The sequence below is a fragment of the Neofelis nebulosa genome, chromosome 17 (assembly GCF_028018385.1).
Source record: "Neofelis nebulosa isolate mNeoNeb1 chromosome 17, mNeoNeb1.pri, whole genome shotgun sequence".
Lineage (NCBI taxonomy): Eukaryota > Metazoa > Chordata > Mammalia > Carnivora > Felidae > Neofelis > Neofelis nebulosa.
The window spans coordinates 33,298,360-33,421,610 of record NC_080798.1 but is presented as its reverse complement, the minus strand read 5'-3'; the positions used below and the strand labels follow the sequence as shown (position 1 = coordinate 33,421,610).

Sequence of the window (123,251 nt, the reverse complement as noted above, 5' to 3'; positions counted from 1 at the left end):
TAGGACATCAAAGAGCAGGACGTGGGATGAAAAGCGAGAGATGGCTAATATCCAGGAAAAGACAAGAGCCCTGAATAAGGGTCCTTGCCCCATATTTATTAAGATTAGAAGGCTTACAAATGTGATGGGCGTGCACAAAGAGACAAAGAAACTGGGAACATTAACTTGGGGACATGAGGGAAAAGGGGGGTTTTGAAGATATACGGTGTTTGGGGTTTGGGTCCATATAAAACAAAATCTTGGTGCCAGGCAGATGAGCAGATGTTTGTTAATGGCAGACAGGAGTCGCCGTGTCTGTTTATCTTAGCTAGCCTAGGGGATAAGACAGATAGGGCAAATTACCTCAGGGTTAACAAGGCACCTTTTCTTATGTGAACCATCTCCACTCTAGGCTGCTTCCCCTGCAGTACAGCGGTCCATAGTCCAATTCACCTGTTTACTTAACTTTGCCCTTTCCTCCTGTGAAAGCAGCTTTTCTGTTATAGTACTAAATTGGGAGGCATTTTTGCCCTGCATGCCTAATTTTGTTTACCTCATATACCTTTGTATTGGGAGCCTTTGCGCCCATTCCTATTTTGGGGCCTTTGCCCCTCCCTCTCTATTCTGGGAGCTTTGCACCCCTCTCTATTCTGGGGTGCCTTTGCACCTCCCTATTTTGGGGGTGCCAATCTTGTTTATCCAAACTTGGGTGTGAGCATTCTATGGCTTTGTATTTCTTTATGCCTTGTTAACCCATTGGTGTAAGCCCAGGAGATTCCTAAACTTATTCCCCACAACTCCAAAAAGCTTTCCAGAGTGGGTGTGCCCTCATACCAGCAGAGTAAAAAATTTCTAGCTGCTCCATATTGTCAATACTTGGTATTTTCTCAAGGATTCTTTCACTTTTATTCTTATTCATTACTGTATTTCCTTGCTTAGCTTTGCTGTAATGCAACAATTGATTTACAAAATTGCATTCCTGAAAATAAGTTACTCAATGGGAAAAGTGGACCACTGATGGTCAGTTAGTAATATAAAGGCAAGGACAACTTTGTCCACCACCATGGCCACTAGTTAGATGACCAGGCATTGACTTCATCAAGGGTCGTTTTTACTGCAGCCATTACCTTGAAACCTCAGGGAATGTCTTTTGACACTCAGATCTCTGGATGGAAACCACACTATGTTGATGTTGCCAAGGCTCTTTTGATGCTGTCTTGTAAGCAAGTGATTGGATTCCCCAGATTCGACCCATTCTGGAACTGGCAGAGGCAGAGCACAGTAGGAACTTTGGTCTGGAGGTGGATCTCAGAGGGGACAGCCGCACCTCCATGTGCGTGGGGGTGGGGGGTGTATCTGCATTCCCGCTCTCACAGATACACAGTAGCTCTAAATCCAGAGGGTTTATCTACTGCTACATTTTAAATGTGTTTGTCCAGCTGGGGGGAGGGTTCCTCCTCATGCATCGGGTTTCCCTTTCTCTTCTCTAAAAGCAGTCGTCACTCCTCTGTCTACCTTCCTACTTCTAAAATGCTGACGGATGTCATTGTCTCTCCTCTTCCATTCTGTTTGTACACATGCTTGTGGACGTTATTTTTTGACCTTTTAGAAGAATGTGGGGAGGGAGTGGAAATAAATGCAGCCACTGATCCTTCTTTAGTAGGAAGGGGCAAAATGCTTTTTTAAAAAATTTTTAAATGTTTTTATTTATTTTTGAGAGACAGAGAGACAGACAGAACATGAGTGGGAAAGGGGCAGAGAGAGAGGAGACACAGAATCTGAAGCAGGCTCCAGGCTCTGAGCCGTCAGCACAGATCCTGACATGGGACTTGAACCTAGAACCATGAGATCGTGACCTGAGCTGAAGTCGGATGCTTAACAGACTGAGCCACCCAGGTACCCTGGCAAGATGCTTTTTTATTAAACAATTAAAAATAGATATGTTTCTACATTTTTGACAGCCACACGGCATCCCATAATAGGAATACTTGATAAATTATTTAAACACTCACTATAATTGGTCATTCAAGTTATTTCACAGGTTTTACTACTGTTAGTATTACAGAGGTGAACCATTTGATGCATTCTCCTTTGGGCTCATTCATAATTATTCCTTGTTAGAGAATAACAAGAACGTGGAGATGCCCCTTTGAAGTGTTTGGATGGATTTTTCCAAATTGCCCTGAATAAAGCTTGTACTAGTTTATCACTCATAACAATGGTTCCTGTTTTTCCACACTTCTGTCAATATTTGGCACAAGCACTAACATAGTAGTGGTAGAAATCCTTGCCAGTTTGATAGTGGCAATTTGAGTGTCTGCTTTTAATTTGCATGTCTTTTTTTAAGTTTATTTATTTATTTGGAGCAAGACAGAGACAGTGCAAGTGGGGGAGGAGCAGAGAGAGAAGGATAGAGAGAATCCCAAGCAGGCTCCATGCTGCCAGTGCAGAGCCCGACAGGGGTCTTGAACTCATGAAACCGCGAGATCATGACCTGAGCTGAAACCGATAGTTGGACACTCAACCGACTGAGCCACCCAGGTGCCAATTTCCATGTCTTGATGTTCGTGTTTATTGGTATGTTGAAATGACATTTTATAGGTGTATAGCTTCAAGGGCCCTTGGAATGTAGGTGATAGGATGAAGGGGGTTGACTCACTCATCCTTCCCTCCACCACAACCTTATGTTCACACCTGATGTGCTCCTGACCTGCTTCCATACAAAAACAAGTAGGCACAGAGCAGACAATGATTTGGGGATGGGGTTACATCTCCCCACCCCTAGCTGCCAACCAGCCCATTGGGCATCCTAAAGATTTCATGGCCCCCTGGACCTTCTAAAGTGAGTGCTGAAGGCCAGCCTTGGTAGATCCTGAGATTCGGGCAAACCATTGTGCAGTCCAGCATTTTGAAGAAGCTTATGTCACTATTCTTGCTGAGGCCTGTGGGAGCCCAAAGGCCAAGCTTTCTCACGCATGCAGAGAACTTAGCCTGCTCTGGAGAGCAGAACTCTCCTCCCACCCTTCTCTCATGCATGCAGAGAACTTAGCCTGCTCTGGAGAGCAGAACTCTCCTCCCACCCTTCTCTCATGCATGCAGAGAACTTAGCCTGCTCTGGAGAGCAGAACTCGCCTCCAGCCCCTCCATTGAATATTTAGGAGGAACCCTCTTGACCTCTCCAGTGGTTTGCCTGCTTCTGCCAGATTCTACTTTCAGAAACACCTTTTTTTTCTTGTCACTCCCAGAATTAAAGACTTTTGGTGGCTTCCTGTTGTTCAAGGTGAAATCCAGTTCTCCTTAGCTTGCCATCCAAGCCTTGTGACCTCCATTCACCCTTCTGGCCCAAATGTTCTCCTCAAGAGGCCCCCAAGTCTACCTTGCACCAGTGACCACGTGCTCTCTTCTCTGATACAACAAATCCTGTTCACCTCTTAATGCCCTCTACAATCAGAAAATCGTGGATGGTTTGGGCATTAATATATATAAACTCTAACAGAGCTCAGAGTAAGAAAACACACAAAACCCTTCTCTCATTCAAGGTCACTGTATCACCCAGATGTCTATTAATACAATCTATAATAATTTGAGTTTGCTGGACCCTTTCCAGAAGAATTTAATTCAATCTTAACTTTCTGGGGCCTCAATTTTTATGTCTTTCTGATTCACCCTTTTTCCTTTTTTACTCTTAGAAGGCTGAAGGAAACCTTTATAGCATAGCCCTAGCAAGCAAGGACTAGGTTTACAATCTTTTATTTAGAATTTAAATAAAAGAAATACACAAGCTCCTTGTTTACCAAAGTATAGTACACTTATTCCTAGAGTTATGCAAGATTACTTCAGATGGTGCACAAACTTCAAGCATTATAAAAATTCTTTTAATGTTTATTCATTTTTGAGAGACAGAGAGAGAGAGTGCAAGTGGGGGTTGGGCAGAGAGAGAGAGGGAGACACAGAATCTGAAGCAGGTTCCAGGCTGTGAGCTGTCAGCACAGAGACCAACGTGGGGCTTGAACTCACAAACCGTGAGATCATGACCTGAACTGAAGTTGGACGCTTAACTGACTGAGCCACCCAGGCATCCCCAAAGCATTATATAATGGTTATGTATTTACTTTGCTATATATTAGAAAAAAGCTCTAATATCAAATCTGTGATTTAACGGATATTAGTATCTGGCAGGAACTACCATTAAAATCTGTCTGACCTTCTTTAGCACACAACCAGACCATATTTCCTAGACTTCCTTGCAATTAGTTTGGCTAAATTGTATGGCTAAATTATTTCCAGTGGAAATTCCAGTGGGAATATTTCCAGTGGAAATTCCAGTGTCACTGTGAGTGACATTGAGGTATGCCACATTCAGGCCTGGCCCACCCACCCTATTCACTCCTCTGTGCTTGCCCTCATTCCAGCTGCCTAGAATTGGCACCCGTAACAACATTAGAAACTATGAATTAAAGGTAGTAAAGCTGCCATGTTCTAGGTCAGGAGTTAGCAAGCTGCCCATGGGCCAAATCTAGCTGGCCACCTGTTTTTTCAATAAAGTTTTATTAAAACCCAACCATGCCCATTTGCCTAGGTATTATCTATGGCTGCTTTGGCTGCAATGGCAGATTGGACAGTTGCCACAGAGACCATATGACCCTCAACGACAACAGTATTTACTATCTGGCCCTTTACAGAGAAACTTTGCCAACCCCCCTGGTTAGATCACTGGAGGGCAGCCACCTTGTTGACCTAAACAGCACCACATTTCTTCACATATACATGAAATAAGCCACTGAAATTCTAGGACGATCTGCTACCATAGTTTACCCTGCTCTCAGTATATTCTTACTCACAATTGTCAAGCTAGGCAGTCCCATGAGATTGCCTAATGGAGACAGCATGAATGTCAGTTGCTTGTGCCTTGTGGGATGACCATTTATGTCCATGGTGAGTGAAGCACTCCCCTCCAGAGCACACCCCCAGGCCAAAACTTCCCACAGGTGCTCTGCCTCAGTCTATCCTAGGACATATTTCTGGCTCATATTTCTTCTGGTGTTTGTCCTAGTAGGTGCTCTCCATATGTCTGTTGAGTGATTTGATGGAGAGACTGAGGGAGGGATAATTTGGAGGCCTCAGAGTTGTCTTCCCTCCTAAGACCTGCCTAAATGCTTGAGAGTTAAGGCCAGTTTCTAGGACTTTACTCTTTAGACCATCTTGCTCCACAAGAGAAACCTTAGGGAGTTTCCCACAGGAAAAGCAATAATCCCAGTCAAATGCCAATGAAACAAGAAGAACTGTATTATTTACAGAGCTAATGTGGTGCAAGGAGAGCGTAAACATTAAGCAAAATTGAGTTCTGGCATGAGCCTTTGTGAACTCCAGCCTCACTTGTGTAGAATCATCATGAGCCAGAAATGGGCTTCCAGACTGCAGCCAGACATGGCAAGGTCTGGGAATGGCTTCCTCTGTTTGTAGAATTGGCCAGTGTCACAAGCAGGCATGTGATTAAGTGGGACTGGGAGAATAATTCATCCCCACCTTTTGTATTTTGCTAAGACAGCATCCTAGAATTTTTTTATGCTAAAAACCAGGGCTGTGTTCCAGGCTGCAAAGACCAGCTGGCCAGGTCAAAAGGCATAATGACTATGCCTTAACTGGTGTGTGTGTGTGTGTGTGTGTGTGTGTGTGTGTGTGTGTTCTGCTGATTAGAAAGAGGCTTATTGTCTGCTTAGGAAGACAACCCAGATTGTCCCATGTGGATAGAGATGGGGTCCTCTTTCTTAGGGTGGTCTTTAGGACTCAGGTTTCTTTCCTGGATGAAAGGGAGGAACCCCAGCCCAGGTCAGTCTTCAGAGAAGCAATCACCTCTGGGGACTGACTCTATTGCTGTCACAATGTTCTCACCCCTATCCCCACACTGTCCTGCCACGGTGACTAGAATGAGTGAAAATTAATATCCTTTTTTGAATTTGAGTCTCCCGAAACTTCATTTCAGCTATAACCTGTGGCCTTGGCCAAGAACCCATGAGCTTCCCTGAGTGTCATGTGCTTTATGGCTGCTGGTTGCCCAATTTTCTCAGATGTCAATACTGGTCTGGCCTGGACAAGGGCAGCCTTGCCAGATGACACCAGGAAAATAGTGTCAGCCTGGAGAAGGCACGGCTGCCTGTTCAAGGCACTAGCCGGAAGACAGCTGTCCTCCACATCTGTTTCCTGTCCATTGACATCTCATGTCTCCAGTTCAATGCAGGGGGATCGGGGCATGCGATTTCTGGCTGGACAGCGACTTCTCAACAGCAAGTCAGAGCCAGCAGCAAACGCCTCCGCTGCCGGGCTACCTGTCCCAAGAGCCTGTTTCCACCTGTTTCAACCTGCCATCCCTCCAGGCAGCCTAAGGGCCCAGGAGGTGTCAGCAGGGAGTCATGGGTGCTTTGAAGGGTGGAGGTAGAGACGGTTCCAGGAGAGAGAAGCTACCGGAGCTTACCCACAGGCGAGTCAAGCATGTGCTTAGGGCACCAACACAGTCAGTCTGTCAACAAGGTTTTGACACCACAGCAGAATGGTTAAGAATAGGGGCTGTAACAGGGGCGCCTGTGTGGCTCAGTCAGCTGGGCATCCGACATCAGCTCAGGTCATGATCTCATGGTTCGTGGGGTCGAGCCCCGCGTAGGGTTCTGTGCTGACAGCTCAGAGCCTGGAGCCTGCTTCAGATTCTGTGTCTCCCTCTCTCTCTACCCTCCCCCACTCGTGCTCTGTCTCTCTCTGTCTCAAGAATAAATAAATGTTTTAAAAATTTTTTTTAAAAATGAATATGGGCTGTAACATTATGCAGCTTTTGTTCAACCCTCAGCTCTTCCTGTACTTGATGTTCCTTGCCCTGCTGAGCCCCGGGATATCATAGAATCAATTCACGGGGTTAATTTTGAGAACTGAGTGAGGTACAGAATACAAAACGCTCAGCACCTCGTTTGCCACACGGAGAGCTCTCAATAAATCTCTGTCGAATGAAGTCCTGAAAGAATAGAAGTGGAAAGTATGAAGTAAAAACACGATACTGCAGCCAGGAAAATGGCTGTGGTAATACAAATTAGATGTATAACCTTCCAGAACTTTTCCCACGCAAAGATCTGTTTTTACTAAAATGGGATATTAGTATGGAAATAGAATTCATAGACCATACAATTCACCTTTTCCAAAGTGTGCAGCTCAGTGTTCTTTTAGTATATTCACACACCCCCCCCCATCTAAACCCAGAACATTTCGTCACTCCACAAAAAAGCCTCCTACCCATTCTGAGTCATTCCTTATGCCCTCCCTCCTCTGCCCCTAGCACCCTCTACTCTACTTTTTGTCTCGATGGATTTACCTATTCTGGATTTTTCCTATAAATAGACTTCTATAATATGTGGCCTACTGCTGTCCAGTTCTTGTTGCAACAAGAATCCGTGGTTCCTTTCTTTTCATGGCTGAATAATATTCCATTGTATGGAGAGATCAGACTTGGTTTATCCATTCATCAGTTGAATGGTCACTCGGGTTGTTCCCGCTTTGGGGTATTACAAATAATGCTTTTCTTTGTGTCTCATTTTGTATGGATATGTTTTCAATGATCTTGGGTATACCTAGGAGTGGAATCGCTGGGGGTATGGTAACTCTACGTTCGATTTCTGAGGAACTACTCAGTTATATCCTAAAGCAGCCGCAGCTGTTTCATAACCTGATTTTGCCCCTTTTGTAATAGATCATGACTGTCTGTCCTTGTGTGCCTCACTAGTTTGAGTGAATGCATGCATAATATTTCCTTAGCCAGCTGTACCAGACTGTATTTAACGAATTCCCTTTTGTTGAACATTTAATAATCCTGTGAAAGAGGCATTGAGCGTCTAACTTGTGTCCCCAGAAGATACATGACACCTTCCCAGGTATATTCAGGGCACTTTGTATCCCCCTGTTGTAGTGCTTCCACAATGTGCAGTAATCCACTCTCCCTGACACCACGGTGTCGTATCTACTCCATGGTGAGGTCCTTGAGAAGGAACATCCCTTGAATTCATCTCTGTATCCATATCACCTGGCATAGCACCAGGCTTTTGGTAAATGGAGAATAAATGAATAGATGGAATAATGACTGAATGGAAGGAAGGATGAATGCATGATTAGAGCCAGGGAGTAGGGAGAGAAAGAGTTCACTTGTGGTAAGAGCTGTCTGCCCAAAGATCCCCACCTGGAGATGTAGTGAGTTCCCTGACCCTGGAGGTATGTGATAGGAAGCTGAGTCACTTGGAGAGAATATTGTAAAGTCAATTTAGACATCAGAAGGGAAACCGGATGAATTTAAGGTGCTTCCAAACTTGACAGCATAGAACTCCATAGAAAAGAAGCCCAGGCAGCTAAGAGATTTGTCGTGAGTTCCTTAGCTGAGCGGCTGTGAGGCTGGCAGTTGCTCTAGAAGTTTTCAAGTTTGTTCTGAGGACTTTGGACTAAAGCCTCTCTCTCCTTCTCTACAGGCATCCAACTGTTCATGCCTGCTTGTGAAACCCAGAGTACACTGAGGTTAGAGTCCTGCGAGGCAGAAACCCTTATATAACAGGCTGCTGGACGAGTCCGTGGCTATCTGTAATCGGAGAGGCAGTCCTGGCAGTTTGGACGAAGAGGGTAAACTGAGCGGGTGTGGCTTAGAGGCCCTGCCACTTGTGGAGCCACGGAGCGGTGGGGGCGGGAGTGGGACCAGGGGGTGGTACCCGCACAGCCTCTATAAGCGTCGTGGACACCTTGAGGCTCTGCAGCTGCAGTCCTTCCATGATGTGGCTCTTAGCTCTGGTCTTGACCTCCCTCACCACTTCCATGACTTGGGGTGAGTCCTTCTGAAACAAAATAGCGAGGGGCGTTTGGAAATTCTTGTCCAGGCACGAGGTGGGGGAGATGCATGAGGGCAAGGGTGTGTGTGGCAGGACTGGTTCCGCAGCAGCGCATGCCCTCCAGACTTGGCGCGCTTGGGACCTAGCGGGTCCCCGCCAACCCGAGACGCAGGGGAGCATGAGCACCCTGAGACTGCAGCTGTGTGCACAGGAGGGCACCCAGCTAACCTCATGCCTCATGGATGAGGGTTTCAGAGACTCCATTTATTTTCCACTTGATTATTTGTCTGAGTATGGCTGAATCATAGAGGGTGGCTTGGAAGAGTAGTAAGAGTACCCGTGGCTTTCTGCAAGTTGCATTAAGCCACTTTGCTTTTAGGAAAGACCTATATTGGTACCTGTTATCGTAACCCAGAGAAATCCGAAGAGGCTCTTCACTGTTCTGTTACTGTGCTCACGTAGGTCTTTTCTAAAAAGAAAGAGGCCTGATGCAACTTGCAGAAAAAGAGGTGGGCGGGGGGCGGGGCGGGGGGTTGCTCTTCACTTCATCCCATTTCGACTTCGGAAAGATTTCATAGGAATGCTCTACCTTTGGCTGGCACACAGAGAGCCTGGATGGACTGTATATCCAGAGTGCATGGGTTTGAATTACTAGCTGGGTGTCCTTAGACGCCCTGCTTTAGTTTTCTGTGCCTCGGTTTCCCCCTCTCTAAAATGGGAATGACAGTACCTACCTCATTAGGCTGTTGTGAAAGGTAAAACAGGTTGTTTCTAAAAAGTGCCTGCTATGGAGAGTGCAAATAAAGGATTCCTAAATAAAGAAGTTGTTTTCAAATGTAGTGCGGTTGTAGAAAACTTGACGTATGTTAAGGCCAACAGATCAGGAGCCAGCCGCAATAGCTCGCTACTCACAGTTCCCAGGAGGGGGAGGCATGCCACCACCATGTCGCAGGGCAAGGTGATGCTGGGGGGGGGGGGGGGTGGGAGGAAGAGGGAGGAGGAAGGAATTTCGGGAATTACCGTAGTTGCCAGGGGAAGGAAGAGGTAAGACAGGATAAGCAAGTTTAGGATTGGGAAAGGAACCAATTTCAGGGAGTTCTCAGGCACAAGAGCGGCTGGCTGTTGTTGGGTACCTGGCCCTGGAGTGATTAGGGCAGGATGGTAATGGCCTGGCCTGGGAGAGCCCCATAAGAAGGTGGTAGGGGTACGGGTTCTGCCTGCCCAAAGGGAAGTTGACTCCTGTCTCTAGAATTGGCTCCCTCTGAGAGGGGCAGTGCCTCCGGGGTCAGCAAGGCCCCAGATGTCAAGCATCAGCATACACAAAATAAAACACGAGATAACACAAGAGTGTAGCACGGGACCCCGAATGCATCTGTGCCCGTTTCCAGGCAGAGAAACAGACTCAAGGGAGGGAAATGTATTTGCTCAGGGTCAACTGGAAAATCACGCTCTGGAATCTGTCTGTGGTTCATGAATTGAGAGCCAGGGCTGTGACCATCAGAACTGTGAGGGTCCAGACCTCATCTGCATTTTATCTTCATTCTGATGGGGACACGGTGAGAAACCTGGAACTGCATATAAGGGCAGAGTAAGAACCCAGTTAGGAATGGATCTATCCCTTCCTGCTGGTTACCCCCTGGCAAGGCCATCCCATTTCCATCCTCAGAAAGTCCATACTGGCTGCCTCCATTTCCTCAGCTTCCTCATCTGTAAAATGGGCATATTGTAAAGATAAATGGGAAATGGACCGGAATGCACACGTGGCACATAGTGAGCGCTCAGCATACAAACATTACATCTATACTTACGTCGTACATCGAGTGCGCACTGCTCCTGTTACCATAACCCTTACGCCTCTCCCTCCATCCACCCACTTTTTTACCCTCGCCGATTGTGCTTCTGTCCACTTCATCTGTCTTGAGGATTATCACTGGATATTCTCCTATAAGACCAAACCTGGATTCTCCTTTTCTGTTCTGCCCTCACATTTTGAGGGAGAAGTTGGCCTTTTGTCTATGCCTAAAAGGGAGCAATTGGAAGGATGCCAGGCTAGAAATGGTTTCAGATGAGAAATTTACACACACAGGCTGCTTGGGGGATGGGCCGTGATCAAGAGTCTGAGCAGCCACTTGCACATGCAAATCCAGAAAGAAACCAGGACTGGGGTGGAAGCTTCAGGGAGATGGGTGCAGCTGGGTGGGGAAGAACTGCCTGCCCAACAAGGGTGGAACAGGTAGGAATCGGACCCCCAGTCTCCCCTCTGGACGACCCTGCGCAGAGCCACCAGAAGAACCCCCTTCAAGCTGATTGGGTCACTCTGGCATATTCCTAGACTGTTCACTGCCTCTCATTTACCCACTAAATAAAGGCCTAACTGTTAGGCTGGCGCTGAGGCCCTCCCAGGACTGAACCTGACTCATTACAGGCTGCCACCGGCTCCCCAGTGATTCCCTTCGCTCTTCCTCAGGCTGGCCTTGCATTTTGCTCTCAGAGCCTCGCCTAGGCGCGTTCTCTTCTCTGCTTTATACCTTTATCCCCACTCTCCCCTCTGCTGCTTGTTGGGTCCCCCTCTCCCACTGCCAGTCTCAGCTCCAAGTTCACTGTCCCCATGATGCCACCAATCAGAAGGTCCCCCTGCCTCTTCTGACTCCTGTAGGGCCTCACTGGGACCTCTCTCAGGACACCAACCCCCTTGCTTCCCTCTGAGTGGAGTCAGGTGTGTTTATGACTCATTCTCCCTACAAGGTTCAGAGACACTGAGAGGAGGGAGTGCCTCTTGTTCATCCTCTCGGCCAGCATGCAGCTCAGCGCCTGGGTCCTAATGGATACCTGTTTCTAGAGTCTTCTAAGGGTGAAATCAAAAGGCTTGATCCTCTCAGCAGCTCTTTTTCTTGCATTTCCTTTTTACTCGATGATATTATACCTCCAATACCAATACCAATCCAGATAGCCCCGAGTAAGGGGCTGTTTACAAAGAAGAAACTGAGGCCCAGAGGGTTTCAGTGACTCATTCAAGGTCACATGCTGAAAGCGGAAAACCCACCTGCAGTCCAGGTCAAACTTTTCCTCTCTTTCCTCTGGATGTCCAGCAGGGCACCCGTCCTCACCTCCTGTGGTGGACACCTCTCAAGGCAAAGTCCTGGGCAAGCACGTCAGCGTAGAAGGATTTGCACAGCCTGTGGCCGTCTTCCTGGGAATCCCTTTTGCCAGGCCTCCTCTTGGATCCCTGAGGTTTGCTCCACCACAGCCTGCAGAGCCATGGAACTTCGTGAAGAATACCACCTCCTACCCTCCTATGTAAGCTGGCATCTTTTCAATGGGAATGTTTGCCTCAAAGTGATACAGGAAGGAGCCAAGGCAACACCCTGAGTGGCTTTGTTCTGAAATCTCTGAGCTGTTGTAGATCCTTAAAAACCTTGCAGAACTCACAGCATTCTAGAGCCCTTTATTCAACAAACGTTTATTGAGCATGTTCTGGGTTCCTAGGATCCATGCATGAAAATTATCCCTATGTTCGTGGCGCTTGCATTCGAGCAGGGAGAGTTAGATAACAAACAAAAAATATGCAAATTAATAAATTATGTACTATGTTAGAATATGATAAATGTCTTGGGAAAGAATTAGAAGTTGAGTCAGTGAGGGAGATCAGCTGTAATGATTCTGTTTATTCTCTTGTCTCGAACTTTGCTAAAATGGGGGAGCAGGGTGGGTGAAGGAGGTTTGTGGGTGGGGAGTCCTGAGGGGAGTTGACTGGGAAAGTTCTCAACTCTCAGGTGTGTCTAAGTACCTAGTCATGAGCAGAGCAGTGGTTGGTGTGTCCCAATCACCCTGACCAAAGGTGGCTCAGTCGGTTAAGCATCTGACTTTGACTCAGGTCATGATCTCGAGGTTCATGAATTCAAGTCCCGCGTCGGGCTCTGTGCTAACAGCTCAGAGCCTGGAGCCTGCTTTGGATTCTGTATCTCCATGTCTCTCTGCCCCTTCCCTGCTCACGCTCTCTCTCTCTCTCTCTCTCTCTCTCAAAGATAAATAAGCATTAAAGTATTTTTAAAATGTATGCATGTTTATTTCCTGATTGCAAAGGTAATAACATACTCAGTACAGAAAAGGGAGGAAGCACAGGTAAGTAAAGGTAAGACAATGAAAATCATACACAATTCCCCCATAGAGAGAACTGCTGTTCACATTCTAGATTCTGCTTTTCTGGTCTTTTATCTATTGCATATTTTCTCCATTAAAAATAGAATCCATAAGATTCTGCACTGAATTCCAACGCGTGGGTTTCTTTTCCCCCACAACAAGAAACAATTCTCTGACACCAGCTGTGTGTCCTACAATTCAAATCATTCTTACACTGTTCTGCCCGGAGATAGTGTCAGATCCCACAGGTTAAAGACTCAGCCCCACAAGACTGCTGTCTGCTTCTGATGACAATCACAAGTAGTCCAAGCTGTCAACTGTGCTTGTGACCTTGGCTCTAAATCACAGGTTCCCATGACCCCCTTCTTGGGTTCTATTAATTTGCTAGAGTGGTCACAGATCTCGGGAAACTGGTTTATTCACTAGATTACCAGTTTATTACAAGGTTTTTAAAGAGTATGTATCAACAGTTAAACGAAGAGATCCGTGGGGTGAGGTCCCAAACAAAGGAGATTCTGTGTCCTTCTAGAGTTTGGGTTCTGGCACGGTGGCCTTAAAACGTTCTGATTCAACAACTTGGGAACTCTCTGAACCCTGTCCTGTGGGTATTTTGGGGAAGGCTTTGTTACGTAGGCATGATTGATGAAACCAGTGGCCACTGGCCAGGATTCCACCTCCAGCCCCTCCTGCCTCCCCAGAGGCCAGGGGGCAGGACTGAAAGTTCCAGGCCTTTAATAAGTGTTTCATTTACCTGACAACCAGCTCCCATCTGAAGTGTGATCAAAAGTCACCTTATTAACACAACAAAAATATCTTTGCTGTTTTCTTCGCAGAGGAGATGCCAGAGGTTTTAGGGAGTCTATTCCAGAAATAGGATGGAGGCCAGATAGATATTTCTTATGATAAAAAACAATATCACCTCACATGATAAAGGTAGTTTAGATGCCTGCTTTGCTCATTTATAAATATATCATGAACATTGTTCTATGTCATTAAATATCATAGCCTAACATAGAAATAGCTACATTACATTGAGTATTGAATCATACTTTATTTACCCAATCTCTTATTTGGGGTCATTAAGTTGTTTTTGATAGTATAAATAACACTCTGATGAATATCCCGCAGCTAAATCTTTATGCACACCAATGAATATTTTTGGATAAGTTCGAAGAAATGACATTTCTGAGTAAAAGAGTATGCACCTCCTGTTAAATTCCTTTCCAGAAATGTTCCAACTACACTCCTCCTATTAATATATGAACACCTCCATTCACCAGAACTTTTGCAATGCGTGGGGTTATTAAAAAATACCTTTGGGCTGTTGGATAGGCAAAATAATAATAATTATTATTATCATTATAGTTATATATAATTTTGCTATTTATTCCCCATTAATTTGAACACTAGTGACGTTGAACTCTTTTCTCTCTTTTGACGTTTGATTTTCTTCTTTTATGACTATTAAGCTCCTTGTTCTGGTGATCAGGAGAAAGTTCCCTTACGGTGGAAATTAAGAAGTCACCGTTGGGGGCCCTGATTCTGCCACTTGATAGCTATGTCATCCGAGTGCCTCACGTACCTAATTTACATACGGGGGGCAGTGATACCTGCCTTCTGGTACCTTGAGATCCAGAAGCGTTGCTTATTATGTCCTTAGAAATATAATGCACTACATAGTATAGATCTTTCCGGCTGCGTGACCTTGGGTAGTTCTCTAACCTCTCTGTGCTTCAGTTTTCTCAACTGTAAAATGGGGATAGTAATAGAATCTATGTTATGGGCTTGTCATGGGAGGATTAAAGGGGTTAGTACATAAGGAGTACTTACAACAGCACCTGGCATGCTGGGAGGGCCATGAATATTACCAGTTTTAATCTATGTTGGAGCTTTAAGATCTGTTATTAGGGAAACCAATAGTGCTTGTCTGGGTTGGATAGATTCTTAGCATGTCAGGGCTGCAAGACCTTTTTTTTTTCTTTTTTTTTAATGTTTATTTTATGTATTTTGAGAGAGAGACAGCACAAGCAGGGGAGGGGCAGAGAGAGAGGGAGAGAGGGAATCCCAAGCAGCCTCCGTGCTGTCAGTGCAGAGCCTTAATGCGGGGCTCCAACTCACGAAGAGCGAGATCATGACCTGATCTGAAATCAAGAGTCAGACAAGCTTAACCGACTGAACCCCCCCAGGCGCCCCTGCAAGGCCCTTATAGAAATCCCTTCCCTCACAGAGACCTGGCAGAGTCAAGCCAAAGCAGGCAAGGGATTCACCCTGGGTCTCCCAGAAAATTAGTGAGGGAGGCAGGACCGGAATACAGTTCTCCTGATATGGCCCCACACACATTTCACCCCTGACCTGTTGTGGTCCTTAAATGCCTGCCATGTGAGTGACTTTGCAGGGATTATGGAAGTCTACCATGAACTAGAACATGCTCACCTGGTGGAGGACACGTTTACCTGGAACACGGAGAGCTGGGATGCTTCTGGGACTGTTTCCTCTGGCATTGAAACAGTCCTCTCCCAGGCAGTCAGCATACTGGCAGCCTCCTCTCCTTGACCCAGGGCACCTCAAAGCCTCCAGGAAGGGGAGAGGTGCTTCTCACCGTACATGGTCCTGGGAGACCTTAGTGAGCCTCAGGCCCCCTACCCAGACTCTCCCTCACCGCCTCTCCTGAGAGAGTCTCTGAACCATTCCAATGTCTCCAGCCTAGTAAGAACAGCTTTACTTACCAGCCTAAACCCACCAGCCCAAGGCCTGGCCTGACCGCAGAAGGCATTTGCTCAGCTCCGGGTGAACCTCACAAGCTCCTCTTTCTTGTCCTCTCCCTAGGTGTTCCCAGGATGCAGTGGGAGGGCAGGTGCTCTCCGACCTCTTTACCAACAGGAAGGAAAACATTCCTCTCAAGTTTTCCGAAGACTGCCTGTACCTAAATATTTACACTCCTGCTGACTTGAGGAAGAACAGGCTGCCGGTAAGCAGAAGCTTCCAGCACTGCGGGTCTTCTGGTGTAGACCAGAAGAGTGAGAAGGCAGCTTGGGTGGGGGCTGTTTCAGGGACCCCCTGCTTCCCTTACCTCCCACGGTCAGACCTCATGACCCCAAGAAACAAGCTCGCCACACCTCAGTCTCCCCTAGTGACAGACACGGGGCCTTTGGGGGAGTTTGCTGTGCCTCTGTCATGCACATTGTGATTTTTGCCAAATTGTTTCTTGCTGATAGAAGGACAAGAATGATTACTCTTAGAGTTAAGCCACCAGCCCAATCCTTCCTTTACAAGTAGAGAAACTGAGGTCCAGAATGGGCGAGGGGAGATCACGCTGTGGGATTCGCAGGATGAGAGCATAGGCCTTCTGAGTCTCAAACCAGTGCTCCCTGGCGCAGACTGAGAAAGTGAGCCTGGGTGGCCTTTCCTCAGCACTTAACATGCTCCTCTGTCAACTTCCAGGGTCCCCTGAGAGATGTTAGGGGAAGAGCCTGGGGCAACCCATGAAGCTCTTTCTTTTGCCTCTGGCCAAATTTCTGGGATTTTATTGTAGCTAATCTCCTTCCTTGATTGTCTTTGGCACTGACCTATGACCCCATGAGTCAGCATTTCCACAATAAAAGAGGCCTAGAGGTGGGGCAGCTTCCAAACTCAAGCTGAAGCTTGGAGGAAGGTCTCCTGGAAAACGAGGTATTCCCTGGGGTGGAGAGGCGTGGGGATGTTAGCACCCAGCCATCTCCCAGAAGCACACCTGGCATGATGCCCTGGAGTGGGGAGACGGCATCTGTGGACTTGTGAGCGAAACTAGCACTGTATATGCTCAGCTCAGTGAGATGGGACAATGTTTCACTCACTCATTCATTCATCCATTCTGTTAGGTACTCCGTGCCCTCCCATGCATAGCTACACCTGGGGGTTAGGACAAAGGAGGGACAAAAAAGCCATCACCAGCGATGCTCAAACTTATTGACCAGCTTCTTCAGTGAATCACTACTGACCAGCCCTTGCCTCAGCCTTCACGCGGATGACTGCAAACTCAGTCCCTCTCCGCAGAGGCGGGCAGGGATCAGAGGTGTGGGAGGAACAGAGGGAGGACCCCTACTTATGGACACAGGACTACAGGGTCTGGTCTTAAGCCTCGGTTCTGCCTTTTACTAGCAGAGAGACCTGGCTCTGTTTCCTTAGAATAGCGTTAGTCACATATTCGATGACGCATGTCAAGCTTTGTCTCAGTGGCTGGTGAGTGTGCAAGGCAAGTCCTCCTGAAGCATTAGTTAGAGTTGAAGGGAAGATCTTACTCCTGTCCTAACGGCCAGCCCACTGCACCAGGCTGGGGGCCACACTGCGCTGGGTGGCTCAACAGATGGACTCCAGAGCCAGACTGGGTGGGTCAAGTCCTGCTTCTGCTGCTTATTAGTTGTGTGACTTCAGGCGGGTTAAGTGCCTCAGTTTTCTTGCCTGTTAACGGGACAGCATTAGTCCCTACTTCATGGAATGGTACTTGGCACTTAGTGTTACAAATTCTTTTTTTTTTTAAGTTTATTATTTTGGGGGACACCTGGGTGGCTTGGTCGGTTAAGTGTCCGACTTTGGCTCAGGCCACGATCTCCCAGTCCGTGGGTTCAAGCCCCACGTCGGGCTCCGTGCTGACAGCTCAGAGCCTGGAGCCCGCTTCGGATTCCGTGTCTCCCTCTCTCTCTGACCCTCCCCCACTCATGCTCTGTCTCTCTCTCTCAAAAATAAATAATCATTAAAAAATTTTAAGCTTATTATTTATTTTAAGAAAGAGAGAGACAGAGAGAGAGAGAGAGAGAGAGAGAGAGAGAGAGAGACAGTGGGGGGGGGGGGGCAGAGAGAGAGAGAGGGAGAGAGAATCCCAAGCAGGCTCCGTGCTGCCAGTGCAGAGCCCCATGCGAGCCTTCATCTCACCAACTGTGAGATCGTGACCTGAGCCAAGGTTGGATGCTTGACTGATTGAGCCACCCAGGTGCCCACCCCCAATTTTTTTTATTAACAAAACTATTACAATATTATTTTTCAAGCACCCTTACTCCCTGGCTGTGTGAGAGCCTACATGCCAGAGCCGAGCATTATGAAGGGCCGTGTCTACCCTCATCCTCAAGGCTTATCGTGGTCCCTGGCACATAGTAGGTTCTCACATCATATCGGCCAAACGAATGACGACCTACTGGAGGAGGTGGCTTTTAGGCTGGGCTTTGGAAGATGGGTGGGATATGGGGTTGCAGAGGAGGCAGAAGGAAGGTGTATTTGAAAGAAATGCCACTGGGGGCACATGTGCTTCTTGAGACAGTCATTCATGTGCCAGAGCCGTTTAATTCACCGCACACGAGGTAAGTAAAATGAGGCTGAAATACAGGGCTGCGGCAGGCAGGGCGTGCAGGGCTGTGGGAACAGTCCGAGCATGAGGACAATGGGAGTGTTGGGTGTTGGGGAGAACGCGGTACTCTCAACCTCGGCTGCTCCCATGATGAAGTTCTCAGCGTGAAGAGCCTGGTGACACTGGAGCTGGGGACCCAGGAAGGGACAGCCAGGGTGTACCGAGTAGGGTGGTGGCCCAGGCCCCGGTTGGGAGCACAGAGGAAAGGAGCACCTGCCTGCTCCCACTTTGCTGGGGACTAGTGGACTTCAGGGATCGGCCCCCTTGGGTCACGGTCAAGAGGTAGGTGACCAAACCAGATAACCTGTTGAGGCCCTTCCCAGCTTTGCTTCCTCTAACCAGGACGGTTGCTTCCCTCCTGTCCAGGTGATGGTGTGGATCCACGGAGGGGGTCTGATGGTGGGCGGAGCATCAACCTATAATGGACTGGTCCTCTCTGCCCATGAAAATGTGGTGGTGGTGACCATTCAGTACCGCCTGGGCATCTGGGGATACTTCAGGTAAGATACATTGGCCCCCAAAGCAAGGATGCAAGGATTCAGCTCTGATCATGTCAGCCCTCAAGGGGATCTTGGCCAGGTTCCCTAGTGAAGCATCCAAGTCCCTTCATAGTTGGGCTCTACCTATCTTCTCCTTCCCCAGCCACACGGGTCCACTTGTTTCTGAGCTTTTTGTAGGTGTATCCTCTCTACCTAGAATGCCCGTTCTACCTGATGGACTTCTTCCTTTTTTTTTTTTTTAATGTTTGTTTATTTTTGGGGGGGAGGGGCAGAAAGAGGGGGACAGAGGATCTAAAGCAGGCTCTGTGCTGACAGCAGAGCCTGACGTGGGGCTCGAACTCACGAACCGTGAGATCATGACCTGACCCGAGGTTGGACACCTCAACCGACTGAGCCACCCAGGCGCCGGTACCTGATGAACTTCTATTCATCCTGCAAGGCCCAACCCAAATGTTACACCCTCTGAAATACTCTTCTCTTTCTCACTTGTGCCGTCCCAGCACGTTGCACACATCTATCGAGACAGCATGTGGCGGGGCACTTAGAGGCTACCACATGAGAAAGGGAAGAAGGAACGTGGTCCGGGCAGGAACTCAGTGCATCCTTGTGGGTGAAGGAAAAGGAACGGGTGTCTGGAGTGAAGGTTGTCGGTGCATCTGACTGCGGTGGACAGCCCCCCTGGGAGGAATGTCGGGCCCACTCCTCCCGTTTCCTTTTTTGGAATTTGGCCCAAATGAGTGAAGGCAAGTGTCTTCCCGATTGAGTCTCCATGGGGCAGGGACCAGTTTCCCTGCAGGACACAGTTACCTCTGTGTTACACAGTCCCTCTGACCCTGAGATGGCTGAAGGGTAGGCCGGGGGTGGGCTGCTCCCAAGAAAGACCCCCAGGGCTGGAGGAGGACTACCCCAGGTGAGTGCTGCCTCGGGATGAATTGCCATCATTGAGACCCCTCTCCTCTCTCAGCCATGGCCCGTCTCTCTGCTCCCCGTTACAGTCAAACTGCTATATTAGCTATTTCTGCTGCTGCGGCCCCTCCCAGTCCGCCCTCTGCCCACCCCACCCCGGTCAGGGTTCCTCTCCAAACACACCACTGCGTTCTGGCCGAGGTCACCAGTGACCCAACAGCTCTTGGGCCAACCTCGGCAGCATCCACACACGACTCTTCACACGAGACCCTCTGACCTCCATGTGTATCTCTCTCTCCGTCTGCACTGGCCCCCTGGGTGACCTCAAAGCTCCCCGTTTCAGCCCCTGCCTCTCCTTGGAAATCCAGACGTGTAAGGCATTAACTAGTACCTGCACCTGCTGTCATCTCCACTGGACGTCTGAAGGGCCCCACACTCCACGGGGACACACGTAACCCTTGACCCCCACCGCTCCTTGCTCCGCACTTTCCTACTCTCCTGACAGTGCCTCCTGTTGGCTACTGGAAGCCCCTCCTTCCACCTGCTCCAGATAGAAGACTAATGGGCACCCTTGACTTGTCTTCTTCTTACTCCCCACATCCAGTCGGGTCGGCAAATCCTCTCGGTTCCACCTTCGGAATATATTCAAGATCCAACCACTTCTCGCCTCCGCCCTTATGGCCCCTAACCAGCCCTCTGTGTCTCTCTCTTACTTAGAGGATTGTAATAACCACCCACTTTTTTATAACCCTGCTGCTTGGATGCTTACGTCTAATCCAGACAGTAGCCAGAGCGATCATTGAAGACATAAATGGAACCTTGTTGTTGCCCTGAAATGGATTCCCACATTGCTAACAATGACATCAAAGGTCTTACCAAGGCCCACAGAGCCCTCTAGCTGCATGTCCGACACTCCTACTTTTGTCCACTGGACCCCAGGGCCTTTGCACTGGCTGTTTTTTCAGCCTGGCATTCCCCTTCTTTGGATATGTGCAAGGCTTATGCGCTCATCCATTCAAGTATCTACTCAAACGCTACCACCTCAAAGAAGCCTTTCTTGATCATGTGATCGGAGATAGGACCCAGCTGCTCCACTCCTGCCTTTTCCCTCACCCTGTTTTATTTTTCCTGAGAATACTTTTACTATCTGACATCATATTCTGTATTTATCTGTTTGTGTGTGATCTGTAGTGTGAGCTCTGTATAATCAGAGATTTTGCCTGCTTCGTTGTCAGATGTGCTCCTAGCTCTTAGAACAGTGTTTTGCATAAAGTAGACACTCAGTAAATAGATCCCAGCTGAATGACTGTAGAGCCCTACAACAGAACAAGGCTACAGAAATGAAGACAGGAGACGACCCTTGTGTCAGGGTTGTGGAAGCCCAGTCTTTTACTAGAAGACTCACCTAGGGCCCCCAGCCCCATTTACGGTCCTGAGAGCCCTGCCATGAAGTCTGTGCTCCCGCCTCCACCCTGTTCTTAACAGCACAGGGGACGAACACAGCCGGGGAAACTGGGGTCAGTTGGACCAGGTGGCCGCACTTCGCTGGGTCCAGGAGAACATTGCCAACTTTGGAGGGAACCCGGGTTCTGTCACTATCTTTGGAGAGTCAGCAGGAGGTATCAGCGTCTCTATTCTCGTAAGTGTTCCTGGCCTCGGTACGGCTACTGATGAGACTCCTTGGAGCCTTTTGCCCTGTTGGCACCTTTCCCTACGAGATCTGGATCTAGGGCTGCCCCTACTCTGCACAGCGTTAGATGGTGGGGAGGGCTAATGGTCAAACTCTCCTTGGCCCCCGGGAGGCTCAGAGCCTAGGCTAGTGTCCTGGGTCCTCGAGAGTCTCCAGCCCCAGCCACAGCGGCGACATTCCTCCTCTTCTAACGTGGCTGAGCTCCAGCTCTCTCTCTCCTTCCTACTCATCTTAGCATTAGGATTCACTGCACTTCTCCTGGAAGGTAGGGGTGAGCATGGATTATGAATAAGAGTTGGACAGCGTCACTGTTCGGCCTGAAGCCAGGTCTGCCTGTCGGGGGATGTGAGCACTCAGAGCAGGGCAGAGGTGGAGCCAGGATGGGGGGAGTGTGTGAGCAGGGGAGGGGTGGTGGACGTGGGGACGGGAAGGGATGGGGGAGCCGTGTGGGCTCCTGGGGCCCCTGGGGGCCAGGTGTGGGGAATGAGGCTGGGGAATCGCTGAGAGAAGCAGGGATGGAAACCAGCTGACAAAGTGCTGGGAGCCATAAAACACCCTCCAGCCCCTTCACTGTTGAGGGTCAGCACCATTACTGTATTTTGAACATATGTATTGGTTTCCTTGTGGAACACTCAGAAGGAAATGTTTTTATATCTTATTAAGTGGAGAAATAGGAAAAGTACAGACAAACCCAAAGAAAAAAAAGTCATCCATAGCCCCATTACCCAGGGAAGCTCACCATGGACATTTTGACACTTACTTTTCTAGTGTTTTCCTCCATGATTCGCTTACCCTGTTTCTCTCTCTCTCTCTCTCCCTCTCTCTCTCTCTCTCTCTCTCTCTCTCTCTCTCTCTCTCTCTCATCTATCTATCTATCTATCTATCTATCATCTATCTCTGATTGATCTATCTATCATTTATCTACCTAAGACTTTTTAAACAAAACCCTTCCTTAGCATATCTTATAATGGAAACATTTCCCTGAACATTAAACACTCTTCCACTAATATCATTTTGTTGTAGACTCCATGGTATTCCATGGTATAGATTTGCACAGTATTCCACGGTAAGAACGGAAAATGGTTTATTCACTCAACTGCATGATACTGGAAGCTTAGGTTATTCCCAATTATATTATAAACATTATGATCACTTTTCTTAGGATAAATCCTGAGTAATGGAAATGGGGAATCAGAACTGTGTCTTTAAATAGTTCTGATTGTTTAGTTTAGATTGTTTAGATAGTTCTGATTGTTATGATCAGTGCGATCATAACACTTCCCCTTCTCCCCTCATTCTGTGCTGCTGGCTCTCTCCAGCTAAGGTTCTCTTGGAGAAACCAGTCCCAGGATCGGCCTGGGACCAGGCCTGGCCAGGCAAGGACCTGCTGTGTCTACTGAGTGCCAGGGTCTTCAAGGGAATGGGCCAGAGTAGAGCTGTGGATGGGATAGCTCTTGAAAAGCCCTCCACACAAGCAGAAACTCTCTTTCCGTCCACTCTCCTGCCAGGTGTTATCTCCACTGGCCAAGAACCTCTTCCACCGGGCCATCTCCGAGAGTGGCGTGGCCCTCACTACTGCCCTGGTCAAGAAAGACATGAAGGATGCAGCTCAGGTGGGTCACCCTGGGTCACCTGACACCCTTTGCTCTGCTCCCCTGGAGTCTTCGGGGGACTTTCCTGCCAGGGCATCCAGAGTCATGAAACTGGAAGGGCGAGGAGACGTTGCAGCCAGCCTCCCAGTTTTACCACTGAGCAAACTGGGGCGGACAGTGGAAGCAGCTTGCCAGGGACCACGAGGGATCGGGGCAGAGCTGGGATTCGAGCACGTGGCTCTGGACTGCCAGCATGGTGCTCTGTCCACTGAGCACTCTTCCCAAAGTGTGCCAAGGCGGGCTGCCAGGCCACACAGTGGGCAGCGGACTGTCCCCACGTCTCGTCTCTCAGGGTCTCAGTTCTGGTGAACCCATTAGCAGGATGTGGGCCTGGAGTGGCTCCTCCTTAAGTGCCTCATGGCTGGGGTGGGTTCCTGGAGAATTTATTCATTCACTCATTCATTCATTCATCACATAATTTGGGGATAGCCAGACATCTAACAGCCACATGAATTTTGCATTGTAATGGAGGAGACAGATTAATGATTCCATAATCGCACAGATTATAAAGTCTCAGCTGATAAGAGCAATAAAACAGAGGTGTCTGATGTCATAACGTAATCCAAAAGAAGCACCTAAGCTAGTGTGTAGGGTGTGAGGCTTCCTGAAAAGACATCTGAAACCAGGCAGTGTGGTTCTGGATTCCATGCTCTTACAGCCCCCACCCCCCGCCCCGATCCCCTGCCCTGCACTCCCTCCCTCTAGACGCTCAGCTTGGAGATCGTTACGCCCATTTTAACAGAGACAGGGGAATAAGGACAAAGCTTGTCTAATTGGCACGACGGGACCCAGGACCCCCACCTGCTGGTCTAGAGTCTTCTCTGCTCCCCCACCGCTGTCTTTAAAAATGAAGGTCGGGGTAGAACAGCTCTTTATTGATGGAGGGAAGGGACATGGCTCTTGAATTTTGCTGTTCCTTGTGATCTCTGCAGCAAATTGCTTTCTTTGCTGGGTGTAAAACCACCACCTCGGCTGTCACTGTTCGCTGCCTGCGCCAGAAGACAGAAGAGGAGCTCTTGGAGATATCGCGGAAGATGGTAGGTGTATCCATTCTCGTGGCCACGCGAGCACCCCACCCAGGCTTCATTATTGCAGCAGTCCCCTTGACCTAGAAACCTGCCTGGGACAGTGTCTCTCCCCTGGGGAACAGTGTCAGCCTCTGGATATGAATGGGAATTTCTTTCTTTCTTCGTTTTCTTTATTTAATTTGAGAGAGAGAGAGAGAGAGAGAGCGCATGCAAGCTGGGGAGAGGGGCAGAGGGAGAGAGAGAGAATCTTAAGCAGGCCCCATGCTCATGCCGAGCCCAACTTGGGCTTGATCCCATGACCCTGGGATCATAACCTGAGCCAAAATCTAGAGTCAGATGCTCACCCGGCTGAGCCACCCAGGCGCCCCTCTTTTTTTTCTTTTTTATTATGAAATATCTCAAACATTTGCAAAGTTGAAAAACAGCACAATGAACAAATTGTATCATAATCTCTCACCTCTGTCAAAACTTACTATTTTCCCATTCTTGTTTCCAAATGTATTTTTAAGAAATTAAGCATTACATATTCCCAGAGATAACTACTGTTCTGAATTTTGAGGATGGGATATTAAGAACAAAGATTTTAAGGAAGGTTGTCACAATTTATCTTGCTTGATTTAGAAATTACCTAGGGGTGCCTGGGTGGCTCAGTCGGTTGAGCGTCCGACTTCAGCTCAGGTCACGATCTCGCGGTCCGCGAGTTCAAGCCCCGCGTTGGGCTCTGGGCTGACGGCTCAGAGCCTGGAGCCTGCTTCCGATTCTGTGTCTCCCTCTCTCTCTGCCCCTCCCCCGTTCATGCTCTGTCTCTCTCTGTCTCAAAAATAAATAAACGTTTAAAAAAAAAATTAAAAAAAAAAAAAGAAATTACCTCAATTATATCCCGGTGGTGGCCAAATTTTCTGGCTTTTCTGAGACTCTGCTTCCATTGTGATTCTAGAACAACCATCCATCCATCCATTCATCCATCATCTCATTTGTCTACTCATCCACCAGTCTGTCCAATTCATCAATGTTCTTTTATCAGTTTAATATCAGTCCATCCCTAACTTTCATTCATTTCAGTTATCTCTACATTATCCAACCACCATGTGTCTTCACTTACCATTCACTTATCATCCAAAATCAATGATCCATCCCTCACCTAGTTGTTGTTGATCTATCCACCAATCCGTCCGATTCACCCTTACGCCATTGTATTGACCAACTCCATCCATCATCTACATCCATCCATCTATCTATCTGTCCATCCATCCGTCCCTCCCTCCACCCATCCTAGGTGTATGGAGAAGGGTAATTGGGTGGGTGTTGCAGACATTAATCAGATACAGTCCTTGCTTATGAGGATCTGTCCAAGGAGAAACACACTCATACATGGGTTAAGGGTGATGGGAGTATACAGAGAGGAAACATTCATAATAGTCAGTAGGGATGCTTCACAGAGGAGGGACATTTGAGGACTGATGGATGGCTATGACAGTGTCATCACAAGGACGCCCAGAAAATACAGCATGTAAGCCCAATGGGAACTATTCCGTCTGTGGGAGAAGGGTATGAATGTGAGCTAAGGTGTATCCTAAGCCCCTGGACTCTCATCTGAACCCTCAGCCTCTAAGGATATTCCCGGACCCCCCAGGGCTAGGCCTCTGGCCCTGGACTCTGTTTTATTTCCTGGCTTAACTCCAACGTCCAAAGCCTTGGGGCTTGGATCTTGGTTTCTCAGTCTCAAATAAGGTGATCAGTGCATTCAAAGAATAAAAACACAATTATTTCTGATTCCTGGAAAGAGGTAGGTTTATTTCAGCAATTCTCCATTGACTTAAGAAGACTCAGTTTATAAGGAGAGACTTGGTGATTTTGAGAAAACCCAGAGAAATTAACAGTCCATGTTATGTTTCTGAGTTGATATAGACTGTCTCCCCAAAACACACCCACACACTCCCCCCCCCCACACACACACATACAGGCACACAGACATACAACTCACTGACTGGTAGGGCTATAGCCCTAATAAAGAATACCTTACTGGTCACTTGCTACATTCTAGTGAGACCTGTTAGCTACAGTGTAGCAAATATACAGCAAAAAGGAGCATGGGTTGGGGTGAATTTCAGTGAGTTTGCTTAAGTCAAGACTTTCTTATACAAGAGGAGACTCCTCTCAAAATGCCTTAAGTGGAAAAAGAAATGTGTCGTAACAAAATCTTCATGAAACTAACTGAAAACTAAACCACAGTTGAGGAATACAAGACTTCAGGCATGGCTGGATCCAGATGCACATATGATATTATTAAGAATATACCTGCCCTATCATTCAGCTTTTTTTTTTTTTTTCTCTCAGGCAAGTTTGTTCCCTGGGGAGGTTAAAGATAGCAACAGCATCTAGACTTACATTCCTATCCATTTAGAAACTTTCACAATAATTCCAGCAAAAACTTGGGGGGTAAAGTCTATTGGAGTAACATGGGCCTGTGCCCATACCTGAACTAATCTCTATGGTCAGGGAGATGGGGCACCCCAGGTCACATACAGATGCCTGGATTTATGGAGTGAGAGTGGGGAAGAGGGAGGTCCCCCAAAGGAATACTGGGGTCATGTTGCCTAGGGAAACAAGTAGGGGAAATGGATGGAGGGCAGGCACAAACAACAGACGTTTTCTCCAGCGCCTTCCTCCCCCATCCCACGCCTACACCTGTGCCCCTGCCCAGGGGAGCCAGTGTCCTGCCCACTTCCTCTCAGTCCAGCCAAGGTGGCACCAGGAGGGAGAACCTGACACCTTTGGCTCACCTCTCATGGCTTTTGTGCTGGAAGCCTTCTCACCCACACCCTCTGCCTTTGTCTTCACAGAAATTTTTCACTATTGATTTATATGGAGACCCCAGAGAGGTAAGGACTTTTGGTTTCTTGATTACAGGTTTCTTGACACCTTTAAGCTCTAGTCAAATAGGAATGAATGAACCCTCCCTTGTGGGCTCTTGGTAACTCCTCGTGTTTATGTTGCCGAGGCTCAGAGAGGGGCAGCGACCTGCCTGGATAACGCAGCCAGGGGGGCTAGTCATGGGACTGGAACAGGTTTCCCTGATTCCCAATCCAGAGCTCCCAGTTACCAACTCTGTGTCCCTTGGCCCCAGCCTACTGCCCACTTCTTGTTTACATTTCCTGCTCCCAGAAATTCCCCTCAGGAGAGGGCTGGGACTAGAAACTTCCACCATGGGGTCGTGGAGCTAGCTGGGTGAAGCGTTTCTTAAGGAGCCTTCACTGAGGAGCTCACGCCTTTCCCAGGAGGCTGCTGGGTTGATTAGCCGTCCAAGCTACACTGTTGGAGGGGCCGTCCGGAAGGGGCTGAGAATCTCAGTCCTGAGGATATACCACTCTCCTCCCAGCCACACCAGAACTCCATAGTAGCCTCCCCATCTCCTTCCTCCTCCCCTCCTACTTTCCAGCACGTTGACAGGTTCTGAGACATTATCTCTGCAACATTTACAGTCCTGTGCTCTCTGCTCTCTCTTGGGGATGGGCACCAGCACCTGCCTTCAAAGGTGTTGTGAGCATTCAGGGAGATTCGTTCATTCATTCAGCAAAGATTTAAGTAGCACTTACTGTGTGAAAGGACCTGATTTAGGAGCTGGGGAAACAGCAATAAAACAGGCAAAGCAGATACAATGCCCTTGGAGTGAGGGAAGAGTACAGTAACAGAAAAAGGGTCCTTGTTATGGGGGGAAAGAAAGTGAGAAATGGGTATAGAGTTTGCTGTGGTTTGAATCTGCATAGCAGAGTTAGGGAAGTCTCAAGAAGAAGAAGGTGACATCTGGGTCAACTTCTGGAGGCAGAGAGGAAGGCAGCTGTCAGGTAAACTGGAGGAAGAGTATCCTAGGCAGAGAGAACAGCAGCTGCAAAGGTCCTGAGGCAGGAGGCCTGTGTGGCTGGTGTGGAGGGGGTCGGAGGAGAGAACAGGCTTGAAGCTAGAAAGGAAAGGGAGGTGGGGGCGGTCCCTTTAAAGGAATTGGATTTTGATTTCAAGTGAGATGAGGAAGTGTTGGGAGCGGTTTGAACAGAGGAGTGAGTTGACCTTGGGTTTTACAAAAGGGCTCTTTGATTGCTGCATTGAAATTGAAAGTAGGGAAGGGTAGGCAGCCCCGGGAGACCCTATGGGAGGCCACTGAGCTGCAGTAGTCAAGGCCAGAGGTCGTGGCAGCCTGGGCTGGGCCCGTAGCAGTGGGGGTGGTGAGACAGTGGGGTGGCATCTGGGTGTTTTTGAAGTCGTGGCTGGTGGGATTTGCTAATGGACAGGATATGGGGCAGAAGAGAAAGAGGGGGGTGAAGCACGCCCCTGGGATTTTGACCCGAGCCTGGGAATGCCCGAGGCCCACACAGGGCAGCCACTGGGAAGCGATCGTGTTGTTCTTGGTGTCACTTGTCAGCCTCCGTGGGACGCCACCTCGGTCAGATCATGGCCCCTCTGTCCCTCTCCTGGACTTTGATTATCTTCCACGTTTATTTCCCCCCACCCTCGTCCCCCAGTGCCGCAGACTGACCCTTGTAAACACAGGTCAGGGCATGTCACTTCCTTCTTAAAAGGCTGACCTTTCTTACAAGACAAACGCCCTCGCCCCCATGGAGTTATCCCTTCAGAACACGTCCATGTGACTGCTGTGTGCCAGGCATTGTGCAAAAAGTATGCCGCAACATCCAACCCTCCCAGGCCGTGCCCGTTCTGGATTAGGCTTTGGGCGCCGGTCCCGCTGAGCCCCTTCTGTGGCTGCCAGAAATGGCCCGTCATCTCTTCATCGGCCCTTGCAGGGCAGCTGCAGTTTCCTGGAGCCACAGGGGACTGTCCAACGCCGCCTGCCCTCCGGTGGGGGGAATCAGGCACATGGCGTGTGGAGCTGGAAATACGGCTCATGGAGCTGGCGAGGGCTCCGGAGCACTGCCAGCGAGTTTTAGGAGTGATCTAACGTGTATCGAGCTGCCTCCGGGACCAGGTACTGTGCCGAGCATTCTGCACCGGTTCGGTCACTTAATCCCTATTCCAACCCGTCTCACAGATGACAAAACTAAAGCGCAAACAGATGAAATAACTTTCCCAAGTTACCAGCCAGTAGGTGGCAGAGCCAGGATTCAAGTCCCGATAATCTGGCTCCAAAACCCACATTCTTAATAACGACTGTGGCCAAATATGCATTATAACCATGCCCAGAGCCGGCTCCCCGGATGGTGACATGGGGGTCAGGTGCTGCTGCTGAATCTGTGCCCATGTAACTGATCTTCATCAAAGGTAAAACCTCAAATGGAGACATTTTTTTCAATACAATGCGAGCCCATCCCTGATGATTTTATTCATGCTTTTTCTCTCTAAGAAGGAATCGGGTCTCTGTTTAGGCACCTTGAGTGATGGAGGGCTCACTACCTCCTCGAAGCGAACTGTTTATCAATAGCAGCTTGTGTTTAATTAAATATAGACCGATAATTACAATTGATTCTTATTAATTGTGAATTCTGTGTTTGTGAATTCATCTACTCTCTAAAATTAATGTGTGACCCCAAAACTGATACTCCTGACACTGCTTTTTTTAACGTTTATTTATTTTTGAGAGAGAGACAGAGCATGAACGAGGGAGGGGCAGAGAGAGAGGGAGACACAGAATCCGAAGCAGGCTCCAGGCTCTGAGCTGTCAGCACAGAGCCCGACGCGGGGCTCGAACCCACGAACTGTGAGATCATGACCCGAGCCAAAGTTGGACGCTTAACCAATGGAGCCACCCAGGCGCCCTGATACTCCTGACACTTTTTACCGTCATTCATGCACATGGAGTGGTGAGAAGGCTGAGAGACCACGTGTAGGCTCCCGTTCGAGATGCAGCAAAGCCTCTGGCTCCTTGTCTCATGTCTCATACTCTTTTTTTTTTTTTTTTTTCAACTTTTTTTTTAATTTACTTTTGGGACAGAGAGAGACAGAGCATGAACGGGGGAGGGGCAGAGAGAGAGGGAGACACAGAATCGGAAACAGGCTCCAGGCTCCGAGCCATCAGCCCAGAGCCTGACGCGGGGCTCGAACTCACAGACCGCGAGATCGTGACCTGGCTGAAGTCGGACGCTTAACCGACTGCGCCACCCAGGCGCCCCTCATGTCTCATACTCTTAACACGTGTCCTTTCCACTGTCTACTCAGTGCCACGTTTTCCGCATTTTTGTGCTTTCTGTTGATGGTTTCACTGTGGCAAGTGGCCCCTCAGGCACTGTCCCGTGCTCCCGAGGGAGGGCTTGTTCCAGGCTGTGATGCGCCTTCGTGTGTTAGTTAGATCAGCTTCTTCCAGGGCGGCTGACTGTGCTGTGGGCTGTGAGTTCAGCGGCAAGGGATCAATACGGCAGCCCATCCAGGAACAGGAAGGGGCAACTTGCCGATCTGTCTGTGAGGCGGCTTGGGAAAGCGCTAAAATAACATCTAGTATGTGATGAAAGCTGTGGGAAATCGGGCACATCCGTGATTTTGTGAGATGACCACGGATACGAAAGCATAACAACCCTGCCGTGAGGCTGAAGGCGAGGAAGTTCCAGGCATGTTCCCGAGGGCCCAGGAAGATGGTGAGGCCTCAGCTGGTGTTTTATTATAAATAAATACTACATATAATTAGTTATTTGTAAGCAACGCATATTCCCTCAAGGTGTCTTTAAGCACACGGAAAACGGAGTTGATGAAAATGTGACCAGATAGTTGCAGGAACCTGACGTCGTATTTCCCCATGAGCAGTGGCCCCGCATTTGCTAGTTCAGAGCCCACGGTGCCTTTAGAGAACCGAACAGCCACGGATAACAGAATTGACTCTAGAGATCCACATAGGCAAATGTAAACTGCAAATTGAGAGATATAAATTTTTACATATACGTGCGGTGTATATATATGTGTGTGTATATATATGTATATATTTTATGTATTTATATAAAGTTATATAAAATGTATATGTTTATAGATTTTAATACTAAAATATATTTGCATATTTATATATTTATATATTTAATAAATTTAATGTATGCTTATATGTACATAAATGTATGGACATATGTAGAGATATGTATACATGTATTTCAGTTTGAGTGAGTTTTGCCCCCCTCAGACTTCCCACTGCTAGTTCTGCCTCTGGGGTCGCATGCACTTGGCCCTGTTTGGAGGAGCCTGAGTTCTGTGGCCACCGCCTGTGGCCGTGCAAGTGTGGGGTGCTGGCCCCCTGCTCTGACAGGTGGAGAGGGGGATATGCATGTGGCCTTGAGAGCAGAAGCCCAGACACCATGATGCCCTCCTTCCCAGAGCCATCCCTTCCTGCCCATCGTGGTGGACGGAGTACTGTTACCAAAGATGCCTGAAGAGATTCTGGCAGAAAAGAAATTCAACTTTGTTCCCTATATCATCGGAATCAACAAGCATGAGTTTGGTTGGCTTCTTCCAAAGGTGAGAATGTGGGGTCCCCTTAGGCTCCCCTCCCCCACCCATCACATCACCCCTCCCATCTCTGCTCACAGAGGCTCCTCCTTCTCGAGGCCCCCCTCTGAATCCAGGGCAGCTGTCCCCTTCACATTTCCATGGGGGGGGCATTGACATTTCCGTGGGGAAACTTCTCCAGGATGGCCCCACTGCCACCTGGGGACCCCTCTCCCCAAGCAGTATGACTGTCTTCCAATCTAAGAATCCCACAACGTGGGTGCCGGGGGAGTCTGTAGGGATAATCACTGAGCAGATGGGCAGACCGAGACTGGGAGAGGGACGGACTCCCAGTTAACGAGTGAGGCCTGAGCCCCTGCGGCCCGTCCACCTGGGCTGGTGCTCTCCCTGTCCCTCCATAAATCCCGCACCTGCTCTTTCTTGGTCATCTAACTGGGGGAGTCAGTGGAGCTTTCTCCCTCTGGGGTGAAAGTTCGAAAAATCAGAAGTGCTCTCCCTCTGTCAGAAAAAAACACAGCCAATGCCAGGTAAAGCGGTGAGGACCGTCTTATTTAGTTCTACCCCCGCAGCAGGGAGGAGAGACCAGCGTGAGCTGAACTCAGGTCCCTGCAACAAAAGGCTGGAGCCTGGTTAAAGGCCTGAATGTGCCAAGGAAAGACACTGTGGGGGTGTGACAGGGGCACGGAGGGTGGGGGAGTCTGTCCACGGGACTAGGCCACCTCAATTTGTTAAGTGGTGTTTTTCCAGAAACAGATTTCTGTCTCTTTGCCCAGAGGCAGTGGTGTTCAGGCTGCAGCAGGGTGCCCACCAGAGTCACAGGGACTGAGAGGGAGAAAGGAGACTTAGGGGCTGAATGTCTGCATTTCAAAAGGTGGCCCTAAGGTCCTGGAGGAAACAGTTTTGGGTGGTAGATTTACATCTCAAAGGGCAGAGAAAGAATTGTAATTGCAAGCTTTCTAAAGTAGCTGCTCTAAAAGGGGGTTCAGGGACCTATCAACCTATCACCAGGTTTGGGCCAGAATAAATAATAAATTCCCCTGGTGTCCAGGGGCTCGTTAAGGGGAACTGGGATAATCCTAGGGACAAAATCTTAAGCTCTGGCAGTCAAGCCAGAGTTTGGTCAAGTTCTACAGTGCAGAGGTTTGGATGGAGCACAGAAATTTCAGAGGTCACTGACGGACCAAAGCCATAATGGCGGGATTTGATGCTTCCTTGGTCATCTGAGACAGTGGGGGTATTTGTGAGGTCGGTGTTCTTTGTCTCAGAGCCCTCTACTTCAACACCAGCCAGGCATAAATCTCTCCTGTGTGTCTCCATGTCCAGGGTGGGGATTCTTGCCTATGATTGATACACACACACACACACACACACACACACACAGTGCAAGGCCCTGGGACAGCTTCTCTTCACATTTACTTTATCCTTTTGCACCTGCTTGGATATAATAAGCTTGTTTGTCTCATTGATTTTACCCAACTCATCAAGGAGCCATGTCTGTCAAGTCATGACAAAGTGACCTTTGGTTGGTTGGTGAGTGTGGTTCTTTGTGCTAATTCTTGATGATCCACACTTGTGTCACTTGTTTTAACAGCTGATGGGTTACCCACTCTCTGAAGGCAAGCTGGACCAGAAGACAGCCATGTCACTCCTGTGGAAGTCTTACCCGCTTATTGTAAGAGTCTGGGGAACCATGGGAACTGGCTGAGACCCAAGGAGGGGCAGAGGCTTGCCCCAAATAGCTGAACAATTCAATGGCAGAATGCAGACTGGGGCTGGAGGGTTCTGTCCCCATTTTTCTGCCTTTCCCACCTCACCACGCAGGGTAGTGCTGGAGAGATTTACCACTAATGCAAGGCATTCTCTGTGTCATTCACTGGGGTGGGGGCCGGGGCCACTTTTACTTGTGCTCCATTTCAGGGCATCCCTGAGGAATTGATTCCACTGGCCGCTGAGAAGTATTTAGAAGGGACAGATGACCCTGTCAAAAAGAAAGACCTGTTCTTGGATGCAATTGGAGATGTGATGTTTGGTGTCCCATCTGTGACTGTGGCCCGTTACCACAGAGGTGAGTCCCACAGGTTGGGCAGGAGAGGGACACTGAACCCACCAGCTTCACTGTTGGTCCTACTCACTTCTCAGCATAGACAGATATGTGGAAACCACCAATGGTCAAGCCTCCAAGGCCAATTCCATATGCCCGGGGGTGGAACACTGTCTAACTTTGGGTCTGCCAGAAACCAACTCTGAGAAAAGAATCTGAATGCAAGTAGCTTATTTGGGAGGTGACCCCAGAAAACACCAGCAGAAGAATGGAGATGTGGCCCCGAAAGGAGAAGGAAACCAATCAGACTTCCCTGGACTCCTGGAGCTATCGTGTCTCCAGTCACGTCTCAGGGCTATTCCGTGTGAGTGGCAAGGGGCAGAGGTATTTATTCTTTCACTCTCATGAGCCATGAGTTGAAGGCTGTTCCCAAGGGGCTGGTAATTCCCTGGAGCTCTCACCTGCCTTACATATGGGCAGTGTGGTCTCTTGGTGGCCAAAGGGACGCCGGAGGTGGGAGTCAGGCTGGCACGTCCAGAAGTTGGATATGTGGTGAGGCACCAGCAGCACCTGCCACAGGGACCCCTCCCCTGAAGTTACAGTGGTCTGTGGGGCCAGAGGGCAGGTCTTAGAAGATATGCCTTGGCAGGTTTCCAAGGTCAGAGCTAGCTGCAAACTGGTTTGTTAACTGGTAGGGCTGGGGGTAGACTGAAGCCAAGCATATAATCAGGAGGCTTGTCTAGGACCAAAAGACAAACAAAGCAATACAAACAAACAAACAAACAAACCCAAAACAACAACAACAACAACAACAACAAAACAAAAGAAAACCAAACCAAAATAAAACAAAAGAAATGAGCAGTGGGAGGTGTGGGGGCAGGTGTTCCAGAGACTGTCCATGTACACAGCTGGCTTCTGTCCATCCCGATGTGTGCTGACTCTACCACAGGACCTTCCTGCACTGATCCAAGGCTGTGAGGTGGATCCAGGGTTGGATAAGCTCATCTAGAAAGGATGCATCCCTTCTGGGCATCTTTACGAGGTCCTCATAGGACCCTTCCTTCACCTAGTCTGCAAGCCAGGAAATGGTTCTCTATCTAACCATGCCGGAGGGGTTTTAAAATTCAGGACTTTCTGTGCATGATAAAAAAGCAGCTAGAGCTGACCTACCCTGTCCCCAAGCCCTCGGTATAGTGATGTGCAGAAGCCAGTTACTGTTTCTTCCTTCCGGGGGTCCTGATGAAACGCTTCAGCCAGGGGCCGCCTGGGGTCAAATTTGCTCTTTCATAACCTTGGTCTTGCCTCTGGATACATGGCATCTTCTTCTGCTTCGTCTGCTGGTCCCAGCTATACTGGACTTGTGTTTTTTATCTGGTATCCTATGACTTTGAATTCGGGGTCTTCTTGCCAGGACCACACAGATTTTTGTCAACGTTATTCTCTCATTTTGTATTTGTCTCGATCTCTTTTTGATAAACAGAAAGTTTTCCGAATATAAAATTAATATCCTACATGTGTGGAAAAATTTTAAGATATGGAAACACATGAAGAAGGAAATTAGATATTACTCTAAATTCCTCCACCTAGAAACATCTGCTATACGTTCTCTTTTAAATTTTTTTTTAACATTTATTTTTATTTTGAGACAGAGAGAGACAGAGCAGAGCAGGGAGGGGCAGAGAGAGGGAGACACAGAATCTGAAGCAGGCTCCAGGCTCTGAGCTACCAGCACAGAGCCCGACACAGGGCTCGAACTCACAGACCTTGAGATCGTGACCTGAGCCAACGTTGGACACCCAACTGACTGAGCCACCTAGGCTCCCCTGCTATACATTTTTGATATATCTTCTTTGAATAATCTTTCCATGTCTTACATATAATTTAGAAATTAATTTGATATCGTATGCCATATTTTTGTTCATAGAACACTATTTTGTGTTCAAAAACAACCACTATTTCATGGAATGATGCATCAAAATTTACTTTAGTATCCCTGTCTCATTGGATATTTAGCCTGGCTGCTTATATTTCGATGCAAGAAAAATATATTATGCTCAGCCTTTAAAGTCAGACTTTAACCAAGTCTCTAATAATTTTCTTAGGATTGGTTATTAGAAGTGAAGTTCCCAAGTGGGGCTGTTAGAGCATTTTAAAGTTCTTGATACATGGTGTGAAATTGCCTTCCAGTGCATGCCTGGGATTTCTTAATTCTCTCGCTTGCAAAACTCAGATTAAAAAATAAAGACAATGCTGCCAATTTCACAAGCTCTTCCTTAAAAAAAAAAAAAAAGGGCCATCCCCATGCTTTAATGGCAAACTTAGATTACAAAAATCTGTCCTTTCTGCTTCTCCTATTCTTCTTCTGCTATTGTCTTATCCTAATCTGTGCCCTACTTTCCTTTGAAAACATGTGTTGTGCTTGTAGGAATTTTATACCTCCTCTTGGTTTTAGGCAGAAAGTTAAAAGAGAGAGAGAGAATTCTCTTTTGTGCCGCATGCTGGCTGCCCCAAAGGCGTTCTCTCATTCACAGAAGGTCTTCCCTCTGTGGCAAAGAGCTCCTTTCTAAAACTCCCGAGTGGTGGAGGGACGTTACAGCCCCTTCCCTCAGTGAGTTCTGCTTGACCTTGAAGCAGCTGTTTAATATGTGGATTTAAAAACCACAGAAGGGTTGCTTCTTCCAGACAACACCTCTGGCTAAATCAAGGGTGCACTGTTGGGGGGTCGGGGAGGCATTCCAATAAATTATTCTACCTCCTCATGTGGGGATGGCATATAACGTTAAATCATTTGGGGACAAATATTTAATGATATGGAGAAATTATTTTAGTATATTACAAAATGACATATACACATCGTCCCATTTGTATATGCATAGAAAGATATATGCTAAAATATTAACAGAGGTGTCTTCAAGTGGTGCTAGGATTATAAGTGATCCTTTTGGTCATTTTCCTTTTTTCTGCACTTTCCAAGTTTGTTATGGCACCCAAAGGGGTAAAAAGCGGTATCATTTCTCCTCCAGCCAGACTAGGGACCCAACCCTTCCCCATCAGTCATTCTGCTGTGGGCATTGGGGTCCATGCAAAGTGCTAGTTCCAGACACCACCCTAGACTGGTGGCCCCCAACTTAGCCCTGAAGGGGCAGGCAGAGTGGACAGCTCTGGATAAAGCTATCTGAGGGAAAATCAACACCTCCTGGGGGCTTGGAGAGGGGGTGCTGAGAGTGGGGGCTGGGAAAGCAGGAGAAAGGCACCGTTGTCCTCCCTCAGAGCCCTCTTTCTCTCTTCTGTCACCACCCCAGGCGCAGCAGGAAGCAAGATATGAAGTGACAAGGTGATGGATCAATAGAAAATGCTGAGTTTTCGGCTTCCCCAGATACAAGAGACAGATTATGCCCTTCCCCCATGTTTGTATAAATATCTGAGCTGTCAAGCCAGCAACTAGGATTTGCTTCCCTCTTCCCTAGGAATTAGCTGACAAGCACACTGGAAACTCTCCAAACTGGGTAGAATAAAAGGCACATGTTGGGCTGCAGATAGTCTCCAAAGGGATCAAAACCAGCCCGTTTTTCAATGAAATACAGTAGCGTAAACAGTGTGTATAGAGATGTTCTTGCGTGTGAACCCATCAGTAGGCAACAGGATCTGTGTGTAATTGGCCCAAGGCCCCTATAATGATACTATTTTGAATGGATTTACTCAGAATTTCAACATTTCATTCATTCAGTCTTCATTCATTGACTCATTCAACAAATATCTGACGTAAAGCCAGTTTATCACCAGTTTATCACCAGTTGATCACCGCCAATATCACCTCCTCCAACTGTGCATCTTTAAGCAAATTGCAGAGCTTTCCCAAAGCTTTGTTTCTGTGTTGTGCTGGTAACCAAGGGTTTTCTGTAGGGCCACACAATGTCCAGTACACAGTTGGCTCTCACGATGGGCAGCTATTAACGTTGCTGCTGTTGTGTACCTAGGACCCAGGTGTGCCACCAATTCCCGGAGCGCTCAGGGCCCCCTTGGTGCCATCCAGGTGCGCATCTGGGGAAATGAACTGTGCACGAATCCATGTCCTTACAGATGCCGGAGCCCCCACGTACATGTATGAGTTCCAGTATCATCCAAGCTTCTCATCAGACATGAAACCCAAGACGTTGATAGGGGACCACGGCGATGAGCTGTTCTCAGTCTTCGGGGCACCATTTTTAAAAGGTGATGGCCCTTCGGTGATGACAAATTTGGAGTTAGAAGATCTGGGTTTAAGTCTCAGTTTGGTGGCCATGGGTCAAGTTCCCCCTTCTCTCTTGACCTTACTTACCCAAATACATCGGAGCAGGGCTGAACTATGAAAATTTCCAACCTTTCTCCTACCCTGACACATCTGATGGAGAAGGTATATCCAAGTGCCCCCATTCATACTCTAAGAATTCAGGCCTGGCTATCAATAAGCCACATGGCAGGTCACCTGCTCAAGCGCTAGAGGGCCCTGCTCTAGCCCTCATCATGCAGGGCCCTGCTCAAGTGCTAGAATGTCACCACTCACTTCCTACTGTGAGTGAAGGTAAGGTTAGAATTGGTGTTGACCTTGAATCGGGGCTGATGTGCACGTGTGTGTCTGTCTGTCCAACCATCTACCCACCTAAAATTCCTAACTTTCTCAACTTAATATATTTAATAATATATATAATACTTTATTATTTTTTAATGTTTATTTTTCAGAGAGAGAGAGAGAGAGACAGCGCGCAAGTGAGTGAGGGAGGGGCAGACAGAGAGGGAGACACAGAATTCGAAGCAGGCTCCAGGCTCTGAGCTGTCAGCACAGACAAGCTGAGAGATCACGACCCGAGCCACAGTTGGACGCTTAACCGACTGAGCTCCCCAGGCACCTAGATAATATAATACTTTAAAGAAGACCTTTCACAAATATCTCCAATGCCTTCACTATCACCAGTTACAGATGACTTGCGTGTGACCCACCTCAGGCTGTTTGTGGCCGACACAGCAGTGCCTCTGGGCATTTCCTGCGTGGCTGAGTCATTAGGGCCACTGCACATCAATGATATTTCAGGTTTTATGAGAACGTGGGTGGGTGAAGGAGAGCGAGCAAAGGCCCAGATGGGAGCAATCCCAAGGTGGGGTCTCTGTAGTGAACATTCTGGGTGTAGCCCTGGAGACCTTGATAGGTGCGGAGAGGCGTGGCTGTCTAGGCACTGAGGAGACTGCAGCCACCCCCGAGTCCCCCATCAGCAACGCCCAAGCTTAGAGTGCACACAAATTACCCAGATCTTCTTGACATGCCGATTTTGACACAGTCGGTCTGGAGCAAGGGCTCAAATTCTGAGTTTCTAACAAGCTGTCCCGTGCTGCTGGCCATAAACCACACTTTGAGTAGCAAAGGCTTTTTTTCTTCTTCCCCACAGGAGGTGCTTCAGAAGAGGAGATCAGACTCAGCAAGATGATGATGAAATTTTGGGCCAATTTTGCTCGGAGTGGGTGAGGCTGATGACAGAGATGGAGCACGGTTGGGACAGGCGGGGGTGTTTACTGGGAAAGGTAGTTCCCAGCCCTGTAACCCTGACAAGGAGCAGCGAGAGTTCTCTAAAAGTGGACAGGCTGCCTAGGATTCGGTGAGCTCCCTGCCTCTGGAGGTGAAGGAGCCTCCTGGGGGAAATGAAACCAAGAAGTCCTGCAAATCTCAAAGTGTTCTTGGGTCCCCACAGTCACTTTGGGCAATTCTCATTTGATTCTGTTCCTAGGAACCCCAATGGGGAAGGACTGCCCTCTTGGCCGGCATATGACCAAAAGGAAGGGTATCTGCAGATTGGAGCCACCACTCAGCCAGCCCAGAAGCTGAAAGACAAGGAAGTGGCTTTCTGGACCGAGCTCCTGGCCAAGGGGGCAGCAAAAAAGCCACCCCACAAAGAGCACGTTGAGCTGTGAATGGGTGGCCTGGCTGGCCATGGGCCCTGGGGGAGCCCAGACTGGGGTAGTCTATAGAAGGTGTTTATCAGCCAAAGACGGATCTTATTGGAGGAGGCTGGGAATATGTCTGGTGGGGGAGGGCAAAGGCCGGGGAAGAGGAATTGTGGCCAATTTAGGGAATAAATGTTCTCTCGGAGACCACGTCAGTGTCTGTGTCTTGGGCTCAGGGAAAGAAGATGAATAGGATGGGCATGATTGTCTGGAAGGTGCCTCCGGTGGGGATGGCTTGGCCCCAGGAGCTGCCAAGGATAATTGTGCATCTGCCCCATGTCTCTGGGCCCTCAACAACTTCCAGCAACAGGATGTGGGGTGGCCAGAATGTAATGTCTCTCTTGTCCATGTGGAGCCACCAGTCTACATATGTACCTGCAGTGGTGGAGAAAGGAGGTGTCGTGGTGACCCTGTGGCAACGTCATGTGGCCCTTACTGACCCTTCCAGAGATCCGCAGTTTTTCTTCAATGTACACAGCATCCTCCCGGGCCCTTCCCTGAGGTCATCTCATCCAGCAACTTGTCTGAACCCCTCCTATAGCCTGGATCACTTCAGGATTTATCGTTAGCACATCTGTGCTGGCTGCCCATTAGAATCACCTGAACAACTTTTTAAAAAATGCCGTTGCCCAGGCCCCATCCTGATTCTAATTCCTTTGTCCGGGGGAGGGTCCTGGACAGCAGGATTTTTTTTTTTTTTTAACTCCCTATGTTTAGCTGGTGTGCGGCTAGAGTTGAGAACCACTGACCTGGTCCGTGAGTTCTTCAAGGCAGGACTCTTTGTATGAGTCTCTATGTCTCCTGGGCCCTGTACAGTGTGTGTGCTGAATATGTGCATGGAAGGATGGCATAAGCCAGCGAATAAAGGAGAGTTCCCAGGTTCCTGAAGATTGCTAAATAAATAAATAAATAAATAATTATAGGCCTTCCCAGGCAATGAGACCAGATGGACAGGTTGATAGATGGTGGTCAGATGGAACTTTACAAAGTGAAGGTGGGCATCAGCCTTCAGGTATCTGATGATTATACCTTTGAATCCTATAATAGTAACAGTAACTAGAAGTTATTGGATATTTATTATGTGCCTTCATAATAAAGTACTTTTTATATTAATTCAGATAATCTTCACAGACACCCTTTGAGGTGCATGCTTGCTATCAACCCCATGGAAGTTAACACAAGGCCCAAGAAAACTCAACTAGTGAGCGACAGACAAGACCACGTACATAATTTGCTGTGCAATTTTATTAACAATAAAAATGACTATTTATTTAAAAATTGTTAAGAATTCAAGATGGCGACTGCAGAGTTTTAAAGCCACCGTGAGCCTAGAGTCCTGAGTGAAGGCACGGGTCTCGCACCTATGAAGCCCATCCTGGTGACGCAGCTGGAATGTGGCCCTTAGCAGTCTGGCTCTAGAGGTGGAGCCCGTAAGTGCGAAGCAATCCTTCCTCTGTAAGCAGGACACTTCAAAACTATTCTGGGCTTGTCCTGACCTCTCCAGTTCATCGGATGCGGCCAAAGGCACCCATTTGACTGGCGGTTCTTTGCTGCCCTCTGGTGGGCGGTGTCCAGATAGCCGCACTTGCTTCCGGGAGGGATCCAGGACTGTAAGGGGGCTGAGACTCCCAACTGTGTCCCCACCGCGGTGACTACGCCTGAGCTGACACGTTCAGGGGCAGCATTCGGATTGGTCTCTTGGCGCCTCCAGAGTCCTAACCACGCAGGGGCAGCTAGGGTAGGAGCTCCTCAAGTCTTATTCCTACTTCAAACTGAGATGAAATGTTTCCTGGCCCTGTGGTCTCCCCAGCCTCCAACAGAACGAATCCAGTTCCGGGCACCTCAGAAGTGCTCAGAAAACTCCACTCGCACAGCACTTCTCTGCAAAGCGTCTGTCCTTTGCCTCTCATCCGGGCTGATGAAAGTCCTAACTAGCCTCCCTGCCTTTTTTTCTCTGTGCTATAGAGCCAGGGTGATCCATCTGAACGGCCACCCTGGTTTTCCCTTGCTATGCACATCCTTTGCCATCTGATTTTGCAGCTCCACTCATAAAGAGTCTGGGTTGGCCTCTTCACTGGCTTTGAACAATAAAATATGGCAGAAGTGATGCTGTGCCTCAAGAGGTCTTGCACGTGTTCACACACTGTCTTTTTTTTTTTTTTTTTTAATTTTTTTTTCCAACATTTTTTATTTATTTTTGGGACAGAGAGAGACAGAGCATGAACGGGGGAGGGGCAGAGAGAGAGGGAGACACAGAATCGGAAACAGGCTCCAGGCTCCGAGCCGTCAGCCCAGAGCCCGACGCGGGGCTCGAACCCACGGACCGCGAGATCGTGACCTGGCTGAAGTCGGACGCTTAACCGACTGCGCCACCCAGGCGCCCCTCACACACTGTCTTGAACCCGCATGACTGCCGTGTGAACGAGCCCAGGCCAGCCTGCCCAGGAATGAGGCAGCACACAGAGGGGAGTCATCCCAGGAGAGGCTATCCAAGACCAGTCGGCCTCCAGCCAACCCACAGCTTCAGACGCTTGGGTGAGCCCAGTCAGGGTCAGCTGAGGTCGGCCAGATCCGCGGACCTTCCTGGGTGGTCCACAGACCCCTCGGCCGAATACACGGCTGTTGTTTTAAGCTTTGGGCCGGTTTGTTCCACAGCAGTCACTTCCTGATACATTATGTGACACCCAAGTATGGACATCCGCTCCACTCCTATCTAAAACTTATTAATGACTCCTCATTGCCCTCTGGAAAAAAGTTCCATCTCCCTATTGCAAGTTGGGAAGGCCCTCATCTTCTAGATTTTACTTGCCTCTGCAGCCCTTCTATTTGGAAATTTCCACTGCAAATTTCTTCAGATCCTTGTGTCCCCTGTAGTCCTGCGTGCATCTGTGCTGTCACTTTTGCTATTCTCATGACCTGGAATTTTCCTCCTGACTCAGCTCAAGTATCACCTGTTGCAGGGCACTCTATGATCTCCCCAGGTGGGGTTCTGTGCATGATTTCTCTGCCAGGTTTTGAGATGGCCTTGTCCCCCTCATCTCTGTAAACCCCACCACCTACTGAGGGCCGACCATGTGCCAGATACTCGTCTCGACACTGAAGAGATAGATATCGGTGGTTGCTGTCTTCTGTCCCCAAAGTTGCTGGCCCCCTGAAAATTCATTTCAACAAATTGTGGTAAGTTTGGTGAGAAGGGTGGGTTAGGAAAGGCTTTTTAGGGGCGATACCATGAGGGACAGGTAAGAGTTGGCCAGTTTCAGAGAGATGGGGAAAGGCCCAGGGATGAGGCCCAGGGGGACAGGGTGTCCTTGGGTACACATCTGCAGCTAGTATAGGGTGACCAGAAGAGAGGGGGAATGAAATGAGGATAGTCTGGGTTTACTTTGAAGGCACTGGGGAGACCCCAGCGGGCTAAAAATAAGCACGCAGTAGGTGCTTAATATATGTTTCCTGATCAGCACACCATCTGCCTCCTCTATCAGACTGAGAGTTTCTCAGTGACAGGGTTATTCCTTCGTTGTATAGTCCAGTTCCTCCCTGGTATGCACTAGGACCAGGTAGGGTTTTCATCAGTAAATAAATGAATGAAAGAGTAAATAAATCCACCCGAGAGATAACAATACAAAACCAAATGGATCTTTTCATCCAGACAAAAACTACTCTCTGCTCCCCTGGTTCAGGGAAGTGTGGAAGGTTCGGATGGGCTCTGAGGGGGGTCTAGAGAACAAAGACCCCCATCCTCCTGGCTTCTCTCAGCCTCTGCTCTGCAGGAGGAATGTGCATTGGTGCCATCTGGCGGCCACAGCGCCCATATTCTATTTTAATCCGCTTCCTCTGTTGCTAAGGTGTGGTCAGGCCAGAGAAGGTAAGTGGGAACCTGGGATGGGCAGAAACCTTCTGTCAGCAGACACGCATCCCCACCTGCTCAGCCAGCCCCGGGTCTGCCTGTCCTCACCCTGCAAGACCTCAGCCCTGAGTCCAAGAGAGTAATTGATTTCAGCCCATGGGACAGAGAAGCCCTTATGTACGGCCACTCAGACCCTGGTGCTTTCCACAAGGGCCCCCACAGTTCTCAGCAGATGATGGATTCCAGGGGTGAAGAAGCCACGGGAAAGGAGGCAATGACCAGTGTTTTCCCAATATCCTTCGTGTCTTCTTCCTAAGAGAACCCTGATTTCGTCCAGAGCAGCAATGTACCCAGTTACAAATTCCAGACACCCTGATAGCTAGAAATTGCCATGATGCGTGGATCTGGCCCATGAGATACAGGCAGACATCCAGGTAGGGTTCTAGGAGACCCACCCTTCTGAGTAAAGAATCACAGACACAGCTGGCCTCTGCCTTTTGCCCCTTCTCTTTATTTCCCCTCCTCCTGCCTGAAAGGTGGGCAAGATGTCTGCAGGTGAATTTGCCTGCCCCCCTCCCCTGCCACCCATGAGCATGAGAACCACATGCTATGGATGTGGATGGTGAAACGGAAAGCTACAAATAGTCCACATCCTTGACAACTTTTCTTAAGTGTCTCCACAGTCATCCCAGGCTACTGGGCATGTCTGGGCAGAGACCCTCACTAAAGTTCTTCTCTGAGAGCAGACACTTCTCTTCTTTCTGTGAAGAACATGTCTCTCCCTGACCCATTGCCTATCTGTCACAAGAGCATGAGAAAAATCTCATTTGTTAAGGGACCATACGTAGATTCCTGTTATGTTGTCATCCTAACATATAGAGGATAAGGATAGGGAACCCAAGTGGAACCTGTATCTGACATAAAGAACCAGACGGCATGGGATTAAAGTGTGTTCAGAGAAAGCATAGGTATTTTCTCCGGGAGCCAGGAACTCCAGAGAGTTCAAGATGAACTCTCTTACTGTAGTGACCTTGGGCAAGTCTTTTGCTTCCTAGCACATTGGAGGCACTTAAATGCATACATATTTAAATATGTTTGTGTGTATATATACATATATAATGTGTGTATATAAATTACATATGTGTGTACAGATTACAGATTGTTTGTAACGAAGAGGGTGTTGGAACTAGTTGAGGACCATGCCCTTACCGGCTGAATCATGTTATGCCTGTATGGCCAGGGCCCAGAGACAATGGCATACCAGAGTGGCTAAGAACACAAGACTCCCAGGGTGCCTGGGTGGCTCAGTCAGGTAAGCGTCTGACTTCAGCTCAGGTCATGATCTCACGGTTCGTGGGTTCGAGCCCCACATCGGGCTCTGTGCTGACAGCTCAGAGCCTGGAGCCTCCTTAGGATTCTGTGTCTCCCTCTCTCTCTGTCCCCGCCCCTCCTTGTGCTCTGTCCCTCAAAATAAATAAACATTAAAAAAATTAAAAAAAAAAGACAAACACAAGACTCCCTGGGTTCAAACCCCAGTTTCACCAACTGGTAAGTTATTTCATCTCTTTGTGTCTCAGTTTCCCCCATTTGTAAATGGAGATAATCATACTACCTCCTGGCCTCATCAGGAGAATTCAATGAGATGAAATTTGCAAGCACCTGGAACAGTAACTGGCACTGGATAAGCCAATGTTTGGCTGATTAAATGTCAACTCAGTGCATTGGCCTTGTCCAAGGTGCTGATGTTCCTAAGGTCACAGCACCTCGGGGGATCCATGGCTGTGAGACCAGGAGGGCTCCATTCTCTCTTTAACAAACCCAGGGACTCCTTGTGCCCTGTTTCCCTTCTAATTCCATAACTTCAGTGGGGCCGCTCTGAACGTAACTAATTAACAATTCTAATCTTTGCTGTGATGCTCCCTGATCTGACTCTGCGGCTCATTTGAAATGTCGGACTTGCCTTGCCCTTCCTTACCTGTGAGCATGCCTCAGATACCACCCACCACCCACTCTTCTCTCCTGATAGGGTGTCATTACTGTCATGTGACTGCAGATGGCGGATCAGGGCTTAATGGCAACTACCGGGGAGCCTGGGGGGCTGTGACGCAAGAAAAGAAGTTTAGCACGGACCTGGGAATATGCTCGGGTGGACAGCAGGTAGGTGCCCCGATGTTGGGCTGACCATGGCCTTCAAGTCTGCACCAGGCTTCCTGTGGCCAGGGGCTGGGCGTGTTTCAGGCCTCTCCTCTTCTGATTCTGAGTCTGCCCATTCTCAGCTGGTACTCTGGACTGGGGCCTGAAGCTGCAGGGTGTGTGGGGTCATTCTTGGCTACAGAAACGATCCATTTGTGGCCCCTGGGTATGTCCAGGCAATGGACTTTGCTTGGGCCTTCTCAGGGGACAGAGATGGTCTTCCTTGATTTCCTGCAGCCCACCCCCTTACCTCCATGCCCTGCTGGTCTGGCCCAGCTCAGCCCCTCCCAGGCCTGAGGCCGACAGAGCCAGGAGCTGAGAAGCAGGACGCCAGAAGTCACTTAGTTGCCAGCTCTTCCAGGAGTCTCTGGTCACCACACCTCTGTCTGCTCCTCCTCTGGGCTGGAGTTGAGGTCAAGGCTGCCCGAGCTGATGCCCGGCTGGGGGAGCCTCTCCCGTGCTATCAGTCTAATGGAGGCTGACAGCAGAGGGCTTGTGGGGCAGGCGGGTCCTGCAGAAGGCTGGCTGTTGAACGCTGGCATTTCCCGAAGCTTGAACTTCCTGCCCAGGAGGGTCACATGCACTGGGGCCCAGGGAGAGAGACTTGGGTTTGGCTACCCAGACCCAGTTCAAACCTCAGAGGCAGCATCTGAAGGAGGGGGACAAAGGAACAGAGACCCTGTTTTGGCTGCAGGAAAACCCAACAGTAACTGGGCTGCCTTTGAAATGGGCAGAGGTGGGGGAGGGGGAGGAGATAGACGCTCATCATGGAGCTGATCTGCCCTGAACACAAGCTATGGAGCAGACACTATCCTGAACATAATACTAACGTCTAGTCCTCCCCACGGCCCCACCAAGTGGCCACTCAGGCAGAAATCACAAACCGAAGCAGAGGAGGCTAAGGAGACTCACTCTAGTTTTTTGCCCTATTGAGTGATGGGACCAGGGTTTGGATCCAGCCACTGCGGCTCCCGGGATGTCACTCTTAAGTGCACATTGTCTTGTCTGATCCTCCGGGCATAGCTCTCTTATGCACACTTATTCCTGCCCTTCAGGTACAAGAAAGCCTCACATATCTTATTTAACTTTCTCCAGGATTCCACGGCAGGAAGTAGTAGAGATGGGATTCAAACCCAGGTCCAGTTTGCTAAAGAAACCTTTTGTTCTTTCCACCAGACCCAAGCAGACTATAAACTGCAGGCCAAATTCAGCCCCCCAAATGTTTCATAAATAAAGCTACTTTTATGCTATAGTAGCAGTTCAATAGTTGTGACAGAGACTTTTACAGAAAATGTTTGCTGACCCCTGCACTAAATCTGTAGGGTGAATGAAAGGCAGCAGCAAACACCTCTGTTTATTAGTGTCTGCCTAGAAAGGTAGTCATTCACATCTTAGTGTGAATTAGTCCATAGGCCCTGTGACAGCTTCTGGAGATATCTCGTAGAGTCAAAAACAGAAAGGACTTCAAAGTATCACCTAACCCAACCCTTTCTCTCTATTGATGGGGAAACCAGTGCTTAATGTTGACTTTTCTAATGTGACTCGGTCCTAACATCAGAGTAGCTAGTCCCAAGTGGGCTCTGAAACTTTCCATAGCCTTGACTCCTAACAATACTGACCCATCCAGACACACCTTGACTACCCTACTAGAGACTGTGTGACAAAAAATCCTCTTCAGTCCCCTGCAATGTATCCTCAACCTGAATTTCAAGTCCTCATAGCCCCACTGTCTTTTCCCACAGCTCAAGGCACCTGTTGGAACTGATCCCTCCCCCACCTCAATTTCAGAGGACATCCCATAATGCAGAGAGCAAACACTCACCCTTCAGTGGCTGTGTGTCCCTGGGTGGGTCACTTCTCAACCCGAGCCCTCAGTTTCCTCATCTGTCCAGTGGGTACATTGTTCTTTTTGCCCCTTACCTCACCTCACAGGGTCATTGTCAGGAAAACAAATGACATGTTGGATGGTGGGATGGATTATGTCATGTTCGCTTGGTTGGGGGTGGTGACCAGAGACCAACGCCGTGTATCATTAGAAGAGGGAGGCCCCCAAAGCTTATATGCACATATACCCATGAGTCTCAAACATCCGAGACTCTGAAGGACACATGCATTCTGTCTCCCAGAGGAGTAGACACAAACTCATCGAAGACAAAATTTGCGTTTCATTTCAAAAGGTTCTGACATTTTTCAAGTCCATCCATAAACAGTTTTAATAACTCCTGACCCATTATACAGATGGACAAATTGAGTCCCTGAGAGAGAGATGACACATATCAGTGCTTTTGGAAAGAGATAAAAATGAAGCTACGTCCCTCCCAAAGGCTGTGATTAAACTGGGGGAAAATTTAAAAGACTAGCAGTTGCCCAAAGTGAGGCTCACCGGTGAGTCTTCTCCTACCACATTTGTCAGGCTAGGGCACAGGGTGGCAGCCAGGGTCGCCAGGTGCCCCACCGTCCCCAGAAGAGCTGTCCTTTCAGCTTCTGACCCAACCTCCCTCCGCTCCACCCGCAGGGCTGCAGACACTCGTTAAATGTCAGCATGCACAAAAGGAAGGCTGGAAGCATGACTGCCTTTTATTTGATTCACTATAATAAACCCCAACTCTGATTTCGGAGTCAAAACCAAATGGTCAGAATCATAAAACCCTCCCTGGGATGTCCGCCCAGCTGCAATTCAACAGGGCAAACCAGTCCTCACCTCAAGACCCTTGGTATGTGTGTTTACCTGTCCTACCGCTGCTGCGTGAGGTTGGGCTCGTGATTCTCCTAAAAGAAGCTCCACGGAGGGGCCTTTAGAGTTTGTGCACCCTCTCTCCCCCGCCCCTATGTGACACCAAGTCCCCTCCATAACCTACCCAAGAGACATTGCCTGCTTGCATGTCTCCAGTGATGGGGAGCTCACCACTTCCAGCAACAGCCCATTCTCCGTTCTGGTCTAATCTTCTTGTGAGTTGTTTATCACCCATCCCTGACTGCCTTTTACATATTTAAAGACATAGACTGGATTTTTTTTTGTCAATACCTCATTTATATTGATGTCACTGTGTCTGCTTGTTGACTTGGATTGAAAATCATAATGTGAGCTCACACCTTCCCCAATAATGACAGTACTTAGCAATAAGGACCTATGCGTTAATGTATCCTTCTCCCCAGGAAAGTGTAGCAATAGATTGTGCATTGAATTCAATCGAATTCAGCCCTAGAAATGGAATGCAAAACTAGATAACTCTGTGTCACTTGGACAGAGTTATTCATTAAAAATATGTCTTAAGAAATAAAACCAATGGAGGCTCCTGGGTGGCTCATTTAGTTAAGTGTTCAACTTTGGCTCAGGCCATGATCTCATGGTTCATGAGTTCGAGCCCCTCATTGGGCTTCCTGCTGTCAGCCTGTCAGCAGAGAGCCCGCTTTGGATCTCCTGTCCCCCACTCTCTCTGCACCCCCCCCAACTCTCATGTGCTCTCTCTCTCCAAAATAAATAAACAAAAAAAAATAAAAACAATGTAACTACGTTAGTGGCTTGAATTTCAATCAATCAAAAAAAAAAAAACATACGTGTCAATCTCAGAGCTGGGATTACATATTTAACCCCCTCCAGTCTCCTGTTCCATGGGTTATAAAAAGAGTTATTTGGGTGAAAAGTGGACCACTCTGACCAGAAGCTCTTCCTTACTAGCTGGAGGCTGATCACAGACACTCCCATCTGCCTTACATAATTCATAGCATTTTACCTTCGTGACCGAGAGAACCCACTACTAGATACACGGCACAGGAAATCTCCTTTATTATTCTGTACACTGATTTTTCCATGAAGAGAACAGCTTTTAAAATAAATCCACACCAGACACAGACACCTGCATGACATGGGAACAGTCCGTGACACAGAGAGGGCACCACTGGGACAATCCTTATTTACACAGAAGTGGAGAAACAGAGGGCTGAGGGCAGGTACCCCAAAAGCAACTTCACGTTCACCAGTGTTTCGGTGGTTTCTGACATGGCGGCAATAAATATGCTGATACCCACACAGCTGTGGATCCTGGGACTCACCGGGGCCTCACATGTTACCCTCAAGATCTTGAGCACGAATGGGTTGGATTTATTTATTTATTTTTAAATACCAAGTGTTTCTGGCACCAGTGGAAGAAATACTGGAGAAGGAGGAACTACTGAATGTCCAGAAAAATCAAAGTTCTGGAGGCCAGAAACCTGACATTTCTCTACTCAGTAGGTTATTGGCCACCAGATCATTCTGGAAAGACTCACAGTCAGCGAGGTGCTTCCCTCGTTGTAAATTTAGCACAAGTACGTTGTCGTGGAGACCGGAACATTTTTTAACGGGATGGGACCTTTGATGATCTGATCTGACCCTTGCTTTTACAGACAAAGAAGCTGAAGCCCAGAGAGATGAAGAGACCCCTCCCTAGGAACCCCGCTGGGCAGCGGTAGACCCAGATCCCTGCAGACTCTGAAAGCTGTGCTGTTTCTACGCGCTCCCTCTCTGTTCCCCATCCCCTGGCTTTCAAAGGACATAAACATACGAAATGAGCTCCGTGGGCTTCTTTGCTAGGAAATGACGTCTTTGGTAAGAGTGCTTCCGTCTCACATCACCAGGGCCGCCGTATGGATCATACGGCCAGAGACAGCCTCCCCCCCACCGGGCAGGGGCGCCCTCTGAGAATTAAGGCAGCTTCGGGGACCTTTACTCAGCAGGATATTGGCAAGAGTTGGTGGCTCCCTTCTTCTTTGTCTCATCTGCATCTAGAATGACGATCCACTGACGGGTGGTCGCGAAATGACTAGACATCCAGTAGATGTGAAGGCGATGGTCTTAAACGGAGAGTTTACATTTCATGGAAAATAATAATTCTTTAAAAACCCGGTAAAATAGCAAAAGTGTCATATACAGTACACAGGAACACCCTTATCTCGGGTAACCTCTGCTATCAAAAAAAGGCCACAAAAAAGAAGTCAAACGTTACTCAGGATAAAGCACATACTCCTCCTCCGTTAAGTGTGGGTGGAAGGTGAGCCCAGAAGGCCTGCCAGCACCTCCATGAGAACTTCCAAGGGCTTCCTGGGGCCCCCATTCCCCCCCCCCCGGGGGGCCCGGGCTCGGGGCCAGACCCCCCTCACCCCAAGCTCAGGAGCCGACTCCCGACACAAGGCAGCACCATGGCGTTGGTTTGGTGTTGGGTCAGCTAGCACCACGTCTCTGATTCACCCTCGGGACAGATGTCTGGAGGCAAAAGGGCCACATGCAGATGGAAAGAGAAAACTGCAGGTTCCCTCTGAAGCGTGCCCCTGCCCTGACACACACACAGGCTCTTTCTGCTTGCCCTCGTTTCAGCCAAGTAGACTCGCCTTTCGTGCCCTGCTGTTCCCCAGAGTGACTGAGTCCATCAAAAAGGGGACAGCTGTGAACAAATGACGCCCTCTCCCCTCTTCCCTTCTTCCAATACATTGCTCTTTTGCTAGGAAACACTCCCTGGCCACTTGACTGGGTTTTGTTTATTTTTTAACGACAGCCCTGGGTGGGGTAAACCATAGTGTGCTGGGGATTTCAAAGTGCTCTGGGCTAAGAGGCACGGGATCCGACTTGAGGGTCTGACTGGATCCCTTAGGAGCTGAGAAAACTTGAACAAGAGCGGCCGAAATACTGAGCCTTGGTGTTCCCACCTAGGAAATGGGACAGAGACCAGCCGTGCAATCCTTGCTGGGAAGATGGGAGGTGACAGGGATGAAGGGACTGTGTGTAAAACGACTAGAACACCTAGGGAGGAGTTACTCTTCACGGGAGGATTTGAAGTCGCTTATGGGACCAGATCCCACCTGTGATGGGTCGCCCTTCCCTCATCTCCTTCGCCCCCACCTTATTGTTCAGCTCCGTTGGATGCCCTCAGGCCCCGCCTTCCACAGCAGTCCAAGACACCTGCCACTTGGGCTTAGCCTTTGAACTGGCCTTTTTACATAAAAGTATCAAAAGTCTTCTGATTCTCCCACTTTTCTCCAAAAAATGACCCAAGGACACTGACTTAGCAGGGAAATCTCAGGACCTTCAGAGAGAAGACCACCTCCCTGCCCCACCACTCCCCCCGCCCCCAACATAACCCTCTTCCACAAACTGCATGATTGATTGATCGGGCTCAGGGACACCCCAGTCTTATGCAAAGTACCTTCTGGATGTGAGTCTTCCTACACTCCCAGTATGAGCGGCCTATTTATTTATTTATTTATGGCCCAAGATTCCTCAATAGGGGCTTCCTCAGTCACAACAAGAACCTCTGAATCTAGATTTCCAAGGAAGGCATAAGAGACTCAAACCATAAACAGAAACCCCAAATAGATGCCACCAACTTCCCAAACTACAAATCTGTTCTCTGAATGAGCTGAAACTCACCACCACCACCACCACCAGAGGGCGCCACTTGCAAATGTGTATCAGAAGTCAACCTGCAAATTCTCTAAAACCATCATCCTGCTCCATCAGCTCAGAATATTTTCCCCTCGACTTGACTGACCAGGTTGCTACCTGCTTGGCTCCACCATGCCCTCAGATGCCAAGTTAAGACCATCAGGAGAAACAAAGGGAGTTTTCAGGGCCAACTCCCCACCACTTGAGAGCCCTGGTCCGTGCTGGGTGGGATTCCCAGGGAAGACCTTTGCAGGTGTCTGCGGACAACAGATAAACAAACAGCCTATCAGGATGCCCTTGGGCATCCACCTGTCCCTGTGAGGACGGCAGAGAATTCCATAGTACAGACACACTTCTGGCCTCGCTGGGTTCCTGTCCCAAGTCCCCCAGAAAGATCTCAGAAGCCACAGATGGGTTTCTGGGCCCCATGTGCCCGACAGACCAAGACCTGCACGTGGCCTCTATGAGCTCATGTGGTACTTCTGCAAAACCTCCTCACTGCGGCTCATCTACATTTTGCCTCGTGACATCCATGGCTCTGGACCCTCTGACCACCAGAAGCTGGAAGAATGTTCCAGAACACGCACAAATCAGATTCAGCTTAGCCAGAGTGAAAACTAACCATGAAGGATTCTTCTCACAAGCCTCCAAAGCATCTATCCAGACTGGTGACCGGAACAAACCAAGCCACGCTCCCTGATCAAGGTTCAGACACCAGAATGCTGACTGGGTGGCAAGAGAGAGAGAGGATCCCCTGCCCCAGACGCAGCCGGCCTTTTTGTTTGTGTTCGGTTTTATGGTATCTGGCCAAAAGCGACATCCTCTCTCTGATTTGGTGGGCGGGATTTCTCCTGTGGCCCCGAAGTGCAAGCAAGGTAGTGGTGAATTCTGCCCGAGCCGTGGATGGAGCTCAGCTTGGGCCAGATCCCAGGGTGGGTGAGGCTTTCCCAAAACAAAAGGGGCTCGATGGAAGTCACTTTTCCTGTTCCCTCCCCTCCTCCTCCCCCTCCAGACTTTCCAATCCAAGCTCAAAGCCTCCGGGCCGGATGAACAGAAGGTGAAGAAAAACGAGGTCACGAAATCATTTGTAACTGGGGAAAGAGGGGTAGGGATGGAGAGAACATCTTTCGGGAGAGGAGTCCCAAGACTGTGTCCGGGGTGGCAGCGAAGCCTTGGACCTGGACGTCGGCATGGCAGGGTCCCTCCTTGGGGCTCAGATGGCCAGCCAGTGCTGCAGCTGCAGAGGAAGATGACAGGTCGTGATGCCAAGGCCAGAGGCGGGTGGGGACGAGAGGACCCGGGGCCCAGAAGGACAGCAGAAGCACGGGAGGCAGAGAACACAGCCCCTCCCTCCAAAGACCCCGGAGAACGTGCAGGCTGACTCCCTAACCGTCACTTGGGCCCAGAAAGGGCGACGAAGCCTCGCAAAGTGGCACAGCAGGTCTGAAGCAGGGGGCTCACAAGGACCCTCCCCCAGCCCCCAACCCCCAGGGTTTTAAAGTTAAAGGACTTAGGTCATCCTGTGGCTCATCCTGCGAGATAAGAGATCCCCAGCCTAGGGTGACAACTTACAGAGAGGAAATAAAGCTTCGGAAAGACTGGACGTGTGGTTTCCCAGGACCAAGGAGCAGAGGGGCAGCTGGAAGCTAGTAGAAGCAGGGGACAGGCCCCTCTCCGCCATTCCTGACACCACACCCCTGGGACGATAGCCCCACAGCTGCTCAGGGTTTTGTAGCATGTGGTATGTGCAGCCAGCATACAGTGGGGGGCAGCTAGGGTCCCCCGCCCAGAACGGTCCGGCCTCCCGCCCAGAGCGGTCCGGCCTGCACCTACTTGGAACTGCCTGACATCCCTCTGGGCCACCAGGTGATGCTCGTTCTCCGGGGTGATGCCATAGGCCAGCCTCTGTGAGAAGACGGGGAGGGGGAGGAGGCCTCAGCCGGGCCCAGGAGCACCTCCCGGCAGCCCAGACACAGGCCACCTGCATTCTGGCCCTGAAGTCCCACAAGGACAGCGTGTGAGGTCCACACAAGACACACTGTCCTTGTTTGTGGCCCGGGTCGGTTCACGCGGACTCATTGGCCTAGTCCGTGTTTATGGGGTCGACTACTGTGGTCAGACACGAGGTGAGGCCCTGGGGCTGCAGAGCTCAAGGAGACGCACACGGTCTGTGCTTTGGGGAACACACAAGCACACGGGCAATTTCGAAACCACAGCTGAAGTGTTGCAGAGGCCAGGCTCGGAGCACAACGAGGGCCCAGAAGATGGAGTAGCGTTGCTGGGGATCAGGGCAGGCCCTCCCTGGGGTGCAGACACAGGGCGGGGACTCGGGAAGGCATCTGGATCAATGACTGATCCCTGCAAGGTGGGACGCCCTCCCTGCTCCCACAGTGTGACAAATAAAAAGCACAAAGCAGATCGTGGTTCTCAGGCCCAGGATGCGCTGACAGAGCACAGACCCTCCCGGTGACCGGAGGCTCCTGGATGTGGGATTTCAAGGACAGAAAACATGTCACAAGGAGCCGGGGGAGGGGACAGAGAAGCCCGGCCTGGGACCCTCTTCCCCCAGCCCTTGTGTGGCCCGCTTCCTGATGCCCTCATTTGTCTGTCTGTCCCCTCATTAGAATGTGAGCTCTGGGGAGTTGCATCTGGTGCCCAGCGGACCGCTGGGGCCGTGTAGACTCACACCAAATAGCTGGAAAGTCAGGGCATGAAGGGATGAAGGAATGAAACTTCATCTTCCGAAGTAAGGACATTAGGAAAAGACCGTCACCATTATTTATGAAAGAAAAGGCCTATCGACGAAATAGGACAGACATAATTTCAGAGTGAAGGCACCGTTCCCTCAACCTTTCTCCGCGCACATGCACACACAACGCGTACAAGTAAGAGAGGAAGGTGTCGGGTTCAGGAAGGAGGCGGGTAAAAGCTTCGATGATCAGGTCACAGCGAGCTCAGACTGGGAGAGTGGGGGCATCTGGGACACGACAGACCTGAGTGTCACCTCCTCACATAAACATCGGTAGGGACTGAGTGCAGTCAGAGCGTGTGTGCACCCGACACAGACATAACAGTGGGCAGCAAGCCTTGAACGTGTCCTCTGTGCCCGGCACTGTGCTGAGCGCTTCCTGTGCCTTCTCAAGATCCATAGCGCTATCCCCAGGGTACCAGTGCGGAAACTGGGGGCGGGGGGCGGGAAACGACTTGGCCGTGGTGGCGGCTCTGGGGTCCGTGTCCTCGTGTCTGTCCTCTCCCGTCGCATCGGGGATGACCGGGGACATCCCTCCCGTACTGTCCCCCGCACCGCCTGGCGGCCCCAAGCTTACCTCCCGAAGGGAGCCCCGCGTGCTGAAGAACTTGTAGACGCTGTAGGCAGGCACCAGGACCATGGAGGACAGCGCGATGCCCCATCCAACCCAGTTGGCCCAGAGCGGGAAGATGTAGTCATCGTAGGTGAGTGGCTTGAAGTTGACGACGCTCATCACCACCACAAACTGCGGGACAACGGGCAGTGGGAAGGGACAGGAGGAGGGACGTGAAGACAGAGCAGGACAGGGAGCCACGGGGAGAGGACAGAGGAAGCGGGCGGGAGAGAGGCAGTGGAAGATCCGTGGGAAGTGAGGGGCCAGGGGACGGAGACAAGAAAGCAAGAGAAAAAGAGAAAGGAGGTAGAGAAGGAGGAAGAATTCATTCAGCAAGCAAATGATGACCAAAGGGGACAAAGGGAGCCAGAAACAGAGAAAAGGAGTGGCAAGGTGACCCTGGAGCTGGGCCGAGTGGTGGTGCACACAGCCCCCCTGGAGCCCCCGCCACGGCGGGGCTGAGTGTCCTGAGTGTCCCCTCTGCATAACCCGGGCTCTGCTCCTCAGAACCTCCACCCGCAAAGCTAAGATCCCCGTGCCCCGTCCCCCCAGCCCAGACACAGCCCCCTCTCCCCAGGAAGGCCGGGCCACACGGTACGCACCAGGAGGAAGGCGGGGCTCACGAACTTCCAGCACAGTCTCCAGTACAGGCCTGGCTTGAACCCCATCATCTGCTGGATGTCGTTGCTGAACCTGTCCACACCTGTGCACACACAGGGCAGGCTGTTACACCGGTCCCTGAGGAGCGCTGGGCCGCGCCCTGCTGCCCTCCCCTGAGAGTCAGGCTGCCCAGGGGGCAGTGGGGCAACGCTCGGACACACTGGCACTTAGGAGCCCCGGGCGCCGGTGGTGGCTGGCGAAGAACAGGGAAGAAGAGACACCCAGCAAGTGCCATTTGTGACAACACGGACGGACCTAGAGGTCACCATGTCCGCCACAGAGACACAAAGGCCATATGACTTCGCTTCTATGTGGAATCTAAAACACAAACCAAAGGAACAAAGTAAAAAAGAAACAAAGAAAAAAACACACACACTCTTGAATACTCTGGTGGTTGCTGGAGGGGAGCCAGGTGGGAAAGGGATACAACACACAGACAGAAGGGATTAAGAGGTACAAACTTCCAGTTAGAAAATAAGTAAGTCATGAGCGCAGGGAAGATAATGAACAGTACTGTAGTGACATTGTTTGGTGACAGATGGTGACTGTACTTCTCCTGGGGAGCACTGAGTAATGGACAGGGGTGTCCAATCACGATGCCTTGCACCTGAAACTAATGTAACACTGTGTGTCGACTGTATTGCAGTTAAAAAGTTAAGAAAAACAGTATCACCTTTTATGTGCCATTCTGATTTGTTTTTCAGGGGGAACACAGTGCTCCGGGAGCAGAGGGGACTTACTCCAGGTAACACAGCCAGGGCGGCCTGGCTCCCAAGCCTGCCACTTTGCCCTGTTCCCTGTCTTTTAGAACAGTGATGATGGGGGCACCTGGGTGGCTCAGTGGGTTAAGCTTCCGACTTCGGCTCACGGTTCGTGAGTTCGAGCCCCGCGTCGGGCTCCATGCTGACAGCTGGGAGCCTGGAACCTGCTTCGGATTCTGTGTCTTCCTCTCTCTCTTACCCTCCCCCATCCACTCTCTCTCTCTCTCTCTCTCTCTCTGTCTCTCTCAAAAGTAAACATTAAAAAAAAAACAAACGAACAGTGATGAAAGAGTCCAGACTCACGTGGATTAACTCTTTGATGCGACACGTGGGGAAAAAAGAAAACAACACATTTGACAGTTTGTAATGCTTTCTCCCCATTCAGCTCCAGAATAAGGTCATCAGAGAAACAGTAAGACACTCGGTTATATCTGAATTTCAGAAAGATAACGAAAGAGATTTTGGTTTAACTCCATCCCATGCAATATTTGGGACATACTTAACAGTAAATCAATTACCAATTACTCATTGTTTATCTGAAATTCAAGTTTAACTGGGCGTCTTGTATTCTGTTTGCTAAATGCGGCGATCTCACTCTAGAACGAATTGCACGGCTTGGAGATCAGCAGCTCCCTGAGTCCCTTGCTAAAAGCTGGCACTGGGTGCCCCTGGGGGGCTTTGCAGCCTCCCGTTAAAAGGAATTCATGCAAAGATGAGCTGGGGGCTGGAAGACCTATTCCCTGACAAGCTACTTGCTCGACTCTGGAATCAGGCTGTGGCCACGCTGGAAAAGGAGAGCCCCTTTGCCTCTGCGGGTGGGGGTGAGGCTTTTCCAGGGCCCTGCTCGTACCATAAAACCAGGAGACTCCGATGGCTTCCATGAGCACGGCAAACAGAATGGAGGTCCCCGCCGCAAAGGTGTCCAGCAGGGTCAGCACGTATATCCCACCCTGGGCACAGAGAGACAAAGCCTGAGGTCATCCCGGCCAGAAATGGCCACTGACCACATCCACCCCAATTCACCTGCCCCCTGTCCCGCTGGCTCAGAACCCTGTTTGAGAAGGCAGGTGACAGGGTTGTGGTTCCACTGTCTCCATGTTGCATATTTGCTTTCTACTGAAGGTCTTCTGTAGTCCCTGGGCCTGAGGGTGGGTATTTCAGCCAGCAAATGGGACAGGGCTTTCACAGGGACTTTGGCTGCCCCTCAAACAAATAAGCAGTTGAAAAAGTAGCCTGGAATTCTTCAGGCTCAGAGGCGGGAGACTGAGGACACTGGGGGGTTAGCCCCAGGGGATTGGGCTGCAGGGCTGAGGTCCCGCCTCCCTTCCCCGCTGAGCTCACCCTGGCCCTCCCCACCCCAGCTCCAAGGCTGGGGATGCCCGACTGGATTGAAATGCAGCCTCCAGAGCTCCAGGTGACCCAGGGCCCAGCCCCTCCTCACCTTGGTTATGCAGAACAGGGCCAGAAGGAAGGTTCCAAAGGTGACACCAAATGTGAAGAGTTTCCGGTGTCTCTTCAGGACCTGGAAGTCGTCTGCCAGGCCTGTGATGACGGCCTCCATGCCTCCCATCTGCACGGAGCCAGGCAGGGCGAGGAGCACGGATGAGAGACTGCCTGCACCTGGGTCCCAGGCCCCAGCTCCCTGGGACCTCCCAAAGCCCAGGAGACACGGGCACCCTGGTGGCGGCCTTGCCTTCCTCCTCATCCTCACCCCACTCTGCCCTGTCCTCAACCAAACTCAGAACTCCCAAACTATGTGGGGGAGGCTGGAAAGTTAACTCCTGTGTCCCTCTGATCACAGGTACCTGTCTCCGGTCCCATGCAGTTGGCCTGAGCCAGTACTGATTAGCCCAGGAAGAGGGCAGGGGGTAAAATGCCAAACTGCTCATGCATGGAATCTACCTGCATATAAGCAGAGGGCTTTCTGGAAACAACCACCAAAAGAGCATTTCCGGTGGCTGGAACTTGAGGCAGCGTTTTCTGACAAGGATTTTTCACGCAGACTCTCAGAGTCGGAAAGGGTCTCATATGAGTAATAATCATGTGGTCACTCCAGTGATCCCCCAAGCCTGGGATGGCAGATAAGAGGTGCACACACTATCACTCTCTACCTATACGTGTCCCCTGTCCCCTCGGCAGACGGTGTTAATCAAAATCAGTATTCCTTCCTATGAGCCTGGAAGCAGCCTCAGAATCCTTCTCAACGCACTTCCCTACACAGAGACTTCTTGCAAATTTCCAGGCATGACGTACCGAAGGTGGACACAGACATAAAGAGGTCCGTAAATCTAATCTTGCATATGGGTTAACAAAAAAGGTACTAAGAAGCTAATGAGACTCAAAGTGTTGTGTCGGCCATTGGTGATGAAATATAATGGGAAGGGTGCTTGGTTAGAGAAGAAAAGTTCCATCCAGGCCCCCTCCGAATTCAGCTCCCCTAGGTGTGAGAGGAGGGCGCCCGGCTGGCTCCGAGGAGGTCTCTTCCCATGTGAATTCTGTGATGCCATCACGTTTCTACTGGTTCTTAACCTTGGCCTAAGTCTTGCCCTTTTTTTGAGTGAGGCCTTGTCTGCATTTAATTAGGGCTTTCTGGAAACAACCGGTAACCAAGCGGGGACGTCAGGCTGAGTACTTGGGGGATGGGGAGGGTCAGGCCCAGCGTGTGTGTGGTGGGGTACCCCGAGCAGGGTCACTCACCGAGCTGTCAATTCCCAGAGCCAGAAGCATGATGAAGAACACGACAGCCCAGAATGTGGATCCCGAGAGGGTGGAAATGGCTTCTGGGTACAGGATGAAAACCAGGCCGGCTCCTGTGAGAAACACCGAGGACCTTGTCAGCGGCTGGGCCCGCTGGTCAGAGCTGCCGATGGGACAAGGGTAGCTGAAGCCGTCAGCCCAGCCAGCCCCGCGGAACTTGGCCAGTCACCTGAGGCAGAGCAACCAAGGGTCCGCGGGTGACAGGAGAAGCTGGATCCAGCTCGTAGGTTGTCACGGTCCCGGGGAGGTTGACCTCAAACAGCCAGGCCAGAGAGCAGCGCCTCGCCCGGGCAGCTCCAGGCTCCAGGCCGCGAGGCCCATGCCCGCACACCCTCAGGGAGCCTCCTACTCTGAAAAGTTTGTGGTCCTCGGGGTCCATTAGAGTTCCCTCCCGGGCCTCGACCTCTTTGTGGCCATAAGACTACGAGAAACAGTAGGGAAGGCCGGTCTCCAGAGTCAGACAGCTCAGGGCTTGAACACTAGCGCCACTGCTCACTAGCTGGGTGACCTTGGGCAGCTCACACAGCCTGAGTCTCAGTTTTCTCACCTGTACAGTGGGCCGATTAACACTTTGCCACCCACGGCGGTGTGAGAACTAATGAAGGGATGTCAAGCACTCAGCTCCAAAATCGATCCTGCCTAGCCCGACTCGGGGAAGGTTCCGTTACATAAGCAGGGGCCAGGACTGCCGGGAACTCCCCACTGGCAGCCTCAGCGGCAGCTGGAAGATTTGGAAGCCTCCACGCCCAGCCCTCTCGTTCCCACAGCCCCCGCCCTTCGTGGGCTGCGTCCGCCCACCCACCTTCGGTGGCAACGTCCTCAATGTTGACCTTGTGTTCATGGGCCATGTAGCCAAGGATGGAGAAGATGGCGAACCCAGAGATGATGCTGGTGACACAGTTGATGGTGCTGGTGAGCAGGGCGTCCCTGGGGGAGAGAAGCGCCGTTCGCTCACGTCACCCGATGCCCCACCTGCTCCCTGAGCCCCGCGCTGGCTACGCAATGGCTGCTTCAAATGCCACCCCCCCCTCCCCCCGCCAGTTTCCCTGCCGCCACAGGGACCCCGGTGCCCCAGCGGGTCAGGACGTGCAGGCGCAGGAGACGGACTGACAGCTTTTGGGTGAAACACGTTGGGACCAGGGGCTGGTAGCAAGCTCTTGTTGGGGAATCACATGCCCCGCCCTCCACTTCCACCAACTGTCTGTAGCTCCCCCGTGCTTCTCGACTTCAAGGCCTTCAAGAGCTTCATTAAGATGCCCCAACCTTGGGGCACCCTAGGTGGCTCAGTCGGTCAAGCGTCCGACTCTTGACTTCGGCTCAAGTCATGGTCTCGTGGTTTGTGGGTTCGAGGCCCGTGTCGGGCTCTGCGTTGACGGTATGGAGCCGGCTTAGGATTCTCTCTGTCCCCGCCCCCGCCCCTCCCCCTGCGTGTGCGCTCTCTCTCTCTCTCTCTCTCTCTCTCTCTCTCAAAATAAATAAATAAGCTTCAAAAAAAAGTGACCCAACCTTCCTGCCTGCCTTCCTTTCCATGATGCAGTCTTAGGACAAAACATACCAGTCGACTTGCTGGCCCACGGACACAGCACCTCCCCGGCTTCGCTCAGGCGTCTCCCCACCACCCGTGCCCTCCACTCTGTGTCCCTCCGTCACAATCCCCAGCCATCTTGCAAGGCTCACCTCACGCTCCCCTCCACGCTCTTGCCGACCGCCCCACTCCCCTGGCCTGCCTACAGCCTGCCCGCTGGCATGCACCCATCCCACTTTGTCATGCACCAGAGGATGCTGTGCTTCTGTCTTTTAGAAAAATGTTTACTTATTTGTTTTTGAGAGACAAAGAGCTCGAGCAGGGGAGGAGCAGAGAGAGAGGGGGAGAGAGGGAACCCCAAGCAGCCCGCACTGTCAGTGCAGAGCCCGACACGGGACTCAAACTCACGCACCGTGAGATTACGACCTGAGCCGAGATTGAGAGCCGGACACTTAACTGACTGAGCCACACAGGCGTCTCTTTTATTTTTTTAATGTTTATTCATTTGAGGGGGAGAATGAGTGTGCAGGGGAGGGGCAGAGAGAGAGGGAGAGAGAGAATCCCAAGCAGGCTCCACACTGTCAGTGATGTTTAACCGACCGAGCCACCCAGGTGCCCCAGTGTGATTCTGTCTTAAGCCTTCGCCGGGTGGGGGACCCAGCCCAATTTGTGCCCAAGTCCGAGACTGTCACGGCACTGGGCCCAGGGGAGGCAGGGTTAACTGTTGACCTAGAACCGAGCTAGAACGTGGAACGTGGTCTTTTGACTCTGGGGTCACATACGGACTTCTCTGTCCACCCTGCAGTCTTACCTCTGACCCTGCCAGACCCGCACCTCCCATGTGACCAGTCCTTGCCTGTCTGGGCGTCCGGACGGTGTTGTCTGCTCTTGAAAGGCACACGGTGCTCCTCTGCCCCAACTACCCGTCCCCATGACCTCCCAGGTCTTGTGGCCTCACTTTTCCCAGCACCCACCTTGCCTGTTGAAGAGGTGTCCCGAATTAAAATGCATTCGCTAGGACCCCCTTAGGCCGTGTCAGAGGTCACCCACTCTGCAGTTCATGGAAAGTCCACCCTGCCTCATTTGACAGCGGAAGAAGAGTGGACTCGCCCCAGACCGGAACCCTCTTTCCCACCCCTGCAGGAGTCGGTCCCCAGATCTAGAGTTTTCCAGAGCCCCAACAAGGATCTTACCTGTAGCAGTTGTTGTCAAATTTGTTGTAACTGGCAAATGCAATCAGGACTCCAAATCCAGCCCCCAAGGAAAAAAATATCTGAGTCGCCGCATCGATCCACACCTGAAACAGCAGACAAAAGCCATCACCCTCTGCTGCCTACAGAACAGCACCACCTCACTGCTCCGGGATGGCTGGCGGGCCCCAGGGATGCTCTTGAGACCTGAGGAAACGAGGTCGGAACCAGCGACGGGCAGCCACGTCACTCCCCCGAAACTTGCACAAAGCGACCTTGGAGAGAGGCCTGCGGTCCCTCTAGCAGCTCTGGCCTTCGGTGGCCACGAATGAGCTCACCCTGGAGGAATTCCCTGGTTCAGTTTGATGTCCTGACTTCCAAAGAAAGTTTATAAACTCACGGTTCTAGGCTAGAATGTGGATGGAGTGAGGGCAAAGGGTATGAACATCTCAGGAGTTACCGAGACGGCATCTTCAGAAAAGAGACAGGGACTCCTACTGTCTCAAAACCAGCCCGCAGACCGCGGTGACTTCCTCGGGGGGCCAGGGGTGTTACTTATCCCATCTTTTGGGTGATGAAAGCACACGGCTGGAACCCCGGAGATCTGAGCCCCCCTCCAATTTCTATCCCTGGTCACTTTCACCTCTTTATATACCAGTTTCCTCACCCGCACGGGGTCGGGGGGGAATCACATCCAGCTCACTCGGGCAGAGATCTGCACGCGGGTTGGACCTCCCTCACGTCTCCTAGGCTTCCCCTACTCTGCAAGGCGAAGGTGTAACAAGAGAGGCAATCTGACGGAGGAGATCGGGTCGGCTCCCTGAGACAGCATATGGGCTCAGCGTCTACGCGTCACAAAGACAAGATATTTAAACGGGTGCAGAACAAACCGAACTCCGGCTTGCTTCACAATTTACAAGACTGGTTCGGGTCTTAAGCTCTGTTATCTTTCTGACAGTTACTAAGGAAATAGGTTTCCCTCTGGGTTATCGGACTGTAACACTGTGGTGTGTTGGAGCGTTATCACTATGGGAGGTGAGTACTAAGCTACGTCCCTCCTAAGCCTATGTGGCTCCCACCTGCCAGGATCGCTGTGGGTTCAGACAGAGTGTGAAGAAGCCTTTGGGAAGAGTGAGGGGCAATGCCGATCTGCTGTCCCTGAGGCCGGCCTCAGGGAGGAGGGGGAAATGATCTCAGCCGCGGCTGGAAGCTGCTCAAGGCACCGGACACCTCCAACACTCTGATCCCAGCCTCGCTCCACTGCTGCGGACTCCACTCCGCGTTCACCCCATCTTCACTTAGTCTGTGTCTCTGGGTAGGACAGTGAGCTGGAGGAGGCTGTGGCAGGGTGGGGGGAGAGTCAGCGGGGTCCAGAGCGCCCTGTGGCTGTAGCTGCTGCTTCTGCTGACATCACGGGATGGCAGCAGAGGCAGGGCTGGGGGCTGGAGGCAGGAGTTAAGGCTGGGGTGGCTGGGGTGGGCTAGGAGGCCAGAGCAGGTGTCAGGACCCGGGATAGAGCATTGCGTCCCTTTGGAAAGTTCTGCACAGAACACCACATGGAGCCACAGAATCCCGGGCCATCACAGCTGGGAGACCAGCAGGGGCGAATCAAATGGGCGTCGGTCAGATGGGAGAAGCAGCAGCGGGGAGAGGGAAGGGTCTACCCTCCACCCCAGGCTATGCCACAAGTTTATGGCAGACCTAGGACCAGGTTGCCTACGGCTGCCCGCGCCGAGACCCCTCCCCAACCCTGACCCACGGGTGCGTGGTCCCTCGTCACTGACCGTGGCCTCTCTCAGGCGGTAGAAGTCGATGTGCAGGTAGGCGTTGATGCCGTTGGAGGCACCAGGCAGCGTGATGCCATGGACCAGGAGCACAAACAGCATGAGGTAGGGCAGCGTGGCCGTGATCCACACCACCTGGAGGCGGACAAGCTTGCTGTGAGAGCCGGGCTCCACCGCCACGCTGGGGGTGGGGTGGGGGTCAGGCTCTCGCCCAGGGGGCCGGCCACGCCCTCCCCACTCTTTCCTTCACGCATGCCACAAGCCCCCTCTCGGGATGAGGCCACTCCCGCGGCTCAGGACCAAGTGGGAGAGTCCGCGCACTGAGGTAGCACGGCCGCGGAGCGGGGGCAGCCGGGACGAAGACTGAGTTCTCACCCGGTGCCTCCTCTTTGATGAGCGGCCTCTACTGACCCCTTCAAGTTGCCCCAGGCAGATCTGAGCATATCCACGTCTAATGCTCTCCACCCTTCCTCCCTCCCGCCTCTCTCCGGCTCCTCTTTCTTCATTCAAACATCTCCTCCCAACTCACTGCCCGAGAAGGGAGATGTGGCTGGGCAGAAAGAAGGCTCTCTGGCCGTTCTTTATCTCGGGACAGATTTAGGACGACGACAAACCTCACTGTCCCTTCTCACCCCTGACTACGCATCAGAGTACTCTGGGGGAAGTTACCGTTAAAAATGTCAAAGTTCAGATCCTATCCTTGGGGTTTCTGATTTAACTGGCTTGGAGTGTGGCCTGTACTTTAGTATGTTTTATGAGTTCCCCCTCTCCCCCCGCGTGACGTCAATGTGCAGTCAAGGTTTAAAAATCACTGCCATAGGCAGGTGCAGCCATGGAGAGCCTTAGAGAAAGAAGACTGTGAAATGTGCTCAGGGCTGGGTTAGGCAGGACCCAAGAAGACCCAGCTGAAACAAAAGAGGACACATGACACCAGAGAGTCCCTCCTCCCCAGGCCCTGGCACTATGCAGTCCCCAGAATCTTCACACACTCCTGGGGAGAATATGGAAGCCCTGAAACATGACCACAGGTTAAGTTCTTTGCTGGCCTAGAAAGACAATGGGCTCAACGCAAAAACTGAGATATGAAAAACAAAATTCTGTTTTCCATACCGACATTGAAGGACTGGGATTTATCCTCTCTGTCTTTCCTGTTAGGCCAGGAGCTCCTTGGAAGCAAAATCCCTATATTTTTCAAGTTTGTACCCCCAGCACATGGCATACATGAATGCTTAAAAAAACATTTGTTGGATAGATGGATGGATGACTGGACAGTGGTACAGATGAATGATTGGATGGGTGGATGGATGGATGGATGGATGATTGGGCAGTGGTACAGATGAATGATTGGATGGGTGGATGGTTGGATATATAGTTGGGTAGACAGTTGAGTGGTAGATGTGTGGTTAGGTAAGTGAATTATTCAGCAAATGGGTGAGTAGATGGATGAGTGAGTCAGTGATAATTCTGAGGGTCAGCGGATGACCGAGTTAGTCAAAGAACAAATGAAAGAAGGAGCAAGTGAATGAACGAGCAACTGAGCAGGGAATAACTAAACGCATCAGTGGTTGGTCATGTCTTCTGAGGGAACCAGAAGAGGAATCAGCATCTTGTTTCATGTTATCCAGCCGTTCCTCCATTGTTCCCTGATTCTATGGGGGGGGGGGGGTGGTCTTTGTGGATATAGGATTTAGGTCTCCGTTCTCTTTCAAAAGTGCAGGAACAGGAGGACAAATTGCCAGAAACAAATAAGGAGGGAGACATGCCTTGGAAAGTGAAACCATTGCATCTGGGTGGCTCCGCATTAATCCTGGATTTATCCCCCTAAACTGGAACAAATGGGTCTAACTCCTTGGTGACAGGCACAGGAGGAGCCCTCACACATCCTTGCGTTGGTCCTAACTGCTGTGTTCCCCTACACTTCACGTCCACAGCTGCAGGCCAGGTGAGACCATACTCCATGCATCAAAAAACATCCTTGGGTCTGACTCCAAGGCACCTCCCAGGGGATGTGCAGGCAGCACTCATTCGTCATGTCTGAGGCTCCAACATGGATTTAATTTGGAACCTATCAGGACACAAGGACCATGGGGACATGACTGAGCTGTAACCCTGACTGCAGTCAAGCATCAAGAAAGGGGAACTTCTCTTGTCCATGCATATGTATTCAAAGCGAAACCATCTGAGTCTTATTGAAAGTGCTCAGAATGGAAGGTGGTAGTGAGTTCAGCTGCCTAAAATCTTGCGTGAAAAGATCCTTGGCCGACTGCGAGCTCATACTAACATGTGCCCAGCCTGTACCCTGAGCTCTGTCATCTCTGCTCTCCAAATTTTAACTGGCAGTGCATCTCTGGCCACAAGAAGCCAGACTTGGTCCATCTGGGACCAGGAGATGAAAAGACAGACAAGCAGCCCATTGTTTGGGCCAAGTGTCCTCAGTCCCCAAGGGAGGCCACTGCTTTCCACTGCCTCAAATCCAGCTTCTCACCCACCTTGTGGTTCTACGCATAGGGGCTAGAATTTGTCTGGCTCCAGGCTGCCAAACTCAAACCAATGGTTGATAATCACAACGAAGATCTTCGCTCTATAAAAGGAAGAACTTTCTAATGACTGGATCTCTCTAAAGAGAGAATGAGCTTCCCAGGGAGACGCCACGGTCCCTGTTATTGAAGGTGTGCAAATCTTGCCAGAGATCCAGGCATGGGGCAAAGGATTGCCTACATCAAGGGGAGGCCCATGAACCACAGACATCAGCATTGCCTGGGAACTTGTCATAAATGCAAACTCCCATCCCACCCTCACGCAGTCAGACTCTCAAGGAGACACCCAGAAATCTGGGTTTTGACAAGCCCTCCCTGTGATTCTTATGGGCACTAAAGGTTGAGAAGCACTGCTCGGGGTCACCACTGAAGTCTACTCTAACACAGAGATGAGAAATGTCCGTGCTTTGTCACCACAACACTGCACTGGTTTAGCCTCTACTGATTCCGAATGTGTGACCCTCCGAACTGGGCTTTCGGGACAGTTGCACTAATAATGAAGACCTACAAGGTTCATGCGGTGAGGAGTATGTACTGATGTTACATGAGAAAACACCAGGGTATAAAAATTGTAGCACATTCATTGCTCCTATGCAAATGATATTCTCCATTATACTGGGTCCAGTCGAGTCACTAAAGCAAGCGAGGAACAGCTTGTATTGAACCATTAGCGGGAAGACTTGGGTAGAATAAAGACCAGAGGGGCAGGTGCCTGGGTAGCTCAGTTGGCTAAGCGTCAAGCTCTTGGTTTTGGCTCAGGTCGTGATCCCACGGTTTGGGGGTTTGAGCCCCGCATTGGTCTCCTCACTGGCAGCACGGAGCCTGCTTGGGATTCTCTCTCTCCCTCTCTCTGCCCCTCTCTAGCTCTTGCTTTCTCCCTCTCTCCCTCTCTCTCAAAATAAATAAGTAAACTTAAAAAAATTATGACTTGAAACTTCCAAGTAACAAAATGACCTTTCTACTTAAAAATTCTAAAACTCAGGGTGCCTGGGTGGCTCGGTTGGTTAAGCATCCAACTTCAGCTCAGGTTATGATCTCGTGATTCGTGAGTTCGAGCCTGGAGTCAGGCTCTGTGCTGACAGCTCAGAGCTTACCGCCTGCTTTGAATTCTGTGTCTCCCTCTCTCCCTACCCCTCTCCACTCCCCCCGCCCCTCTCTTTCTCTCAAAAAGAAATATTAAAAATTTAAAAATTCTTAAAAATAAAAATTCTAAAACTCGGGTGGCTTTTTATTAATCGGTCCAGTTTTCTCCCCAACCCCACCACACTTTGCCAGAATTTGAGAGGTGTTCTGTCTCTTCCCGTCCACCCAAACAGCCCATAGCCTGGCAGTCCAGTGGGCAGTGCATGGTAGCCACGCCCAGCCAGTTCTGTTGTCTTGATTTATCTCCAGGCCTAGGGGAGCCCAAGATGTCTGAACACTTAGTACAATATGTAAACAGAGCAGGTGGGAGCCCGAGCCCACGCCTCCCTCCAATACACACAGAGTCTACGGAGCCTTTAGTCCTCTGAGGTGGGGAAAGAGCACTGGAAGGGGTGCTGGGGAAGGAGACAAAGGCAGGATGAAGATCATTTATTGATCAATTTCCATCTGCCAGCGTGGTACCGAGGACCTCTCCTCCATCCTCCCAGTGGCCCTGGAGGTTGGCACAAGTATATCAGTAGAGAGCAGCATTAATTCCAGGGTCACCCAGCAGGAAACGATGGCGCCCGGACTCCAACCTAGGTGGTCTGGCCACAAAGCTATGTTGTCGATCACTCACTCCAGTGTATACATGGGACCCAGGATCAGGTCTTAGCCACGCGAGAGACTGCGGTGAAATCCTGTCCCCCTCCAGGCCTCAGCTTCCCCGTGTGTCCAAGCAGGTTGGAGTAGATGGCCTGAAGGTGCCTTCTGGTCTGACATTTAGGGGGCTCGGTGACTGGGATTATGGTTTAAGAGTCAGTTCAACTAAGGACTCATAAGATGGGGGGCGGGGGGGGGGGGGCAGGCAGGACTCCAGGATTGCCAACAACAGTGCCCGTGCTTCCAGAGTGACTCCCTGGGGGCCAACTCCCCACTCAAACCTCTGCCCTCTACCCCGAGGTGGTCAATGGGCCAAGGTCAGTGTGTGTGTGATCTGGGGCAGCCCCTCTCCCTGATTCAGACCGTGCCCTGCCCCCCACCATCATAGCTGTCCCATGGAGTCACAACTCCTCCCAGACACAGAGCCTTCACTTGCCAAGACAGGAAGTGTGAACATTTGCAACTCATTTTGGGCCATCTCTGTGGCTGTGGAAGCCTGCTAAGAACAGCTCCGTCCCGTTCCAGATGTAGTCTGGGCAGATACACGCAATGCTCTTGATTTTCTCATGAGCTAGTTTATAAAAGCAATTCAAGACGGGGCACAGGAACGTCCTGAGTGAAGCTTCCCATTCTGGAAAGCTCCCTCCCCACGGACTGCCAGGGGCCTTTTCCCTTTCAGCCACCAGAGGCCGGAACGCTGGGGGGATTTACGCAAAATGTGGGGTGGAGGGTTTCCCTAGGGCAATATCCCCCCCTCCATGCCCCAACTCATTACACTCTGAAGGGGAGGGCTTACCTCCTCAAAGGAGGTGCGGAGGAACTGAGCGGGCTCAGCTGTGCTCTTTCTTATCATCCGGCTCCCTGCAGACAACTCAAACTCTGCTCCCAGCAAGTGCTACCCTAGGTGGGGCCAGCTGTACCAACTTCGGCGATGGCTGTCGGGCACTTAACCTTGGGATGCAATGTTAGAGGCTGTGGTGGCCTCAGGCTCAGGCCAGAAGCAGTGGGAAAGATCATGCATCTTGCAATTCTGCCACCCGCAGAGGCCGGGAGAGCCCTTCTCCTGATACCCAGGAAAGGTGCAGAGAGGCTGGATGAGGCTGGCCCGGGCTTCCGCGCCTCTGTGGCTTTACTCAGGCAGTTCCTTCCACTGAAAACCCCTTCCCTCTGTCCCATCCCTACCTGCTCCTGTCCTTAGAGACCTGGGCCAAATGTCACTTTCTCGTGGTCTTTACGGCCCCTGTCAGGTTCCAAGAGCTCATTCTGATGCAGCATCTCTCACTTTTTTGACCACTCACGGTAAGAAAAAATCTTGAACACCGAGATGAAATCCACACCAATGTGTGGATCGCTAGGGCTGAAATCCAAATTCTGCAAGCCAGCCAGCTCTTCCTTTACTACGTGCAATGCACTCTGTTACGATCTAGGCCATTTTCTTGTTAAAAAACCGTGGTGACCTGCTAAATCGATATAAGGACAGCTGAAAAATCCAGTTTGTATTTCAACTAAAATGCATCTTGACTCCCGGATGTGAAGGTATCTCCACGGTACAGTAAAAAAGACAAAAAGCAAAAGCAAACAAACAAACAAAAAACCAGGACATAGAATAGTGTCCACAGTTTGCGACCATCACTGTTTATTTAGAGGGGACACACATATGTCTCTGGATGAAGACTCAAGAAACTAGTGGGACTGGTTGACCTATGTCTGTCCGTAACACACATAAGACCATAAGCACCTGGAGAAGGAATCTGTCTGGTCTATTCTTGCATCACTAGCATCAAGCCTGGCACATAGTAGGTGTTCATAAATGCTTACTAAGTTGTACTGAATTCGAAAGAACACTTCATGAGCCTCCCCAACTTATTTATCCACCCACCTTTCTTTCTTTCTTTCTGCCTACTTAACCTCCTTTGCTCACGAATCCTTCAATTAGTATTTATTGAAGACCTACTATGTGCCGGATGTCGGGATGGTAGTGGTCCTAGCCTGGTTTTGCCCTACCTCGGAATTGCTCCCAGCTCCGGTCCGCATTTTATTTGGGCTCCTCCTTGGGGCAGACACTGGGTCTCCAACATGCTGATAGAAAGCTCCACGTCAAGCCTTTCTTGACAGATTTCATCCCCACTGGCTGCTGGACCCCTGCCATTATCTCTGCTCTCAATGGCATTACCAAGGACTCTATGAATACCAGGGATACCAAGGACTCTAGGATACCAAGGACTCAGGAATACCCTGATGCACGCCACTTTCCATATCACTCGCCTAACGAAGCTTCTCACCAATCCCCACCTGCCTGATTATGGTAGATTGCTGCCTCGTGACCCCCAGTGAACCCACACCGGTGTCAGTCCCCTCCGTTACCGATGCTGGGCTTTCCCACAACACTTATCTTGGCTACCGGGCCAACGGCAAGCATGATGCAAGCGGAGGCTGGAAGAGCTACTTGCACACTGGGGCTTGTCTGCTTGGAACTTGCTCTTGGAACTCGGTGCCATGCTGTCAGGAGCCCAGACCGCTTGGAGAGGCTACGTGGAAACAGCCCAAGATGCTCTGGTTGACGGCTCCAGCTGGGCTCCCAGCCAGTACCAACTGCCGTCCATGAGCACGCACCATCTTGGACGCTCCAGCTCAGCCGAACTCCCAGATATGCAGCCAGGCAATATCACGTGGGGCAGCAGACCCACCGAACTGATCTCAGTCAACCCATGGGGTCATGAGACATAACAAAATGGTTATGGTACATCACGGCATCTTGGGGTGTGTTGTTACACAGCAATTGCCAATCAAAACGTGGGAAAGGGCGTTTTTCAACTACAGCCTCTTTGGTACAGTGAAGTTCCACGTGGACCCCACGGGGCCCAAACGGAGTTGTTGTTCTCATGATGCTCCCCAGGCTCAGAATCAACATGGATCATGAAGCGGATACACTCCACCCCGAGGAACTGAATACAGGGGACAGGAGGAAGGGTCACCCAGGACAAAACGCCAACTCCCGTGGCCCTCCTACGTCATTTTACCCTGTGCCCCTCTCCCCAGGAAACCTAGACCCCTGTGGGCACTCAGCACTGTGCCAGACTACACACACCGATTTTTACAGTGAAGGAAATGGTTATGTTCCAGAGAAGGATGCAAGTTTGCGTCAAGTTTGGGGCCAGAATTCATGATTTATCAATCACATGTCAATAGGTTGCTTTAGGCCTTTTCTGAGCCCCTTGTGGTGTCCCATTCCCTGGTCTCTGCTATCGGGGAGCTTTGGCTTGAATGTGGGAGCCCTGACGCACCCCCCCACCCTACTGCTGGGGAGCCTTGGGCTTGGGGAAGGGGAGGGACTTGTCTGGGGTCTCCCGGTTAACCAGCGGCAGAGCTGGGGTGGGGGCAGACCCAGGCTCTGTCCTTCTACGTCCGCCTTTTTTTTTCACCAACCAGCTAATCATAGCTAGAAAATAACTGTTGTTTTCCGGCCAACCTCCGAACGGAAAGAGAAAGAAAGGTATTACCTTTCCTGATGTCTTCACTCCTTTCCAGAGGCTAAAAAACAGGATGACGACGACGACCATCAGACACAGCAAGAGCTGCCACTGGGGCAGGCCGATGTCGTGGATCCCGCCGCTCTCATGAAGGTGCAGGACGCCACGCCTGCCCGGAGGAGGAGAGGGGACCAGGGAAGACAGTGTCGTCACACAGGGTGACCGAGGCCTTGACCACAGGCCGGCCCCCGAAAGCGCACATTGACGGAAGCCGGCCTTGGGCCGCCCCACCCCCGGCCCCTGCCCTGCATCGTTTGGGCCTGCTCGACGCCATCCTGCCCTGGGCCAGGAAACCATCTGGGAGGTCTTCCCACTCCAGGCTGTCTTTTGTAAGCAATAACAAAAATTTTCAGTGTGACAAAAATCTCTTGAGTGCCACCTGCATGCCTGGTCCTGGAGAGAAGATGGAAATAACAGGAAAAGTCCGGAGGCTGTGTTACTGGCATCTGGAGGATAGTGGCCAGGGACATCCTACAACGCACGGGACAGCCTTCACGTCCTTTCATGGGCAGGACGGCCTCCGACAACAAAGAATTGTCCAGTCCAAAATTTTCATGTTGCTGAGTTTACGAATCCCTTGGTCCAGAAACTGAGATGACAATAAACGTTTCTCATCTAAAAGCTAAAGGCGTGCATATCCCGCGCCCTAGCAAGTCCACTCCTGGGTATTTACTCAGTAGACATGTGTACGTATGTTCACCGAATCACATGTTCTGGAATGTTCCCAGCAGCATTAATCACAATAATCTCAGATTGGAGAATACTCATATATCCATCAATAGTAGCATGGATCGATCATGATATGTTCATAAAATGGAATATTACAAAACCACCGGCTCTCTGTGGATGGGCCCCTCACGTACAATCCTATGAGAAAGAAGTGAACACCGAACCTGAGGAAGTCAGGACTTTCTGTCTGATTCCGCTCACACAAACTATAACGGGCCAAAGTAACCTAAGGTGTTAGAAGTCAGGAAGGGTGCAGCCAGGGTGGGGATGCGGGTACTGAACGGGAGGGGACACAGCAGGAGTTTCTGGGACGCCGGTCAGTTATGTTTCTGGGTGCTTGGGAACATGGCTGTGTTCAGCCTGTGACATTCTGGAACCGTCCCTTCCTGACATGCACTCCCCTACAATATGGCATATCCTATTTTAGAGTAAGGAAAACAAATAAAATACAAATGAGGTTTGAGAATAGCGGGGTTAGAGTAAGGCAAACAAATAAAACACAGATGAGGTTTGAGAAGGGCGGGGTCTCTCACACAATCTACGGTGAAGAAACGGTCAACAGAATCGCACGCAAAATGACCGGCTGCTCACGGCTAATCAACGTCATTAGGGTCTAACCAAACGTCAAGGAAGACCAACGGATGAAACCGCGGACCGGGGAAGACAAAGAAAGCAGAATTGTTTCTGTGGAAGAGGGAACAGCTTGGTAAGGCAGAGCCATCTACACCCCGATCACTCATTCCTTAGTGAGCGCCTGCTGTAAACAGCCTCATCCCGGGCCTCAGCAGCACAGTGCGGACTCCTGGCACCTGGTGCCTGGTGTGGGGGGCTTACAGTGTAGCAACCGAGGCAACATTGAATGCACAGTCCCAATAAAGTGTGACAAGCATCGGGAGCGGAGGGAGCTTCGGGGGCACCCAGAACTGGTCCCTGCCTGCCCTCCACAGCACTCCACACTCAGAGGCTGCAAACTGTCAACACCCTTCAAGGCCCAGCTCCAATGTCACCTCTTCTGGGAGGCCTCCGCGATCACCCCCGGCACGGGCCTTTCAACCCTCCCAGTTCCTGCGGCTCCTGGCTCATTCCCCAGGCCATGCCTGCCCCTGAGGCGTTAGGGCTGACCGCATGCCAGGTTCTCCCAGGGTGAGAGGGTGGACGAGCCATCCTGGGTCCCGGGTCTGCAGTGCTAAGCCTGGGTCTGGCACTCAGGCCTGGTTAGCTCAGAGCAGACTGTTGGATCAGGGACACGTGCTCACCACCTCACTTGCTAAATTCAATAATCCACCTTCTAAAGCAAGAGGACCCGGGAAGGACAGAGGGTCAGCCTCCCCCGCGGCCTCACTCCACCTCTCAGCAGCTCCTCCTCCGACCTGGGGGAGTCCTCACCCTTTGACACCGTCCAGGGCAACCAGCCACTTTCCACGCGGGAACCTAACTTCCCTTTGTCTCGTCCTGCAGGGCCTTTTGCTCTCGGCCAGCGGTCCTTTCAGAAAGTGGCTGATTGATACGTGCACACCAGCGATACAGGCCAGAGGCAGCTTCGCCATCCGTCCTTCCCCACAGTAGTGCCTTCACGCAAAAGAAGGTCACACTACAGGCAAAAGTTCACACGCCCACAGTGGATAAACCGGCTGTAGTCGACCATCTCTCTGCCTGTCTGTATCTCTGTCTCTTTCTCTCTCTCTCTCTCCCACCCCTCCTCACCCCTCTTCCGTTCCCTCCTTTTTCTCCTCCCTCCCTCCCTCCAGAAGAGAAATACGAGGTACAGAGAATGTAACCTGCAGGCCCATCAACAAAACAGGGTTCTCAACCTGCTCATGAGAATCACGCAGAGGGGCCCCTGGGGGCTCAGTCGGTTAAGCGTCCAGACCCTTGATTTCGGCTCAGGTCGTGTTCTCACAGTTTGTGAGTTCCAGTCCCACTTGGAATTCTGTCTCTCCTCTCTCTGCCCCTCACCCACTCGTGAACTCCCTCTCTTTCTCTTGCTCTCTCTCTCTCTCTCTCTCTCTGAAAATAAATAAATAAACCTTTAAAAAATATCACACAGAGAAGCGTTGTGACAATTACTGATGTCTGGGCCCCCCTCTCAACCAGCTGAATTAGAACCCATGGGGAATGGGCCTGGGCACCAGCATCTTTTAAATTCTCCAGGTGATTCTACTGGGCAGCCAAAGCTGAGACCCCTTGAACAACAGGCCCCCTCAACAAACCTGAGTTACAGGTTTTCCTTAGAGGAAACGTGAGTCTTCCAGAAACTGTCTTTACTTTCCTGGCAAAATAAAACTGGCTTTCTGTGCCTAAGGGGAAGAAAAGGCTCCAGAGCAGCTTAAAAAAATGCGGGCTTGGAATAGTTTGGACGCCTGGGTCTCAGAGGAGCCCACAGAATCAGAGGCAGATAGATGGCCGCTCTCGCTGGGAGCAGAGGCACGGGAAGATGCTACCCTGGTGGGGAAACCCGTACCCTGAGTCTGGAAACTTGGTTAGCTTATCCTTAGGCAGGAGTTTAAATCTGTGGAGGCCACCACCATTTAAATTTGTGGAGGCGCGTTTCATTCACTCATTTGATCATTTACTCATCCATTCAAGACCGATGTCTATTATTTGCAAGAACGTGAAAGCAAATAGAAGGACCTGGAACAGAACTGGGATCAGACAGACCTGGGATCCCACCCTGGCCCTGCCACCAGGGATGGGGTGGCCCGAACCCTCTCACTGATTCCGCAAACTCATTCTGCACATCTTCTGTGAGCCGGAGAGGGTTGGGGGCCCGTGACACGGCTGCAGACAAGCCACATGGAGCTCCTACAGGGTAGCGGGTGACAAAACCCGGTGTCGACTTTCCCCCTGTTGAACCTTGTTCCTTTTCAGCAAAATGCTCTCGTGTGGATTAAATTCCAGAATGTAGACAATGCCTAGAACTCAGGAAATGCTCAACAAATGGTAACTCTAATGATCATGATCCCGTCCCAGCCTTCCAGGAGCAGGAGTGCCCCCAAAGGAGCTAAGGAGTGCCCCCAAAATGACCGGGGAGTTAGGTTAGTCCGAGGGAGTCAGCTGGCGGGTTCACTGAGGGGTGGCCGGTGCCTTCTCTGCAGAGTGCGGGAGGACAGGTGAGCTGAGAGAAGGTGCACAGGTGTGGCAGAAGGAGAGATGGGCAGAGGGGGTGTGGGCGGGCACATGCATCTATCTGCAAGTGAGCAAGTGTGAACGAATGGGCAGAGCTGTGTGGTCCACAAAGGCCCATATGTCCCCTCTCCAGATGGCCCCTATCCCTGCGGCCCCCAGGCCAGACGTCATGGCTTTAAAGGACTCACCTAGCATCAGCACCCTCCCCCCCGCCATGCGATCGGTTTTAGTGTCTGGCCCGTCCTAATCCCGCCTCCTGGCTTGCTACCACCCCCCACCCTTGCTGCCCTGTCCCAGGCCAGACCCACATTCTCTCCCTTGCTGCTATAGAAGTCTCCCCATCTCCCCATGCCACGGCCCCTTAAATCCATCTGTCTGATCTGCCCTTCTAATCTGTCAGTCTCCTGCCCCTAAGTCTTCCAGGGCTCCTTATCACCTGGAACAGTGGCTCCCACTGCCTCCCCAGGGCTGTTTGGCAATGTCTGGGCTCTCGTATCTGGAGTGGAGGAGATGCTGCCCGTATCTCATGGGCAGAGGCCAGAGATGTCACCGAACATCCCAAATGCACAGGACAGCCCTGCCCCAATGTAGAATTGCCCAGCCCATAATGCTAAAAGTGCGGAGGTTAGGAAATCCTGGTCTAAAGGATAAAAACATAAACGTTTCAGAACCTGAGGCTTTTCATAACTGTCCCCTGCCCAGCGTCTCCCCTGTCTCACCATACCCTGCCTTGGGCTTCTGGCCCCAGCGAGCCACTGTCACTTCTCAAGCATATGAGGCTCTGGCTGCTCTGGGCCTTAGAACTTCCTGTTCCTTTCCACCTAGAACACACTTCCCCGCCCAATTTGTCTGCCTGGCAAACTTCTCCCCTTGCTGGTCTCAACTCAAAATCATGTCCTGACTTAGTTTCCTCTCTTACGTCCTGAGAGAGAGACAGGGAGGAGGAGAGAGGGGGAGGGGAGGGAGAGGGAGGGGAGAAGGAGGGGGGGTAGGTGTGGGGAGAGGAGAAACAGCTCAAGGAAAGGGAAGGGAAAGGACAGAAAGCAGGTGGGTGCATCCAAAAATTGACAGAGAACTAGAATCAGGTCCTGAACCCACCTGACTCTTAATTCTCCTTCCTCATTGTTTCATGGGCCAAATATTGAATGGTGTCAATAACCATTTGGCCAATTTGACTATTAAAAGCATGAGAAAAAGGCACCGGACCAGCTGTACTTGTCCTGAAAGTTGCTAAAATGACATGAGTGCGTGTCCAACAGGATGGCTGAAATGCCCCCACGCGCGTGTGAAATCCACGGTCAGGCTCGCAGGCTTTGTCTAGAGAGTTCGCCAGTGTAAAGGCCAGACTCCTGAGCTGATTCCCAGGAAAAGAAATGTGACCCCAGCCTCTCCCCAGCAGGCCCCGAGCCTCAGGGGTTTAGTACAAGTAACTTGGGTTTGTTGGACCCTTCCAGCAGTTTAATGAAAATGAATCATCGGGAAGTATCTGGTCCAGGCTTTCCAAAGTCCGCGGGCCAAACGGGCTCAGTTTCTTACTTGACATTTGAGCACAGAGGGTTGGTGCCGTGGAGGAGGGAGCGTCTCTGTCCCACCAGGAACAGGCAGGGGGTAGAAGTTTTCTGTCTCCGGAGCATGTTCACCAAGGGTGCCCTTTGGAAAGTTCCAGAGAGCGTCAGGGTTTCTTTTAGCTGCGGGTTGTCTGGCTTCAGGCCCAGAGCCTGGGGAGAATAGTGGTTTTGTTCCCTTGGATGGTTTTTCCAATCCATCAGCCTAAATGAGTACAAGATGGCAATGACCCTGGCCAGCGGGCTCTGAGGGAAGAGAAGAAACGACCTAGCCTTCCTCAGGGCTGGCACCGGGGGTCCCACTTGCTGGCTCCCCAGACTGAGACGGGGGTGACTCTCTTTTTTTTTTTTTTTTTTAAATAGTTCTATTGAACATTCTTTTTTTTTTTTTTTCAACGTTTTTTATTTATTTTTGGGACAGAGAGAGACAGAGCATGAACGGGGGAGGGGCAGAGAGAGAGGGAGACACAGAATCGGAAACAGGCTCCAGGCTCCGAGCCATCAGCCCAGAGCCTGACGCGGGGCTCGAACTCACAGACCGCGAGATCGTGACCTGGCTGAAGTCGGACGCTTAACCGACTGCGCCACCCAGGCGCCCCATGGGGGGTGGCTCTCTTAAAGCAGAAACATCTAGATACCAGGGCCATGCGCCATTAAGAAAAATCCACTTGCAGTTCATGACTTACGGACTGCAAAGCACACGACAGCAAGCTCAGGGTGAGAAAGAGGTGCGTGAAATGGGCTGCCGTCTACCTGCAGAGACGCCTGCACTCGGGTCCCCGGCCCACGGCCCCAAGACTCTCGTCGGGCGGGAGGAGGAAGACCGGAGCAGCCTGGGTGTGGGGTGAGAGCCCTGATCCAGACGACCTGGCTTCGGATCCCAGCCCTGCCACTTGCCGAAAACCCGACCAGCCACCTTCTTATCTGCGAGAGAGGAGTCATTTCCAACCCCGCCACCTCCGAAAACGAAACGGGTCTTGGGTGGAAAGAGATCCGGGGTGCCCAGCTCATGGGCTGTGAGGCTTGTGGGGGGCGGGGGAGGCGGCGAGCCCTGCGGAGCACGGGGCTGCTGAAATACGCCCCGGATGCCGCTCCCCGCCACGTGCCCCAAGTCCCCAGGTCCCGCACGGAAGACCGGTGTCTTTGTCCACCCCATTCTGCTCACATCTGAGCCGGGAGGGAGTTCAGGGCTGTAACTGAAGTGACCCGCGTCTCAAAACCCAACTGGCCTCTCTCTCTCCTGCCGGGGCAGACCTGCCGGTCGTGAGGACGTCAGAAGAGGAACCAAATAATGACTAGACTAGAGACGACCAACGCTATCGTTTTCCGTTTTAATTTACAAGGACAAGGGTTGCCCAGAGCAGAAAGAAAAGTCATGTTTTTTTCCTCTAGCACGAGATGATGAAGGGGAGAGCACAGAACCAGTTAAACGTATCAGCAGCACCCTCTGTCCCGGCTCCTTTGCCGCCTCCTGGTCCAAAACCACACTCATAAAGTCAGGAGGCCTAAAACTTCCATCCGCAAGCTCCCCAAAGGTTCTGGGGTTTTCTGAGGCCCCGCTCCTCAGAAGCAGAGTGAAGGAGGGGCGCCTGGGTGGCTCAGGCGGTTGGGCGTCTGATTTTGGCCCAGGTCATGATCTCGTGGTTCACGAGTTCGAGCCCCGCGTCGGGCTCTGTGCAGACGGCTCGGAGCCTGGAGCCTGCTTTGGATTCTGTGTCTCCCTCTCTCTCTCTCTCTGCCCCTCCCCTGCTCATGCTCTGTCTCTCTCACAAAAATAAATAAAACATAAAAAAATTAAAAAAATAAAGAAAGAAAAGTGAAGACGGCCCCACAACAGGACACTGCTGGGATGTCAGCCTGAAGCAGGAAAAATCTTGCTCTGAGACCGAAGAGCACAGTGGTCAAGACAGTGGTTGTCACCCTCGGCTGAACAACCAGAGGAGCTGGTGCACCAGAGGAGCCAAACCCCCCATGTTCTGGCTGCACCCAGACCGATGAAATCGGCGTCTCTGGGTGCAGGGTCCAGGCATCCGTATCTTTCTGGGTGGTTCTGAATCGCTGGGCTGGGAGCCTGGCTTTTCCACCCAGACTTCCTGGGTTCAAACCCATTCCAAATGTCACTTCTAAACTACATGACCCTGGACAAGTCGTTTCCTGCTTGCGCCTGTTTCCTCCTTCGTGACACGATGATAGTTCTAGACTGGCCACGGTGGTCAGGGTGAAAAGGCACTGTGCATAGTGACTGGGACATAATCTAGGCCGGACAAAGGTTAGCTGTGACTGTGGCAATGTTTCTGAGTAGTCATGGCCATTTATAAAGGCTCGAATCCAATACGACCCAGAGGTTAGGACTGCAGGCTCTGGATGTCACTGCCTGGCAAGGCAGGGGCTGGGGTGGGGAGAGGGAGGGTCCCAGGGGCAAAGCAGGGACAGGTGTTCACTCACGGCCTATAGCACAAGCTGCCTGGGCCCATTGCCCTATAAGCACAAGCTGCCTGGGCCCAAATCTTGGCTCTGTGCAGTACTGGCCGTGGGGCCCTGGGGCCCTGGGGCAGTGCTTATATTCACAGCCTCCTCGTGTGTGCACTTGGGGAGGCAGGGGGTAGTTACAGAAACCTCATGGGGTTGGGGTGAGGCTTAAATTGAAATAACACATGCAAAGAAGTCAGCAGAAAGCTGGACACACGTGCGTGATGGGGAGGGAGACAAGGATAACACTGTTAATGTAAACGGATGTTTGCTTTAAGCAACGGCAACGCCTCAGTCCTCGAGGGGTTTCAGATGTGCTTCAATCTGCATTTGATGACAACCTTGGACCCTCTCTCCTCCAAGTCCCACACCAATGTCATTTCGCACATGTCTGCTGGAAGCCCACAGGAAACACAGATGGTGGAGGGGACATGCAGGTCAGGGACCGGCAAGTTCTCGGCACTGGCTCGTTAAGGGCAGCTCCTAGGCCCTGAGCGCCTAATTTCCCAAGCCCCAGGAGGAACAAGGCTCTCCAGAGGCCACTTTTAACCGAACTGTATCTCTTTGGCCCTCCTGCCCTGAGATGGAAGGGATGGAAACTGGCCTAGGATAAGCCCAGTCTCCAGACAATCAGGACGCATCCCCAGGGCCTTGGTGTAGAGAATCCATAGCACTGAAGGAAGCTGGTCCTCGCGTTTTGTGTTTTATGAATCTGTCTTTTCTCATCCTCTGGACCAGAACTATCCAATGTGGTAGCCACGGGCCACATGTGGCTATTTAAAGGTGAATTGATGAAGATTAAATAAAATTTAAAAATGTAACTCTTCAGTCACACTGGCCATGTTTCAATGGCTCCATTGGCCACATGTGGCCCCCTCTTGAGCTGCACAGATAGAGAACATTCCTATCACCGCAGGGCAACACTGCTCTAGACCAGGAGTCGTCGGGCCGTGGCCCCCAAGCCAAGTCCAGGCCATAGCCTGTGAGCTAAGAATGGTCTTTGTCTTTGGAAAGGATAAAATGAAACAAAGCAGAATATGCGAGAGACATACATGCTCCTCAAGGCCTCAAACATTTGCTCTCTGGTTTTTACAGAGCAGCTTGTCACAGCCTACTCCAGACCCCGTACGCCTCACGAGTGAGGTCCCGGTGAGATTTCCCTGTCCCACCCCACAGCTGTAACAGGACTTCCTGCTTATCTGTTGTGAACACTTGTGTCTCGATTGCTAAAACGGGGCTTGTCTCCGCCCGAGGGAAAAACACAACACAAGCTGCATTCTGAAGAGCCCGACATGCAAACATTTTCACATTAGGTGACCAAAACCAAGTTGACCTCAAGACATAAAAGGATGGAGTTAAGGGGGCGCCTGGGTGGCTCAGTCGGTTGGGCGGCCGACTTCGGCTCAGGTCATGATCTCGCGGTCCGGGAGTTCGAGCCCCGCGTCGGGCTCTGTGCTGACAGCTCAGAGCCTGGAGCCCGTTTCAGATTCTGTGTCTCCCTCTCGCTGACCCTCCCCCGTTCATGCTTGGTCTCTCTCTGTCTCAAAAATAAATAAAACGTTAAGAAAAAAATTAAAAAAAAAAAAAGGATGGAGTTGAGGATGACAGGGGAACCACAAATAAATATTGACGGTTCTGGATGAAAACCACAGAGTAAAACAACTCTCCGCGAGCCCGTACAGATGTCAATGAATGACGGAGGAGATGCAAATCAAAGCCACCATGAGATATCAGAACCTCACACCTGTTAGAATGACCACCATCAAAAAAACAAGAGGTAACAAGAGCTGGTGAGGATGTGGAGAAAAGGAACCCTCGTGCACCGTTGGCGGGAACACAAACGGGTGCAGCCGCTGTGGGAAAGAGTATGGAGGCTCCTCAGAGAGTTACGAATACAACTGCTAGCTTATCCAGCAATTTCACGGCTGGGTATTTATCTGAAGGAAGTGGAAACACTAACTCGAAAAGATGACTGCACCCCTGTGTTCACAGCATTATTTATAATAGCCAAGACATGGAAACAAGATACCCATGGATGCATGAATGTATAAAAACGATGGAGTGTGTGTGTGTGTGTGTGTGTGTACGGAGAGACAAAGTGTGATATACACATATGTATACACACACATGTACACACACACACACACAAACTACGGTGTGTTGTATATATGTATTGTGTATATATGTATTAGATATATATATATACACACAATACAAAATATATATGTAATATACAATATTTTTATACTTATATAAAATTTATGTAAGTGTATATAAAAGATATAATTTATCTATATACATAAAATATTCACGTGAAAAAAATGGATATGCTTCCATTTGTGATGACATGGACAGCCCTGGAGGGCGTTATGCAAAGTGAAATAAGTCAGACAGAGAAAGACAAATACCATAGGATCCCACTTATACGTGGAAGCTAAAAAATTTTTTACAAAGATAAAGAAAACGAACTGGTAGTTGCCAGAGGCAGGCGGTGGGAATGGTCAAACTGGGTGAAGGTGGTAAAAAGGTACAAACTTTCAGAAGCTATAAAATAAAGGAATCATGGGGATGTAATGTACAGCGTGGTGAGTCCAGTTCACAATCCTACTGTATATTTGAAAGTTGCTAAGAGGGCAGATCTTGAAAGTTCTCATCACAAGGAAAAAAAATTTGTAACTGTGGGTAGTGATGAATGCTAACTAAACTTATTGTAGGAATCATTTTGCAATATATACATGTGTCAAATTATTGTACACCTGAAGCTAGTATGAAGTTATACGTCAATTATATCTCAATAAAAAAATGCATCAGTAAATGATAGAATGAAGGAATAAATAGGGGGAAAGGGACAAGTCTTCCTTACAAAAGAATCCCAATCAATTCATCTAGAGGGAATGATGGGAACAGAAAATCACAATTAGCAAACGCTATGATAATAAACTTTGCTGGCAAGAATCATTGAAGGATGCTGAGGATGTGGGGTAAGGATGATGAGAAACAAGATATTTACATAACCTCGAGAGGTTCCCGCAGAAGACACTTGTTAATTACAAAGGGAATAATGGTCTCTCCACACAGAAGGAAGCTGGCAGGTACCGTCTTAGCCAAGCGATCAAGGTTCCCATCCCCAGTAATAAGAGGCATCGTGTCCCTCCCGACACGACGCACTGAGAAGGACACAGCATCATCTCTATGGTATTCTTATCAAAAATGCCTAACCTCAGTTTAATCGGGAGAAGATAGCAAACCAACCCACACTGAGGCCTAATTCACAGAATAACTGACCAGTACTCTTCAAAAGTGTCAAGGTCATGACACTCAAGGAAAGACCAGAGAACTCTCACAGACTGGGGACTAAGGGGAAGGGACAGCTAAATGCCACGTGGCACTCTGGGCTGGATCCTGGACCAGAAAAGGACGTTAGTGGGAAAACAGACGAGTTCGAAAAAAGGCCTTTAGCAGGTTAGTTAACAGTATATGAACGTTAATTTTCAGATTTCAATCACTGCACTAGGGTTATATAAGGTGTCGACAGACGAGACTGAATGCCGGGTGTACACGAGCTCTACATGTTCCTTACCCAACTTTTCCGTATCTACAATGATTTCAACATAAAACGTGTCTTTTTAAAAAAGACATTCTGTCTTCTACCACCAGTCAGTGCCTCTCAGGCACACATGGTCCACATACTTCCCCCGAGCTGCACATAGCTGGCCTGCTTCCCGCTTTCTGAATTTCACCGACAACCTTCAACCTGGAAGCCCCAGAGGGACAGCAGCGCAGGTGGGCCACATGGCAGCTTCAGGACCAGTTCCATTTGGGTTCAAGCTCCAGTTCCATCAGCTGCTGGCTGAGCCCCTAGATGTCCCCTTGGCTGGCTTCATCAGTGTTCACGTCACCTCCTCAGACAAGCCCTCCCTGGCCACCTGAGCTAATAGTCCTTTCCCCCCATATACCTGGTTTTCGTTCTTTAAGAGCACCTACACTCCCTAAAATGTGTTTTATTTCCTGAAGGGCACGTCGACTCTCTAGAGAAACGTTCTTGCTTCCTTACATGTTTACTAGGGTATTTCCCCGCACCCCCACTCTCCCGGGCCGGAACACAGGGTCCTCCACTGCCCTGGCCAGGGCTGTATCCTCAGCTCCCAGCCCAGGGTCAGGCCTGTGGTGGCTTCTCAGTGCCCCCTACAAATGCCGACCGGGGTGGTTTCCCTTAGTGGTCGGCCCAGGTCCTGCCCCGCACAGGTCTCGGTGCGCCCGAGTGAATAGGGCAAGGGGTCGATGACTTACTCGTAAAACTCTGCTGCCGGCGTGAACTTGTACTTGGAGTACTTGGTGTGGTTGCCCAGCACAGAGCTGTTGAGGAGCTTGGGGTCGGTGCAGTTGGGGCTGTTCCAGGCATGGCCGCAGTCGGTCCAAGGCAGCTTGAGGGTGAAGGAGGAGAAGAGGTAGTAGAGAGACCAGGCGATGATGACGTTGTAGTAGAAGCCAACGTAGATGGCGATGAGGATCACAGCGTAGCCAACTCCTGGGCGGGGGCAGAGGGATCAGGCGCGGGCTTCCCCGGGCCCAGCCCCAGAGCCACCTCTCTCGGGGAGCCAGCTCCAACCATGGCACGACCCAACCCCTACGCCCCTCCTTCTCTGCAGCAGGTTGTCAGAGCCTCACCTCCATGCCCTGGGAGCCCACGACCCCTTCGCCTGAGTGCTCTCTCTTGCCTCTCTTGCCCACTCCTCAGGCAGGCCAGAAGGGTCAGGACCCCAATGTCCCCAGGGAGCAGCCAGAGCGTATGTACCGGAGTGTATGGAGGCACCAGAGTGTGAGTATCCCAGACCCCTCACCCCCTGGGCCGAGTAAGCGGGAGGCATGCTAACAGTCTCTCCCAGTGGGATGGGCCCCTGCTCCCTGGTAGAACAGGCTTGATTGACACACCTTTTATTGGCTGACACCCTCCCCTCTGTCCCTCACAGTCTTTCCTAGAATCGACTCCCCGAATAACTCCCTCCACAAATCCTTGTCTCAGGACGTGCTTCTGGGAAACCCCAAACAAGCAGTCCCTGATTAGCACTTCAGTCCTGGGTGTTCTCTGGGCCCTCCTTTCAACCATCTGCTCCATGCGTGGGCCAATCTCATCTTCCTGAATATGCTGGAAGCTCTTCTTGGGCTAGCCAGTTCTAGGGCTTTTGCCTACAGTAGATGTTTTTTTTTTGTTTTTTTTTTTTTGTTTGTTTTTGTTTTTTTTTTTTGCCTGTGCAATATTGATTAAGGGAGTAGACTTAAGTGTTCTTAGCATGTGAGGTATGGGTGAGGCTAATCCCTCACTTCCTTGATCTGGCTGTAGACACACGACTCAGGCCTGGCCAACCAGAGTTCTGCTTCCCCACAGCCATAGGGATTGGTTGATAGGTAAACATACGACTCAAGTTAAACCAAGGAGAGTCTTCTCTGGGATCTTTACTGATGATAAAAAGGTGTTTTCGATTTATTCTGTCACTGGTAAACTTGGTAGGATTTAATCTTGTTGTTAATGGCCGGTTTTGCTAGCACCTGAGAAGAATATGCCTGAGACGGATGCTAACACCGACTTCAGACGGAGAGAGGTGGAGAGAGATTCCAGATAATACTGTTCAAGGACCTGGATCAAGCTGTACCCGAAGCTAGCAGAAACTCTTGGACTTAACCATATCATAAGCCAAAAATTCTTTTTACATGAAAGCCCCTTTGAGCGGGATTTCTGGAAGTTAAACTAAAAAGTCCTAACCAATGCACACATCTTATAAGCCTCTTACCAGCCTCTGTCTACTACACGACTGAGTAGAAGGCAGTCGGGAGACAGGTGCCAGCTGAGAAGAGGCTCATAAGGATCATACACTGGCCCTCAGTGCCACCCGGGCCCAGTTCACTAAGCAGTGCTTGGGAGACACAAATTCTGATTCCATACCCTTCCCGTAGACATATGGGGGCCAAGAAATGGCAGTTGCTATGGCTATTTTTCCCAGATGTGCTCCAAGTCCCAAATGCAAGCAGGCTTCATCACCTGTCCCAGATGTGATCGATTAGTCGTGGCTGCTGTATTCAGGACTGTGAGACAATTTCCTAGCTGAGCCCAGAAAGGTCTACGATCTATTTATCATGTCTGCCATGGGAGCAAGAGGGGAGAATAGAGGCATGTGTTGAGTACTTCTAGCACTTTTGTAAATATTTCCCATACAGGAAACAGACACCCTCTGGTCAGTCAGCAGTGGAGGCTGGACTGGTACCCAGGCTCCCAGACTTTCTAGGCTAAGCTGGCCTTGACACACCAAGGGCTCTCCGTGTAGCTTGCAATGGTGGATGCTTTTGACCTTGCCAATACCTACGAATCCCACAAGAGAGCTGGTCTACCCCTCGGATCCCACCTTTGGAGCAGTTTCTCCAAGGGCACCAAGGAAATCTTTTGGACACTGCTAGACTCCCCTGCACCCATCCTTTACCTTTGAAAAATGGGCAGATCTTCCACACTGTGGCTGCCCCTTCTCGGTTGTACTGGCCCAGAGCCAACTCCATGTAGAACAGGGGCATCCCAGCAATGATAAGGAACAGGGTGTACGGGATCAGAAAGGCACCTGGAGGACACAGAGGCAGAGCGTGACTCCCTGGACCCCTGGCCAGCCTTGCGTCTGCCCCCTGCACCTGCTTGGATCAATGTCTACCAGAGCCTAAGTGTCCTCAGTTATCTGCTCCCCGGCCACTTCCCAAGGGGTGTTTTGTGGTAGGGAAATAGATTGAACACAGAGCACTCAAGACAAATAATCGTAACAGTAACAGTAACAGTAATTGTTGTGGGACCAGGAAAAACCATCACTATGATAATGAGGTTGTGTGGTCAAATCAGTAAAATCTGGGTTAATCAAAGCTGAACAAGCTTGTTCCTGGCAGGATTCTTCTGGCCTTGGATACACATAGGCACACACTATGAAGCACCATGAAGACGCTTAGAGGTATAGTCTTTACCAACTTCATTTAAATGCAGAACCTTTTCTTTCATGGATCACCACTCTGGGGAATGCCAGTTGCCCCAAACCCTCCTTTTAAAGGTCAGAAAGTTGACATCAGTGAGGGAGAGACAGTGCCCAAAGCCGCACATGATTGAGTTTCTAACTTTGCTTATATTTGTCTCATTTTCAGGTCACATGGGGCTTTCCCAAACACAATCTCACTGGATTATTACTTTCACAGCTGCTCAGAGACATGATCAGACAGGGTCATTATGTCCCCCACCTCCGGGGGAAACTGAGGGCAGAGAAGGGAGTTGAATCAGGCCTGTTCTTGCTACTGAAGGGACAGAAGCAGGATTCACATTCAGGTCTTCAAATGCATCAGGCTCCCCCTGCTACAGGCGACTGAAGGCAAATAATCCCTAGAGCGAGTGTCTGACCAGGGAAGAAACCCACCCAGAGCATCGCAGACACCAGTGAGAGCCCCTGGCCATGGGCAGCAACTCATCCCCAAGAGAATTCCTGCTGGGATGAGACGTGTGTGAGTCTCAGAGATGATGCTCAGTGTGTCCGGCAGCCTGGGGCGAGCTTACCGGGCTCTGACGCCGTTAGGTGACTCACTGGGATACGTGCCATGTCAGCCCAGGCTGCCAGCGTGACCGAAGCAAAATGCCAGCTCCTTTTCCTGACGCAGCTGGAGGTGGCCAGGCCAGATCCACACTCGTCCCCGCCTCTGGCCTTTGGCGGAGATGCAGTAACCTTGGAAACCAAACACTCTCTGGCCCGCCCACACCAGGAAAGTGCAGAAGCCGGGAAATATTTAATGACAGTAGCAGGAGGAATATAACATCCTGTGCTGTGTTCCAGGTGCTTTCCATGCAAGGTCTCATTCGACCTTCACAGTGACCCTAAGATGCAGCGATGATTGCTATCTCCATTTTCCAGACGTGGAAACTGAGGCTCCAAGCTAGCGGGGAATTATGGCAAAGTCACGCGGCACCCCAGGTTCAAACTCACCCAGTCTCACTTACTCAGACTGAGCCCCCACTTTCTTCCCAGGGCTGCTCCTCGGAAAGCCCAGGGATCTTAAGGACAAAGCGTGAAGTGTCGGCCCCAGTGCTCTGGGATCCAGTCCCTTCCGAAGCAAGAGAAGGACCAGCACTGTGGGCACAGGAAAGACACTAGCAGGAAGTGAGTCCCTCCTACGTATCATGTAGGCACTGGGCCCTGGACATCCGTGATCCCATCGACCCTAAGTCTGAGGTAGCAACTGCTATGCCCATTTCTCGGAGGGGGAAACTGAGGCTTGGAGAAATCCAGTGACTTGACCAAGGTCACCCAGCCAGTAAGTGATGGATCTGGGGTTTGGCCCTAGGTCTGCCTGCCTCCAGAGCTCCAGAGCCATTCCCAACATAATTTGTAGACGCCAGAATATTCCAGCTTCAGTGAGGGACGTGAGGCTGAACAGGGTCTCAGAGGGGAGGCTGTCCTGGAACTGGGGATCTGGGGCCAGCTTAGCCATCTCGTCAGTTGGTCATATATACTGGTCCAATACCCCATCCCCTGCTCCCTGCTGGACCTCTTTGAATGCCCACGTGCCACCCTCTCTCGTCCCCTCCTCATTTCTTGCTTTCAGACTCCACCTTGTCCTTCTCCCTCTCCCACACGCACAGAGGGCCGACCTGGTACCTGAGCTCTCGTCTGTCCACGGTGCTAGCAGTAATGGTGGTGGCGATGGGACTGACGCTGGTAATGTGACAGAGGTAGTTGGTGGTGGTGATGGTGACATTGGTGAACATCTGTTATATGACGAGCCACACACTGAGCTTTTATGTAATTCTTCATTTGAAATCATCCCTGAGACATAATTACCGCTATTTCCACTCAACAGATGAGGAAACTGAGGCTAATAAGAAAGGTTAAGTTGCTTGTCCAGACTAGAATAATCTGGACATCCCTTTGAGCCCCACTCTGTCTCCCACCGCCTTGCCACTGCCCTCGGGAGACGGGAGCCAGAGAGTAGGGGAAACAGACGCATCTGACTGTTGAATAGGTCTGAAGACTGAGGTCGGTGGCCCGAGGGACGGCGGGGAAGGAAAGAGAGGGGCTCACGGCTCAGATGTTGGCACTGGCGTTCCTTTCCACAGCGAAGGGAAAGAGCAACGTCAGCCAACTAACCAGGCGTCTCACTCGGGCCAATGTCCCCCACTCCAAACCTCCGGGTGGCCGGAGGTATACAACAGGTAGGTAAATTGCCCAGTTGGACATTCGTCTCCTCTTGTGCTTGGCTGGGAGTGCCAGCGGAGGAGATTAGGAGGGAGGATGACAGGTCTGCACGAGCCCGAGGCTCTTCTCTGTGAGCGCCTGTGATGTGAGCCCAGCCACTGCTTCAGGAGGAAACAGCCCAAGAACACTCCAGAATGATGGCGCAGCTGAGTGTGAATAAAAACCAGAAAGCTGCCCAGGGGCCAGTGCCTTATTCCGAAAGAAGACACTGACCAACTGGCTGGTCCAAGCCCCCCTTGCAGAAAGATCTGGAGGAAGCTGGAGCAGGGCTGGAGAGCCAGAAAGGGGTTTCAGGGATGCCTGAGGTCAGCCGAGGAGGCCTCGCTCAGAAACAGCCCCGCAGCGGCTCCTGGGAAACTGAGGCTGGACTGCAAACTTTCCAGAAGCTACTGCCCTGCAAGGCCCATAACCACCACATCCCCAAGGCCCTGCTACGTCTTCACACGGGGCAGTACCAGCTGCAAACTGGCCTTGCACAGGGTCTGAGAGCTGAGAGCCTCAGACGCCACAGCCCACAATCCTGTCTTGATTCTGGAATGCTCTCTCTGGTTACGGAGGTCCTGGTGTACAGACCCAGAGGAGCACCCACAGGGCGTATCTCCTGAGGCTCTCAGCTCCTGGCAGTCTTCACACAAATGCACGCACACAGATGTACACCCGTGCACACTCGTGACCCTTCTGCACAGTGACACACACGAACACCCGAGGAAAGACCTGTGGGCCGTAAAAGAGACTCTGACAAATGGCCTTCGGATGAATTTAGTAAGGAAAGCGTCCGTCCCATCACCGCTAGCCCAGGGCACACTGCCTGCCACCTCACCATTAAAGAGGCACCGCACTGGTCAGAGAGGGGTTCTGGAATCTTCTGTACAAATGCCAAGCCCTCAGGAAGTGAAGCCCAGGGGCACCAAGTTCCGAGTGGGATGCGCTGGGGCAGATGAGGAGGGCAAATGAGAGGAGCTCAGGAAAGGGGAGGGAATGTCTGCAGGGCCCTCAGCAGGAGGCAGAAGGGCAGAGGCCCACTGGGAATCCGGGGTGAGCTGGAGAGAGTGTGACCAGGGAGGGGCTGCAGGAAGGAGAGCTGGGTCCCTCAGGGAACCCACTTCCCAGTCTGCTGAGGGCCAGATTCCTCCAACTGTGCCTTCTGGCCACAGCCTGATATATCAAGAAGTGAAGACTCGTGGGACTGTTCCCTCGGCGCCCGTGGCTCAGCTGTGGATGGGCAGCGGCTGCGGCTTTCGCCAGAGTTCCAAGAAAACCTCGGTCAATGCCGAGAGTAGCCAGATTTGTGCCCTCGCCCTGAACACCCTGAAGGCATAGCAGACATAAGGGCGCAAGAGAGGGTGACATCTGCATGAGAGCCGGTGCTGCTCGCGGCAGGCACGCGGGTGGGGCCGGGGGGCAAGGTGGCCCTGGCATTGGACACCGCACATGGCCACGGTTTTCCACATGACCCATCAGGCTGCACCTTTTAAATCAAACATGCTCTGTCTTCGTGCCTCGACAAGTGCACGTTCGTAACTGTTCTATCATAAGGTTCCGTTTTGGAGCCCTCGCCTCTGAGAGCCCTGTGCCACAACGGGGCGGCGAAGGGGGGAGCCCCACCTCAGCTCTGTCCAGGGACACGCAAGGCCTTTTGCAGGTATGTATGGACTATTGCACACACATGTCTAAGCTCTGTCCACACCCCTGCAGACCACAGGCCTCTGGCCTCCCCTGGGGCCTGCGGCCTGTGCACATTACAGAAGGAATGAAGCGAGAGGCCCGTTCAGACCCAGAAGGAGGTTGGGGCGTTTGCACAGGGAATGACTGGGAACCGCTATCTGGAGTGGTGGCGGGGGTCGGGGGAGGGGGGGCAGTGTTCTCGGTGGGCAGGCCTCGGTGAGAAGGGAAAGAGGGCGGAGCAGGGCTGTCTAAAGCACAGGGCCCCGGGGAAGACCCCCTGTGACACAGTATGGAATACGGATACAGTAAAACCTTGGTTTGCAAGCATAATTCATTCCAGAAACATGTGTCCAAATCCAAAGCACTTGTATATCAACGCGAATTTCCCCATAAGAAATAAGGGAAACTCAGATGATTCATTCCACAGCCCCAAAATATTCATATAAAAATCATTACAATATGGTAATAGGATGCAAAATAAGAAAGAAAATTCAAAACATAAAGAAAAATAAACAGATTAACCTGCGCTTACCTTGGAAAACCTTCGTGGCTGGTATAAGGGAGACGGGAGAGAGGAGGGTTACTGTGTAGGACGACTTTCACTATCCCTAACAGAATCTCTGCTATCTATCGGCTCAATGGAATCTTTTTCTTTTCACATGACTTTAACCAGGAGCTTATCCAATGACCTAGAAGGAAGCCAAGCATTCCTAAGCTTCCTCTTGTATAGAAAAGCAAAGGATTGTCCATCGGTGCTTTGAAGGGACAAAAATACACTACTGCCAGTCATGGGCACCTTCCAACGTTCTGGAAAATCACTGATTTCTGCCAAACACCGAGGCCTGAGACGGAGCACCTGAGCCTAGGAGACGATTACCTATAATTCCGCAGTGAGAGAGAGAGAGAGAGAGAGAGAGAGAGAGAGAAGAACGATTGGCTCCGAATCATTGGCTCCGTTGTGATCATGTGACATTCAACGTCACGTACCACTCGTATTGCAAGACATCATTGCTTTATCAAGTTAAAATTTTTTAGAAATGTGTGCCTCGTCTTGCGGAAACACTCGAAAAACAAGTTACTCACCATCCAAGGTTTTACTATATCTGGTCTCTGCTCTGGGTTTCTGAGACAGAGCTCTTAAAAACCCCTTGTAATTTTCTTCTTCTCTTTTAATGTTTATTCATTTATTCTGAGAGAGAGAGAGAGAGAGAGAGAGACAGGCAGAAAGGGAGAGAGAACACGAACACACGAGCAGGGGAGGAGCAGAGAGAAAATCCCACGCAGGCTCCACGCCTCTGTCAGCGCACAGCCCCACACTGGGCTCCATCTCACCAAGTGTGAGACCATGACCTAAGCCCAAATCACGAGTCAGATGCCCAACCGACTGAGCAACCCAGGTGCCCCAAACCCTTGTAATTTTCTGAGTGGGGGTGATAGGAATGTCTTACACAGGGCTCCTAAATCCCTTGGAATTTTCTGGGTGATACGAGTATCTTTCATTCTAATGAGACAATTCCCGGTGAGCTCCTGGACAGGGGCTGGTCACCAGAAGAGCCAAGCCCTGATTAGAAGCTTGGAACTTTCAGCCCCAGGTTCCAACCTCCAGGAAAGAAAGAAGGGCTAGAGACAAATAAAGCTAATATCGATTACGCCTGCGTGATGAAGCTTCCATAAAAATCTCTGAACTACGGAACCTGGAAAACCTCCAGGCTGGTGAACATCAGAACAGGCCAGGAGGGTGGCACAGCCCAACTCCATGAGGACAGAAGCTCCCGCACTCAGGACTCGTCCAGAACTTGCCCCGTACACCTCCTCATTGGTATCCTTTACCATACCTTTTATAACAAACTGGAAAATGTAAGTTAGTGCTTCCCTGAGTTCTATGAGCGGCTGTGGCACATTACTGACCTGAAGAGAGGATCATGGAAACCCCTGAGTTATAGCCAGGTGGTCAGAAGCACAGGTGACAGCTTGAGACCCATGGGTGGCATCTGAAGTGGGGGCAGTCTTGCGGGACTGAGTCCTTAACCTCAGGGGTCTGCCAACTCCCGGTTGCCAGTGTCAGGACTGAATTGTAGGACACCCCGCTGGGGTCTGGGGAGCCGGAGAATTGGCCAGTGCATCTCTGGTTTGCTGTGATAATTGGAGACGATGGAGAAGTAACTACCTGGCGCTTAGCAGGCACTCTGTAAACGGGAATCACATCCCACCATCACACCGCAGAGCGTGCACAGTGCAACTTTGTAAACTGGAAATCGCCAAGTTGACAAGTGCCTGTGCAGGGGACGGTGGCCGGGTCCTGCACGGAGCACAGCGCCGAATGCCTGCTGGAGGCTCACCAGCACAGGAGGACGTGGAGGCGGTCCCCCGGACCCTTCATGTCCCTATCCCGAGTGAGGCCCGTTACTCCCCCTGTGGCCGTCCCCCTTTCAGAGGTGCCCACGGCCAGCTGAGGCTCTGCTGAACCTGGCAGCCGACCTGTCCCTCTGGCCGGAACTGCTTTTTCGCCTTCCCCAAATCCCTCCCCCGCAGCCTTCACTTTCCACCTTCTTTTTGTCCTTAGCACCATGGAGAATGGAACAGATCAGTCTTGTCCAAAGCAATGCTGTGCACGCTGGGTGTCGGGCATAGGGCCACCCACCACCCCCACCCCCAAGTCTCTGCCAGTTAAACAGCTGGCTTCACACGGCCATTTCTTTAGAGAAACACTCCGCTTCTTACAATAAACGAAGCCCAGATCATTCATGTTTGTCAACACAGACTCTGCCCAGGGTAGGATATTGGAACCATGCGGTGACCACTCGTGTTTCCTCCTCCCCGAGACTCATCTGCCCCTGCCCACTGGCCCCAGGATCCCTTTAACCTCAGCCCAAGTGGAGCCTCGCAGCTCTTGAGTCCTCCTGACTTTTACTGAGATTGGCCAGGAGCACGGGTGCACCCCTCTGCAGAAATGCCTGCTGCTCCGGGAGGAAGTTCCACACAAAACGAGCAGCACGGTCACTTTAGGGGCTTCCCGCTGACCTCCGGGCCTTCAGTCTGAGACCCGGGAACATCCCCAGCAAGGAGAAATGCCCACTTCCTGACGGATTAACACCCCTGCTCCCTTAAGGAGGGCAAAGGGGGTTAAAAGCAGGGAGACTAGCATTGGGGCTCCCCTCCGCATGGGGCGATTCTCTCTCTGCTGTCAACTTTGCAGGGTCTGACCTGATATTTATTAAGAATTCTGGGGCTTTCCATATAGCTCCTTGAAGGTTCTGGTTTCCTATCTCCATTCTGGTCTCTTCAAAATGAACAAATAAGAGGGCATTTGGGATGCTCAGAACTGTCTTTTGGAAGGCAACACAACTCACAAAGATCACTAGAACCTCATCCCCCTCATCTGGGATATAATACTTCCAATCACAGAACCCCAAATGACGTTAGCTTTTAGGATGTTTACAATAGACTAAGAGCTCTCTCAAGATGGGGATTGCCTTTTGCTCATCTCCACGTTCCTGGCATATGATGAGCACATCGGAAATGTTTTCTGGTTAAATAAATGGTTCCCAGAAGGGAGTCACAGGGAGGATGCAGCTAATGAATTCCCCAGGGCCCTCCTCTACTTGCATGGTGACCTAATCCTTAGTTAGGCAGCTGGGTCTGGGACCACAGGACAGGGTGTAGCATTTATCCCCATGAAATCCCATCTTGTTGGAAACAGCTTCTCTAGATCTTTTACGGCCAGCTCAGAGCAGTGAGCCCCCTCCTGCTGATGACCCCAGATTAAAGTCTCAGCTCTAGCCCCCGATGAGCACCTCATTCCTGCAAACTCGTCAGCGGAGGGCCACGCCGGCTGGCCGGCTCATGTGTGCCTGAGCCGAACCGTCAGCGTCAGGGTCAGGCTTGGCAAGCTCAGGGTGTAGACGGCCTCCTACAGCCAGGCCGGAGGTGAGGGCATTGAGTCTGCAAACCTCTGACCTCTGTACCAGCCATGCTTCACACCCAGCCTCCAGAAGCCCAGATATTTTGGCCGAGAGGGTTGCCCCCCACGGGCTGTGCATACCTGAGATGCTCAGCTTACTCAGGAAAGGAGGAGAACCCTATCCGGGACCAGAACCTCATCTCACGGGACCTGGTGCGGGACTGTTAATCCCCCTTTTCCAGGTGAGGAAAGTGCAGTGGGGCGAGGCTGGACTGCCAGGACCTGGAACAAAGAAAGCCTAGGTCTTGCCTCTTGCTTTCCCGTGACCCAGATGTGCCTAATTTCCAGCCTTATTCCCCTTCCTCAGTTCTTCCTTAGAATTAGTTCTGCTCCCTCCAAAACCAGGACGCCACTGGGTCTAGCCTGTGGTTAAAAATCACCAAATGAGGGGCGCCTGGGTGGCGCAGTCGGTTAAGCGTCCGACTTCAGCCAGGTCACGATCTCGCGGTCCGTGAGTTCGAGCCCCGCGTCAGGCTCTGGGCTGATGGCTCGGAGCCTGGAGTCTGTTTCCGATTCTGTGTCTCCCTCTCTCTCTGCCCCTCCCCCGTTCATGCTCTGTCTCTCTCTGTCCCAAAAATAAATAAAAAACGTTGAAAAAAAAATTAAAAAAAATTAAAAAATCACCAAATGATAACAATAATAGGCGCGGGTCCATTTATTGAACCCCCACTATGTTGCACACGTCATCACCCTGCTGATGAGAAAGTATACTCTTTCCCCTTCTCTGCACAAGAAAACTGACGCCCAGAGAGGAGGAGTCCAAGACTACATTTCCAGGAAGTGTCAGGCTCAGATGCAAACGTGGGTCTGTCTGAACCTAGAGACCATGTGTCTGACGGCACAGGACTTGTCTCAAACTGAAGCGGCCGTTGCCGAGACCCCTTCCCTGGCAGGGAGGCAGACATGGGGACCCGGTCGATCTGCCTACGCCTCCCCAGACGTCAGCGCGGCCAGGCCCAAGACCACCACCGGTGCAGGGACAGTATCTAGCACCCTGAAAATAGCCCCACTGCCCGGCACTCCGTTTGAGAAGGTTCCGAACCCTGGAAATTTCAAGGCATTCCCCATCGGCAGCTTCCCGTATTTGTGCGTCCCAGCAGCTGGCCTATGCGAAGATGTTCAGGCAGGCTCATCTTTCCCAGGAATTAACTCAGAAAGTATTAGCCGGGGGCCTAAACTCCTGGCACTTTTACCATTTCAAAACACCCTCCAGTATGGGCCAGCGTGAGCAGCCAGGCGCGGAGGTTACTTTGGTAAACTGGCACCGGAGGAGAACACAGGCCATGAAATAAACAGGGCAGGTGAGTCCGGGCTTAAGTGCAGAGCCGAGCCAGGTCATTGGAGAGGGACAGGTCTTGGGGGTCACTTACGCTCACCTCCAGCTGTAGTGGGGAACTCGGGCGTAGAGACGGGCTGGGCTGTGCCCACAGAAACAGAGCTGGGATTCAAACTTGGGTCTTTTGGCTGCTTGCCAACCTGCTTGCCCATCTCAGGGGCTGACTTTAGAATTACATTTAAGAATTGATCCCCAAGGAGCAGCCAGGGGGTCTCCGCAGAGATCAAGCTCAGAAGGGGCCAGCTGAACTCCCCCAGAGGGGTGAGGAGAAAAGGATCTGCCTTCGAGTCTGCGACGGAAATGGGAGGCTGCCTCGCTCCCCTGTGCCATCCATGGCCACCCCAGCCAGAAATGGAAATTCACTGGGACAACTTCTCCACCCCTTAGCCTGGCATTCAAGGTCTCCGGGGCCGGGCCCCAACTTGTCTCTCCGCCCTTATCGCTGATGGCTTGCCCTCCTGCCAGCCCGCACTCCTAGTCTCTGCGATGATCGCACGTGCATTCTCGAATAAAATGCCTCCTATCTTCTTCTCAAGGCTTGTCCATGCACCTCCCTTCCCTTCCTTGGGGCGGTGCTCCAAGCACAGTCCACCTCCGAATCTTTCCCAAGCAGCCCCTCTTCGGGCCTTTAGAGCACCTGTCACCTCTCCCACCCATGTCACACGTCATTAAAATGTTAAGGAAAAGCAGCAGCTACCTTTACTAAGGCCATGCTCTCTGCCTGGCTCTCCACCAGCATTATCATATCATCACGTCCTTATCCTCTGAGCTGAAAGCCATTCTTTCCATTTGACAGATGAGGACACTGAGGCTTCAGAGGCTGCCCCAAATCACACTGCCAGAAGTTGGAACCCGGGACTCCACGGCCAAGGCCCCTAACTTCTAGATTGCTGGCCCCACCCCTCCCAGCGCATGCTGCCTCTCTGGGTTAGTTAGTGTTTCTGGATAGGCATTAGGTCTCTGAGGACTTGGACCATTTTCATTCATTTATTCACTCAACAGAAGTTTGTTGGGTACCTTCTATCGCATTCCTAGGATCTAGACTTTACTTTGGGCATTAGAAATGGAGGAAGAAGTGACAGTCTATGCCCTCAATGTGCCCCAGTCTGTGTGGGTGACAGATACACAAAGCAATAAATGACCGAACAACGCAGGTGGGTGATATACAGGGCTAGCAGACCCAAGAGAGGGAGCTTCTGGCCAAATTTACCTACAAATTGGAACCTGTGACAAATCGGCTATGTTTGTGCCCTGAGCCCCTGGTATGTCACCTTTCAGGCAGCAGGTAGTCACAATTGGTGGCAATGACCAAGTGAGCACACGGTGTCAGCGGGGCCCCAGAATATCCATCTAGCTGATGTGTGCAGCTGGCCATCTGGGATCCTTGGAGTTTCACCCAACGCTTATAACAGTGGCAGTGGCGTGGGGATGGCATATGACACTTCAGGTGACTGAAGCTCCTGGCAGGCAGGTGTGGTGATGAATCTATCTAGGTGACCCCTGCAGAGCCCAGCACTGTGCCTCACACCAGGGAGGAACTTGTAAATATTGCTGATTATTGATAGAGGCTTCTGCTGTCTGGGGACACATGGTCTCAGATGGTCACTGAGGTCATGCTAGATGGCACATCTCAGGGTCTCTCAGTCTGTCTTCCATCCATCACCTCCCCACTTGCTAAAAATACACGGAAGCTGTATTTCCTCCCTTCCTGGGTCCAAAGGGCCAGAATTCTTACACCTGACCAGAGACTCTTGAGAGGCCACAGCAGCCAAACACGGAAGAGTGTCACCTCTGGGTCACGTTTCCCATTTCTCCACCAAAGCAAGTGTCCAGAGCAAACACTGAAGCAAACAGCTGGGTCCCAGACCCTATGGGGCAGATCTCAAGCTTTCCCTTTACCTGGTTCCAGGTAAGGAAACATCTGCCCTGCCTCCCTCTGAGCCCCTGGAGTCCTGAGCTACAGTTGCTGCCAGGCGGGATGGCCCAGGGAACAGAGAGAAGTTTCCAGAGCTGAGCCCCCGTGTGCCAACTTCTTCCTTCCTGTCATTTTTCCAGGCTCTCCACAGGGCACCCCTGAACTCTAGCAAATGAGCACAGGACTGGTGTGGTTTAGGCACCCACGAGCAAAGGCCCTCAGGAAGGAGCTAGGCTCTTGTGTCCTGTCCCCCCAAGCTGCTTCTTCCAGGGCTCTGCCATTTGGTTGGGCTATAGTTGGTCTCTAGACTTCATCCCAGGCAAGTGGGTAGCGTGTCACCCTGCACGGGAAAGGGGAGAGAGCCTCGCTACTTCCACTGGAGTTTTCTCCAGGCCCCTCTCCTACTCCACCCTGCATCAGAGCCAAGGACCCCAGGCGGCTGCAGGGGGCAAAGGCTTCACCTGCCTCAAGCATCGGGCCAGTTCTTGGTCCCTAATGACCCATTCCTACCTAGACTGTGCACTGCGGCCCCTCCATCAAAACAAGCACCAACATGACAGTGGAGCTCTCTGACATTAGCTTCTCTTTGTGGGTCTCAGTTCCAGAGTCTCTGTCCCCAAGAATGCAAGGCCTCCCAAGTGCCTTCAGGGAACCCACATCCTCTCTCCCCTTCTGGCCCAGAGGTCCCTGCCCCAAGACTCAAAGTGCTGGAGTTAGGATCACTGTGTGCCTGGCTGTCACATCCTGTGCACTTCTGGCACCCCTTGCAGAGCTCTCCAAATCTTCTTGCGAACCATCAAAAGATCACCTACATTCCTCATGCACCTATCACTGTCCAGGGGCAAGCCTCCACTTCCCCTTTCCACTGAGGACTCCAATTCTGTGTCCGTGAGCCCCGTGCAGACCCTTCTGCGCTCCAGACTCGCTCGCGTGCTTCCTCTTCTCCCGCGCATCCCAGCTCCTCCATCCCGGCCCCGGTCCTGGCCACTGCTGCGGTCAGGTAGCCTCCCAAGTCCAAACCCCAGCCCATCAGGGGGCTCACCGCCACCATTCTTGTAGCAGAGGTAGGGGAAGCGCCACACGTTGGCCAGGTCCACCGCGAAGCCGATCACTGACAGCAGGAAGTCGATCTTCTTGCCCCAGGTCTCCCGGGGCTGCTCGTCGCCATCGCGGGACGCCAGGAGACACTGGACGCCGTTGCGCTCTTTCACCACCAACAGCTCCGCGGCTTTGCGCCCTTGCACCGGCTGCTCCGGCCCCGGGTCCGCCCCGCCGTTCTCGGGCTGCACCTGCGGCTTCATCCGCGCCAGAAGCATGGGTGCGGTTGGCGAGGGGGACGTCAGCCGTACTGGGAGCGCGCCGAGGCTCTGCTTGGATAAAAGGAAAAGATGTGGTCACTAGGCCATCCCGCCCTCCAGGCGCCTCCCGAGACCTCCCGGGAGCGCGGGGATAGAGCGGCCAGCGCGCGCACCGAGCGGACGCAGGGTTCCCCCAGACTCGCACGCGTCTGTTGGTAAAATTTGGAAAGAGCGGTAGTGGCGCGGAACTGAGACGGAACTTAAGAGTTGGAGACCAACCCTGCCGGCCCTGTGGGTCTGGTCCCGGACCCCACAGCGCTTCCCTCATTCGCCCGCTCCCTCTCGCCCCCAAATGGCTGGGTTGGGACACGCGGAGGCGGAGGTTTCCCAGGGCGGTGACCCTGCCCGTGCCGTTGGCTGCCCCCTGTCCCCCAGCTCGGGATCTGTGCCACCTCCGGCAGCCCCAGGAGCCTCCCGACACTTACCCCTCCGCACTTCAAAGTCGCTACCGCTCTCGCTCTGCGCACGCAGCCGGGGTCTCCGGCACACCTCGGCCGGGCGGCGCGCAGGGCGCACTCACGTGTCCGGCAGCGCCGCGGTCCCGGGTGCCCCGCCTGGCCGCGACGGGCTGTGGGGCGCCGGCCGGGGCTGGGCTCCGCCGCGTGGCGCTCGGGCGCGGCCCCAGGAGCGCGGGAGGCGCGGGGCGGCCGGCGGGGCGCGCGCTGGCTGCTTCTGGCCGCGCCGGGCGGGGGCCGGGCTGGTAATGTAGCCTGCGCCCCAGGTAACGCGCCGATTGCATTAAGCCCGCGCCGGGCCCGCTCCGTCTGGAGCCTGTTAGCGCTAATGGAGACTGACAGCGTGGCCGGGGCCGGGCAGGGGCGGGGGCGCGGCGCGGGCTCGGGGGGCGACTCGGGGACCCGGGTGCCCGCTCCCTTTCCAGCACGCACCGGCGCGCCAGGCGCAGCTCCCGGGGGCCACCGGGCTCTGGCTTCCCACCGCGGGAAGAGAGCGAGACGCCCAGAACTGGGGTCAGAGTCGCGTCTGAGAGGGGGCCGGGAGAGCAAACGACCCGAGTCAGCACGGGCTCTGTCATCTGCCGCAGGCCATTGAAACTTACCCTGCCAGACTTTCTCCGTCAACGAAGTGGGAATGTTCTGCTCAGCGCATTGCCGCGGTCGGCAAACAGGCAAACACGATGGCTGGCCGGCCAGTTGGCCGGCTTGGGGTTGAAAGGTCACGCCCCAACCCTTACTCCTCCATCTCTGTTACCGGCAGGCTAGCCCAGATTTGCAGTTCTGACCCTCGTTCTATCGGGCTTCATTCATTTCTCCACTCATTCATTTACCCCTAACTCATTTGTTCCTATCCGTGCCTGCTATGTGCCAGGCACTGTTCTAGGCCTGCACAACTTAACTCAAAAATCCCTGCCCGGGTGGCGTTGATATTCTGCCAGGGAGAGACAGGGGAATCAAGAAGCAAAATAAATGCACACTTTCTATGGTATGTGAGGTGATATTTGCATAGGGAAAAACAGCACGGTAGGGGATGCGCAGTGCTGTGTGTGGGGAGGGTGGGGAGGCAGTTGGGTCAGGGGATCTGAGAAGGCGACGTTTAAGCAAGGAAATGGACCTGGTATTCACGGATGCATTCCCTTGTTTGTCTATTGGTTAATTGATCCATTCTTCCAACGATCACCTGCTACATGCCTGAACAGTGCTGGCTAATGGAGCTAGTTCCTGCCATCAAGGAGCTGACAGTCCAGTGTGTAAAGAGTCCATCACGACCCAGATTGGTCAGGGCCCGTTGTAACCACAGGGGTATGGAAACCGGTTGGAGCCGAGTCGGCAAGTAAGGGCAAGTAAGTAAGGGGTAATCCAAGAAGGCGTCACAAAAGTGACAACACTTAAGTGGGATGGACAGGAATTTGGATAAACCCAGGCGTGCTGACCTCTCTGTCCTTTAAACATTCCAAGCTCAGACCCACCCCAGGACCTTTACACTTGCTGTTCCCTTTGCCTGAGTTGTTCAGATCTCAGTTCAGTGGTCCCTTCCTGTCCAGTCAAACCTGAAATACACCCCCACTCTCTATCATGTTGCCCTGTTTTATTCCCTTCATTACATCAGTACACAAATTTATTTGTTCATTTCTTGTATGTCTTCTCTTGGGTAGCATATGACTCCGTGAGGGGAGGAACCTTGGCTGTCGTACACACCACTGTGTTCCTAATACCTGGAACATACTAGGGCACCAATTAGTATGGAAACTGAATGGATTAATGGTAGTGCATGGAGGTGCTTAGAGCATTTTCGCCAGGGGAACCAGCAGGACAAATATCCTCTGTGAAGGATGTGGAGAGAAGAGGATGGGAAATGAAGGATGGTGAGCCTGCCCTGGCCTTCTGGCGGCTGATGATGGGTAGAGGCAGAAGGTCAGGGAAAGGACTGAGCAAAGGTCTCAGGAGTGCCCGGCACCACAGGTTCCCATCCACCAAGGATGTTAATCTTCTTTGGCCCATGGACAGTCTTGACAAGCCTGTGAGGAAAGCAGGGAAGAAAACACCTTTCCATTTCTCAGGTCAGGAAACTGTGGCTCTGAGGATCCAAGGGACCTGCCTGAGGTCCCACAGGTTGGAAATGACAAAGTTGAAATGAGAACCCAGGCCTCCCGGCTCCCAGCCCCTGTCCCCTCCACCAGTTTATGGAGGGAGACACTCAGAATGTCTCTAGTGATCACGTTTCCCTCCTCTCCTTTTACCCCATGCCCCACCCAGCTGGCCCTGAACACCCACCTCTGAACACCTCAGCCTTCCCCCCGCCATAGCACCCCCATGGAGGATCCCCATCGCCTCACTGCAAAAACCTCCCGGCTGGCCACCTCACATCCAGTATCGGTCTGATCACCTCCCTCTTCCGTCTCCTCTTCTGTCTCCTCCGAGAGACGACACACAAAATGTGATGTAATTAACCGCGGATTGAAGGTCATTTTATTTTCTTCTTTATGCTTGTCTTTGTGTGCCAACTTGTCTACAGTGAGCATTTGATACTCGTGCAATCAGAAGACGATAACCCACAGTTTCTCGAAATCCTCCAATCTTTTCGACATAATATCGAAACACCTTTAGCATGACGGACAAGACTCTGCCCGCCCGTTCAGGTACCCTGGATACCTCGTGCCTCTGGATTTTTAACTATGCCGTTCCTTTCTTCGTCTACCCGGAGAACTCCTATTCATCCTTCAAAACCTCAGAAGTCATGCCCACTGTAAAGCCCTTCCTGGTAACCACCTCCTTCTTTATACTGCTTTGTGTATTTGTCTAGTACAGTTATCGGTGTGATTTCCCTACTAGGGGTAAGGAAAGTGCCCAATATTTCCTGTTACACAGCTTGTGCTATGGAGATGTGTACAAAACAGAACTAGAAGAGATCTCAATCATCGGCTGGGTTTGGGTTATCGGTCGTTTATGTTGGATTCCTCCAGAAGCCTAACCTGAAACAAAGATTTGAGTTCAAGTAGTTTACTTAGGAGGCAATTCCTGGAAGCACTGGTATAGGAGTGGGGAGGAGAGGCGAGAAAGGAAAAGGAACCAAGAGAGGGGACGTTAAGGGGCAGTTACAGCTGTGGGCAGCTGGTGTTTAATTCTGCTAGGGATCTCCGGGAGGCTGCGTAGAGCAGGTCCCTGTCGTCCCACTCCTGGGCAAGGAAGTTGGAGTATTTACCCATTAAGGCTGTTCCCAGGGTGCTAACTTGCCAGCATTTCCAGCCTGCCTGGCGTGTGGGCTGAACATGTTCCAGCTGCCAGGAAGAGGCTTCTAGCAGAGTCCGGGTACTGGCGGTGAGGAGCTGGTGGTGGGGTCTGCGTTGGCAGGCACGGCATGGGCGGGGGCGCTGTAAGTGAGCCACGGGGCTGGGGGGAGGCATCCCCCCACTCATGCACACCATCAGAGGGCCAGTCAGCAAGCCCAGAGGGTTCCACCTGGTGGTTTCAGAGACTTCTGGGGGACAGCAGTGGAAACACCAGGCTGGGACTGGGCCGAAGGGGAAGGCGTCTCTCTCCATTTCTGACCCAGACTCCCTGCGCATCTCTCCAAGAGCCACGGGGCCATGTGGCTTCTCTCCATACCCTGCATTCTGCCCTTCCAGGTGGCCTGAGGGCAAGTGGGTGGGCAGACGGCTGGAGCATTATCAGAGCTAACTTGATCTCGGGGGAGGCGTCACTTCCACTTACCATGGCACTTGGTGACACAGGCCATGGGCACAAGGCGATGGCTGGTGCTGTCAGTCCAGCTCTGGACATCTCCTGGCAGACGCCAAGACCCTGATACGCAAAGGATAGGCTGGAGGACATTTGGAAGCCAAGGGTCTGGGTACTGGAGGTGTCTCAAGAACACTGTCAGAACTTGGACCTTCATTGCACGGATGGGGGAACTAAGGCCAGAGAAGAGGAGAGGTTTGCCTGTAAATTTTCTGCTTGCCTGCCTTCCTTCCTTCCTTCCTTCCTTCCTTCCTTCCTTCCTTTTTCCCTCTTCCCTCCCTCCCTCTCTTCTCTTCTTCCTCCCTCTGTGCCCCCCACTTCCCTCCTTCCTTCCTTCCTTCCTTCCTTCCTTCCTTCCTTCCTTCCTTCCTTCCTTCCTTTTTCTTTGCCTGTTTGTTTTGTTTGGTTTTGTTTTGTCTTTTAACCAGGGGCATTAGACCTATGTCCTTGCACATGACCTGCCCTGGGGCCATTGGTCACCGGCATAACTTACATTGTATTTACAAATAGCATAAAAGTCCCCGTAATAAAAGACCCAGAGAAGCTGAAATCGGTCTCCTCCAGAACACCTCCCACCAAAGCCCCTCAGTCCTTGAGGCTTCTAACTCACCCATAGGCGGCTCAGACCTTAGAGTCTCCTCTGTTGAGCACCTACCCCAACTGGCCACATCCGGGCCCTGGCATGAAAGAGCATCCATCCGTCACTGACGTCCACGTTTACATCCTCCGCCTGAATCCAACCACAGACTGCATGTCTCTACGTGGGTGATAAAAGGCACCTGGAATTCACCGTGTCCGAAATAGAATTCTTGAGCTCCCCTTCCTGACTTTCCCACAAACATGTTCTTCCTCCTTCTCCCTCATCTCAGGTGATGACATCTTCTTCCTTCTAGGTCCTCAAGCCAAAAAACCTTGGAGTTGGCCCTGACTCCACTTTTTCATTCTTCCACATCCAATGCTATTGCAAACTCTTTGCGTCCAAGTGGCCTCACCCCTCCCCACCTCCACGGGGACCAGGCTGCTCCAGGCCATGCCGTCTCTCACCTGGATTACTGTGCAGTCTCTGAGTGGCCTCCCTCACTCTCCCCTTTGCCCTGAAGTTTAAGCCCTACCCCGTTGCCAGACCTTTTGGAGATGAGCTCAGATCCTGTCCCTCTATCTCCATGCTCTCATCTTACTCGGGGGAAAACCAAAGTCCTTCCAAGGGTGATATGGATGAACAAGTAAACACATCCTTTTGCGGACTCGCCAATGCAAGCCCAGCTAAGCCCTGTGGCCCCCGAGGCGTGGGAATCAGGCAAGGACACAGGCCCTGGGCAAGAAGAGAACGGGACGGGCAGGTGGTATGGCAGAAAGAACCCCCGGGGCTGGGAGTCAGCACCCAGGGTCCCGACTCCTGCTCGGCTTGATTTCAGGCTTTGGGGTAATGGCCAAGTCCAATGACAACATGGGGATGAACCACAGGAAGAAGAAAAACAGAAAAAAGGGAGGTCAGGAGAGGAGCTGGGGAGGGAGAAAAGGAAAGGAGGCGTTCAAGGCAAAGGGACTCCTTCCCTTGGGAAGAAAGGTGGTCCTCCCTCCTCTGCAAGAGCCCCTTAAGACATCCCTTGGCCTTAAGGTAGTCATGAGTTATGGCGACATGGTGCTCACACCTAGTTTGTGCCCATCTCCACGGCAGAGGGGATTTGTGCTCAGCTGAGCAGAATGAGCCATACATAGCCAGGTTGGCACAAGGACTTTGCATCCCTGGGGAATACCAGAGCAAGGGGGGACCCCCCCAGGAACCTTCATGCCCAGGTACCCTCCGTTAGAAGACCAGAAATGCCTTAGGTAATCTGATGAAATGTAGATTCTCCCAGAAATATGCACATACACACAGCATTTCTAACTTAGTGTGAAATGTATCATACGTGAGCGAAAGCATATAAAACAGGTATGAACAGTTTACAGTTTAAATAATATTAATGATATGAACATAGAAGAACCCACCTCCATGGGTTGAGAAGTAGAGCATTTCCATAGTCAGTTAAGCGTCTGACTTCGGCTCAGGTCATGATCTCACGGCTTGTGAGTTCGAGCCCCATATCGGGTTCTGTGCTAATAGCTCAGAGCCTGGAGCCTGCTTGGGATTCTGTGTCTCCCTCCCTGCCCCGCTCACGCCCTGTCTCTCTCACACGCACAAAAAGAAATAAACATTAAAAAAAAAAAAAAAAAGGAAAAAGAGCGTTTCTGGTTCCCCATCAGCCCCTGTGTGCCCTTCCTCAACAGCCCCCTTCACTGCTCTCCCCCACTCCAAGGCAACCACCACCCCTTGCTTAGCAAGTAATCATTTCTTTGTCTTTCTTTACCACCTACCGATATCTCCCCAACAATACATAGTTGGAGTCCTTTTGTCCTTCTTTGAACTTCATATACAAAGAATCACACTACAGACATTTCTGTGACTTCTTTGGCTGAATACCACATTTTTGAGATTCATCCGCGATGGAGTGAGCTGTAGTTCACTCATTCTTATTGTTGGATATATTCGTTGTATCGGAGGAAGAGTAACTAATTCATTTATTCATTCAACTGTTGAAGGACATTTGGATTATTTCCATGTGTTTAATATTTGAACAACGCTGCCCATAAACTTTGGTACAGACTACTCTGTGCATGTGTGCATGGGTTTCTAGAGTTTCTATACTTAGCAAATCGCTGGTTGGTAGTGTATGTGTCTGTTCCGCTTTATCAAGGAATGCCAAACTATTTTCTAAGATGGTTGTACCATCCTCCCCAAAGCTGGGTATTATTTACACTTTGAATTTTTGCTAGTCTTTTATTATTTTTTAAAAAATTTTTAACGTTTATTCATTTTTGAGGGACAGAGAGAGACAGAGTGCGAATGGGGGAGGGGCAGAGAGAGAGGGAGACACAGAATCGGAAGCAGGCTCCAGGCGTTAGCTGTCAGCACAGAGCCTGATCCAGGGCTCCAACCCATGAACCGTGAGATCATGACCTGAGCTAAAGTCAGGTGCTTAACCAACTGAGCCACCCAATCGCCCCTGAATTTTTGCCAGTCTTTTATTTTTTTTAATTTAAAAAAAAATTTTTTTAATGTTTATTTATTTCTGAGACAGAGAGAGACAGAGCATGAGTAGGGGAGGGGCAGAAAGAGAGGGAGACACAGAATCAGAAGCAGGCTCCAGGCTCCAAGCTGTCAGCACAGAGCCCGACGCGGGGCTCGAACTCACAGACCCCGAGATCATGACCTGGGCTGAAGTCGGACGCTTAACGGACTGAGCCACCCAGGCGCCCCTTTGCCAGTCTTTTAGATGTAGCTTTAACCTGCATCTTCCTGACTTCTAATGACGTGGAGTATCCTTTCACATGTGTATTGTCCATGTGTGTTTCTTTTTGTCCTGTAAAATGATGACGTGGTTGGTGCAATTTGCTTGTTTGTTTGTTATTTTCTATTGGCTTGTTCGTCTTTTCTTCATGATTCATAGTAGTTCCTAGTATTCTGGGTACAAATATTTGTCAGTTTTATTGCAAACATCTTTTCTTGGTTGCATTATAAGTCTTTTTTCCCTACGTGGTAAGGAAAACCTTTATTTTCACATAAATAAAGGTTATTAATGTTAATGTAATGTTCATTTAATTTAACTTTTCTTTTGGTTTAAGTATTTATGTTTCAGTTAAGAAATCCTTCCCTACCTAGGGGGCACCTGGGTGGCTCAGTCGGTTAAACGTCCGACTTCGACTCAGGTCATGATCTCACAGTCCATGATTTCGAGCCCCGAGTCAGGCTGTGTGCTGACAGCTCAGAGCCTGGAGCCTGCTTCCAATTCTGTGTCTCTTCTCCCTCTGACCCTCCCCTACTTGCACTCTGTCTCTCTCTCAAAACAAAATAAAAACATAAAAAAAAAAATCCTTTCCTACCTGATATTTTCCTAAATTACAATTTAAAATTTGCCAGGTTTTCCCTTTATACTCCCCTTCAATAGCTTAACTAACGTTACTGCCTCGGTACAGACTTTCACTTGTAAGATGAGTGCTGGGGCCTAACGTAAAGCATGGTGACCATAGGTAACAACAGCATGTTACGTATCTGAAATTTGCTAAGACAGTAGAGCTAATGTGTTCTGACCATACCCCAAAAAAGAGAACTCTATGGGAGGTGATGGATATGTTAATTAACTTAATTACGGCAACCGTATCACAATGTGTATGTATATCAGATGATCACATCGTACACTTTAAATACATACAATTTTACCTGTCAGTTGTACCTCAATAAAGCCAGGAAAACAAACAGACGAACAGCATTGCTTTGTAATATGGTCTTGCCACCTGATGGGCCAAGATGCTTCAGTTCTCTTTCAGGAGTGTCTTGGCCGTGCTATTCTTCACGAATTTCAGAATCAGCTTGCTGAGCTCCTTGAAAAATCCCACTGGAGGTTCCACCGCGATTACACTGATTGTAGAGATCGATATGGGGAGACCTGACATTTCTACAGGATTCGGTCTTTCTATCCAAGAGCACAGTGCATACCTCTGTGTATCTGTCATCTTTAACGTACAAAGCATTTTAAGCAGAGGTTAGGGGATCTTCAGATTCCCACATGCAACCCATCTCAGAATCCCTTGACATTGCCTCCTGCTAGCCTCCAGGCTCTCTTTTCTCCGTGTCATACACGTGAACCCATTCTTACAGCTACCTCTCACCCCCTCCCGGTTCGTCCTTCTGGTGTCCATTCCGAAGAAACTGACCAGCCTCAGCTTCTTCTGCAGCTTGGAGATACAAGACGGTGAACTGGCTGAAGCGTAGTTTTAGGAGCCACGACGCACGAGCTCTAATCCTCGTTCCGCCCCGTGCTGTCTGGGAAATCTTGGCCAAGTTCCCCTATTTCTTTTGTGCGTCTCAGTTTCTTCATCTATAAAATGGGTGAGATGGGGATGGCAACCGTACCCATCCACAGCATTGTCGAGAGGATTAAATGAATAAATACATGCAAAGCACTCAGAGCCATAGACCAGCACGGCGTAACGTGTTACTTCTGTTGCTTCAAAACCTTTATTTCGTATGTCTGTGGGAGATAGGGGTCTTCTCCAGAATTTTAAATCAGGTTTATCGGACGTCACCATTCAGGCCTGGGATGGAATCACAAATATACGTTGATATGACAATGATGAGTGCGGAATTGGAATTTTTTTAGAGAAAGTTGGGAGGGTTCAAAGCCTGGACTCACCACTTGCGTGCTGGGTGCCTTTGGTTTCTGAGCCTCAGGTTTCCCACTTTTTTTTAATTTTTAATTTTTTTTTCAAGAGAGAGTGAGCGCAGGAGCAGGGGGTGGGGAGTGGACAGGGAGAGACAGAGAGAGGGAGAGAGAGAGAGAGTCTAAGCAGGCTCCACGCTTAGCATGGAGCCCAACGCGGGGCTTGATCCCACAACCCCGGGATCGTGACCTGAGCCCAATTCAAGAGTCAGACGCTCAACTCACTGAGCCACCCAGGTGCCCCTCAGTTTTCCTGCTTGTAAAATGGGAGTAACATGGGGCACCTGGGTGGCTCAGTCTGTTAGGCGTCTGACTTGGGCTCAGGTCATCATCTCACAGTTCGTGGGTTTGAGCCCTTCGTTGGGCTCTGTGCTGACAGTTAGAAGCCTGGAGCCTGCTTCAGGTTCTGTGTCTCCCTCTCTCTCTGCCCCTTCCCTGCTCACACACACTCTCTCTCAAAAACAAATAAACATTTTATTTAAAAAAATTGTTTTTAATGTTTTTATTTATTTTTGAGACAGAGAGAGACAGAACACGAGCAGGGGAGGGGCAGAGAGAGAGGGAGACACAGAATCCGAAGCAGGCTCCAGGCTCCGAGCTGTCAGCACAGAGTGTGACATGGGTCTTGAACTCACGGACTGTGAGATCATGACCTGAACTGAAGCTGGACGCTCAACCGACTGAGCCACCCAGGCGCCCCAAAAACAAATAAACATTTTAAAAAAATGTTTAAATGGGGGTAACATACCTGTTCGATAAGATAACCAATGGGAAGGACTTTGATATCATTATTGGAAGAGACCCATTTCTCAAGATTCCACGATGCCAGCTGCCGCCGTGTCCCCAGGGGTCACTGCTTCTTCCTAGAGGCCTTTCCCTCTCTGCCACTCTCCCAGATCCCAGATCACACTAGGCTAGCAGGCCGTGCAAAGGTGCAGATTCCTTGGTCCCATCCCAGAGATTTGGATTCAGTGGATCTGCAGCAGGGGCCTGGAATCTGCATGTTTACAGTGTGTTTAATTCCTGTTTAAAAAAACAGAATTCCGGTGTTAGTGACACGTTTCATAAACATAGTCCCAGGCGGAGAGTGGCTGCAGCAATTTCCACCTGCTTTGCTTGACCCGAGCTCCTTCTTTCTCTCGCACTGGTGCACTTTTCTTCCTTTTGCTGTGGCCGCTTAGCAAAGAGCACACAGCCACTTCCTGGCTGAGCTGTGTTTTCCCTGGGAGGGGTGAACGGGTGCCCTCTAGGGCATGCAAGTGAGAAGAGCTGCTCCGTGCTCACTGTCTGGGCCACTGTCACGGCCATAAAACACGCAGAGCAGATGCGTCGGATGGGTGAGGGGACAGAGGTGGGAACTGCACCCTCATCAAGGTGATCGTCGAGAGGCCTCAGCACGGGGTTGTTCACAATGAAGCCAAGGGCTGGGGATGTCGCCTCCAGTCTGGGCTGGTCCTGCTCTGCCTTTGTGCCCAGGAACCCGAAGGCAGTTATTGATGGCAGTGCAGGCGGTGGTCCACACTGTGTAGACCACACACAGACAACACCTGCCCGAGGCATGTCCTTATGTGAAGCCTGCCATCTCCTCCTCCCCCAAGGCGAAAGCTGAGTGGTCCTAGGGCAAGGGCAGGGGAACTAGTCAGCTGGGCTAAGGGGGTGGTTTTCTGCCCCTCTTCATGGTAAATACCATCACCATCCCCTTCCAGTTTTTTAGGAGACCGCAGACCCCCTGGTGGCCGTAGTGTGATAAGCCAGCACAGTGACACTCGACTTTCACACTGAGTGGGACTTCATTCAAATCCTGGCTCTGTCACCTGGTAGCTGTGTCACCTTGGGCTGATGTGTGCCTGTTTCCTCTTCTACACAGTGGGGTCCATCATCATAGTTATCTCGCAGCGTAGTTGGAAGGCGCGGAAGCATCATGACTCTGAAATGCCCCCGACGTGTGCGGCATATACGAAATACACGTGGGCATTTGCTACGTGTCTGGCAGGCCTTCACTGATGGAGCATTTATTGGTTGTAAGGACCACGTATGATTGCGTATACTACTCACCGTGGTTATCCCCATTTTACAGATGAGTTAATGCTGGCAGAGGTCAAATGGCTTGTCCCTGGCTGCGTGGGTAGGGTGGGACAGGAAGTGGGATTTGAACCCGGATCTGGGCTGGCTCCAGGGCACCTGCTCTTAATCCCTGCTCTTTCTGGTGGCTCAGCGTCTGCCTCCTGGGTCCTCGCCGTCTTCATCCTCCCTGCCTCCTCACAGCCCCCTCCCCATCTCAGGAGGACCCTTTTCCCTTTGTGGCTGGGAACCTGGAGGCTGTGGCTGATGCAGTTCTGAACCTCAGCGCCTTCAGGAGCCACAGTCTTCTCCCATCCTTGCCCCTCTGAACCAGAGTCCTTCCTCCCCAAGGCTCCCCTCCTCCCACCCCGATCCCTGACGCACCCACCCTGCCCACCACCTCTGGGACCTGCCTCGACACCACCCTGCCCCTCTCCTGCTTTCCCTCTCCTGTCTCCTCCCCTCCATCCTACCCACCTATCCAGGTCTCCCCTCTTTACAGCTGTGTCCCGCTCACTCCATTTCCCCCGTGGCTCAAGGAAGAGCCCGAGCTGCATCGGTGGCCTTTCCCCCAGTCACTCAGGTTAGTGGCAGGACGAGCGCCCAGGCCCTGGCTCCTGACACATGGTCCAAGGCTCTTCCCACAGCCCACAACCTCTCTGTGGAGTGGTTATCAGACTGGGCACACCCTGAGGGCACAGGACATGGGACAGGGAAGCAGAGGAGGCTGGGAAGGAGGGTCCAGACTGGCCGGATCTGGGTGCTCGCAGGGTCCAAGAGAGGCCATTCCTTTCTTTTTTTGTTGTTTTTTTTTTTTTAAGTTTTTTAAATAAATTTTTTTAAGTTAATTTATGTTTTTGAGAGAGAGAGGGTGCGAGCAAGGGAGGGGCAGAGAGACAAAGAGAAAGAATACCAAGCAGGCTCCGAGCTGTCAGCACAGAGCCCAATGCGGGGCTCGAACCTATGAGCTATGAGATCCTGACCTGAGCTGAAGTCAGATACTTAACTGATTAAGCCGCCCAGGCTCTCCTAGGCCATTCCTTTCCTGCTCCAAGGGACACAGACACACACCCATCAGCCCTACAAGGCACCGCTTTCCTGGTGAGGAGACAAGGTTGCGGGTTCTCACCGTGCATGGATAGCTGTGGGCTGTTGAGTTCCATTCAGCCCGGGTGCCGCCCCCCACCCCGTCCAACAGTCCAACAGAACTCACTTCTGGGTGCGTGTGTGTGGGGGGTGAGCAGAGGTGGTGGGGAGGGGACTCGTGAGGGGCGGACCCACTGGCCTGAAGGGAGGGTGTGCTGTCAGAAAGGGGAGGCTGTACTCATATTCTAGGCAGCTCAAGGGCAGGGCCGGAGCCCAAAGCGTTTGCTGTGGGGCCTCAGAGCCCGGCTCCTGGGAGCACAGGAAGGAGTTTAGCGGGCAATGTCAGGGACGGAGGAGGCCGCCTTCCGAGGCCTGAGTGACCCCTGGTTTGTGGTAAGAAATCACAGTGTGGGGCCTGTTCGCCTGACAGTTTTCCAGGCCTCCGTGAAGCTGGGGAAGGGGCCGCGGGAGGGGAGGGCAGATTCTGCCAATCATTGCTAATCAGTTTGCTGGGAATAGCCCCTCTGGTGGCTGGGGTGGAGGACAAGGCCATCCTCCAGCCCAAGTGGCGTCCAAGTACAGTTGAACGACAGCATTTTCTTCTCTGTGCGTTTACTTTTACATTTACCATCTATTTATGACCTTGAAACAGGTTTTCGATTTCTGATGGTGATATAGAGTCTCTCTCATAATTTGTGAGTTCTAACTTTATGATCTTAAAATCATGAAATATCGCAGACTTACATAAAAAGATACCCATCGTATAACAAACAGCGAGCTAGCTTAAAAAACAAAAACATTAGCCGTATGACCGATGGTCCTGTGTTCTACTCCCCAGGTGTGCCCCTGTCCTCCCTCCTACATGGCCAACCAGGTTGATTATTCTCAGGCATGAAAGTCATGAATCTATCAATGTTTTCTCTAGGTGGATGGATGGATGGATAGATAGATGGATAGATAGATAGATAGATAGATAGATAGAGGTAGGTAGGTAGATAGAGGTAGAGATATAAAAAGATTGACAAATATAGGGATATATATGGATATATACATAGGAGATATATAAATCCCTAAAATTATAAATGTGTATTTCTAAAATTATCATATACTAACAATTGGGCCTTGACTAATACAGGTTTGTCCACACACGTCCACTAATATGCAGATGTTTTACCGTACCGTTCAGTAAATATATTTTCTCTTCCTTAGGATTTTCTTAATAACCTTTTCTTTCTCTATTTTTACTTTATTGTCAGAATATGGTATATAATACTGGTAACATACAAACTATGTGTTAATCAACTGTTTACATTGTTAGTAACAGTTCTGGTCAATAGTAGGCTATTAGTAGTTAAGTTTTGGGGGAGTCAAATTTACACATGGATTTTCGACGGAGTGGAAGGGTCAATGTCCTTAACCCCTGCATAGCTCCAGGGTCAACTGTCTTTTTTTTTCCCCCTTTGGGTCAACCGCCTTGATGTGCTTGTGTCTATGAGGCTTAACATACAGAAAAGTGCACTAATCATAAAGGTACTTTTTACATGGTAAATACATCCACAAAATCACCATTCGGACCATTAAAAAGTATGACCAGCACCCCAGAGACTCTCCTTGTTCCCCCTCCTAGTGAACATCTACCTACTCCAGCCCCCACAAAGGTAACCACTCTCTTGACCTCTAACAGCGTGGATTAGTTTTGTTTGTCTAAACAATAGAAAGTATCATTTTGTGCATGTTTAAAGTTGATACGAATGGCATCAGTCTGCATGAATCTTTCTGCAAATGTTCTTGAGATTTTTCCATGTTGATACTTGAACTTCCTTTTAAAAACAAATGTATTTAATTAAGAGGAGTGAGTTGATTTGAAGGAAAACACCGAGGGCATACTAGGACAAGTTGAGCAGAGGGTGCCAGAACTTAGGAAACATTGGATCCAACTCCGCTATCTTCCCCTTTTACAGGTGTGAAAACTGAGGCCAGAGAAGAAGAGCCACACCCCGCCGGGCCACTCTGCAAGTTCATGTACTGCTGGGACAAGGGCCCCAGCCCCAAATGCCTGAGGCCAGAGATCTTTTCCACTACGTCATGTTGGCAAGGAACACCTCCCTCCACCCAACCCCATGGCGACAGATAGCAACTCTATTTCCTAGCCAAGGTTACTTCTTAACCTTGAACTGCAGAAACTAAGCTGTTCTCATTGAATTGTTTTAGAATGAAGCCTGGGGTGGGGGCGGTGTGGTGTTGTGGGGACAAGTCAGCTGTCCAGCTTTCAAAGTTATGACAAGTCTTCCACTCGGCAGCCCACCTCGGTGACCTATATTTTAATATGTGCTATTAGATTATTGCTAATGAGACATTTTAAGGCTAAAAGAATTATGCTCGCTGCCCGGGCTGCGGTAAAAGTACAATCGAATTAAGGGCTGAAATCGTTTAGGACTCTGCTAGACAACCTGTCCCCCAGGCTGGGCCTGAATGGAGAGATTAAGCTTTAGAAATTACACAGGAAAAATAAGTATAATTGATCTAAGGTAACTTCACTCATCTAAATTAAATAATGTGATTGTTACAGGCAGAAAGGATCAGGATGAGGAGCCGGACGGAAAAGCCTCGCTATCTGCAAACAAAGTTATAAGTAAAAGCCCTAGGGAATTGACTTTTTCCTGACGAGCTGAACACCCTCCTTGCTGATGGCTTTGAGAGTCCGCTGGGGCATGAGCCGGAAGTGGACCCAGTCTGAGCTCAGAGAATCTGAGCTTTGGGACCCCCAAACACCATTCTCACATCCCCTGCCCTCCCAAATGGGGGAGCTGACGCCACCCTATCCCCTTAGGCAGGTTGTCCAATGTCTTCACTCTCGGGTGCGAGAGATTTCTCTGCGGGTGGCTGGCCAGCTGCTTTCGTGTGGCCGGTGCCCACCCGCGTGAGTCCTGCCCCCCTGGAGCACCAAAGATCAGGTCCATGCCAACCTCCCTGGAACAAGCTCTCCCCCGACCTCCCGTGCCACCATTTATCGTGGCACAGTGCCAGCCTGAGACCAGTTCTCGAACGGGGCTGCAGCGTTTGCACAATGGCAGAGGACCTGGTGTTCAGGGAGCTGACTGGCTGAAGGAGAGAAGTGATATCTCCTCTCTGGCTTAAGTGTTTGCATCCCACCAACACTTCCCTCGGTTGAGAACCCTTGGTTCTACGTCATTGGGGAAGAGGGGGCGGGGTGGGCAATGTCAGTCCTGGTGCTGTTCATTCAATGGCAGATGCTGTCGGCAGGAGTCTCCCTGCTAACCGGTGAGGGCAGAGACTTCTCACCTCATCCATCTATCTCGTCCGCTCAGCCCCCTTTGCCTCCCAGAGCTCCTGTGTGTCCTACTCCTAGGCGAAGAGTGGGCTGCCTGGAAGGGGAGATTTGGGGGCTCCCAAACTCCCCCCAAATATTGCTGCATCTAATGCCTTCAAGCCCATAGTTAACCCTATTTAAAAAAAAAAATTCCAGGGCACCTGGGTGGCTCAGTCGGTTGAGCATCCGACTCTTGGTTTCAGCTCAGGTCATGATCTCACAGTTTGCGGGTTCGAGCCCCACGTCAGGCTCCGTGCGGACAGCATGGAGCCTGCTTGGGATTCTCTCTTTCTCTCTCTCTCTCTCTCTCTCTCTGCCCCTCCCCTGATCCCTCTTTCTGTCTCTCTCTCAAAATAAACAAATAAACTTCAAAAAAAAAAAAAAATTCCAGGGTGCCTGGATGGCTCGGTGGGTGGAGCGACCGACTCTTGATTTCGGCTGGGGTGGGATCAAGCCCCAAGTCAGGCTCCGTGCTGAGTGTGGGAACCTTGCTTAAGATTCTCTCTCCTCTGCCCTCCTCCCCTGTTCACACTCTCTAAATTAATTAATTAAAATCTTTTTAAAAATTCCAGTTAGTCAACATACAGTGTTGTACTAGCTTCAGGTGTACAATATAGTGATTCATCACTTCTATACATTACCCGTCGCTCATCATGATACGTGTCCTCTTAATCCCCTTCCTACCAGTTTCACCTATCCTCCCACCTACCTCCCCTCTGATAACCACCAGTTTGTTCTCTGCATTTAAGAGTCTGGGTTTGTTGGTTTGTTTGTTCGTTTGTTTTTGTCTCTTTTTTCTTTGTTCACTTGTTCTGTTTCCTTTTTTTTAAGCAATTTTTTTTAATGTTTATTTTTGAGACAGACGGAGAGTGAGCAGGGGAGGGACAGAGAGAGGGAGACACAGAATCCGAGGCAGGCTCCAGGCTCTGAGCTGTCAGCACAGAGCCCAGCTCGGGGCTCGAACTCACATACCGCGAGATCATGACCTGAGCCAAAGTCGGACGCTGAACCGACTGAGCCACCCAGGTGCCCCCATTTGTTTTGTTTCTTAAGTTCCACATATGAGTGAGATCATATGGTATTTGTCTTTTTCTGGCTGACTTATTTCTGTTAGCATTATACTCTGTAGATCCATCCATGTTGTTGCAAATGGCAAGAACTCACTCTTTTTTTACAGCTAAGTAACATTCCATTATGTTATACACCACATCTTCTTTATCCGTTCATCTATCAATGGACACTTGGGTTCCTTCATATCTGGGCTGCTGTAAATAATGCTGCAATAAACATAGGGATACATACATCTTTTCAAATCAGTGTTTTCATATTTGTTGTTTAAATAGCCAGTAGTGGAATTACTGGACCAGAGGGTAGGTCTCTTTTTAATTTATCGAGGAACCTCCATACTGTTTTCCACAGTGGCTGCCCCAGTTTTCATTCCCACCAACAGGGCATGAGGGCTCATTTCTCTTCACATCCTCACCAGCCCCTGTTGTTTCTTGTGTTTTTAATTTTAGCCATTCTGACAGGCGCGAGGTGATATCTCATTGTGGTTTTGATTTGCATTTCCCTGATGAGGAGTGATGTTGAGCATCTTTTCATGTGTCTGTTGGCCATCTGGATGTCTGTTGGAAAAAATGCCTGTTCATGTCTTCTGACCATTTTTCATTGGATTATTTGCTTTCTTTGGTGCTGAGTTGTATCAGTTCCTTATATATTCTGGATAGTAACTTCTTAATCAGATATGTCATTTGCAAATACTTTTCCCATTCCCTACGTTGCTTGTTGATATTGTTGAATGTTTCCTTTGTGTCACTCTCCAGGATAAAAACGAACTAGCATACGGGGGCGCCTGGGTGGCTCAGTTGGTTAAGTAGTTAAGCATCCGAGTTTAGCTCAGGTCATGATCTTGTGGTTTGTGGGTTCGAGCCCCACCTTGGGCTCTCTGCTGACAGTGCGGAGCCTGGAGCCTGCTTCAGATTCTGTGTCTCCCTTTCTCTCTGCCCCTCCCCTGCTTGCACTCTGTCTCTCTCTCAAAAAATAAACATTAAAAAAATTAAAAAACAAACTAGAATATTTAGTACAAAGGATTTCCTCCCTCTCACCATCCTTTCTTTTTTTCTTCTCCCCACCCCCTTCCTTCCTTCCTTCCTTCCTTCCTTCCTTCCTTCCAATAGATATTTCCTGAGCAACTACTATGTGTCAGGGACAGTTCTATGACACAGGACTACAGTGGTAAACAAGATGGCTAAGGCCCCTGCTTACACTCAAGGAGGGGGAAACATCTAAAATGAATAAACAAGCAAATAAATAAGATATCAAGACACACTGACAAGTGCTTGAAGACTACACTAGAGTGTGAGTTAATTCAGAAAGCTGGGAAGGGCCCCGGGCCAAGCAGGTACCCAGGAAAGAGATCAGAAGTGGAGATGGGCTGAGCCCTCCAGAGAGCAGGGAGGAGAGACTAAGGCAGAGAATGCACAGGCCGGGGTTGGAGCAGACAGAACCAGCAGGAAGGGGAGGCTTCCAGAAGAGACGGCGGGAAAAGGAAGGAAGGGTTAGGCAACGGCCTGATTTTAAGGCCCCTGTTGGCCAAGGTGAGAAGGATGGTGTGTGTCAAGGAAGCCATTGGGAATGGCTGAATGGGAGAGCGCATGATCGAAGTTGTATTGAAAGGGTCTGTCCGGCCGGTGCGTGCAGAGTGGGGCAGGGATCTGGTCCAATGGCTCTGGAGTCACCAGGGGAGAAGAGGGGCTGTGAACAGCTGAGACCCCTCCCGGGCAGGAGGAAGAGGACTGGCAGGAAAGGACAGTCTGGGGACAGTTTCTGATCCTGAAAAACATAAAGAGACACCTAAGGAGTAAACAGACATGCTCTCTCCAGTTCTTTAGAGATTCGACTGTCCTGGCCCAGAAAACTGCCCACCTTGGCCGTCCTGCTGGGAACCATCTTGGAGCCCGTTTGTGTCTTTCAAAGTGGGACAGACGGGATCAGCGTCAGGGGCCGCGGACCTCTGAAACACCTGCTCTTTGAATGGGTCTGTGGACAGGGCAGAGCACAGATCTTGACTGCTCTTAAGTACATCTCCAAACCTCACTCTGTCAGCAAACAGGTGACTTTCAGTTTGTGGAACAGGAGAGATCTCTGTTCCTCAAAAGCCTGTGACCGAGTCCAAGAGACTCCCGTATTCATTCCTGTCTTTGAAAGCAGAAGTGCAAGCTTGAACTTGGGCAGTATAAACCTCTTTCTCTCGTGAATTCAGGAGACAACACGAATTGACTCTTGCACACCTCAGTCCTCCCCGTTGCACTTGGCACAGGGTCTACTCTTTGGGCCTCAGCTTTCCTTTCTGTATAAGGGGCGAGATGATTTCCAGTGTTCATTCCTGTCTGACATCTATGTCCTCCCTGAAAGGGAGAGATGAGGGGTAAACTTAGGGGCAGTATAACAGGGGGCAAAGTAGACAATTCTGAATAAATCGTGGGCCCTCTGCCCATCTCACTGTGTCCCGGGTTGGGGGGCTGCCACCGACCAGGCCAGAATCCGATGAGAGGGGAGGGCCAGGGGGAGGATGGGCTGGCTGCCACAAAGGACCCACATACCAGCGCGTAATTACATTTTCCCGACTTCTCCTGTTGTTTTGGTCACCTGAGGGCTTTGCAAAGCTTTCGTCGTTCTTTTTCCGTTGTCTGATTTTCTTTTCTCTTTTTCTTTTCATTTTTTTCCTGTTACCTTCAGACAGTGATATTAGCTCAGTGACTCAGCCCTTTGGCTCCTTATTAATTCCAGGCTCCTGTGTCCCCTGCTTCTCAGAAGCCCGGCTCGCACTTTGGTTCTTCGCGGGCAGCGAATGCTGTCCACGATGCCCCGCTACCTTCCTCTCTGAAGTTCCGTGGGTCTGTGGATTTCCTGTGCTGACAGCTCCAAGTCCCATTGCTAGTGTAGACAGAAAATTCTGAAGTCGCTGCATATTTTCTAAAACAACAAGACCCCCAAATAAAGCAGGGCAATGGAACATCACAAGATAAGCCGCAACATTTTTAGGACGGAGGAGACTCCAGAGTTCATCCAAAGCAGCGTGTCCTCTCCACTGTATCACCCCCTCAGCAGTGGCCATTTAACAGGTGCTTGCATGCCTCCCTTGACGGAGTGCTTACTTCTTGCAAAGGCAAACGACTGCACCTTTAGACTTCGCCGACTGGTAGGGAGTCCTGTGGTCAAGCTGCCGGCCCTGGGTTCAGCCCTTAGAGCCACACGGAGGATGGTGACCCCCTCCTTCCGCACAACCACGGCAGATACTGGAGGACAGGGATAGCGAGTCTCCCTCCCCGACTCCAATGCCACTGCCACCCACCTCGGGTTCTCTCTTGTCTAGGCCAAGCACCCAGCCCCAATGCCTTTAAGTCTTACAAGAGACTTGATTCCAAGTCACAACTCCTGGCCTTGCCTTTGGAATTCAGCAGCTGCCAGGGACATCACAGCTAATTGCCTAAGAGGCCACGGGGACACATTTCTTCCCCTCCCCAGTCATTGACTTTCTCGGGTTTCGTTGATCCAGTTTGTATCGATTGCATCCCGGTGAAACGCAGACACTTGCATGGTTTCACCGCCCCTGAGAGACCCGCCTGTCATCTCGAACCGGGGCCAGACCAAAACCATTTGTGATCACTCGGGAAGGTGCCCGAGGGCCACTAAAGCAGCTGTGGCATCAGCCAGCCAGTCCGGGTGAATGGCGGAAGGAGTTACCCGGGATAGGGAGCCACCAGCCAGCACCTTGTGGGCCACCTGGAGGCCGTGGAGTTGTGGTTGATGCACCTGCTACGTCGCAAATCAGGAACTCTCACACGAAACTCAGAGTCTCTGGTTTCTTCTAAAGCATCGGGAGCTCTGTCCGGCCACCCTGAGTTTGGGGGAAGGCACGATCTCTCCAGCTGAACCCAGACTCCTTACTTCTCCTCGGTCCACTCACTCCCCTTTCTGCCCACTTTTGTGCTGTGGAGAGTTTGCAGCCCCTGCCCCGGGGCACTTCTGCCTCTCCTGCCCCAGAATTTCCACCTCTTTGGCACCAGGATGGTGAAAATACAGGACAGATGCCCAGAGAATGGAGTCTTGGTTGGGGACAAAAGGTAAGGCAGAAAAGGGCACCTTGTTCTTCCCGATGGAGACCTTGGCCTGGAGGACAGAGGCCACAGCTGTCGGTCTGACCCTGGAGGACTCATCAGCCAGTCGGCCACTAGGCTCTTTCAGGTCAGGGTCCTGCCAGTCTTTCCAGGCACTGCTCTCCCCTCCTCTCTCCTCACACCCTTCACTCCCCGAAAGCTGGGCCTCCCCGTTCTTCCTCCACGCACAGGTCGGTCCCTCTGTCCGGAAACTCCCTCCTTTCCTCCTCTTTGCTTGGAGAATCCCACTTCCTTGGGACTTCATTCCAACTCCTCAGACCCCACAGCCGGGTCAGACCCCCTTGGTCTGGGTTCCAGCTGTCCCCGTACCTCGAGTGACAGGCCTTACCCCACACGCCAGTGATAACACCGGTGCCCCCTGCCAGGGGACGAGCTTGTTGAGGGCTGAGACGGGGTCTCGTTCACCGTATACCCCCTCCACCTCCGGCTGCAGGCAATGCTGTCCCCACCCTGTTTTGTTGACCGTCTGACACGGCTTTTGGGCCTGACCAAATGTTGTGCTGAACAGGAGGGAGCAAGAAGGATCCTGGGGGTGACCAGTCCCATCTGCGTGTTACCTGGTTGCCCTGAAGAGGTGTGGTCACCCGCTTCTCCGGCAGAAGACGGAGGGTCTGGAGGGCTGTTGCCAAAGCTTCTTCAGCTCCATCTTTGGAAACCATCGGTTTACAAAAAAGTACCGTATTAGTTTCCTACGGCTGCCGCAGGCAACCACAGACTTTTGTTGTCTCGCTGTTCTGGAGGCTGGATGTCTCAAATTAAGATGTGGGCAGGCTCTGGCTCCGTCTGAGGGCTCTGGGAGAGAACGCTTCCTTGCCTTTTCCAGCTTCTGGAGTTTGAAGGCAGTCCTTGACATTCCTCTGCTTGGAGCTGCGTGGCTCCAATCTCTCCCACTGTCTTCATGTGGTGTCTTCTTTCCGTGGTTGTCTGCATCCCACTGTTTTCTTTTCTCCTAAGGACACCAGTCAGATTGGATCAGAACCCATCCTCGTATTAACTGTGTGTGTCAAGACCCTATTTCCAAATAAGGTGACATTCTGCGTACCTTCTGACATTCTGAGTTAAGGCTTCAGCATGTATTTTTTTTGGGGGGGGGGTGCATTTCAATCCATAACAAGTACCAGAATCTCCGTCACTCCTAGCCTTTGCCGTCTCCCAGCCGATGGCCGAAGGCTGACCTCAGTGACAAAGTCAATCGAGGTATTGCTGCGAATGACCCAAGACTAACAGGGCTCCTCAGCCAACTCTGGTCCTCCCAGAGGTCCACGAAGGGGCAAACCTGGATGCTGTCTAGGTGTTTCCTCATTCCACATAGGCCGTAAGCCACGGCTATAGCCAGGATGTCTGAGCAAGCCTGGTGCTCGAAACCAGCTGATCTGGGCAGGACGTGGCTGCGTGCCAGCACTGAGGACCCTGAGAGCAGCCATTTACTTTTGGTTCCCTAAAGAAGAGTAAATGTTGTGAGTTGTTCCGGAAGTAGGCTGGAAGCTCTCTGGTGGCCTTTCCTGATCGAGCTCAGATTCAGAACCGCAGATCTCTGGTGGTATCCTAATCGGGAGTATTATTTTTTCCTTGGCAAGACATAACCTCAGCCTCGGACTAAACCCACTCAGTTCAAATGATGTATTGACATTTGGATTTTTCCCCCCCATATACGAGTTATGAAAAAAACCGAAAACGTTGATTTCTACTGGAATGGATTTATTAGTAGGTGTTGGGGATGAACAAGAAGTCATACGTGAGCTTTCCTTTAGGGGGAAAAATTACTGGTTTGGCTCAAGCTTTAGAAAATGAGTTTGATGCCCCCCCACCCCCACCCCATAGTTTGGAATTCTGGTGCATGTCACATACTGTTTGACAAGATTGAAAACATGCTTGTTCTGAGCAAAGCAATCTAGACTCTTTTAAAGTTGTCAGTAGGGCGTTGAGTACCCAGCACCTCGCATGTGGAATACACCCCTCCCCTCCACCACCCATTCAATGGCACTGAGAGCCATCGCTTGACCAAATCAGGGCTCCGTCAAAGTGCCCCTTCATTCTGTTTCTCCTTGGCTGCCATTTGGAGGTGGTGAGAAGAACGAGCACCTGTCTCTCTAGGTCTCCTTGGTCTTACCTCTGCTTTTCTCGATACATCTGTAAAATGGGCGTCCCAGCGTATCAGAAGGACAGCCCTAGGTGTGAGCTCTGAGATCCTTGGGAGAAAAATATCAGATTATATCCACCTGAGTCTCCTGATTTTCCAAAGCTCAGACAGTAATGTCAGCTTTCAAGGTAATACTTTCCATACGATGTTACACTTCGAAAAATTTTCTCTCTCGTTCTCTCAGTCCCTGCCTCTGTCTCTCTCTTTCACATGTGTACACACACACATACACACACACATGTTTGGTCTGAACTGACTCCCTAAAGCTCCGTGATGGTATGTAGATGAAGTAATATCCCCATTTTACAGAGGAGGAAACTGAGTCCTAGCAAGCTAAGGGATGTGACAGTAAGTCAGTGAATGAACACAGCAACTGGAACCTAAGTGTCCTGACCCTGGCATTCTTTTCTCTTCACTACAGGCCCACCCAGAAAATGGAGAGCACAAGCAAACATGCATGGAGGGTGGGATGGGAAAGGCCCGAGCCCCCAGGTGCCTCCCAGATTCCCTCCCATGCCATCACCCTATGCAGCCTCTTCTGGCAATGAGCAGGTCTCCCCTCCCTCAGATGCGCACGGAAGCCCTGGCCCCAAGCCTGGCCATCAAGCTCTCTGGGAACAAACAAGGCCTTTCCTCCAACCCCAGAACACTCGATCTCTCCTCTTGTGCCGACCCCACCCTGGGGAGCCATGCGTCATTGCTG

The 123,251-nt window shown here is 50.9% G+C and overlaps 2 protein-coding genes and 1 long non-coding RNA gene across 8 annotated transcripts; 2 read left to right on the top strand and 1 right to left on the bottom strand.

The window, feature by feature from the left end:
• Window positions 1-8,687: 8,687 nt before the first annotated feature.
• Window positions 8,688-39,713, top strand: CES1 (carboxylesterase 1). 2 transcript variants are annotated; one of them, XM_058706771.1, is made up of 14 exons: window positions 8,688-8,821; window positions 11,915-12,122; window positions 15,792-15,933; window positions 18,709-18,842; window positions 21,234-21,387; window positions 22,947-23,051; window positions 24,023-24,127; window positions 26,962-27,000; window positions 31,418-31,558; window positions 33,141-33,221; window positions 33,467-33,614; window positions 37,671-37,802; window positions 39,011-39,083; window positions 39,347-39,713. In XM_058706771.1, exons 1-14 carry the CDS (start codon window positions 8,767-8,769, stop codon window positions 39,528-39,530), a joined length of 1,701 nt encoding a protein of 566 aa, XP_058562754.1. In that variant the 5' UTR covers window positions 8,688-8,766; the 3' UTR covers window positions 39,531-39,713. The 2 variants fall into 2 exon arrangements, with proteins under 2 accessions (XP_058562754.1, XP_058562755.1); XM_058706772.1 differs by having other exon boundaries at window positions 8,690-8,821; window positions 11,918-12,122.
• Window positions 39,714-41,952: 2,239 nt separating this feature from the next.
• Window positions 41,953-50,154, top strand: LOC131499068 (uncharacterized). The gene is made up of 4 exons (XR_009255711.1): window positions 41,953-42,740; window positions 44,562-44,722; window positions 45,437-45,567; window positions 49,990-50,154. It is a non-coding gene; the product is annotated as an uncharacterized LOC131499068 (long non-coding RNA).
• A 945-nt stretch (window positions 50,155-51,099) lies between these two features.
• SLC6A2 (solute carrier family 6 member 2) lies at window positions 51,100-109,780 on the bottom strand. 5 transcript variants are annotated; one of them, XM_058706767.1, is made up of 16 exons: window positions 109,499-109,780; window positions 98,984-99,308; window positions 86,275-86,406; window positions 84,092-84,329; window positions 71,883-72,021; window positions 64,061-64,195; window positions 63,507-63,614; window positions 62,280-62,383; window positions 60,364-60,488; window positions 59,502-59,614; window positions 58,246-58,374; window positions 57,655-57,754; window positions 55,986-56,086; window positions 55,348-55,515; window positions 53,855-53,926; window positions 51,100-53,258 (listed from the first exon to the last, which is right to left on the bottom strand). In XM_058706767.1, exons 2-16 carry the CDS (start codon window positions 99,255-99,257, stop codon window positions 53,235-53,237), a joined length of 1,962 nt encoding a protein of 653 aa, XP_058562750.1. In that variant the 5' UTR covers window positions 99,258-99,308; window positions 109,499-109,780; the 3' UTR covers window positions 51,100-53,234. The 5 variants fall into 5 exon arrangements, with proteins under 5 accessions (XP_058562750.1, XP_058562747.1, XP_058562751.1 ...); XM_058706764.1 differs by lacking the exon at window positions 109,499-109,780 and adding an exon at window positions 99,725-99,887; XM_058706768.1 differs by lacking the exon at window positions 109,499-109,780 and adding an exon at window positions 99,413-99,706.
• Between the last annotated feature and the right edge of the window lie 13,471 nt (window positions 109,781-123,251).

Bases quoted from the DNA above. Each gene is read 5' to 3' on its own strand.
- CES1 (XM_058706771.1), top strand. From the start codon at position 8,767: ATGATGTGGCTCTTAGCTCTGGTCTTGACCTCCCTCACCACTTCCATG. The intron at 12,123-15,791 runs GTAAGCTGGCAT...TCCTCTCCCTAG, and splicing joins ACCACCTCCTACCCTCCTAT to GTGTTCCCAGGATGCAGTGG. The intron at 24,128-26,961 runs GTAGGTGTATCC...TTGTCTTCACAG, and splicing joins TGGAGATATCGCGGAAGATG to AAATTTTTCACTATTGATTT.
- SLC6A2 (XM_058706767.1), bottom strand. From the start codon at position 99,257: ATGCTTCTGGCGCGGATGAAGCCGCAGGTGCAGCCCGAGAACGGCGGG. The intron at 58,375-59,501 runs GTGAGTGACCCT...GGCTCCGTGCAG, and splicing joins CTCTGGGAATTGACAGCTCG to ATGGGAGGCATGGAGGCCGT. The intron at 53,259-53,854 runs GTAGGTGCAGGC...CTTCCTCTGCAG, and splicing joins GGGATGTCAGGCAGTTCCAA to CTGCAGCACTGGCTGGCCAT.